The sequence below is a fragment of the Sinohyriopsis cumingii genome, chromosome 10, assembly GCF_028554795.1.
Source record: "Sinohyriopsis cumingii isolate HCF-2022 chromosome 10, ASM2855479v2, whole genome shotgun sequence".
NCBI lineage: Eukaryota > Metazoa > Mollusca > Bivalvia > Unionida > Unionidae > Sinohyriopsis > Sinohyriopsis cumingii.
In genome coordinates, this window is record NC_142970.1 from 86126643 (window position 1) to 86270821 (window position 144179).

At 38.8% G+C, this 144179-nt stretch overlaps 2 protein-coding genes and 1 long non-coding RNA gene across 6 annotated transcripts in view; 2 read left to right on the forward strand and 1 right to left on the reverse strand.

Annotated features, from left to right (window-relative positions):
• Positions 1–22190: 22190 nt before the first annotated feature.
• LOC149790516 (uncharacterized) lies at positions 22191–52492 on the reverse strand. Its single transcript, XR_016423859.1, has 4 exons — positions 52274–52492; positions 26382–26629; positions 23399–23502; positions 22191–22290 (listed from the first exon to the last, which is right to left on the reverse strand). It is a non-coding gene; the product is annotated as an uncharacterized LOC149790516 (long non-coding RNA).
• A 323-nt stretch (positions 52493–52815) lies between these two features.
• LOC149790517 (ras-related protein Rab-5A-like) lies at positions 52816–103872 on the forward strand. 3 transcript variants are annotated; one of them, XM_089972569.1, is made up of 6 exons: positions 52816–52950; positions 68795–69002; positions 69843–70000; positions 76552–76677; positions 98975–99068; positions 101568–103872. In XM_089972569.1, exons 2-6 carry the CDS (start codon positions 68819–68821, stop codon positions 101657–101659), a joined length of 654 nt encoding a protein of 217 aa, XP_089828695.1. In that variant the 5' UTR covers positions 52816–52950; positions 68795–68818; the 3' UTR covers positions 101660–103872. The 3 variants fall into 3 exon arrangements, with proteins under 3 accessions (XP_089828695.1, XP_089828694.1, XP_089828693.1); XM_089972568.1 differs by lacking the exon at positions 52816–52950 and adding an exon at positions 60702–60823; XM_089972567.1 differs by lacking the exon at positions 52816–52950 and adding an exon at positions 63712–63848.
• Positions 103873–112878: 9006 nt separating this feature from the next.
• Positions 112879–144179, forward strand: part of LOC149790518 (peptidylaminoacyl-L/D-isomerase-like) — a 34158-nt gene continuing 2857 nt past the window's right edge. Inside the window, exons 1-10 of one of the 2 annotated variants that reach the window (XM_089972571.1) lie at positions 112879–112976; positions 114883–114940; positions 117112–118338; positions 119338–119625; positions 121287–121369; positions 139249–139323; positions 139807–139894; positions 140488–140588; positions 141415–141486; positions 141994–142129. In XM_089972571.1, coding sequence (XP_089828697.1) covers positions 112923–112976; positions 114883–114940; positions 117112–118338; positions 119338–119625; positions 121287–121369; positions 139249–139323; positions 139807–139894; positions 140488–140588; positions 141415–141486; positions 141994–142129 — 2182 coding nt within the window. In that variant the 5' untranslated portion in view covers positions 112879–112922. Of the gene's footprint in view, positions 112977–114882; positions 114941–117111; positions 118339–119337; positions 119626–121286; positions 121370–139248; positions 139324–139806; positions 139895–140448; positions 140589–141414; positions 141487–141993; positions 142130–144179 lie in introns of those variants that run through there. The other variant, XM_089972572.1, reaches the window with a different exon arrangement.

The window sequence follows — 144179 nt, forward strand, 5'->3', positions numbered from 1 at the left end:
TTATTTCAATCGTCGACGATAACGTCGGTTCATGAACCGTAATAGCGATTTTTGATTCTTTTCCTGTGATCGATTTTATCCTGCGTTGAAATTCTTTATTGATTTGTTCTACTTGGTATGACCCAGTTGGTATTGTAACCTCCTTCCAGTCTGGGGTCCCATTGGGTTTATTTGTCCATGCAAAAACCAGCGAGTTATTAGGTTGTTGTCCGTTAAATGCTTCCGCTCGGATATTAGGCCAACTGTGATATACTCGCAATTTTGCCAGCGCTATTTCCTTCACTGGAATCGGAGAAGGGAAGTTTACACTGAATTCTGGCTTCGTTGATGTTATCGATATCATACTTGTTTGTACCGGAGTGGTGTTCTCCGCGATCCGTTGAAGTAATTCAAACCCTTCGGGGTTCAGCGACATTATTATTATTCGCTGTTTCTAGTGTTTAATTTCAACACCGAATATTAACAACCTGCTTGTTTTCAGGAGAATGTTTTAAGCCCATTGAAGTGGTTTCAGCGACGTGGTTTCCAGCTTCCAGTTGAAAATCCTCGATTTTTGACATCGCGGAGTCATACAACTGGACCATCGTGGAGAATTCAACATCGGATATAAACGAATTATCTATCGCCAACGAGATCAACCCGGATAATTTTGAGTACGCGTCGGATACTATTTGATGTTTTACTGTATACTCGTTGAGTTTTTTCTGAGAACACGATGATATCTTTCTAGTGATTGCGTTGGCGACTCCAGCAATTGTTGTCGCCGCGGAGATAGCGATTGGAACAGCGATCGGGGCCATCATGGTCACCGTGGATAAAATAACACCGGTACCGGCTACTATACCTGACACCGAGTACACGACCGCGTCGATGGCGGTTATTTTTCGACGGTATTTTTTTATTTTTACACGGTATTGTTCGGAAAGCGTTTTCAAATTCGCGGAGAATTCTTTTACGGTATTGAATCGATATTGATGTGACGTCGGTGATACCTCTGATTCAATTACCTTGGTGGTCATTTTTATTTTAAAAGAGCTAGTGTTTTTAATTACTTAGATCCGCTACAAATTCCACATACCATGTAATGTTTGCCCTGGTTAAATTTCTATCAACGGCATAAATTGTAAACGGTTCAGTTGCGTCCTTGTCTATAATTGTTGATATTGTATTGTTAAACCCGGATGAACTCGACGATAATATATTAAACTGCATCATTGAAACCAGTGTCAATCGATAAATGCCCTTAACAGTTGCGGTAATATTTACTATATTCTGTGTAGGAGTCCAAGTGAATGATCCATACCGAATCGTGTATACTGTGTTGATGGTGTTCTCATGAGGGATTTTTATTTTTGTCATTTCCGGTAGTCTGTCTTTGATATCTGTAACATCAGCTCTGATTGTTCCTATTTCCTGTGTATGCGCGTCTATATTCCCCTTAATCGCTGCAACATTAGTTTTGATTGTTTCTATTTCCTGTGTATTCTCGGTCATACTTTTTTTGTTCGCTGCAACATCAAGTTTGATTGTTCCTATTTCATATGTATGCACGTCTATACCTTTTTTGTTCGCTGCAACATCAGTTTTGATTATTCCTATTCCCCGCCAATACGCGTCTACATTTTTTTTGTTCGCTTCAATATCAGTTTTGATTGTTCCTATTTCCTGTGTATGCGCGTCTATATTCCGCTTAATCGCTGCAACATTAGTTTTGATTGTTTCTATGTCCTGTGTATGCGCGTCTACATTATTTATGATCGTTGTAACATCAGTTTTGATTGTTTCTATTCTCCGTCCATGCGAGTCTACATTATTTATGATCGTTGCAACATTAGCGCCGATTATTTCTATTTCCCGTTCATGCACGTCTACACTCCTTTTGTTCGTTGCAACATCAGTTTTGATTGTTTCTATTTCCTGTCCATACGCAGTGATATCATTTATAGTTATTGTAATTTCATCCGATTTGACATTTTTTCTACCAAAGAATTTATCAACGGCGTTATCAACCCTGTTAAAATTTTTTCGTAACGAGGTAAATTGGCCGACAGCGTTGTAAACTCCAAAATACTATTTTTTATCCCTACAAGATTCGGTTCGGTCACCGTCGGGGTCCCAAAAAAACTAGCAGTAGTGAGTTGTATACCGGTGACAGACTTTTGTATCCCCTCGAACTGATTTGCTTGCGCGTTAAATTTATCATAGAAATTTTTTAACGAATTCGACATGGATATATAATTGTCGCCCAGTGTATTTATTTTTCAATTTATCGTCAAGATGGATTCACCTGATTTAAGTCGTCCGTCGCCGGTATATAGCGCGATAGTGTTCTCGGCGGCATTACGCTGTCGTGTTAAAACGTCATCCAGCGACACATTACTGGATTTCAATTTACCCTGGCGGTCTTGAAATACAACTATTTCACCTGGGTCAACACTGGTTAGATTTAACGTATCAGCGATTTCATCCTCGATTAATTTTTTTATGTCATCGGTGGCGAGCGTTTCCGTGGATTCTTTCAGCGCCGAAACCGGTCGTCCCCAGATATCAATCATTATTATTGTAAAAAAACACAGTGTTTTTAATTAACCCGCCGGACCTCTACGACCCCACTAGTGTATTCGTTTACAACCACATGAGGTGGTTTACGCGATGATGAAATCGCCGCGAGTACGTTCATTAAGTCACCCGCCGCATATCGGTGGGTCACTTAATTGCTGTGTTGGCAGCGTGGAATAAAAAACCGGGGCTGAACACGCCCGGATATACCGCATGAACTCGTTCGGCGGGGCTAACCCGTATGAATCAAAATAGACGATCGCACGCGGATCAATTGCGTATGCAACCCAATGAGTTTCCGCTCCGGAGGATTTATCGAGGTTAATTATACCGGTTTCAATATTCCTTGGTTTTGTCGGTAATTGATCCCTCATAAAAACACCTCTGAAGTTTTTTATCGCTAACGCGTTTGCGGCATCTATTAAATCAAAATTAGACATAGGAGTCATTGACTCTTGCGTTAATAAACGGTTCCTGGTAGTCTTAGACCCTTCCCCGAGTACCATGAATACGGGGTTCCCGGTAGTCTTAGACCCTTTCCGGCTACGGGTCGTCCTCGTTTCTTTTTTTTATAGCCTTTCCCGGTTGCCTTCTTCAATGCCATTCCCGCCGCGGTACCAACGGCTCCTAACGCAGCCGCCTTCGCCACTGCTGGGGCCGCCGCGGCAATCAACGCTGAAATCGCAGCTAACAACGGAAATATCCCGCCGGTCTTTTCCATGTTTTTAATCGCTGCGGCCGAAAAATCTATTTGAACACCCTTTTTATTCCTCATCGCATCATTGAAATGTTTTATTTGACGCGCCGTTAACGATATCTTATGATTACCACCTGCCATCTGTGACGGCTTTAACGTTATTGTGGTTCCACATTGTTTAGCCGACTTTGATCGTAATTTCTTGACTTGACCATCGGTCAACTCTACACCGACAACACTATACGACATTTTTATTGTAAACGCGTTTGTGTTTTCAATTACATGTTTTCCACTGGTGCATCAACGATTCTCATTCGTCCACCAACACCTTCCAACAGCATTGATTTATCGCTGAGAATGACAGCAACCGCTCTATAATCAACACCACCCGGGGCTATACGAGCTCGGAAGTGTATATCAACGACGGACTGTCTCGTTAAATCAAGATGTTCCAGCGAAAAGTAATAAATCGGATACAGGTTTTTAAAATCAAGTTGTGATATTTGCAAACCGGTGTCGACGTTTTGATCACGACCCAAATATGACAGCATCCGATGATACACACGTGCGACATGGTTGTTGTCGTAATTAAGCTGTATATCCTCGGATGGTTCCTGTTGTCCGTTTATTCTCAGCGAAACCTCCCTGACTCCTAATCGATCAAATATCATATGGCTGCGTTCTTGATTACCCAATCGATCCCTATTCTGTAGCGCTATAAATATATGACGCGGGGCTGAAACGCCTTGTTTTGATGCCAGGTGCCATGTAAATGTATCAGCGACATTATCCTCTTTAGCATCAGTTGTTACCGCTAGCCAACTCAACAACGATTCCCCCCCCCCCGTTCCATAAATGATAACAGTCGTGCTTCCGTGGTAACTGATGGAGTCAACACCGGCATCCACAATGCTATTTTAGTTAAAACGACTTTACCGGCAGCGACACCAGCAGCACGCCATATTGCATTGTTATCATCGCCCCTTCGCGTTAGAGCGATTGTATGCTTAGCCCCATAGATAACTTTTCTGACATTTCTACAAAATCCGAATATGTGATGGAGTGGAATCGCGCATGAAAACTGTCGGCGTTGTCCTTGTAATGTTGCTACTCGTGTTGCAAACCCTAGATTAAAATTATCGTTAGTACTTTTTATAATAGTAAAATTGTCACCTGGTCTTGCCCTGCGGTCTGGGTTGGCTGCTTCAGCTTGATTAGCAACTGAAGTATCTTGTGGTGTCAGCACGTTAATGTACTGAATATGATCAGCGTTATTAGTGGTATCCTTTGCGAACATCATAGATGGGCCCGCCGATCTTGTATAATCATCTGAGCATCTTGCTAGCCCAATTATCGTCGTTGCAACATCAACCTCGCGTTCTATTGATTCAATTTCTCGCCCGTCAATAAGATATCTGGCACTCTCAAATAACGCCATGATACCGTTGTTGACAAAACCAACTCGAACACGACCGTCATTTGCGTATGGTGCATTATCGGCAGCATTTGTTACAAGTTCTCCCTCAATTTCGATAAACGCTTCACACGGCAAAAAGTATTTACTGGTATCTTGGACTTGAAGTTCAATTCGCGATCGTAGGTCGGCTTGTGGTGGTTGATAGGAATAAAATTGATAATCACGGACAGAATCATCCCTGCGCACTGGGGCGTCCATATCAAACGCGGGATCAGCGGTTCGCGCAAACATTTTATTATTTATCATGTTGATGTTTAATTCATCAACGTCGTTTTCGTCGTAAATTCTTTAAATTTTGTTTAAGGCCACTTCCCGCTATCGCGTTCATGAGCGCGTTGGTTGTTGCATCGGTGGATGGCTTTGCCAGAGCCGCCAACGACTCTAGTTTTTCTTCCACGGCGTTATTTATTACTTTACTGACATTTGCAGGCATCACTGTCGTTGATGGCATCACCGGTGGTTTCTGTTTTCTTTTTCTCACCAACGATGCTAGTTTATCTCGTGCGGCAGAAAACGCCCTTCCGGCGACATCTCCAATAGCACTAATACCCCTATCACGAATAACATCAATGGCCTTCATAGATAATTGTTTGGCTAACGGCGCCACTTTTGGAGCCATTCTTGTAAATAACCCCGCAATGGTGCTACCGAGACCGTCTCCGTACCACGCGCGGTATACAGGCAATCGTGAGTTTACCACGTAGACGCTGACTGGTTTATCATGGTTGTAGTGTATGATCATTTTATTATAAAACACCAGTGTTTTCCAATTAGTGATTGGTCAATCGCTGTAATGACCGTGGTCATCAAAACCGTCCACAAGTTCGTCTATGAGCGTTCGATATACATTAATGTCCATGATACCACCGGCAAATAACCGCCTGCAAATATCAGCGGCCTCATTGATTATTTCCGGAGAGTTATTTCCGGCTCGTTTTCCTCCGATTAGTACTTCCAGCCGTGATATATCACTGAGAACATTACCAGGACAAGTAACGTCTTTACCAACAGAGTATCCTTTTCCTTTTTTTGGTTTCCTACTTTTAACATTCTCGAGGAATGCTTTGTAATCGGTATCACCACGTGGTATTATATCCTTATATCTACTTGCTAAATACACTATTCTTGTCCATTTTTCCACCGAATTTACATTTTTCTCGTAGCCGCTATTGATATGCTCATCTCGTGTGCCCTTAGCAAAATTTGTAACAGTAAAATTAACTAATTCTTCATCGTCAAGATTTCTAATTGTGTCTATTGTGCTCTTTTTAAGTACATTACGGGGTATATTCCCCTCTTTCTGTATTTCTTCCGGTATTTCTTCCGGTATTTCTTCCGGTATTTCTTCTTCTGGTTCTCTTGCGGTGGCGCCTAGTTCTTCTTCATCGGCCATTGTAACATAAGGTTCTTGTGGGTCCGTTATAGCGAGTGGTGGCGGCCTCTCCCTCCGTTGGTGTGTTGTAGCAACTGCTATTTTCGCAGGAAGTGTTTCCAGAGACTCTTTTGTTTGCTCGGTCTGAGCCGCTATCTTTTCAAGCGCACCGAGGACGGGCACAGTTGCGCTTTTTACCGGGGCAAAGAGTTGTTCACTTCCAACAGCAAAATCAGTTTGTAGTTGTTGCCGCGTTTGAAGTTGTTTTCGGACCCTGTCTCGTAACGGTATGAACTTTTTAAGCGCTGCTAGCCGCTCTCTGGCTAGCCGAGTAGTAAGTGATTCGCCTACCATTATTGCAAATTGCTCCGTAATTTCTAATTTCCCTGTGGCAGCCGTTACCACGACCTATCGGGGAAAAAAAAATGTATACAACGTAAAAATTCACTTCCGTACGCTACATGCCAGGCTCCACGGAGTTTTCGTCTATAATCCTTCTAATGTTTTTGATCTTACTAGAAATCTCCCGCCGTCGTTCAAAAGCCTGTCCGAGTTTTTGTCGTATTTTTTCAACGGTAGTAAACAATCCAATAAATGCATTTACGTCATTGCCATACAGGTTTTCATTGATTGTATATTGTAATCGCTTTATAAAAGAATACTCACGTGGCAAGGTATATCGACCTTTCTTTGATTGCTCGTTAATAATTTCATAATCGGACAATATTTTTTGGTTATCAAGCTTATCAGATAATACAATTCCTTGATTTTTTAATTTTGAAATTTCAGTTAAAATGTTATTGATGTCTTCGATATTCATATTCTTATAAACATCTTTATTTCTAATATAAAAAAAAAATGTTTTACAAAATGAACTCTAGGCACATAAAGGTGCTGTTAACATCTTTACTGCCTAGAGAAATATGTGCATGATTATGGACTCGTATAACATGAAGTTGCCACCGCATCTTCGTGTTAACAGAGAGTATTATGATTGGACCCGTTTGGCAACCCCGCTGGCGCCCTATGACGTCAGAGAGGCCCATCGGTTACTTAACTAAGGACATCCATCAACAACACATCTTGGAACCCCTTGGGTGCCTTCGCATCCATCTGAGCCCAAGGGAACCCCGAAACATACATCTCCGGGAGGGAGGCCTAGGGTGACAAACGTCATCGTAGACCGCCCAGAAGATATGCTTGGGGGGACATCACTACATGTACTTAATTAAGGATGGATATATTTACAATGAAATGATGGGACGGCACAAGACAGCACAAACATAAAACGGCGGGGCGGAACTCTACGGCCGATTCGACCAATCAAAAGCAACCCAATTAAATTAACCCGGTTGCATGATTGTGAACAAAAGACAACCACACGCCCGGGTCAAGTGCGTGGGTTAGTTTTGATTGATCGAATCGGCTTTCGAAAGCCCCAGGCTTATAACGAGTCGTCTTATATATAATGTGACTAATACAACCGCGTCAGTCACAAGGTGTGTTATTGTATTTTGTTAAATTACTTAAAAAACACTATCAATAGCGTTTAAACAACACTAAATACTTCGATGAAACATAAAACAGAATATTACAGTTGTTTGTAAAGACAATTTATTCCATCAGTTTTCTTTAAAACAGACAATTTATTAATTGTAATAGACTGTAGCGTTCACACTGTCGGTAACTTCGTCACTCGGTGATATACCATCACGAGTTATTCCCCTTTGATGTTATATATGAAAATCGAATTCTGTGTCCGGTCTTTTTTGAGATCGCTGTTTTAGTTATATTCTCTGCAACATCTCGAACTGATTTACTACAAATATCGAAGTACCTACCAGCCGCATTCATAGAGTGAAATATTTTTTCTTCGTGCGTTATTGTATCAAACGATTTGACACTCTTTGCTTTTTTTGCGTGTTTCCCTGTTTTACCTTTTTTGTTATTCTGACTTTGAGTAATGGATTGCAGGTTTATAAGAGAATTATTTAGACAATCAGAATCAATGTGATCAATAACGAAACCATCCTCGATTGGCCCCTTAAACGTTTCATATACCACCCTGTGAACAAGATAGATTTTTTTCCCAGCACCAAATATCAAATATCCGTGATTATTTTTCCATCCAACTGGTTTTTTTAGTCTGCGATTTCTAACAACGCCGTCGCGAGATGCCTCGTAATTAACGAGCACAGGATGCGGCTGAAATTCTTGGTTCATTTGTATAATAATACTACTTGTCTAATTCGTTATTTGGTTTAATTATAAACCTTGCAATGTAGTCCTGAGGAGTTTTGATGATTTTGTCCTTGACGGAGTCAGCGGTGGGGTCAATGACGGAGTTTTTAATTCGTTTATCATAATAACGTTTTAACTCTCTGTATCGCTTTCCGCCACAATTGATACATAATTGTGATTTTCCTCTTACACCAACGTGGCAAACCAAGCACGGGAGGGGGCCAAGAGAACCATTACGAACGCTTTGTAAATGATACCCGCAGAATTCACCTCTACATGATTTATTGCACGGGGTTGTCGACCCAATCATCAACCATTTGCAGTGATTCATTATACTATATTCTTTCATTTAAATACTTGTTTTAATTATATGGAGGAGTTCGAGAGATTAGCAGCAATTAAGCCCTGGAAAAATATTAGGTTTAATCTCGATAGAGCCCTCAAGGACGCACCAAAAGCGTTAATAAACGATAGAACCCTGTTGAATAAAATACGCGATTGTATCAATGAATTCAAGCGTGATGGTGCATCTCATAGTTGGTCAATATTTCGAATTGATGGTGTTGTTGATGCTACCATGAACGACAACCGCGCAGCAACGATAATATCACAACTTGACGGTAAAAAGTATTTCTTCAGAGTAAAATTCATTGTCCGGGTGGAATCAGGTAATTGGATCATACGTGATAAATTTGAACCGGTTCTCAGCGACAAGAAAACAGTTATTGTTAGCCGCGACTCCAAGCCGGGGTTGTTAACCGGAATTGACAGACCATACTATGAACGAGCGTATCCTGAAACAGCAGTTGTCTATGGAATATACCCGTTAAATAAGAAACCTGATATCGGAAAACTAGCGCCGATGAAACAGTCAACGGGGATAAATTGTGTAGCAGAACGAGTAATAGAGCATTTTACAAATGCGTGTCGAGGAAATAAACTGACCGATTTACGACGTAGCAAAATAAACCAATGGGAGGAGACAGTGCGCGAGCGAGGAGCAACCATCAGCGACATAGCAAGATTAGAAACGTCGTTGAGATTTCCAATAACCGTTACAACAATAACCGATGAAGTATTATACGAATCAAAGTATAAATCAAAGGGAGCCCCAATCAAAATTATTGATCATAACGAACACGCGTGGACGCCCGCGGTCACAATATTTCCACGGGATAGAACAGTAAAGTATATCCCGGGGGAATTCCTGGGAGAGGATGGTTTTCTCGCGGAGAGGAAACTATTTGATGCTATTGCCTGCTTGTGTAAAAACGACCCTGTATCAGTGTGGTTACTTCGCAGCGCTGAAAACGATGTGGATGCCTTTGATCAGTTTGTAAGACCAAACGGTGAATTATATCGCACTGAAGCGTTTCACAACAAGATGAAAAAAACCGCCATGGAATTTGAAGAGCATGATGAACAACTGCTAACAAATTGTTTTACGATTCCATCGGTTGCGGCTCATGTTGCAGCAAGGAAAAATGCGTGGAGACCAACGCGCAAGGAATTTCTACCGGATGTACAATCCAGTTGTTTGGAATACTATCACGGTGGGCTATGGAACACTGAATACAACCGCGACGCTATGATTTCCGTTGATATGGTTGCCTGTTATATAGCGAGTTTTCTCGGGTATGGATCCGCCGCTGAGTACTTTAAACGATTTGGACACCCCAGACATGAAATGACTCGTGTTGCTATTAATGGACCACTGCCTGATTTTGATTTAACCGGATTCGCTCGCATAGTATCATTTGAATTCGCGGCAGGACTTCATCGCTGTTGTTATATTTGGATCGGTAGACACATGGCTGAAAAGAGATGGCTTCCAATAGCGCTGCTACGGTTTATGATTGATTGTAGCATGCTTGTATCGTTGATTGTCAGCGACGCAATAATATCATATCGGGCGCAGACTGAAGTCTGGTTACCAGAACCAGAGCGTCTAGATAGCATAATTGACGAATCCAGAAAAAACATTGATGCCGACGAGGAATATATCATCGAATGGTCCAAAAAGATATTCAACCAACGAAACCGCGAAGCAAAAGATCTCGGTAGAAGAATAATTGGTAAGTTCACACAAGGTGGAAAAAACTGCGACTACAAACGATATTGCTCACGGCTGATTATAGATGACGCAGAATATGATTTCGTAATCAAGGACGCAGTGGCAAAAAATAGATACGTGAACTGCAAAACAGCTTTCTTGTCCAATGGAACAAGGTTGGGTACAGTTGTTACCTACAGCGATGGAGACAGCCCCGCGTATCCACATTTGAGGGCGTCTATGCTGGGTTACGCCGCTATCAATTTATTCTCGATGATAAATAGATTTCCCGACACCGCGGTTAGAGTTGCGATTGATTCATTTTACATAGACGTAAAGTATAAGGGAAACATAGCCAAGTTTACTAGTCCGGACGAGAGTTGGGGTATATGGAGAATTAAAAATGAAATACGACGCGATTATTCCCCGTCAGCAGATGTCACCGTTGAAAATAATTACTTACGCGGTGATAATCTATCAGAATGGTCTAATGCACCACCGTGTTCTGATCCAATTTGTAGATATAAAACAGTTTATTTAAGCGGCTGTGGCGGGTCAGGAAAGACGACTCGGGCAATTGAATTATTTCGAACGCGGGCAAGCATAATCGTGCTTACACCGACCCATAGACTAGCGCGAGAGATAAAACAACGAAATGTTGACGCCGTTACTTATCACAGCTTTTCTCGATAGAGCGGCGGTGAGTGGACTCCTGATCGAATGGGGGAAAAATTTATTCCTGAGGTTATCATCTGGGATGAGATATGTACTGTTTCGTTAGATGCTTTACAAATGTTTCTTGAGTGGTTGCTGCGCGCGAATACAGCGGTGATAATGTGCGGAGATCATGGCCAACCACCACTATTTGTCGGCGAGGGTCCACATGATTGGTTAAAGGGTTTTGTGGACTATTATGAAGAAACCGATACTGATTACCGAGCACTTGATGAACAACTGCGCGAGGTTAAAAAATTAATCAGATTACAGCCGGATAGAGTTCAATGTGAAATAATCCGCGAGGTGATTCCGGAAACGCCGTTAAATGAATTCTGGGAAACATGGAGACCAAACGATTTGATTGTAGCGAGTAGAAAGATAGTCAGAGACACACTTCAGCGGAAGTTGTTTGCGTTGCATAAGGAAAAGTTTCCAACGCGTCCAGTGCCGTTATGTTATAGACCCGCGGACACACGGCGGCAGAACATTGAAGTTGAAATCCCGGGCCCGACAGCGTCAGGGACAAAAAAACAAATTCTTGTGCTGAATGATATTGTGCTCGTTGATATCAGCGTCGTCGAGGACGCGCTACGTGCTGATAAATCCCCGTGGACGCTAGGATACGCAACGAAAATACATTCCTCGCAGGGATTAACCATCACGGACACAATTGTTTGGATGGTTGATAATCGCATCGAATGGTCAAATCTAGTCTATCTTGCAGTGTCCCGAGTACGGAGAATGAATCAACTTCGAAGAATTGTTATTGACGAAGTCACCGACAACGATGACATTATTGATGCTAGCGTCATTGATAGAAAACTCTCGGGTTACCGCCAACAGGATAAAAAAAAACAGCGGCGTTTTGATATTGATGCCGAATTAATAGTTGCGTTACGACAACAACAGAATAATCACTGCGCGAGTTGCAATTGTGTAATGCGCTGGCGTTATTCGGATAAAGACGCTCGCCAGTTTACCGTGGACAGGATCGATAACAGTCTCGGTCATGTCAAAAACAATGTCAGGTTGACCTGTCTTGAGTGCAATAGACGCAACGGCGCTAGTTAAGACCACGCGGGGGCAATTGAGTATCGTCAGGTATCACTTGTAGTTGCTCGCGTGTAAACCCCCGCTGTGGGGCAGTTGAATCCAGTCTATAGATCGGTGGTCTACCAGTTGATCGTGTTATCGTTGATATGTTATGTGTGGTAACACTCCAAATAGGATCAGTAGCTCTTTTTTTACAGCCTTCAAGCTCTCCTGGTTCATACAGATATCTAACAGTGACATCGCCGAGAATCAGCTTGGAAACGCTATCTATTTTTGATCTTCCGGGTATATACTTTTTTTTAATCGCGTCGCTGGGCTTCATGTTGATTGCTCGGGTAATCTCGTTATTTAACGCTGAAATTACGCCTGGTAATCTTTTAACCCATTCACGAGATCGTTTTTCTTGGATGAATTCCTTCGCGTATTGATACCCAAATAACCGTTCAGCAAGAGTCCGATTGAATCGTTCAACAATTGCCTGATCACGATGTAGCGCAGTATGACCTCGTCGTATCGCGACGCTATGATGTTTCAGCATTGATAAAACAGCGCCGCGAAATTCATTGCCAGGATCAACTTGTAATAGATTTGGCCAGCGCAGAGGACCCCTTCGGTAAATCCGCTCAAACGCATCGGCTACTTCAGTTGCTGACTTTGTTTTTAACGGCTCCGCTTGTTTGTATCGACTCGCAACATCAACTACGTTTAGCGCGTATTTGTAACCGTTGTCATGCGGCAGAAATAGTATATCAGCTTGATGAACTTCATTAGGTACGCTGACATCAAAGCGCGAAAAGTTGATTTATTTAGGCGGTGGTAGATAGATTTGCCATATAGCCTGTTTGGATAACCAATTAGCCGCAGTGGCCTTTGTTACTTTTGCAGCGCTTGCGAGTTTACCAATTGCGGCCTTCCCCTTCCAGTATCCTCTCGAAGAATAATAGATGGATTCCATGTTGTTATTATAAACGCTAGCGTTTTCAATTACCAGCGCGAGAAGCTCCGCTTCCAATCATTAATTTACCTTTCATAGCCGATTTTACCAACCATGAAGCCAATTTTTCTTTGAATGATTTATCAGGAATAGCATTTAACGCGTGAATTAATTTTACATCCGCGATATGACGCTGTTGCAGATCGCTACTTTTGTAGTAAGCAACATCATGAGCATGACACGCCTTATCGATAGCGTTTATTGGATACTCACCGGGTTTGGGCTGATTTTGATCATCGAGTCTGATATCTAATCGTGTTCCGGGGCCACAGTAGCTATATCCTGGGAGGTGCTTTTCTCCTGGATACTTTGCCCACGGTGTTCCGGGGAGTTTTGATAACTTGGCTGCAATATCACCTCCTCGCTTTTTTTTAAAGCATCCCCGGGTCTAATAGAAATAAATCTAAATTTCTTTGTACCGCATTGTACACACTTACCAGTAAGTGCCGATCTGTTATTTCTTGTTGTAACGGTTGTCATATCATTTGTGCCAGTACGCACTCTACACTTCACACAATATAAATCCATAATTTATGTATAGAGATATGAATATAATTGATTTTTCGGCGACTAAAACGAGAGAACCAGTTAAGCATGTTGCAGCGTTACCAAACTCGATCCGGATGATTATCATCGGACCATCTGGATCCGGCAAGACGCAATTGTTACTCAATTTAATAATGAGATGGATGAAGTGGGATAAGTTGTATTTAATCGCCCCTAGCGTGGATGATCAACGATGCTACGAGGTGTTGAAAGATTTTAACGAGAATGCATCAGCGATCGCTGAAAAAAATGTTATTGAGTTTATTACAGATATCAATGATGCACCAGGTATTGATGATATTGATGGCGACGTTAACAATCTAGTCGTGTACGATGATGTTATGTTAGACAATCAAAAAAACCCAGCTAGGATATTTTCCAGAGGCAGGCATAAAAACACCGACGTGATATATCTCACTCAACGATACACTCAGATTCCAAAAGTAATCAGAGACAACTGTAATATTCTTGCTGTATTCAACGGCGTTGATACACACACGCTACGAAATATTTGGCAGACATGGTGCGGCGGTGACATGGACTTTAATGGTTTTCGAAACTTTTTTAGTCATGCTCAGTCGACCCCACGTGGATTTGTAACGATAAATTTACATGATCCTCGGACACGATATCGTATCGGACTTGACCAAATGTTCGGTTAGTTGTAAATAATTTTCATTGTAAATAGCCCCTTAGCAGCAGGGGGGGCAATGACATCGACGCGGTCGTCGCGCTTTTTTACCGGACGCTGACGACGCTGGGATCGGCGCGCAGAAAGTATTAATTAAACCAAATGACGATTGGACGACCCCCCCCCCCCCCCACGACGACGTCGTTTTTTTTACCGGGCGCTGACGACACCGGATCCGCTGAGTGCAGAAAGTATTAATTAAGCCAAATGACGATTGGACAAAATGTCCGAATCGCCCTCCCCCCCCCCCGCTGCTACAATGTTGCGCCAAATAACGTTATACACTTAATAAGCATCTTTGAGCTTGTTGAAAGGTTTGCTAGAATGATCTAAATAATATTATTTAGACCTTTTTGGTCTGTTAAAGATTGTCAACAAGAGCTGTTTATTTCGTCTCATATGAAGACGGAATCATCTGAATGATCAAATGTGTTTATTATACACATAACAATGTTGCGCCAAATAACGTTATACACTTAATAAGCATCTTTGAGCTTGTTGAAAGGTTTGCTAGAATGATCTAAATAATATTATTTAGACCTTTTTGGTCTGTCAAAGATTGTCAATGCTGCAGAATAAGCTGAGAAACTTCAATAGATAAGGATCAAAGTTTCAATATTCTGGCAATAATAAACTTCTAATATGTTATGAATGATTTTGACACAGGTGTCATACGTCCACTGATGTAGAGAGACGTACTGGCAACTCTCGACAAATGAACTGAGATTTCTACTTGATATTGACCTGGATTCAAGAGTGAATGGAAATGTGTAAATGTTGCAGAAATGGGTAGCCATTATGAATTCCAACCCAAAGTCCAAAGATAATAGCAATATTGCAGTTGGTGTTCATGGCCAATGTGACACTAAACATTCTGAGAAACGAAAAACCAAACTTGAGTGACAAATATTAATTTGATGGTAGACATCACAGAAATGTTTATTATTTGTCCTTTCGTGTTAAACATATGTTTAAAAAATAACTAACATTTTGTTCATACAACTAAGGTAATAAATTGTACACGGTGTAAGCGTCCGTAATGTTAATAAGCATTATATATACCATTAAGTGCAGTTTCTGAGCTAAAATGTAAAGTGACCAAGCTTCTTGTAATCCCTGATTATCTAACCGAATACCCACACATTTGTTATGCCATCATCAGCTCCCACTGGAACTTGTTTATCAAACACCGCAACACGGGACACTCCCAGGACAACGCTTTCAATATCATTTTCGTGTCGCGTAATCATATATTCCCGCATTACATCAAGTATGGGTGCAACATGCACGACTAATGCAATTTTATTATTTAGGTCAATCTGTAATGTTAAGGGGTATCGCCATGGTCTCACAGTGGAGGTCAAATGTGTGCCAGGTCTGGTCCAAAAAGGTGAGATGAAGGTTTAACAACCGGATATTATTGCATAGAAGATACACTGGTACCCGAGATCAGATCATCTGGGGTCTTGCTTGTGGCAAACCCAAACAATATTTAACCTCGTAACTTTTACGGTCACAATACAAATCCTATGTTGAATATCTTCTTTAATTGATTTAATCTCGTATGCGTTACTGCAGATATAAACGACATTAGAGACTGCTCCAAAGCACGCCAAAAATACAAGCATATTGATAGCGTTAATTCACATAAACATGAACGAGGCCACCAACGCTGATGTGATCTTGATTATGTGTGGTTGCCCCTGGGTGATTGGTATCGAAAAGAAATAATACATTCTTGTTTATTTGATGAAAGTGTAATCATCGTGGTAATGCTTGGAGTCTTGTTTTGGATCAGCTGCATCAAGTCATTGATTTCGAGAAGAATCGCCTCGAAATTCGTCATTGGTGCTACAAAAATATTCCATGTCTTTAATGAGTTCGTGCATCATCGCGGAAAACGTCACAGGGTCTATGATGACACTTTTGAGCACTGGCCAATAAATCGATGCAGCCTAATTGATGAGTAAAGTTGAGTTGTTTCCTCGCAGTCCGACCCTATGTCAATTTCCATCCGATTCACAAGCTTGTGATTATGCACCATTGCCGTCTGTTTTCCAGTATTTCTTGTTGTTTCAAGGTCCTGACATATTATTCAAGGCTAGATTCGGGTTGATGCAAGCCTACAGGTAAATGTTCTGGTGGAGTGAATTTGGGGACATATATGCATGTATTTGTTGCACTTGTTTTTGCTGGTGTATTTACTCTTTTCTTCTTTGATCTTGAGCTTGGGAATATCGTATCAATCGATGTGTAGATAAAAATCCGCGTAGAAACGTCTGGCACGGAGGCACAGATATATGATCGCATTGGCATCCATGTTTTTGTTACTTCGGTTCTGTCCGATTTCTTCTTAGCTTGACTTTGGGTGCAAACATTGTTTCAGCGTAAATTGGTACGAGGTTCCAGGTATGTATACTACTGGCCTTGGTTCGAGTTCGCGTTGAAACTATTGCCGACTGGGACCTTGTTTGAATAATTTCTCTCTTTTGTCGTCACATTAATCCTCAACCAGTGCCCTACCTTCGATAACCTTTATAACTTTAAATGTGTCAAGTATGTTATTATACTCTTTCCACGGCTAACGAGAGTCTTATTTAAACCCAGTAATGTTCTCCCCGTCAACACTTTATTTACATTGGATGGTTTTATTATCGACCTACTGCAGTACTGTGTAACCGGCAAGTATGGTATTTTCAAGACTTCACTAGCCACCTTCATAATTAAAATTGTGCTGTAGTGATGGTGGTGGTAGTAGTTGACTAATCAAGTGCCGATGAGACGTCTTCGTCGAGTAAATGGTTGTCTTTACAATCACACCATCTCTCTCCAATTTCTCATATGTCTTCGCAGAATCGATATATCAGTGGTTGCAACTTGTATATAGCTCTGGCTCTCCAGACAATCAAACTAGGTCCATACTCTAATCCTACCATCTCCCATGTGGTCTAGACCACTTTTTCATCTCTTCTCTTCTTTCTGCAATCTTAGAAAATCTCCTGTTGGTCCGATCAACGGATATCGAGTTAACTTCATAGTGTGTGCAATGACTTATGAAGCTCGTATAGCAAATTCAAGGCTGAATCAAGTATGTAATGATATGGCTGAGCTAGCAAGTACCTGTGTTGGATCTGGTGCAAAGAAATGTACGTTTGTAAGAACTTCTCACATAGACCAGCAGAATTAAAAACATGTCTCCAGTGGCGAAGTCGTTGATGCGTTAATAAAACCACCCTGAACTGCACGGAGCAAATTCCGTGGTGAAAATCGTATCACGGATATAATTATTCTTAACCTGGTTCACGAATGGATGTTCTTCTGGAACCGAACAATCTACCGACGCCAGTAGAAAACTATGTTATACGGATTAATTATGCATGTTACCGACATGATCTCAGAGCATCAAACGATATATGTGCGTGTCAATGCACTTAAATAGATCCCGTACATGACTTACCGAAGATGGCTTGATATGTGAACGCTCAGTGGGGTTCATCAGGCAGGTAATATGTCATGATCAGGTACGTTCATATACATACAAGTACGAGTTAGTCATCGTAGATATAGCTAGCACATACAAGGAAACCGAAATATTAAGGTCCAAAGAGTCAGAAAGTGTCACTGGTGCGAGTAAACATATATATACACACTCGTCCCTAACTTGGCCACGACTTCTACAAGTGGATCCGGGCAAAAAATTTATCTCAGTTGTTGCGTTTTTGTTTGCACAACGTAAGGTATCGTTTCGGGTTGGATATGTTAGAATACACCACAACCATGATTTTACCGTACACTTGCGGAACATTTATTCGGACGTCAGCAATTTTGAATGACTCTTCAGCAAAGAAATTGGGAGTAGATGACACTTATTCACGTGTCTAAGAATCGTTAGATAACGAAACCAGAGAGCAATCCGAAAGAAGATTGTCGCAGCTGCTCGCATAACGTTTTACAATCCCACCATTAGCTTCAATTGAAACATTCTGGATCGATATCTGTAAGGACAGGGGCGATGTCATAATATCGACCATACATTGTCCATCGGAACATTTAAGCTCAGAAAATGAAAGCATACCTGTTTTTCGCATGGGGATTGATATTGGTATCTCACCTTCTCTTGCAAGTTACCTTAGCTGTTTCATAGTCGACCACACAGTGGAACATGTATTCATAATATTGTCGGGTTAATCTAAACCTTGGTAATATAATACTTGCTCACAGATTCCTATCGATGAGACCGCTGAACACACGACCTGTTTTCATTACTGTAGTTAATTTGGCATATAAGAAGCATCACATAATCCAAGTGGTATTACTCAAATTGGCATATATTAACTATATGATAATCCATATAAGAAGTATCACATAATCCAAGTGGTATTACTCAAATTGGCATATATTAACTATATGATAATCCATATAAGAAGTATCACATAATCCAAGTGGTATTACTCAAATTGGCATATATTAACTATATGATAATCCATATAAGAAGCATCACATAATCCATGTGGTATTACTCAAATTGGCATATATTAACTATATGATAATCCATATAAGAAGTATCACATAATCCAAGTGGTATTACTCAAATTGGCATATATTAACTATATGATAATCCATATAAGAAGCATCACATAATCCAAGTGGTATTACTCAAATTGGCATATATTAACTATATGATAATCCATATAAGAAGTATCACATAATCCATGTGGTATTACTCAAATTGGCATATATTAACTATATGATAATCCATATCTTCCTAATAATGTAATTTGTAATCTCCCCAGGTTCTGTCAAAACTTCTTCTAATCCAAATCAGATATAGTCCCAGCTTAAACTGAAATCAGGATTAATTTCACCTAAGCCGTACAACAACTCGCGCAACAGGTATGTATGCTGATATCTTATCCTTATCCTTTGCTTCCATAGCATTATAAAATTTTCATCGTTATTGGCAAAGTCGGTGAGTGTGGATGTCAATGTTATATTAAGACATTGTTTCTTATTTATAATGATCTTTGCTATATTCATTATCACTATTATATGAGCAACGATGACAGTCTCCTGTCGAATAGTTTCAGCCGGTTGTAACCCAAATGTGGTATAAACATTCCAATGTCTTCGATGGACGTCGTAACGTTCCTTGTACATTACGAAAAAGTGAATGATCAATAAATATTCATAATATTCACCGAGTTTGTTTTGTGGTTCTTCCAATACAATATCCAAGAAAATGAATCAACCAAGAAGCTACGGATATGCATTGGATATGAATTGGAAATGTCATGTATATTTTGAGCCTCTTTAACAAATCTGTATCACGCCTTCAAGGAAAATTGTGATGTATTTTTTCATGCAATGTTACAACGATTCCTTTGTTCTGATAATTGGATTCAAGCGTTCATTAGGCTCATAAATCCTTTCAAAATGTTATGCGTATCAAAAGGTGAACGTTACGCTATTATTAGATATACCAATCATGGCAATCACTTAATATAAACGGAGACATTCTCTGCTTGAGTTTTGCTTGGCAGTCAGTATGTCTTTCAGATTATAATGACGCTGCGGATTGTAAGCGTTTTGCTCGAGAATGACTTAGTATCAACAGAAGTATATAGTTTCACCTTCGGCGATTTTGAATATACAACCTCAGGTGAGTATCAATAATTTTTGGCGATTGTTTCAAACCAATATTAGGTCTCAGAGAGTTATGCTTGTTTCGTAATTAATATTTATAGCAACCGTGCAAGATCAGATTGACTCATTTTGATGTAAATGCAATCTAAGCTTGACATTTCATAAAGTGAGATTCAAGCTGGTTAAACCACCAAGCAGTAGTAAGTAAAAATAATATATGCCTAAACTTAATAATGAAAACATGATAAAATCACGTGAGAAACGAAACCATTTCACTTGACACTTACCGATTTTAAGCCTGAACTATTGATTAGCCCTCACACCATACGATAATTGTGTCGGTTTTTCACATTGACGGATGTATGTATATATGTATGTGTGTATGTATGTATACATGTATGCTTGTGTGCATTTGTGTGTGTGTGCGTGCGTGCGTGCGTGCGTGGACGGATGGATGGACGCATGTATGCATGCATGTATATATTGAAGTATGTATCCAGTCATGTGTGTGTGTGTGTGTGTGTGTGTGTGGATGGATGGATGGATGGATGAACGCATGCATGCATGCATGTATATACTGATGGATGGATCTATGTTTTTATGTATGTATGTATGTATGTATGTATGTATGTATGCATGCATGTATGTAACCACAATAAAATATTCTTAGTTATCCATTAGGGTAGGAAGATAAAGAGTAGTCATGTGACAATATGGCGTGCTGCATAAAGGATATACTTGATTGACAAAGGCTAGATATTGTTAAACATAAGAAAAATATTTACCTTAAAAGCCTCTTCAACCTTGACCTTGTACTGATAGAAAAATATAAAGTTTTCGGGATCCAAGTCAGGGTTATTATGCCCAGTCTTGAATCTCTTGATGTTGTGGGATTTCCCTTAGAATTAGTGCGCGAATATAAGGTAGACGTGAATGAACTTAAAGAAAAATATTTTCTTACGCCCTGATTAACATCTCCCTTTTGTCCCAATCAACCAACCTAGGAAATAAATCCTACCACGTATGTCTGACTCGTACGGATGGAAGTTAGTTAGTATAGTCTATATACGGAAGGAAACAAGCATATATTCTTGGCAGCGTCGACTAATAGGTCACATGTCTGACAAGACGGAAAACAAAACTGGTAGGTAAGATGCCATTTTTATGCGATTATGTTTTTCGCGTATCCAGTCTATGAGCACAGTTAAACGTACAATATATAATGTAATTTAACCTTTAACATTTCTATATATTTGCGTTGATTTAGGCCTACGGTAATCCTAATGTTAGTTATCGTTCCCGTCATACGTCGTGACATAGAATTATCCATCTATATTCTATGAACTTCAACTGTCACCCCATGTATTTCTGGCAGCCGTTTTCTCGATGCAGGCGTCGATTATGCTGACCTCAAACTATTACATTATATTGAATATATTTACGTGTAATGTCTTTATTCCGTTGCTGGTGAGCAAGAGTTCACAATGTGTTTCTGCATTTACGTATGTAGTAATTTTAAATAATATTGAAAACAATGTCGAATATAGGCCATATTGGCGCAGTTTCGTGGAGCAGGGCAAATTTATCTCAATATCTTCCCATATCGGGGCAATACGTTTAGAGATATTAAAATTAAAGCTCGGGATGTTCTAAAATAATGCTGTATTCACGCCATCCCTCACAAAAGAACAGGTCACCGCCGTTCAATTTTGTTCCATCCTGGTGCAACAAACCATGGCAGCCTTGCGTTTGGTCTGGTCTATTATTTCTGAAGTCAAGTACCAAACTGCTACATATAAAGACATCTAAGTTTAGTGGTTGGTTTTTGTATACAATGTCCACTTATGGTAACCCAAAACAAAAAAAATTAAATTCCAATAATTTGGCTTCATTTTCAATATCTCCCAAGTTTTCTGGTAAATTTAAGTCTGATAATCAAGTCTTGAAAGTTTTACAAGTTATTATGCTGATCACGGCCGATAGATCTACTTAGATAATGAAACGGATAAACAAGTCGTGCAGGAAGGGCAAAGACATAGACGTAAGGACCGTTTGACCGATACAGTGAATCCTAAAAATGTCTAGAAGACAGGGTACAAACACAAATATCTATCATACCAACCAAAGGAAGCATCACAGACCTGACGTTCATCAGACGCAGCCTAAAAATATCAGCATGCGCAGACCGTATTCACCAGCTGTGTCAGTAACAGGCAGAAAACCAAAAGCTTCAGTATCAGCAACATTCTGCAAGGAATACTCGATATTTACTGAAATCATAGTTCAGATCTTGTACAACGTATGTAAGAGAGAGGGCAGGAATAATGTTCGAGTGTGCTACTGAAAGAATGAAAGTTCGAAACAGTGCTGTAATTATTCAAATTATATATGGTGATTGAATCATGATTTGTTTATCGCACGGAAGACGATTCGTCTTATAGTCCAATGTTTCCAAACATACAAATTAAACCATAGATGCTGTATATGCTAATTTATAAGTCTGATCTAACTACAGACTGAATAGACCAAGACATGTCCTCACATAATGTGCCGGTAGATCATGGTATATACAATTTCTTATGGGTAATCAGAAAAATAGGAAGACCCTATGTAGTTAGCAGCTGAACCCGGCTTATTAGCAAATAGGAACGGTATATGAACAGTGAAAAACATAAAATTCTGGAATTTGATAGCAACGGCTTTAATCATATCGATCAAACACTGTTTCCTGGTAAACATACGTTTCAGCCGATGAATCAACTTTTGTTCAGGCGTACTGTCTAATATTTGCATTTGCTAGTGAATGAGGAAAGAGTTTCAGCCGGTGAACTCAAAGGCTTTCCTAGGAGTATCGCCATTTTGTTTGCGGCTGAAAGAAGAAAGAGTTTTAGTTGAAGAGTTTAGAGTTTTCCCAAGACTGAAGCGTACGTTTGCCAGTTAATGAAGAAAGAATACAATTGACATTTCACAATCGTTCACATGTGTCCAGGAATCAATGCACATATCAAAGAGTGGATTCTTGCTTTTCGTATATGCTTAATTGCTTAGTGTATTCATACTTATTTAATCAACTGTCTGCGCAAAAAATTTGGTCTAACTGTAAACATGAGCCAACAGACCCGGACTCCAGGAGGTCGTAAATTCCAATATACGAGTACAGCACAATTCGTCACAAAATCCTAAGGCCGTACGAACATTCATTTACGAATGATTGAATAAACATGAATATGCAAATTTTGACATATTGGAAAGTGCATATTTACTTAGATTAGTGCATTATATAAAGGCTATATTTTATGTTATATTCTTTTTCATCAGCTGTCAAATGTAGGTAGAGACAAAATAAATTCCTCACCTCCATCCCTGAACTTCAATCCAGTATAAACTGGAGCACATTGCAATCCTTGTCTTTATTTTGATGCGATAGCAACATAATGTGACGTACTTCATTTTCATGCACTGAAAATTACATAAGTATGACTACAGCTAAGTTTGACAATTCAAAATGTCAACAGCACTTGTCTACCGTTCATATACTAATATCAGTGTTCATGTAACGAACGAAAAATTATTTACGAAGAATTCGCATTTCAGGACATCTTATAATTCATATAAATTATTATCCTATACACCTCTCTCTCTCTCTCTATCTCTCCCCACCCCACCCCCTCTCTCTCTCTTCGTTTAAAAATATGTTTCCTCTATCCTTCCCTATATCATGGCATATATAGAAATATAAATACGCATAACGGTATTGACGTGACATAGACCTGAAAACACACGAATAAACTTAATGATTGTAAGTCCATGGATTTAATTATTGGAAATAACAAACATGAAAGCGATCGAGATGCTGGGACAGTGCCAAAATGATAATGTTATTAAAAATGTATTAACATTTCCAGTAATTATGCGTCGAACCGATCGTGGGAACGCCGTTTAGATGTCCAACTATCATTTGAATTTTCACTTCAAGTCATACGTAACGATAACTGATAGTAGTATAAGTCTTGTAATTAGTTGCAATTAATATACAAAAATGTACCGAAATTTACTTATAACGTACTAATATAGTTGCTGGTTACTCAGATTGGTTGATAAACGTTACATTTGTAGAGCGCTTAGTCTTTCGTGTATCCTTCAGAACTTCGAAATCCCCGTGTTATAATATGCACAAAAATGTATATGCATGCCGCATTATTTAAAACTAATAAAAAATAATCTATACAACTATTTTCTACCTTCATTCAAAAGGTGTAGACTATCAACATTAAACAAAAAAACTTTTTGGACACAATCAACATATTCTCAGTTCAATTTCAAAGTCAAGGTTAAAAGCTCGGTTTTCAAAGTGGTTATCAAAATTAAATAATACTGTATCTTCATCCCTCCTTTGCTTGATTAAAAACAAATGTGACCTATTTGAAACATTTTTTCTGCAGCTATATCATAAGAGTTGCGTTGTTTTAAATGAACATCAAACTGACAATAGTAGAAACTCTTCTTCATCCCGGAACCGCTCCCGTGGCCTACTGGATTAGAGCGTCCGCCTCGAATGCGATAGGTCGTGAGTTCGATCCCTGTCCCAAGTCATACCAAAGACTTAGTACTAACAGATGCCCAGCTTGGCGCTCAGAATCAGGAGGTGAGTGTTTGGACTGGTCCGCCTGGTGTCAGCATAATGTGAAAGGGTGGGACATGATGCTACATGTCCACGGCATGATGCCCCAGTGCTAGACATCACTATAAACTACCACGCTGCAGACATCGTAGTGATATGACGGAAAAATTGTTAAAGCTACGTTACAAATTTAAGTCACACACACACACACACACACTCGTCCTCTCAGTTCTATAACTAAGTAAACCCTTACATTTAGGATGATAGGTTAAGTAAGAGGACTACTAAAATAAGGCTATAATTTTACTGTTAGGTATTGATTTCTTCCTCTTGCTAGAAGGAAGTTATCTTGACGTGCCGCTAGCAGATTTCTTCATTTTACTACATGGAAATTATTTGTATGCGTAGTTTGCATATATTTTACAATCACATTTATATTTCCTAATAGTAGCATATACAATGTATTCGATCCTTATCCATGAGTAAACAAAGTCTACAACGTACATTTTGGGTCATTTACTTCCTTTCTGCTAAACTTACATCAACAACTCGACAGTTTACTTCGAATCACAATTAAATCTTGCTAAGTATGCCATTCGCTCTCAAAAGCTAGATGTTGATATGCTATGGCTTATGTTGTGGAGGGAATAATAATTTCCGAAAGAAGCCTATGCAATGAGTATCGAAACGTTTCGAATATTCTGTATTAATATTTGTTTTCTTTCTTTGAACCTGTTGATAAATTTAACGTCGATTGATTTCAAAGTGTGACGTAAAACAGATAAATTACAAGGACCTTAAATGTCAAAGAATACTGTTGAGACTGAGCAATGAGCACACTGTAAAACTTGTTCGCCATACAATATTCTCTAAGTAATATCAAGGCCGATCTGGGTAAAGCTTACAGAGAAGCCTATACGATGAGTATTGAAACGTTCCGAATATTCTGTTATAATACTTTTCTTTCTATCTTAGAACCTGGCGATACGTTTAACGTCGATTGATTTCAAATTGTGACGTAACACAAATACATTACAAGGACGTAAAATGTCACAGAATACTATTGAGACTGAGCAACGATCAGACTAAAACTCGGTCTGTCAGAGAACATCGTTGGGACTGAGCAACAAGCAGAAAAATATCAAGGCCGATCTGGATAAAGCTTACATATGCAATTCTCTGTCATATCCTACAATTATGTGGTGGTTTCATTGTTTTAAAGATGGTCGAAAATCCATGAAAGATGAATCTGGAAGTCCGTTGTCTGCGGCAAATCTAGGAGAAGTCAATTCTTTGAAAGAAGCAATTGACAAAAGTGATCGATGCATAGAAGAAAATATGTATATTATCGCAGTCATTAATCTGCCAGCTATTTCTTAAATACGGAGGAATCACTCTAAGCCGAGATATGTTTGTGCAAGATGGTGACCGCTAATAAATAAATAAATACATAAATAAATAAATAAAAAATTTAAAAATCAAAAACAAAAGAAGGCTCAGGTTGAAATTGCCAAATAGCTACTCGCTAAATCTAAAAGGAATGACCATACACATTTGAACGATACAGTCATAGATGATGAAATATAAAATTACTTTTCGGAGTACGTCAGAAGATAAAATAGTAAGTTTACATACAAAAAAATCCAACAGGTACCCCTAATCGGTCGAAGTATTCGGATTTTCAGATTACTTTCACGCGAATTATTTGTAGATGTACCTGTACCAGACACTGATAATGTAACTGGTCATTTCTATGCATCTGAAGCATTGCCAGACCACAGGTCCACACATCGGTACCAGAGGTATCCACCTACTTCATGGCGAACCACTGGCAGAATTCATAAAAGTATCACATATTCCACACAGCCCTCAGTTAACTTCAGGTGATTTTTATCTGCATCCAGTTGTCGAAGATGAAACGACTTGAAGCCTATGTGTGGTTGGAATTTCTGTTTTTTAGAGTATCTACAGAAGACATAAATTAATTGAAATGGCATTTAATATTTGGATGGTCAGACTGGGAAAGTGTACAGAGGTACATGAAGAACTCCTTGAACTAAGGTACTGTTCATTAACTAATGCCATTGTTGGCTAACACACTAATATTCAAAACCTTTTTAAATGGGTACAATACTTTGGATCAGCATTCGTACGTGAAACTGGAGATGGAATCTTGAAATATAGATCCATGAAGGATAGGAGCCTGTCTTTGGTAGGTTGAGCGGGATGGGCGGGACATCATGAAGCCACTTAATAACTTGCTTGAATTTTTCTCTACGTTTAAAAGGACATCGACAAAATATTTATTTCACTCTGGCGCGATGCGCGCAATATGATGTACAAGGGGTATATTATTTCCCTTTGCGTGTACAGACATCAGGCATGCACTATATGCTTTAAAGCAAAGGTTAAACAGCTCAGCACAACGTCAATCAGTTCATGCTCAAACAGAACACAAACAAATACGAAATCAGATTTGACACACCGTTGTGTTATTAATAAATGCTGATACAATTGGATAGATTTTAAAAAAATATAAAATATGATAAATTAAACACAAAATTAATATGTGGCAAACCTGTAACATGACAATAAACAAATAAAGATAATAGTCGAATTTGCCAGTATTAGTAATATACATTTTTGTTAACAAATAACGAAGCCCCCCACCACCACCCAATCACCCCCCCCCCCGATAAAAACATAACAAAACAATCAACGATAATAAACAAAATCAACAAAATAAAATAGTAGTAAATGGGGATACCGTAGGGGCTAGGGGACTTATCATTAAAAACATGGGTTTTGTACCGTAGGGACTATAGGAAAAAATCCGTTGTACTATAGGGACAACATAATGTTATTTTCCCATAGTCCCTAGAGTACAAATAACTTTACAAAAAATCATACGTATTATAGGGACAAGGAAATTGAACATAGGGGGAAAATAACATTAGTTTCCCATTGTGGCTCTACAGTCCCAAGGGAATGGAACATGGATGGGTTTGTATAGGGACAATGGAAATGTAACATAGGAATACAGGACCGGTACTTGGGGGACAATGGGACTGTAACATGGTGGGTTTGTCTAGGGACAGTGGGACTTTAACATGGGTGGGACTATAGAGAGACAAAAGGTATTAGGACTGTCTAGGGACAATGGTAAAAATCACGCTAGAAACAAAACAAACTCTTGCTTTACTATTCACAAGCCCCTAACCAGGGCGTATTGCCTATGTTAAATTTTCCTTTGTCGCCAGGGACTGTCTAGCGACAACGGGAATTTAACATGGGAATTTGAACAGGGATGGGTCTGTATGGCGACAAGGGAAAATGAACATGGGAATATATCTTGGGTTTGTATAGCGTCAAGGGAAAATGAACATGGGAGATGGAAATAACACAGACAAGAGACAAACACTGAGTTGACAAGCCAAATCTAACCCCAAGCTCTATTATCCACACAGAAGGGGAAGGTTAAATAACCACGCACTCAACTATCCACACAAACGTACGTGAGGGCATACAAAACCCAATCATATACTATCAACACAAACGAACGTGAAGGCATACAAAACCCAATCCTATACTTTCCACACACGCTAATCAGCCAAATCAAACCTTAATCTACGATCCACACACGCTAAGCAGCCAAATCAAACCCCAATATACTATTCACACGCTGACAAGCTAAAAACATAACCACACTCTATGGACAGGGTTATACAGTGCAATGTCACTCGCATCATTCTTCAACATTGTTACAATTTTTTTTCCGAACGTGTGTTTTGGTTTTAGATTTCAGAGTTAACCATAGGCAGGGTTATACAGCGCAATGTCACTCGCGTCATTCTTGAAAAAACCTTGTGTTTGTTTCCTCTCTTGAAAAAACGGTAGATCTAAGGTTAGAATTTTTCCGTGAAACATTGCAGTGCCAAAATAAAGAGAAAGTTACGATACCTGAATTGTACAAGCTCGTCCACTCCAGATTTTATTTCATCCACCGATTTACTGATTTACAATTTGTAAGGATGTGAGTGTTTCAAAAAAAAAATTACATGACAAACGGAACATTTCACAGAAATAGGGTGACTACTGGTCACAGTTTTGGAGAGGTATCTTCACACGGGAACTGATACCTTTAAGATTTCAAACAACACTACTATGACGGAGAGAGAGAGAGAGAGAGAGAGAGAGAGAGTTATTCCTACTGTAGAACATATCAAGACACGTTTGTTTTTATTGTCTATTTTCGTGAAGAAAGATTCAAAGAAACACTCATTCCACTCAGATAATCACAGCCATAGCAAAATTTCACCATTATTAAATATCACCAGAGTGAACTGCAGATTTAGGCAACTAAAATTCCCTCCTTTTTTGATAACGTGGATGTAAAGTTCTCACAGAATAGTTCATCCAAAATATGCTGTGATGTATTTGACTATAAAACTGATACAATTTCTGCGGGATCGCCCAAGGTACGATTGTTCTTGCGTTAGTTTTACTTTTTTTAATTATTTTATTAATCGACTAGCAGTGAGACACGACTTATCTCGAAACTGTGTGAAGAGATACTGAAGTCAATTCGTAGTGAACGCGGTCAGAAAATAAGTCTAGCCAATGAAATCGTTTATGATGAGCGATGCATTGTTTTGTTCGAAGTTAGTGTGGCAAAATAATGCCTACGCTCTTGCGTTGTTACCACTGCAGTGCAGACAGACTGAATATGAACTTGAATCACTCTGTTGTGTATTGTACCATTTCTTCTAACCGTATCAACTACTGAAAGGTCACAGTACTGGTTCACTTTTCTGAAATTGTCAATTTCCTTTTTACCTCACTTAAACATTTTGACATACACACTCACATAGGTGGAGTCAGAAGTGTACTGAGTGGCATGTTTGTTTTTTTTGTGTTTTTTTTTGTTTTTTTTTTAAATTGTGAATCTGGGGTTTTTATGAAGTAAATAAACTAAAGTATAGTGAACCTCAAGGATGGTGACCCAAGCTGTCTGTCTATTGATGCGTGTATTTACTTCAGAAGAAATAGGACTTCTACAATAACAAAGATATACGGCAAGCATGATTAGAATGAACACATCAGCAGCTAACTGTAGGAACAAAGGGGGTGTTTTCCTTCACGTCCGTGTAACTTAGAGTTTCAATCCTCTTTCAAGACAAACTTATATCCTTTTGTAGGGCTTGAAATAAAAAACTGAACAAACGTAAGCATTTTGCTCTAGATATTTCCATTTTGCAGCAACAGACTATACAGCATACATACTGTTGCAACAATAGAAAGCCTTAAATCTTCTAGCAAAAAAGTAATCGCGACTTTCACACATTGGTAAATGGAATACTGTTTCTTTTCTAGGGTTTTAGTTAGCCCCTATGTTCTTATTCTACAACAAAGAGACACTTACGTTTTATGCCAGGTCTATTCTGATCCAGTGAGAGTGAAATGAATAGTGGACCGTAAGACCCCCCCCCCTTTATATAGGCGCTTGGTCTGCCATGGATATAAAGTAGCCCATGGTGTTTAAACTTTAATCATTTGACGTTTTGCTATCAAGATGAAACGATTGAATCATTTCGAGAAGAAAGAAGAAGAAGATAGCAAGAGGCAGAAACGTGATCCATCGCCTCGTACCATCGCTGAAGTCTTGGCACAAATTCATGTCAGTGATTTTGAAGATGATATGAGTGAACCAGAATCGAACCCCAGTGAGTCTGCACCTAACCCAAGTTCACCAGTCAACCCTGAAAAGTACTATCACATTCGAGAGACGGAAAAGCGACCCTCTAGAAAATTTAGAACCACGACTTACAAATACACGGTGAAGTTTAAAGATTTCAAGTCCGACGTACCCTTGGAGAAAGCAGAAGGGTTCATCACCGAGGTGTGGGATTCTTTGCTCACCACACTCAAGCGACAATGTCAACCCAAAGAAGACGATCGCTTGGGACTATCCATATATCACGACGGCTTGAAATCCCCTGTTTGGATCGAGTTTATCAGACCCGCAGAACTAACCCTTTCCAAAGTCATGGACAAGATACAACAGGTGCAACAATCCAATGACCAGTTTGACATCACCGATGGAAAAGCCACAGTGAAAATGACCCACACCTCTCCTCCTCAAGGGAGTGGTCGCAAAAAGGTCTTTATGGTGAACGGCCTTCGTAGTATTAAGCGTAGCCTCGTCCAAATTCACAGCCCTCAAGACCAGATGTGTTTAGCCAGGGCTATCGTGGTGGGACGAGCGTATGCCGACAAGAACGACACGGCAGAATGGAAAAGAGCCTGGTAGAACATTCGAAAATCGAACCAAGCCAAACAACGAAACGAAGCAGAACTCCTGTTACATCAAGCCGACCTGTCCAAAGACACACCCTGTGGCATTCCTGAAATGCAAAACTTGCAAGATGTCCTAGCTCCACGCTACACCTTGAAAGTGCACCCTCAAGTAATGTGTGGGCCTCTGTTGTTTCGAGGCCAAGATTTTAAAGATGGAAAATACATTCACCTTTATCATCACGAAGAACATTTCGATACCATTTCCACCATCACTGCATTCCTAGGATACGGTTATTATTGTGAGAAATGTGACTATGGCTATAGCAATCGAGAGCAACACAAGCATTGTGGATTGAAATGCTCAGGATGTTTGGCCTCTCAACCCTGTCTGAGCGAAGGGCAAGAACCAGTGCATTGTCCTGCTTGTCTGCGCACGTGTGTCAGCCCTGCCTGTTACCAGCAACATCTGAAGACGCAAGGTTCACAGAAGAAATGCGCTTGTCAACTCCTGAGATTGTGCCCTACGTGTGGATAAGGCATACGTACCAATAGTACCAAGGCACACGTATGTTCAGGAAAGAAAAAATGTCACATTTGTCATCACATCGTGGACTTGGAACATCAATGCTACATGCAAAAATACCAACCCCAACAAGAGGAAGATGACAGAAACAAAGGCAATTTCATTTTTTTCGATTTCGAATGCATGCAAGAGACCGGCACTCACATTCCTAATTTCTGCGTGGCTCATCGAGCGTGCAAAAAGTGCATTCAAGAACCTATCGTGAGTCATTGTCCTCACTGCAGTAAGATTCCTGGAGGGCGTGAAAAAATCTTTCGAGGACCCAAGACGCTAGAAGATTTTGCCCAATGGGTCTTAGACCCCATCGACGAAACGTGGAGCCAAGATGACATCGAAAGTTATGGTAATTGTCATCGTCACGCCACAGCGATGGCTCACAATTTCTCCGGATATGATGGACAGTTCCTTCTCAGATACTATACAGAACATGGCACCGAACGTCCTAAAGTCACTTTGAGCGGAGCCAAAATCATTTTCATGCAAGTGGGACAAGTACAGTTTAAAGATTCGATGAGCTATTTGGCCATGTCTTTGAGTCGAATGCCTAAAACGTTTGGAATGACAGAAATGGCTAATGGGTACTTTCCACACATTTTCAATACCAAAGCCAATCAACACGCTGTTCTACCCCATTTGCCTAAGGCTCACTATTACGACCCCGACAACATGCATACCGAACAACGAGAAGCTTTCTACGCTTGGTACCAGGCTCACGCCTCCGACCCTTTTGACTTTCAGGAAGAAATGTTCAAGTATTGTCGTTCCGACGTGAACATTTTACGGCGTTGCTGTGGAAAATTTCGAGAACTGTTCATGGAACACGGAGGGGTCGATCCTTTAAAAGAAGCTTGCACCATTGCCAAAGCGTGTTCCTTAGTATAGCGGTAACGATTCATGCCTAAAAACACCGTAGCTGTCATCAGTCCTCAAACGACCAACTATGTCAAACGTTAATACTCGGTCAAAGCCCTACGGCGGTTACATTACTTGTGCGATAAAGAAGACAAATGGATTCAACATGCCCGCAACGGAGGAGGCGAAAAGACCATCGGAAATTGTTCCGTGGATGGCTGGGACTTAGAAAACCCCAAGATCGTGTACGAGTTTAACGGTTGCTTATTTCACGGATGTCCCGTCTGTTACCCTGACCTGGCACTAAAAATCAGTTTTTACAACGAACCATGGAAGACTTGTACCAGAACACTTGTCAGCGACGCCTAAAGTTAGAACAGCAAGGACACCAAGTGGTGGAAATGTGAGAACACGAATACGATCGCCGTTTGAAAACCGATCCCGAGTTTAAACGTGTCGTGGAAAGTTACAAGCTGATGGACCCCCTGAACCCGAGGGATAGTTTGGAATTGTTGTGGGTAATGGCGGCTATAGGTGGAAGCTAGTAAAGTGGGCTCTGTAGATTTTGGCAGTTATAAGTGGTTATTTTAATAGTGAAATGGTTCATACTTGTTGGGATTATGTGTCAAGGAATGCAGGACATACAACATTATTGGTAGATCTTACTCAGTTTTGAAAAAAAATGTGTTTTTCCACTCAAAATTCAAATATGATGGAATAGAGATGGAAGTTTAGTGGTGCAGTTTTGAGACATTCCCTACCTGATCTGTTTGACTCGTTTACTTACTTCAGTGTAGTTTGCCTTCAATTGTAAGAATTGTTTGGCACATGGTGAGTAATAAATGTCAGTGTCACAACTGAGTAGTGAGCAAAAATTAGTCAAAACAAGATTATCTACAAGTATGAGTGGAAAGAAAGATCAAGGCAAGCAACAAATAAAAATCAGATTACAGAGTGGCACCCTAATGGAGACATCTGACACAAGTATGAGTGAATCAACCTTGAGTACAATTCAGCTGGACTTGGATGAAATAAAGCAAAGTCTCAGAGGGAGCATTTCAAAAGCAGATTTTACATCTGCTATTGCTGACTTGGTGAAAAAAGATGACTAACAGAAATTGTTACAACTATTGTGAGGAAATTGTTAGAGAATGTGAAGGAAGATCTGAGAAAGGAGATAGTAGCAGAAAGTGAAAGGGTAGTAAAGGAGAGGACAGGAGAGTTGATGGATAGGGTAGATTCACTGGAACTTGAAAACCACCAATTGCTAGAAAAATTACAAGAAGCAAAGAAGGAAAATGATAAAATGAGGATTGATATGAAAGATTATGAGAGGAGATCAGAGCAAGCAAGTGCAGCTTCAAACCAATTCGAACAATATTCAAGGAAGCTGAACATAAAAGTTTTAGGGCTGGAGGAGAAGGAAAATGAAAATCTGAGAGAGAGAATTCCGAAATTGGTGAAGGAAGTTACAAAAATTAACTTAGAAAACGGGGAAATAGTGGCTGTGCATAGGATTCCAGGTCGACAGGGACAACCAAGGCCAGTGATTGTCAAATTTTGGAGTCTGGATTGTAAACTTCCAATTATCAAGAAGCGGAAGGATTTTCTGCGGTACAAAGGAATTAGACTGGTAGAGGATGTAACCAGGCTGAATACTGAACTTATCAATAAATTTTCTAGGCATCAAGAAATTGACAGTGCATGGTACTTTAATGGATCTGTGTATGGTAAAACCAAATCAGGAAAAAGGATAAAATTTGACATCTATGATGAAATTGATGAGAAAATTAGATTATAAGTGTAATATGTAATTCTGTGAACTTATGAAATTGACCGAATAGGTATGTGAACTTTCGTTTTGATACTCCTTTTTCTACTCTAATTTGTTTTAATATTTTGTTTATAAGACATTTCTTTCCCTCACCAATTTTATCCTTAATTAATATGTTTGTTTATTCGCTGGTCCACTGTTATATCTCTCCCTAATAAATTCTCTCACTATTTTATAAATCATCTTTCACTCTTATACTCTCATATACACATTTACTCAGTTGTTTACTCACTTTTCTCAACATTACTCTTCCATGATAAATCTCTCAGTCTCACATTTTTTTGCTCATACATTCAATCACCCACCACTTCCACGTATGCGCTCTTTCACCCTTTCTTTTTCTTCCCTTTTACCCCTTCTTTCATTCATTAAGTTGTAATTTATATTCTTTTTAATCTGTGCCGTTTGGTTTACAAAACTGTCTTAGCTCCGGAAAGGTCTGTTAGAGGTGCATAAGAGTTATCGCAAATGGAGTTGTTTCACTTGTTGTCCATAGTATACTGTATCAATGTTAAACGCAGCCAAAGCTACAGCATTTACTGTAACACCATGGATGATTTTATTATGGATGTTTGTATTCTGTGTGAGTGTGAGTGTGAAAGCCGTGCATATGATAAACTCAAGGTGATAATTACTTCATACATTCCTGTACAAGAATATGTATGTGTAAAATTTCTGCTGTTTTCATGGATAATAACATAAAAATTATATCTATTAATGTTAGAGGCCTGCAAGGTTCAGTCTTAAAACGAAGGGATATTTTCCACTGGGTAAAACAAAAGAATGTATCTATAATGTGCTTGCAAGAAACTCATAGTACAAAGAACGATGAAATATATTGGGCAGCTGAATGGGGATACAAATGTATATTTAGCCAATGCTCTAGTAAGAGTGCTGGGGTTGCAATATTTTTTAGAAATACTTTTGAATTTATAATTCATAGAGAAAGATGTGACAGTCAAGGGAGATTTATTATTTTAGATATTACAATTAATGGCAACAGAATAACCCTGGTGAATTTGTATGGTCATAATGATGATAATCCTAGCTTTTTTAGAAAGTTAAAGGAGGAGACTTTATTTTTTGAGAACTCATCAATTATAATGTGCGGAGACTGGAATACTGTTCAAGACTTAGATTTGGATACTTATAATATTTTACATGACAAACACCAACAGTCTAGGGCAGCGATTCAAGACCTGAAAAACGAATTGGAATTAATTGATCCCTGGCGAAATTCCAACCAAGACTTAAAGATGTATACCTGGAGGCAAAAATCTCCCTTGAAACAAAGTAGACTAGATTACTTTCTTGTATCGGATGACATTCATATGAATACAGCTGATGCATGTATCTTACCAGGGTACAAGACTGATCATTCAGCTATTGTTTTGAGTGTGGCGTTTTCAACGTTTCCAAGGGGAAAAGGATATTGGAAATTTAATACCCAACTGTTGAGGAACATTGAGCATACTGATTTGGTGAAAAAGTGTATAACTGACACTGTAAATGAATATTATGTAGGGGGAAATAAAGATGACTCTCTCCATGTTTCTCTTTCCTGTAATGACCAAATGTTCTTTGAAATTTTGAAAATGAAAATAAGATCTGAAACTATATGTTATTCTATTAGGAAATCAAAAGAGAAACGGGAAAAATTAAAGAAAATTGAGCAGGAAATAATAGAAATTCAAGGGGGACTGTCGAATAACATAAATGGGGAAATTCTGGAAAATTTAGAGAGAAAAAAAGCAGAATTAGAGGAATCTAGGAAAAAATGCATAGAAGGTGTTATATTAAGATCTAAAGCTAGATGGTATGAATTTGGAGAAAAAAGCACAAAGTACTTTTTAAATCTTGAAAAAAGAAACTATGTTAATAAGACAATAAAGGAAATTATTTTAGATGATGGGACAAATATATCTGACCAAACAGATATTTTAGAAGCACAAAAACAGTTTTATATGGAATTGTTCAAAAGTAGAATTGCTCAGCTTGATGACGAGGCTACTCAAGAAACTCGAAATAGATTTTTTAATCACAATATTAAACTTAGTCGAGAGGAAAGAGAATCATGCGAGGGTCTGCTTACAATTAACGCATTCGGTATGTCTCTAAAACGGATGGAAAATGGAAAAAGTTCTGGCTCGGATGGATTCACTGTAGAGTTCTATAAATTCTTTTGGAAGTCTCTGGGGGGATTTATATGTAGATCAATAAATTACGGATATACTGTAGGAAAACTTTCAGATTTTCAGACTCAAGGAGTCATCACATGTCTACCAAAGGAGGAAAAAGACAGAAGATATTTTAAAAACTGGAGACCTATATCACTTTTAAATACTGATTACAAGATTGCTTCGGGAGCAATTGCAGCTAGGATTAAAAAGGTTCTTGCATCAATAATCAGCGATACTCAGAAGGGATATATGAAGGGTAGATTCATTGGAGAAAACACCAGACTATTATATGATATCATGGACCAACTTGAGAATGAAAACAGATATGGTTTATTATTGTTAATAGATTTCGAAAAAGCCTTTGACTCAATTAACTGGATCTTTGTGGAAGAAGCTCTATAATCTTTTAATTTTGGTGATTCCGTTTGTAAGTGGTTTAAACTGTTTTGTAATGACTCTAATAGTTGTGTTATAAATAATGGACATATGTCATCTTTTTTTAGACTTGAAAGAGGATGTCGTCAAGGAGATCCCCTTGCACCTTATTTGTTTATCATTGGGGTTGAGATTTTAGCTATAACTTTAAAGCAAAATGTGGATGTACGGGGAGTAATCTTTGACGCCAGTGAATATAAATTGTGTCAGTATGCCGATGACGCTTTTATTCTTCTTGATGGATCTAGTTTTTCTCTTGAAGCAACTATGAATATCTTGCAAGGTTTTTCTCTATTATCGGGACTTAAATGTAACATAACAAAAACAAAAGCTATTTGGATTGGAAACAGGAAATTTTCTATTGAAAGAATATGTCCCGAAATGGGCCTAATTTGGTCCTCTTCGAACTTTACACTCCTTGGCATAGAATTTTCTCCAGATTTACAACAGATGGTGGAAATTAATTATATGAAGAAACTAACAAAGGCAAAACGAATACTGGCAAGCTGGAGTCAAAGACATCTGTCAATAGTTGGTAAAGTAATTGTTGTAAAGACTCTTGTTCTGCCCATATTCATACATCTTTTTTTTCAGCACTTCCTAACCCATCAGCAAAAGTTGAAGCAGAACTAAATCGCACGTTATTTAAATTTGTATGGGGTGGAAAAGTAGAGAGAATAAAACGTGATATACTAGTTTCCCCAGAAAACGAGGGAGGACTAAATATGATACACATATTTTCATTCATTAGATATATTAAGATAAGATGTGTTAAAAGATTGCTGGAAAAGGAAGATGGAACGTGGCAGAACTTAGTCAATACAACTATACTTAGAAATGAAAAGGATATTTGGAATTTAAGGAGAAGGAAATTAGAAGAATTTAGTAAGTTCATTAAACAGTTTTTGGAGAGATGTAATTTTGGCAGCATCTAAATGGAAAGAAGAACCGCAAAGTCCTAACGAGTATCTATCCATGAGTATTTTAAATTTTGTCCCCCCTAAAATGATTTATCAATACAAATCCTGGACGGAAGCTGGTTTTGAAACTGTGAACGATCTAGTAGATGATCACGGTAATTTAATACCTTTTGAGATAATAAAACAAAAAACTGGAAGCGATGATTTCTTGAAATACTTCTCCTTAATATCCAGAATTCCTAAAGCATGGAAAGATGCCATAAAAAACCACCTAGTACATAATAATTTTGATAAGCAGGAGGATAAAATAACGAACTTGCGAAAACAAGATTCACTCAAGTTTGTTTACAAAGATCTTTTACAGGAAGCTAAAAGGCAACACACTGCGAAGCAAGAAACTTGGATGCAAGTATTTAATAAAAATATAAGTAGTGAGGAGTGGTCTGATATATATAGCCGGACAAAATGCTGTACCAAGGATACCAAGTTGATCTCTTTTAACTTTAAATTAATCCATAGAATAATCGCTACTAATGATTTTCTTAAAAGAATTAACATATTTGATGACAACAAATGTACTTTCTGTAAGAGTGAAACTGAAAGTATTGAGCATCTCTTTTATGACTGCAGTATTACTTCACAGTTTTGGTACCGTTTTATTGAAGTTTTTGCACCTTTTTGCCCAAGTATTGTACATCTGTCCAAAAAAGAAACATTTTTAGGAAGTGAACAACTGGACAGTTTGGGTAATTTTCTGCTTATTTTGGCAAAATATTATATTTATACTTGCAGATTCAATATGAAAAATCCATCTATTTTTGCTTTTAAGCAAATAGTTGCAATGCATAAGAACATTGAAAAATACACTGCTAAGGTAAATAAAAAAGAGGACCAATTTCTTCAAAAGTGCACCTCAACAATGAACATTTAACTTGTCTCTGACTTGATGGTAAACAGGAACAAAATATTGTAATATCACAAAGGCCATGTCACCTAGACTGTGTGCCATATGCGTGTATAAATGCGTGTGTGTGTGTGTGTGTGTGTGTTTTCTTTTTTACTTTCTCTGTAGATTATATTTATTATCCCTAGATTATCTGATAACCAGAAATGTTTGATTGTAAGGTGACCCTGGGATGGTTCCCCGACCCATTGGTCAAACTATTACGGGGTTAAAAAAAAAAAAAAAAAAAAAAAAAAAAGAGAGGGATAGTTTGTACGGAGGAAGGACCAATGCCACCTGTTTGCTGTACCAAGTCGACGAAGAGAAAGGAGAAAAATCAAATACTTGGACGTGTGTTCGCTGTATCCCTACGTGTGCAAATATTGTCACTTTCCTGCAGGGCACCCGCAATTGTTGACGGTACACATCGACCTGGCCAACATTCGACAATACGAAGGCTTGATCAAGTGCAAAGTTTTGCCTCCCACCGACTTGTACCATCCCGTCTTACCTCACCATTGCCAAGACAAACTGATGTTTCCTTTGTGTCGTACATGTGCCTAAACGTGTAACCAAGACCAACCTTGTCAACACACCCAGGAAGAACGAGCCTTGACGGGAACCTGGGTCAGCGTAGAATTGTTCAAAGCTCTGGACATGGGATACCAACTGTTAGAAGTGTACGAAATTTGCCACTTTCTCAAGACACAACAATACGACAAGGGTGACCCCTTTCAGAAAGGCATTTTCGCCGACTACGTGGATGCCTTTTTGAAACTGAAGCAAGAAGCCAGCGGCTATCCTTCCTGGTGTCACACTGCCGAAGACCAAATAAAATTCAAAGAGAAATACTGGGAAAAAGAAGGCATCCCTTTAGACCACATCGAGAAAAATGAAGGCAGGCGATCGTTTGCCAAAGTGATGTTAAATTGCTTGTGGGGCAAAATGGCACAACGACCGTGTTTACCCAAGACGGAATATTTGACAGAACCTTTCCGCTACTTCCAGATGATTCAAGACAAAACGAAATTCATCAAAGACGTGGACGTCGTTCGTAAGGATTTGATCTTAGTCAATTACGAAGAAGATCTGAACTTTGTACAAGACGATCCATTTGGAAATGTCATCATTGCGGCTTACGTGACAGCCCATGCTCGCTTAAAATTGTACGAAGCTTTAGAACTGTTAGGAGATCGCGTCCTGAACTTTGACACGGACAGTTGCATCTACATCCATCGCCCGGGTCAGCAACACCCTAACATCGAAGGAGACCGATTAGGAGCCTGGACAGACGAACACCCTGATGACAAGATTCTACGTTTCGCGAGTGGCGGTTCAAAAATTACGGCTACGAATACCGTGACAAACAAGGAGAAGTGTACACGAAGTGTAAAGTGAAAGGATTGACTCTGAATTATCGTACCAGTCGAGTGGTGAACTTTGGCGTATTGAAAGAAGCCTTGCAGTCTGGAGAGGGTGAAAATTTTAAAGTGACCACCCACCAACCGAACAAGATTGTACGTTTACCCACTCACCACATCCTCAGTCGACCCTTGGAAAAAGTCTATCAAATCGTGTACCAGAGGCGAGTGCGTGTTCCCAACCACTTTACTTTGCCGTACGGTCACATCGATATCGGACAGTATATCAAAAGGAATCATATGCAAGGCCAATAGTAAATGGTCAAGTGTCAGAAGAACCCGTTACCGAGGACAACCATTCCCTTCAGGACAGGACTGTCGTTTACATTCCCAAAAGACCCTTTCGGGAGGACACTTGTGTCACAGTACCTCATGTAAAGACTGTCAGAACATTACACTCTGTCCCTAAGACATCTTAGTGACCAAACACATGTTTTACAGACACTTGTTTCTATTTCACTTTGATCGTTTTCATGTGCCTTTTATCGTTGTACATAACTATTTGACTTTGATGTATTTTAGTCTTTCGTGTTTGTTTTTGAAACCTCGATAAACGTGTCCTGAAAAAGTATATAAACTCTTGTGTTGACTGTTTTCGTGTCACAAGTGACATTCCTGACACTATGGCTACCTCTGTTGTCTCTGCTCCCTCTTCCTCCACTTTCAAAGTCATCGACGAACACTTAGATCGTGCCAGTTGGGAGGCTTTGTATCTTCGCCATCCCTTTAACATGCTCATTGCTGGACCTAGCGGTTCAGGCAAAACCGAATTCGTCAAACGTTTGATCGAACATAAACATCATTTGATCGATCGACCACCTCAACGCATCGTGTGGTGTTACAAAGAGTGACAATCGGCGTACAGTCTCTTGAGAGAAAGTCAAGGTGATTCCATTGTGTTTGTGGAAGGCATTCCTAAAGAAGACGACGGAATCGTCTCTGACTCCCGTCAAACCCATTTGGTCATTTTTGACGACATGTTAGGAGAAGACGAAGAAGAAATTAAACTGTGGTTTACGCGCAAAGGGCATCACCGTAATGCCAGTGTCGTTTACATCACACAAAATTTGTTTCAACAAAGTAAAGCCCATCGTACCATCAGTCTCAATGCTCATTACGTGGTCTTGTTTAAAAGCCCTCGAGATAAATATCAAGTGCAAGTCTTTAGCCAAACAGTTAGGAACGCCTTGGCTGACTCAGGCGTACGACGATGCCACTCAAACTCCACATACCTATTTACTCGTCGATTTGAAACCCACTATCCCCGATGACGTGCGATTTCGCACCCATTTGTTTCACCACTGGTGTCAAGACGGAGGGCCTGTTCTCTACACGTCCCCGTCCTAGACTTAACTTCACTCGATAAACAAAATCTATAAAAACCGCAGACACTTTTTGTCAGTCTCACACAGCATCAATATGACGTCCCTTCAGTCTCATCTTCCCGTCAAATTGATTCGTGCCTTGTATGGCATCAGTCGAGAAAAAAAATCCACAAATACGTGCTCGTGTCTTAGAAGCCAGTCTCAAAGAAGTCTTACGATGGTTCACGGTGACAGCACGTCAATTACTACAAGGGATCATTCAGATTCCTCATCAAACCAAACGCTTTTTTGATAGAAACAAAGTCGCTTTGACCCAACTGGCCGATCCCCGCATCGACACTCCAACTAAAAAGCAAATCATTTTGAAACCTGGAGGGAGCGGTACTCTAGGTGGGGTCATCATTCGCTCCCTCTTAAGATGGGATCCTAATGCTCTCAAAGTTCTCCCCAAGAAAAAAGCCAAACGAAGCCCGAAGAAGAAAAAGAGCCACGGTGTCAAGACCAGGTCACCAGCCCAGAAAAAGAAAAGCCTTCAGAAAACACGCAAGAGAGGCACTTCAGCTAGGACGCAACCATACATTCGCAAACCACGACCTGCAAGGGCGGTGACCGCGTCTCCGGTAGCCTCAGGTTCATCCACTTCTCTGTTGATTTCACCGCGGAAGCCCGTGTCTCCAAGAACTTCTCCTCCAGGGGTGACACCTTCCTCCTCTTCCTTAGTGCCAGTGGCCGCTGCTCACAAAGTACCTGCTCCCAAAATCAAAGTCCAAGAGAGATTGGGCATGTTACAGAGTTTACTGGATTTGTCCAAGCCAGAACTGACTCGATTTAGTCCGTTGCGAACCCCTCCACGATGTGTGATGCCTGTCCTCAAGTTGATACGAAGTAAAGACAATCAGTGGCGACGCGTTCCAGTATAAAAATGACCTGAGACAAAGCCTGGGTATCAGTGTTTTTGTGCTCCTGAAGAACCAAAGATGTCATCCCCCAGTAAACATCCCTCTTCTAAACCCCAAGGAAAGAAAAGGAAAGGACTACATCCTCGTTTAGTCAAAGATGGGGACATGTCTGTCCTGTCCAAAGCTTCTCCACTCCTACGAAAAAAACTCATTGAATCAGCCTCCAAAGAGGTCATCGATACCGTGTGCGAATGTTGTTTGAACGTCTTGAAAAGCACGATTCCTTTGTCCAAACACCAGAAACAATGCTTAGGCAAATATCGTCACTTTCTTCGCCAAATGGTTCAAAAGAAAATTCCCATTGGACAAAAGAAGAAGATGTTGGTGCAACGTGGAGGAATTTTACCCTTCTTGTTAGACCCATTGCTGAAAGGAATCTTGGGAACCATGTTGGGAGGACTGGTGGGAGCAAGATAAAAAGGACCTCTGAAGTCCCAAGATCTCAGAATTGATCCTTGACATGGAATGGAAGGACGAAAACTAGCTTTAGTGCCTTACAAACGATGGATGGAATACCATCGTTGGCAAGAACAACGCACCCCGCATTTACCTCCCAATACCCATTTGAGCGAGATGTCCCAGTTACAATACGAATTGCAGTCGTTAATGGATCGCCACGATTTGTCCAAAACAGAAAAATAGCAAAAGTATGGTCAACTCTTGCAACGACTGCAACTCTTTCACCAAAAAGCTTTAGACGAAACAGCTCTACCCACTCTGAAAGATTTTAAGACCTTGATGAAAAGTCCATCCCAAACGCCACTACCACCAACAGTACCACCACCATCCCCAGGGATCGTGAGAGACGCTACCCCACGAAGGCCCGAGGAAGAAGAGATACGAGAAGTCTTTCAAACACCGTCAGCAGCTCCCATTTCTAGTAAGATTGCAGCGTCCTTGTTGACCCCATCCCCCACACCCCAACGATAAGAAATGAAAGCCTGGGTTAAAAAGATGATGTCCACTCCTCCTTCGACAGAAGTGAAAAAGAAAGAAGGGAAACCAGAAGTGAAACAAGAAAAGAAGGCCAAAGCCATTCCATTACCACCTCCACCACTACCTTCGACTTCTACTCCCGTAACCCATGGGACACGTAAATCCGTTTCCAAACCACCCTTTGTCCCGCCCACAGTAGCATCACCGAAGAGTGGGTGACTTATTAACACAAATACATAAATGGAGAAGGTGTTAGCCAGCATTTACTACGATCCATCCCATCCTGCAGGTTACGGAGGAGTTCAGAAATTGTATCGTGCTTCCAAAACTCGACTGAAAAGTCTCCGTTTACCTCAAGTGCAACGATGGTTACAAGAACAAGCTACCTACACTTTGCACAAACCCATTCGACTCAAGTTTTCTAGAAGTCGCACCCTAGTGGAAGGCATCGATCATCAATGGCAAGCCGATTTAGCCGATGTATGTCATTTGGCCACCTACAATCGTGGCTACAAATATTTATTTTGTGTCATCGACGTCTTTTCCAAAATCACCTGGGTCGTACCATTGACTTCCAAATCGAGCAGCGAGTTAGTGCGGGCCCTGCAACAAGTGTTGAAACAAAGCGGTCGTCACAATCTTCGATGGCAAACGGACAAAGGCACCGAATTTCTGAACCAAGCTTTCCAAAAAGAATTAAAGAAACGTGACATTCACTTTTTGACCACCGAGAATCCCGAAACCAAAGCCAGCATCGTGGAACGTTTTCAACGCACTTTGAAAGAACGCATGTGGAAATATTTTACGCATCACCACACTCTGAAGTACATCGATATCTTACCGCACTTGGTGCAAGCATACAACCAATCTTACCATCGAAGCATTGGACGTGCCCCGCAAGAGGTGACTCCCGACAACGAAGTGCTGGTTTCTGATCGCCTGTTTGGTAGGTCCCCGACGGTGGCTGTCCCCAAGAAAGGTGAAGTGTTAGCCGTAGGAGATTGGGTGCGCATTGGCAAAACCAAACGCACTTTTGACAACGGTTACTTACCTAACTGGACCACCGAATTATTTCGTGTCACTGGACGAGTGCATAGCCGTCATCCTGCCGTCTATAAATTGGAAGACATGAACGGAGAAGTGCTCAAAGGAACGTTTTATTTGCCCGAGTTACAACGTGTCACCAAAAAAGAAGACGACGTGTACGACATCGAAAGCATTCTCGAACGCAGAACCCGTAAAGTGGGCAAACGACGTGTCAAAGAAGTCAAAGTACGTTGGAAAGGATATCCACCCAGTTTTGATTCTTGGATCGACGCCTCGCAAGTCATCGACTATAAAAAGAAGTGACCATCATGCCCTTTCACACAGACTCAGCTACTGCGACCACTACTTCCCCCAGTTCTTCTCTGCAAGATTTACAAAAACAACCCTTGTGGGTGTGGTGTGGAGAACGTGTGCCTAAAAGGCAAATCGTCTTTTTCTGCCAAATCTTCGTGGTGTATTGTGTCATCGGTGCAGCCATTGCCAATTTGAGTTTGCAACAAGGAGACAAACAATTGTGGACAATTTTATTGAGCAGTTTCATCGGTTACCTGCTTCCCAATCCCTCTCTGAAATTCTCCTCGAACGGGAACAACGGGAACCTTGTGTCCAGTGCTAGTGCCAGTCACCACTCCAACAACAACAATGACCCCATTTTGGGCGGAGACACTCCTCTGACTTCCAGTAACCCCTCGGACACTCACAGAACTCTGGAGTTATGAGTTACCCTAACCAATTTTACTTAACCTTACCCAGTGACAGTTCTATGGAGGTGTTTCCCAACAACACTTTGTGCTGTTACACGGCCAAATTACCTCAGGCCATCCAATTAGATCACGAAGCCCATTGGGAAGTGGCTTTAGTGGAAATCATTCACCCGACCCAAGTCGTCAATGTCCTTCGCAATCAATTTTTTTTTACGGTGGAAGTTCATGACGAGCAAATGCAAAAGTACTTGAATACCCATGTCAAATATGACAATAAAACCTATGATGACAAAACTCAAAAGTGGACCTACCACTTGTTCGTTACCCCAGGCTATTATTTTAGTGGTCATCATTTGGTCAGCACCATAGCCTCCAGGTTTAATGGCGTGTTTCTTAAGGCTTTGGAGAGTGTCAGAAAAAGTGTCAGCCTGGAGTACCACAAAGTAGCTCGTCGCTTCCTGGTGAAATTTGAGGAAGATAAAACGATGTCTATTTTATTTTGTCCTGAATTGTTTGGCATGTTGAGCGGGGACATGGAGATGAGAAAGAAATTTGAGCAAAAAGGTGAGCTAGCAGTCATTTCCGACAACGATTCTTTTAGCAAGTTATTTCGTTCCCCGGTAGAAATGAACCAAGGACTGAATTTGATCTTTGTGTACTCCGATGTGGTGGAGTACAATGTGGTGGGACACACCTCCGCACCGTTACTGCGTGTCATTCCTTTCAAAGTGGATTCTGCCACGATCGCTGACGAGGAAGGTGAAAACACTTATCACGTTCACCGCGAATTTGTACATCCTCATTATTTGCCCGTCAGTAAGTCGTATTTGGACACTGTCAACATTGCTATAAAAGGAGATCTGGGACAAAATATTCCATTCACCAAAGGAAAAGTCACGGTGAAACTTCATTTTCGAAAACGGTTCTCTCACGACTCGTAAGTCATGTATCCAGTGTACCGAGGGGTTGCTCGACGGCGAGGACACGGTTTAGGAGAGATGTTAAAATCGGCCTTTCGTTCGGTGGCTCCCGTCTTGAAACCGATGGTGACACGAGGATTGCACGCCTTGAAAGATGCGGCACTGACGGAAGGTAAAGAATTTCTCCAAAATGTCATCATCGACAAACAAAACCCTAAAGAAGCCTTCTTGAGGGCAGGCAAAAATGTCTTGCTGCAAACGGGCAAAGACATTTTGGGTCGACGAGAAACACCTATAAATGCCCTGAACGCTACCGATTCAGGCATTCCCGCTTCCCTGACTCCACAGCAAGGACACGGCAGAAAAAGGCGACGAAGAAAACACCCCTTCACCAGTCTTCATACTTCTAAAGCTAGAAAGACAAAGAAAAGAAGAACCGTTCGAGACTTAGACGTTTTTGATTACTAAAAATTATTGAGACACAGAAAAATGATGCACCGAGAGTCTTGTGCCTGTTCCAAGTAGGAACTAGATCTCTTTGCCATGCCCCCTACCATGATGACGATGCAAGAATCCCAGTGGGTCGAATTTCATCCCGTCTCCTCTTTGACGGAATCAGCTCCCATTGAGTTTGATATCAAAGGTCAACCCGAAGATTACATCGATCTGAATAGCAGTTACCTGTACTTGAAAGTCAAAGTGATCAAAACGGACAACACCAATCCAGGAGCCGATGCTAGAGTAGCTCCCGTCAACAATTTCATGCATTCCTTGTTCAGCGAAGTGGACTTGTACTTGAATAACAAACTGGTCAGCAGCAGCATGGATACTTACCCTTATCGAGCCTACCTGGAAAATCTCTTGACGTACGGAAAAGAAGTCAAGAATACTCATCTGGATGCTTGCGTGGTATGGAAACCTGACACAGCGGGTGAGAACACGTTTAACGACACAGTCCTGACAGCAGATGACGATCCTCACAATGTGGGGTTTAATGACCGTCGTAAGAAAATTCTGCAAGGGCGAAGTTTAGAACTGATGGATCGTTTGCATTTGGACATGTGGTTACAAGAAAAGTGTTTGTTAAACGGAGTGGATGTCCGCCTGAGACTGAATCGTAGCAGTGCCGCTTTCCATTTGATGGCCCATGCCAACGAATACAAAACTATCATCCAAGACGCCAGGCTCTACGTGCGTCGTGTGGAAGTGTTACCTAAAGTTGGAAACGACATCAGTCACACTTTGAGCAGAACCACCGCCAAATATCCGATACGAAGAGTGGAAGTGAAAACGTTCACTATTCCCGCTGGACAGCTATCCATGATCGAGGATTATCTCTTCCAAGGACAAGTACCCAAACGTTTGATCGTTGGTATCGTCAAGAATTCAGCCTTCAATGGACTGACTTCACAACGAAAACCCTTTCCAGTTTCAACATTACAAGGTAGCCAAAATCGGAGTCAGTCGCGATGGCAAGACCTTGTGTACCAGACCCTTCGAACCTAAGTTTGGTGACAGGAATTATTTGAGATCGTACTTGTCCCTGTACGAAGCCACTGGTCAGTTAGGAACCAACACCAGTCACGGTATTACGTACGAGGATTATGCAGGAGGCTATGCTCTGTGGGCTTTTGATTTCACTCCAGACCAGGGCAGCGACGATGGACATTTCCACCCTATAAAATCCGGCCAGATTCGTGTGGAACTTCAGTTTGCAAATCCACCTCCAGATCACACAGTGAACGTCATCCTGTATGCCGAATTTGACAATACCCTAGAAATCAACAGTTTGAGAGAAGTCATTCTAGACTTTTAGAAGCATGGAAGACTGTTCTCCCTCTTTACCTAGTGGAGAAGCTTTGAAGATGGAATGTGAGGAGACCGTGGAAGGAGAATCCCAAGACAACGACGAAAAGGACATCGTGATCAAGTCGAGATGTCCAGAACAAGAACAGCAATTGGTCTCCTACTGTACTACATACCTGGCAGACACAATTACGATATGGATGAAGCATGATTACTATGGATGTCAAAACATCAGTCAAGAAGAAAAATTCAACGAATATCTGGACGAAGCTTGGAGTCTGTTTAAAAACGACGGGTTACGTTGGTGGTATAAAGACTTGCGTAAACATTTCTGTCCTTCCTTAACGACTCAAGAAATCCATTACATCAAAGCCCTCTTTGACAATATCAAAGAGAAAGTCGAGATCGAAATTGATCACTTATTATCAGCAAAAGAACATTTAGTGACTTATTTTGATCGTGATTTTTCTAGAAACGATGAGAAAGTAAATCGTTGATTTTGTGACTAGTATGCTTATTTTGTTGTCCTCAGCTAGGAAACGTAGTGTCCATCCATGACTCAAGAACTTGCAACAGTGGAAATCTCAATTTCATTCACCATGTTGTCTACCTAAAAGAGTGTGAAAAAATGTTTGTTATTGAATTGAATGATCATTGTTGAAAAAAATGTTATTGTTAAATTGAATGATTATTGTTGAAAAAAATTGTGAATTGTTAGTGCTAAGTGATTTGAATAAAAATGTTGTGTTTTGAAAAAAATGCCTTTGTCGTTTGTTTTGCTATGGGTATCATGATTCATGCTCTTTGACTTCTCTCTATCCCTCCCATGTCACTAATTCAGCGTTCCGACTCGATCTGTTGCTGCAAAAGGAAATATGTAGAGCAAAGTGCTTACGTTTGTTCAGTTTTTTATTTCAAGCCCTACAAAAGGATATAAGTTTGTCTTGAAAGAGGATTGAAACTCTAAGTTACACGGACGTGAAGGAAAACACCCCCTTTGTTCCTACAGTTAGCTGCCGGTGTGTTCATTCTAATCATGCTTGCCGTATATCTTTGTTATTTTAGAAGTCCTATTTCTTCTGAAGTAAATACACGCATCAATAGACAGACAGCTTGGGTCACCATCCTTGAGGTTCACTATACTTTAGTTTATTTACTTCATAAAAACCGCAGATTCACAATTTAAAAAAAAAACAAAAAAAAAAAACATGCCACTCAGTACACTTCTGACTCCACCTATGTGAGTGTGTATGTCAAAATGTTTAAGTGAGGTAAAAAAGAAATTGACAATTTCAGAAAAGTGAACCAGTACTGTGACCTTTCAGTAGTTGATACGGTTAGAAGAAATGGTACAATACACAACAGAGTGATTCGAGTTCATATTCAGTCTGTCTGCACTGCAATGGTAACAATGCAAGAGCGTAGGCATTATTTTGCCACACTAACTTCGAACAAAACAATGCATCGCTCATCATCAACAATTTCATTGGCTAGACTTCTTTTCTGATCGCGTTCACTACGAATTGACTTCAGTATCTCTTCACACAGTGTCGAGATAAGTCGTGTCTCACTGCTAGTCGATTAATAAAATAATTAAAAAAAGTAAAACTAACGCAAGAACAATCGTACCTTGGGCGATCCCGCAGAAACTGTATCAGTTTTATAGTCAAATACATCACAGCATATTTTGGATGAACTATTCTGTGAGAACTTTACATCCACGTTATCAAAAAAGGAGGGAATTTTAGTTGCCTAAATCTGCAGTTCACTCTGGTGATATTTAATAATGGTGAAATTTTGCTATGGCTATGATTATCTGAGTGGAATGAGTGTTTCTTTGAATCTTTCTTCACGAAAATAGACTGTAAAAACAAACGTGTCTTGATATGTTCTACAGTAGGAATAACTCTCTCTCTCTCTCTCTCTCTCTCTCCGTCATAGTAGTGTTGTTTGAAATCTTAAAGGTATCTGTTCCTGTGTGAAGATACCTCTCCAAAATTGTGACCAGTAGTCACCCTATTTCTGTGAAATGTTCCGTTTGTCATGTAATTTTTTTTTTTTTTTTTTTTTTGAAACACTTACATCCTTACAAATTGTAAATCAGTAAATCGGTGGATGAAATAAAATTTGGAGTGGACGAGCTTGTACAATTCAGGTATCGTAACTTTCTCTTTATTTTGGCACTGCAATGTTTCACGGAAAAATTCTAACCTTAGATCTACCGTTTTTTCAAGAAAGGAAACAAACACAAGGCTTTTTCAAGAATGACGCAAGTGACATTGCGCTGTATAACCCTGCCTATGGTTAACTCTGAAATCTAAAACCAAAACACACGTTCGGAAAAAAAAATTGTAACAATGTTGAAGAATGACGCGAGTGACATTGCACTGTATAACCCTGTCCATAGATCGTGGTTATGTTTTTAGCTTGTCAGCGTGTGAATAGTATATTGGGGTTTGATTTGGCTGCTTAGCGTGTGGATCGTAGATTAAGGTTTGATTTGGCTGATTAGCGTGTGTGGAAAGTATAGGATTGGGTTTTGTATGCCTTCACGTACGTTTGTGTTGATAGTATATGATTGGGTTTTGTATGCCCTCACGTACGTTTGTGTGGATAGTAGAGTGCGTGGTTATTTAACCTTCCCCTTCTGTGTGGATAATAGAGCTTGGGGTTAGATTTGGCTTGTCAGCTCAGTGTTTGTCTCTTGTCTGTGTTATTTCCATCTCCCATGTTCATTTTCCCTTGACGCTATACAAACCCAAGATATATTCCCATGTTCATTTTCCTTTGTCGCTATACAGACCCATCCCTGTTCAAATTCCCATGTTAAATTCCCGTTGTCGCTAGACAGTCCCTGGCGACAAGGGAAAATTTAACATAGGCAATACGCCCTGGTTAGGGGCTTGTGAATAGTAAAGCAAGAGTTTGTTTTGTTTCTAGCGTGATTTTTACCATTGTCCCTAGACAGTCCTAATACCTTTTGTCTCTCTATAGTCCCACCCATGTTAAAGTCCCATTGTCCCTAGACAAACCCACCATGTTATAGTCCCATTGTCCCCCAAGTACCGGTCCTGTATTCCTATGTTACATTTCCATTGTCCCTGTACAAACCCATCCATGTTCCATTCCCTTGGGACTGTAGAGCCACAATGGGAAACTAATGTTATTTTCCCCCCATGTTCAATTTCCTTGTCCCTATAATACCTATGATTTTTTGTAAAGTTATTTGTACTCTAGGGACTATGGGAAAATAACATTATGTTGTCCCTATAGTACAACGGATTTTTTCCTATAGTCCCTACGGTACAAAACCCATGTTTTTTAATGATAAGTCCCCTAGTCCCTACGGTATCCCCATTTACTACTTAAAATACATGACACATGATAAATTATTAAGAGATATAAGCTTCGAATTGATGGACGTACATCGAAGATAAAACAAAAAACATTAAGATGAATTACAATGCATATCTACTTGATTTAACATGTTGGGTCCATGCTATTCAAACATTGCTCAACTAAGATTAGTTCCTGCTATCTAATCAGTCAATACAGCCTGATACCAAGATTACCCTATGCCCGTTATATCTAAGGAAATGAGTTAGTGCCCATTTCCTCCATTTTTAATGAGAGAGAGAGAGAGAGAGAGAGAGAGAGAGAGATTGTAAATGACTGTTATACATTAAAGGTAATGTGACCTGTTAAAGGTTTTGGGTGAGTGTTTAAAATGATAATGTTCTCTTATTGACGAAATGTAGAAAGTAACGAAAATATAAAGTGAACATTATTCGAAACTGGCGATACTTTGAGGAAAACAATTCTCATTCGATTTGAAACTTCTCTTAACTCGACTGTTTTCTCGAAATGCATTAATCTCACAATGATGTTTAACCTGGTCAAGAAATATTCATTTAAGGTATAATCTACCCATGACTTATTGGCAATGTTTTGACCAATCCAAATAATTGTAAATCCCCTTTTGATGAAATGTTATGAATGTTCTCAAACTCATTAACATATGCTTAGACCATTCATATAATCGTCTAACAGACTCAAATAAATAATATAAGCTAGTTTGGTTAATTATATTTTCCTATAGCCAAACATTTTGCTTTAAATTTGTTAATATAGGGAATGTATACTAAGTCACCGCTAAACATACACGCGTGAATGGAATATCTAGAATATATCACAGATCTTAGACAGTCTACATGAAACTTTTCTACAACGGTTCCATCTTTATAGAAAGCCGCGATGGCTCAGTGGTAGCACCTAACAATAAAGGCTCGAATCGAACCTTGACCAGGCTGATTAGCTCCATTAGTGTGTTCCCTGGACAAGTGGTCCAATCCAGTTACCTCTGCATTACATACCCTTTCATATACTGACCTGCCTCTAAATTCCAAAAATCAAACCAAGCCGAACAAAATCAACCTGACCCGCTAACCTTCTGTTATGTGCGCCATCCTGCAGATGATCCTGGTTTGATCTTTGTCTGCCACAATACATCATCCATTCTGTTATATGATCGCATTAACAACCTCTACGCAATATATGGCTTGTTCGGTGAGTCTGTGGCCTTGTACAACCAAGGTCACGGGTCTGAAAGGCCGTTTAAACCTTCCTAATTGTGATTGCCGAGATAAACTACCCTTGTAACAGTAAGTACCACACGATAAATCTGAGCGACCCGAACCTACCGATAACATCCCCGAAGTTAGTGGAAATGAGATGTCACCGAGATCAGTTGACAGTGCTATAGCAATATAACAATAGATTCATCGATCGTCATATCAGCGACACTGCTTGACCGAATAAAATACAGCATCCGATCAGGAAATTTACTAATAAAGTTGAGTCTTTCGATTAAAAAGCGGAAGGTCTAAGAAGGATTGAAGGACGATATTTCACTGCGGTTTAACTAAGTCAGCTGATTCAAGGAGGCGTTACCCGACAGTGATTAAGACAAGTACATCAATGAGATCATCAAATTGGTCGACTTACTTACTTTAATTGAAAATCGTTCACCATGCGTTTGAAAGATATCGAAGTAATTAAGTTCTAATGCGCAGTTTATTCGTCACTTAGATTAAGTGGATTAAGTGGATTAATCTTGTATATAAGGTGAGTATACAAATATCCCTGTCATATTTACATAAGGTTGTCCCCATATACCAATAACCTGTGTACTACACATCCTCATCTTAAAAATAGTGCAGGCTTTTAAATAAATATATGTCAACACAACATTGTAAAGAAAGGATGGGATCACGGGTATCAACTCACCCCATGTGTTCATCCGTGCGTACGTGTGCACGCATGTTATATAGTAATACGGGCATAGGGGTCGGATGTGAAAATTAGAGCGCGGGATTCATAAATAAATATAACGCTGAGATATGCTGATATTCTGTATATGTTAAGACTATATGGAGATACACACTAACAGTTTTTAGAAGAAAAAAAATGTTCATTAATTTCACCATGAACATAGGTCGAGGACGAGGTGTATGTGGCCATTTAAATGATCGCTTCCTTGAGAAGCATTTGAATAAATAAAGATTCAAATGAACATCTGAGATCATTAAAATATAGGAACAAGTTAATTGTACAGCTTTTGAAAGGGATCGCAGGATGTTGTTTTACCCTTATTTTAGTGTAATACCTACATACCTACGTGCATGTATACACGAATCCTTCCATCTATCTCACCATACATGCTGCTGTGGTTTGAACGCCATTTTTCAGCAGCTGATAGGCTATACATGACGTCCAATATATATGGTGGAGGAGCAACCCGGGAAGAACCATCGACCGACGGGAAGCTACTGGCAAGCTTTCTCACGTTTCCGCGTTTGTCGAGCCCGATACTTAAACACATGCGGATAGAGGTGAGATGCTAGTGAGACCACTCATCCACCCAGGGCCCCTTTTATTAACCATCCATGCCAGCTATCCAATCATGTGCAACCACAACTCCAGATAATATATATTCATCTACATACATACATGCATACATACATACTGGGATGAACCAACGACCCATGGAAAACTATTGACAGCACTCTCACATACCCACATCGGACGAACCTTAACCTAGAACTCACGGATACCTAGGTGAGATATCAGGTATCAAGTAAAGGCCAGCGCTTTAGATGAATCGGCCGCTCGGCGTCCACGACAATATTGTTGTGTACTGTTTTTATAGTATGCTGGTTATACAATTCCGGTTTTCAATTGCTCCAATAAAAATTACGAAACCACTCAAGTCTGAAGTGGTTTTTGTCTTTTCTTAATATTATACATGTTATTCACACAGCCTGCTTCAAATGTATCAAACAGTGGCACTAATGATGTGATTTGTGAAAAGCCCAGTTAACTGTTGTGCTTCTGTTATGATTTTTTTCCTCATTTATTTCATATGTACACTTCAATGTACAAACACTAAAATGTATCAATTATACACTGCACATTAGATCACAACTTTAGTGTAAAATATATTTAACAATGCATGCACGTGTGTTACTGCCATGCAGGGTGGTTACATTGCAAGTAGGGCCGGCCTTAGGCAAATTAGACTTTACCCAATCAGGTCCCACGCTCAACAGGTCCCAGCTTGTTAGTAATTTTTAAATATATATATATATATATATATATATATATATATATATATATATATATATATATATATATCGATAGAAAGTAATTTTAAAGCGATGGAAGAACGTGTTATGTTCAATATCATACGAAAAACTTTTTTAAAAGTTTATTTCCAAATGCTGTGTTAATAGGGGGCCCCTCCAGAATGAACCAAATTGAGTCTCGCGTTTGCGAAGGCTGCCCTGATTACAAGGATATGATATAACTAGTGAAAAGTCTTTTCGATATTTAGCTTCAAAAAGTAAAGCAAAACTGTTTGATATTTTTGCTTGAATGGAAACCAAATTGTAAACATTTTATTAAAGAAATATAAGAACCATTAAGTCATACAGTAAACTCATGTTTTAAATACATTTGACTGTCATTGAGAAAAAAAAGTTTTATACCTTCATTAAAGAAATGACTCGAGAAAATAAAAACTAAATTTATTTAATAAACAGTTATAAAATCCATTTAAAATAAATTGATTCAAAAGTAAAGTAAAACTATTTGTCATTTCTGCCGATATTGAAACCAAATTTAAAGTATTATATTAATATCATATGCGAACCATTAGGTCATACAGTGAATTCATTTTAAAAAAAATACATTGCTTGTAATGGATAATTATATATAGGCCTGAGGAAATGACATAACACATATGTCGAGACATACCGAAAATTCGGGTCAAGTCCCTGAATGATCGACTTACAACTTTCCTAGTAACATTCACTTTGGCTTATGTTATTTTGTGCAAGGAATCCTTGTGAAAGCGTCATGGGGCTGTATGTGTCTGTATGGATGTGTGGAATACAGACTTTGGGACTGCATGCTTCTGTATGGATGTGTGGAGTACAGACTATGGGGCTGTACGCTTCTGTATGGATGTGTAGAGTACAGACTATGGGACTGCATGCTTCTGTATGGATGTGTGGAGTACAGACTATGGGGCTGTATGTGTCTGTATGGATGTGTGGAATACAGACTTTGGGACTGCATGCTTCTGTATGGATGTGTGGAGTACAAACTATGGGGCTGTACGCTTCTGTATGGATGTGTGGAGTACAGACTATGGGGCTGTACTCTTCTGTATGGATGTGTGGAGTATAAACTACGGGGCTGTATGTTTCTGTATGGATGTGTGGAGTACAAACTATGGGTGTGTGGAGTACAGACTATGGGACTGCATGCTTCTGTGTGGATGCGTGGAGTACAAACTATGGGGCTGTACGCTTCTGTATGGATGTGTGGAGTACAGACTATGGGACTGCATGCTTCTGTATGGATGTGTGGAGTACATACCTTTGGAGTGTATGTCTCTGTAGGGATGTTTGGAGAATGTACTATGGGCTTGTATTTGTGTGTGGAGTACAGATGATGGAATTGTGAGTGCTTTAAACCACTCAGTCACTCCCCCCCCCCCGATTGTATGTGTCATAATGGATGTGTGGAGTACAGACTATGGGGCTGTATATGTCTGTATGGATCTGTGGAGTACAGCCTATGAGATTGTATGTGTCTGTATGGATGTGTGGAGTACAGACTATTGGACTGTATGCGTCTGTATGGATGTGTGGAGTACAAACTATGGGGCTGTATATGTCTGTATGGATGTGTGGAGTACAAACTATGGGGCTGTACATGTCTGTATGGATGAGTGGAGTACAAACTACGGGGCTGTATGTGTCTGTATGGATGTGTGGAGTACAAACTACGGGGCTGTATGTTTCTGTATGGATGTGTGGAGTACAAACTATGGGGCTATATATGTCTGTATGGATGTGTGGAGTACAAACTATGGGGCTGTATATGTCTGTACGGATGTGTGGAGTACAAACTACGGGGCTGTATGTGTCTGTATGGATGTGTGGAGTACAAACTACGGGGCTGTATGTGTCTGTATGGATGTGTGGAGTACAAACTACGGGGCTGTATGTGTCTGTATGGATGTGTGGAATACAGACTATGGGACTGTACGTGTCTATGCGTATGTGTGGAGTACAGACAGTGGGACTGTATGCGTCTGTATGGTTGTGTGGAGTACATAGCATGTGGCTGTATATGTCTCTATGGATATGTGGAGTACAGACTATGGGATTGTATCTGCCTGTATGTGTCTGCATGGATGTGTGGAATACAGACTATGGGACTGTACGTGTCTGTATGGATTTGCGGAGTTTATACTATGGGACTGTATGCGTCTGTTTGGATGTGTGGAGTAGAGACTGTGGGATTGCATGCGTATGTATGTATGTGTGGAATACAAACTATTGGATAATATTTGTCTGTATTGATGTATCAAATACAGACTATGGGATTACATGTCTGTATGGATGTGTGGAATACAGACAATAAGAATGTATCATTCTATTTAGATGTGTGGAGTACAGACTGGGATTTTATGTGTCTGTACGGATGTATTGAGTACAGTCTATGGGCTGTATTTGTATGTATGGATGTGTGGAGTACAGTCTATGTGGCTGTATGTGTATGTATGGATGAGTGGAGTACAGACTATGGGATTGTATGTGTCTGTATGGATGAGTGGAGTACAGTCTATGGGGCTGTATGTGTATATACGGATGTGTGGAGTACAGTCTATGGGGCTGTATGTGTATGTATGCATGAACGGAGTACATTCTGTGGGATTGTATGTGTCCGTATTGATGTGTGGAGTACAGTCTATGGGGCATATGTGTCTGTATGGGTGTGTGGAATACAGACTATGGGAGTGTATGTATGTATGGAGGTGAGGAATGCAGACTATGGAATTGTATGCATATTTATGGATGTGTGGAGTACAGGCTATGGGGTTGTATGTGTCTGTATGGATGTGCAGAATACAGACCATGTGATTGTATGTGTAGGTATGGATGTGTGGAGTACAAAATATGGAGCTGTATGTGTCTGTATTGGTGTGTGGAATACATACTATGGAAATAGTACAACATTGCTTAAATTCATTATTATTACCAACTGTGCTAACGGTGTCACGTCAATACAATATTTGGGAACTCTAATGCTGACACAAGCTATACAATAGCTGTCTGTGTACTTTGTATCTCTGTCTTTCACATTACATATTTACAGGAAATTATTACTCGTTGTATAATATGGGTCACTATAAATGTAACACAATATATCCTGTGGCTTCGACCTTAAATCAAAAGACATAATTGAAAGAAAGATGGGGGTGGGGGTTTGCTACAAGGGTATGATAAGTTTGGCTTGTGTTTTTGGTTTCCTGTTATTTAGTGCCAAGGGAGTTTTAGTAAAATGCATTTGTCGAGGACACACGACGTCTGTCGACCTGGATTGATCTAGTAGTAGGATTCGAATGGAACTCGCATCTGTAATGGTCACACGCCAAGTGTACTAAACATTTGGATATGAAAAGTGCAAGAGACAACCATGGATCAAAGTAGATCGAGACTGTTGGTGCTCAAGATTCTAAAGGAATTGTTAGGACCATCATTAAGCTTAAAATTAAACGATGAAAGAATTAACGACTTAGCTTGTTGTAGTTCAAGCCCCAACATCGCACTCTTTGGACCCCATGATAACATATATATGAAAGGGGATATTGACTGTATCTAACGTTTAGAGGCGTGTTTGGGGGTGGGGTAACCGTGCCTAGGTATGAAATGGCACATACATTTGTACCTGACGATTCGGGTAGCTTGTTGTACAAATGTAATGCCGCATTCTCCTGCCTATTATTTTAAAAAGTCATAAAATAAAAGAAAACACGTAAGGTGAGGACAATGAGATTCATAGTTTTGGATAGCTATATGAAATCAAAGTCTAAGGACATTATACACCTGAACAGAAAGTACAACGGCAGTTCATAGCAAAAGACGTTTATGCACCACAAGCACACACATAAACCGTCATTTTTGTAACTTCCGAAGGTCATTTCTGACACTATGTGATGCTCACAGTGCAAGCACGAGCCCTTTCCTTAGGTTACAATTCTGCACAACATTGTGTACTAAACAATTTGATGCAATTCAAAATAGTTGCCATACAACAGATTTATTAGATATCCTACATGATCTGAAACGCCATGTTTACTGCTACGGGTGGCTATCTCTTTCTCCTAACCTACTATTTGTTTCACTGCCTCCACACTGTAACGTAACTATGGGAGGTGTAAATGCCTCCAAGGCCGTAGAGAGAGATCATGGACTCTGGGATAAGAAACAACAGGGCATCTCCTAGTTCTTGTTCAAACAAACATTTTCTTTTATAAGAAAAGAAAGTGTTGCTCGGCTCGGGCCATCTTCCGGTCCGGGGCATGGCCTTGGGGATATATCCACGGTTGTCCCCCTTCTTGTCGGCACTGAATGCCTCGCATCAGTTTCAAGAACAACACAGACCCGAAACACCTAATTCACAAAAATATTAATATATTTTTAGTATTAAACAATACTAGCTGAAAACAGAGCCTTTTGTTAAGAAATTTGACAGGGGCCAATTTACAAAACTATACCTTGCCACCTCAGAGAGAGAGAGAGAGAGAGTAACGGTACATTGGTATGAAAGGGCACATTGATTGTACCTGACGATTCGATGGAGACTACTGGTGCCTGGGTATGAAATGGCACATCAATTGTAACTTACAAAGAGAGGGAGAGTAAGGGTGCCTGGGTATAAAAGGGTATATTAATTGTACCTGATGATTAGAAAGTGAGTAACAATACTTGGGTATGAAGGGGCACATTGATTTGACCTGACGCTTGGAGGGAGAGTAACGGTACCCGAGTATGAAAGGGCACACTGATTGTACCTGACGATTAGAGGGAGAGTAACAGTGCCTGGGTATGAAAGGGCACGTTGTATGTATCTGACGTTTTGAGGGAGAGTAATGGTACCTGGGTAAGAAAGCGCATATTAAGTCGACCTGACATTTCGAGGGAGAGTATCGGTGCTTGTGTAGGAAAGGGCATTTTGATTGTACCTGACGAGCATAGGGACAGTAATGTTGCCTGGGTAGAAAGTGCACTTTGTATGTATCTGACGTTTCGAGGGAGAGTAAAGGTACTTGGGTACAAAATGGCACATTGATTGTACCTGACGATCAGAGGGAGAGTAAAGGTGCCTGGGTATAAAATGGAAAACTGTTTATAAATAAAATATTTAACAAGGAAAGCTGACAGTGGTTTGGTATAAAAAGTATACACTGTGCTTGGTGGTTATAAAGAGGGTAACGGTGACTGGGTATGAATGGCCAGATTCATTGCGACTGACATATAGCGGGAGGGTAGCAGTGTATGAATAAGAAATTGTAAATTGAGTGTGCCTCGCGTTAGACATTGGGTAACAGTGTTTGCTTATGAAAAAGTATATATATTGTGCTTGATGGTTTGAGGGAGGATAACGGTGCTTGGATACAGGGGAAATTTACTTTGCATGACAGATAAATGGAGGATAACGGTGCCCTAGTATGAATGAACTCAGATTAAAGGAGGATAACGGTTCCAGAGTATGAGTAGGCTTATATTGTGCGTGATGATTATATGGAGGGTAACGGTGCCTAGGTATGAAAGTTTCCCCATGTTTCATATTTATTCATTTAAAGAGGGTAGATGATAGCAGTCCCTCCCAGTGTTTCTTGCCAGTTAAAAGCAGAAGAGCAATTATTTCCCAAACCGTAATTTTAGTTATCGCTCATCCCACCCCGTCCCACCCAACCCCAATCCAACCTCGCTGAGAGAATAAGTGATACATACTCAAAACGGCATAAGTGATTGGTTCTTAGTCGGCGTAAAGATCGAGTTTGATAGGGCGTATGAGTACGTCAATACACATTCATAAGTCACATCAAAATGTATCTTACCTCTGACTATGAACAAAACACGAATACGATTTTAAGCTTATTACATAACCCCTCTTTGTTTTCCAAATATTTTTAGCTTTACTGTAGGGATGTAATCCAAATAGAATAATGATTTATACAAGTTCGATTCACCGCGTGTAAAAATATATGCGCGCGTACATCAAAGAAGAAATCTAATTGGTTCGAATCTGGGTATGTGATAGAGAATGCAGATATAGAACGTGGATCAAGCATTTAAGTTTACATGTATATTTAATCAAACAAGTTATGATTATGCAATGGCAGGCTAAACAAAACACTACTTCCTACGCGCGGAAGTAACTCTCTTGAAATTCGTTGTTAGGCATAGTTTTCTAAATAAAATGATTTGCGTACGATTTAATATTAGTCTGCACTGTATCAGTGTAGCAAAGGCTAGCGTACATTTCAAGGTTTATTTTACACATTACTAATGCAGTCACCGTCATTGGTATTGGGAGCGATTTGCTGTGATTCACGGAGGCTGGTCTTCTAGAATAGGTATGATATATATGCTTACAATTTCGATATCTTCAGATGTCATGTACTAATCAATATATATATATATATATATATATATATATATATATATATATATATATATATTCATGACTAACCGATAGACCTTGAATGGCGGTAGAGCGAAGACAAATAACCAATACACATCATTCCGGTAAGAGGCAGGTGTAGGAAGACGGGAGTGGAAACATATCTAACACACGTAGATTATCAGGTGATAAGCATGATGTTTCGCTATTAATTGTCACAGTTATAATACGTTTATCATTTAATGTTCTTTTGTCATCCCTGCTTTAGAATGACAGTAACTATGTGATTCTACCAGACTGTACGTGCGTATATAAGCAATGTCATATATACTGTAATATCTTGAAACATTAGGATACAATTAAACACGATTTCAAGAGCAAATACCACTTTATAATATGGTGCTTTGAGGAGGCAGTGAACAGCGTCTTTTGGGTGAGTGACTAGCAATTCAACACAGTATAAGGACTCATTTCTTAACTGTTTGTTTCAAGTTTCTTATTCATATTATTGCATCATTTTGCTTGTTGATATTTTGTTTGTTCCTCTCTATTAGTGTTTGTCTTACGAAAGTAAAAAGCTTTAACTTAGACAATTACAAACTTATTATGCCACGATCTCTTCTTATACATTAATACAACTTTTACCACTGCCCCTGTTTATTTACCCAAAGCGCACATTTCTGCTACGGGGCCCCGAGTCGCCGAGTGGTCTAAAGCGTTCACCGTTCCGGATCACTGCCATCTCACCTCTGTCTGCGTGGGTCCGAGTCCAAGGCTCGGCTAGCGTGGGTACGTGGGAAAACCTGCTAGTAGCTTCTCACGGTTCGGTGGTTCTTCCTTGGGTTTGCCAGGGTTCTTCCTCCACCAGTTATACTGGCCGCCATGTATAACCTATCTTGTGCTGAAAAATGGCGTTAAACCCTAGAACAACATTTCTGCTACTGCATCGTTAAAGTGAAATTTGAAAATTATGCGGTCATTTTTGTGTTTATTTTGTTTCAGCAAATTTGACTAACCTTACATTCTCGAAAAGTCTGTTTCATAAAAAGCAACACACACACACACGCGCGCGCGCGCGAGCTCGTGCGCGTGTGCGTGTGCTTGCCTCTAGCCCAATTTTACGATATCGAGCTTAAAATTTTTAGCGACGAACACCGTGATGTCTATTATAAAACAAAATCCACAAGCAACAGGCATCAGTAAAACCACAAGAAATAGCCGTCAGCATCACCTCTACGACCAGGAAATCGCAACGAGGCCCTTGTATAATTGGGGGGTTGGGGTGGGGTGGGTGGGGGAGTAACCTTGAGGTGTAGGACACATTTGTAATAATGTTTTGATGTAATTTTCAGAAAACTAGGAGACATTTATAATAATGTTTGATGCAATTCTATGGAAACTAGGACATTTTTGATAAATATATTTTAAAAGCGAGAGCAGAGTGCACATTTTCGAGAATATTTTTTAAGAAACATTAGATTTCTAATATCAGGTAACAAACAAACAAATATATAATTGTATTTGGTAATAAGGAAAACATATTATCCCACACTAATATCACATTTTTATTATTTGACAGTAAATTAGATGATAATATACAGTCATTAAATCATGTTTTCCCCTACTAATTGTATAACTGTATCAGTAAAGTCAAATAGGTGCGCATTAGAATGCCGGTACAAGTTATACAATAGATGAATATGTAATTTATTCATCATGGTTATTCGCAGCACATTTTCACGGGAAGTCATGACTCACTATTGTGTTTCATGTCAGTGTGAGTGTAACAATATATCGACTAAGCCATGTTTATATCCTGTTTATATGACCTTGACTCAAACAATCTAATGTTTAGTGTGTTAGAGAGAGAGAGAGAGAGAGAGAGAGAGAGATGTATAGGATAATAATTTAGATGCCGTGGACAGCGACGTCGCTAGGGTTGGTGTCACCCAGTGCGGAAAACTCATGGTGTCACCCCTCCAGACTTCCACCATGGATTTCTTCCACAGTATAATATAAAAATAAGCACCAGACGCTCTGCAGACTGCATGGTGGCACCCTGTGCCTGCTAGTCATGTATTTAACTATGATCGGTTATTCGCTTACGAAATCCGACTAGACCGAGCAGTGTGTGCTCTGTAAAATTTGCAATTTTTCATTTTGGTGTCACCCCTCTGAGATGGTGTCACCCGGTGCGGTCCGCACCCCCCCCCCCCAGCGACGCCACTGGACGTGTGGGTATGATAAGCACATCAACACAACTAGGTTAACTAGTGCCGAGGCCTTCGAAGTTGAGGACACACCACGTTTTTCGAATACGGTTGATCAGACGGTAAGATTCGCATCAATTTGATCTCGACTCCGGCGCGTTAACCTCTAAGCTCTCGGGTCACTTATGAAGGGGGGGGGGGGGGCATTGGGGTTTTTGGATGGGCATGTGGATGGATTACTGATAATGAAAAAGTGCATAACTTAAGTCCATTTATGCGAGAAAACATCCTAATTCAACGAATTTGTCCGCTTTGCCTCACATGAAGATGGTTTTTATATGAACAATTTGCGCTTTCATGCTAAACAACAAAGTCGTGCCAATGTTTAGCTCAGCCTAGATAAATATAGAAAAATACGAAGATTAACAACATTTCCCCCACCCACACGCAACATGGTCAAATGACAAGGTCGCATGATAATACAAATACTAAATAGGATTTAATTGATATGAATTTTCCCAAATGTCACACTTGAACACCGTATAGCACTTAATGAGAAATATTATCTAAAGTTTATAAGTTCATGCTTGATTAATAGTTTTCTGAATAAAATGATCTGCGTACGATTTAATATTAGTCTGCACTGTATCAGTGTAGCAAAGGCTTGCGTACATTTCAAGGTTTATTTTACACATTACTAATGCAGTCACCGTCATTGGTATTGGGAGCGATTTACTGTGATTCACGGAGGTTGGTCTTCTAGAATAGGTATGATATATATGCTTACAATTTCGATATCTTCAGCTGTCATGTACTAATCAATATATATATATATATATATATATATATATATATATATATATATATATATATATATATATATATTCATGACTAACCGATAGACCTTGAATGGCGGTAGAGCGAAGACAAATAACCAATACACATCATTCCGGTAAGAGGCAGGTGTAGGAAGACGGAGTGGAAACATATCTAACACACGTAGATTATCAGGTGATAAGCATGATGTTTCGCTATTAATTGTCACAGTTGTAATACGTTTATCATTTAATGTTCTTTTGTCATCCCTGCTTTAGAATGACAGTAACTATGTGATTCTACCAGACTGTACGTGCGTATATAAGCAATGTCATATATACTGTAATATCTTGAAACATTAGGATACAATTAAACACGATTTCAAGAGCAAATACCACTTTATAATATGGTGCTTACTCACAGGAGGAGGCAGTGAACAGCGTCTTTTGGGTGAGCGAGTAGCAATTCAACACAGTATAAGGACTCATTTCTTAACTGTTTGTTTCAAGTTTCTTATTCATATTATTGCATCATTTTGCTTGTTGATATTTTGTTTGTTTCTCTCTATTAGTGTTTGTCTTACGAAAGTAAAGAGCTTTAACTTAGACAATTACAAACTTATTATGCCACGATCTCTTCTTATACATTAATACAACTTTTACCACTGCCCCTGTTTATTTACCCAAAGCGCACATTTCTGCTACGGGGCCCCGAGTCGCCGAGTGGTCTAAAGCGCTCACCGTTCCGGATCACTGCCATCTCACCTCTGTCTGCGTGGGTCCGAGTCCAAGGCTCGGCTAGCGTGGGTACGTGGGAAAACCTGCTAGTAGCTTCTCACGGTTCGGTGGTTCTTCCTTGGGTTTGCCAGGGTTCTTCCTCCACCAGTTATACTGGCCGCCATGTATTGCATATCTTGTGCTGAAAAATGGCGTTAAACCCTAGAACAACAACATTTCTGCTACTGCATCGTTAACGTGAAATTTGAAAATTATGCGGTCATTTTTGTGTTTATTTTGTTTCAGCAAATTTGACTAACCTTACATTCTCGAAAAGTCTGTTTCATAAAAAGCAACACACACACACACGCGCGCGCGCGCGAGCTCGTGCGCGTGCGCGTGTGCTTGCCTCTAGCCCAATTTCACGATATCGAGCTTAAAATTTTTAGCGACGAACACCGTGATGACTCTTATAAAACAAAATCCACAAGCAACAGGCATCAGTAAAACCACAAGAAATAGCCGTCAGCATCACCTCTACGACCAGGAAATCGCAACGAGGCCCTTGTATAATTGGGGGGTGTGGGTGGGGTGGGTGGGGGAGGAACCTTGAGGTGTAGGACACATTTCTAATAATGTTTTGATGTAATTTTCAGAAAACTAGGAGGCATTTATAATAATGTTTGATGTAATTCTATGGAAACTAGGACATTTTTGATAATTATATTTTAAAAGCGGGAGCAGAGTGCACATTTTCGAGAATATTTTTTAAGAAACATTAGATTTCTAATGTCAGGTAACAAACAAACAAATATATAATTGTATTTGGTAATAAGGAAAACATATTATCCCCCACTAATATCACATTTTTATTATTTGACAGTAAATTAGATGATAATATACAGTCATTAAATCATGTTTTCCCCTACTAATTATATAACTGTATCAGTAAAGTCAAATAGGTGCGCATTAGAATGCCGGTACAAGTTATACAATAGATGAATATGTAATTTATTCATCATGGTTATTCGCAGCACATTTTCACGGGAAGTCATGACTCACTATTGTGTTTCATGTCAGTGTGAGTGTAACAATATATCGACTAAGCCATGTTTATATCCTGTTTATATGACCTTGACTCAAACAATCTAATGTTTAGTGTGTTAGAGAGAGAGAGAGAGAGAGAGAGAGAGAGAGAGATATGTATAGGATAATAATTTAGATGCCGTGGACAGCGGCGTCGCCAGGGTTGGTGTCACCCAGTGCGGAAAACTCATGGTGTCACCCCTCCAGACTTCCACCATGGATTTCTTCCACAGTATAATATAAAAATAAGCACCAGACGCTTTGCAGACTGCATGGTGGCACCCTGTGCCTGCTAGTCATGTATTTAACTATGATCGGTTATCCGCTTATGAAATCCGACTAGACCGAGCAGTGTGTGCTCTGTAAAATTTGCAATTTTTCATTTTGGTGTCACCCCTCTGAGATGGTGTCACCCGGTGCGGTCCGCACCCCCCGCACCCCCCTAGCGACGCCACTGGACGTGTGGGTATGATAAGCACATCAACACAACTAGGTTAACTAGTGCCGAGGCCTTCGAAGTTGAGGACACACCACGTTTTTCGAATACGGTTGATCAGACGGTAAGATTCGCATCAATTTGATCTCGACTCCGGCGCGTTAACCTCTAAGCTCTCGGGTCACTTATGGGGGGGGGGGGGGGCATTGGGGTTTTTGGATGGGCATGTGGGTGGATTACTGATAATGAAAAAGTGCATAACTTAAGTCCATTTATGCGAGAAAACATCCTAATTCAACGAATTTGTCCGCTTTGCCTCACATGAAGATGGTTTTTATATGAACAATTTGCGCTTTCATGCTAAACAACAAAGTCGTGCCAATGTTTAGCTCAACCTAGAAAAATATAGAAAAATACGAAGATTAACAACATTTCCCCCACCCACACGCAACATGGTCAAATGACAAGGTCGCATGATAATACAAGTACTAAATAGGATTTAATTGATATGAATTTTCCCAAATGTCACTCTTGAACACCGTATAGCACTTAATGAGAAATATTATCTAAAGGTTATAAGTTCATGCTTGATGAAAAACTGATACCGCTACTTGTGGACAGAATGTTGAGTATCACGCATACATTACATGATGCCTTTTGACCCACTTTCATTATATATTCGTGTACATTGTAGTTTTGAGAGAAGGACAGAACACATCTTGTGTTGTTTGCCGCTTGATATGGAAGAGAGAGAGAGAGAGAGACATACAGACAGACAGACATACAGACAGACATAATCAGACAGACAGACAGAGTACTTGAATTGTAAAGCATGTTGACTTTCTTTGATCATCATCTAACACTATTTGGTCCTGATCCAGGCATATTCTTGAACTTCGTGTCATGTAGGGGGTGGGTGTCTTTATAAACATTTCTTTTCTGCCAGCTGAAAATCTCCGAAAACATCCGGGAACATTTTTTTTAAAAGACAGTTTTTATGGCTTTTCTGGCGTACAAATGGCGTACATATGGGGTACAAATGGCGTACAAATGACGTACATAGGTAATATACGGCAGAGCTAGTCTATATGTTTCTCTAAGCGCATTGCGAAGTTTTCAGTGCGTAAATCAAAATAGATTTTCTTCGTTCAAGACTGTGTTTGTAGATGTTCTTTATGACATGTCGACAGTATGAAACCAAAGGAAAACAAAACACCAGAACATCGATAACAAAATACAACATTATCTGATTATTAGCATCCCCTGATGTTGTCACTGTTTGCGAGGTAGTTGTATAACAGTTTAGTTCTGCTGCACAATTAGTTGAGATGTAAAATAATTAGCTAGCATATGTTAATTGAATGTCTTCCATTATGAAATGTACAGACTTATAATACAAAGAAAACCCACGCCTACTTGATACATTTTTATCGAAATTATTTTACCCTTGAACTTAAAAAAATTGTGTATTTTTTTCCCATGTCTCTTCCACTTGTGAATTTTCTTTTCTTTTGTGACGCTTGTGGAAAACATTCCGTTGGTCATTTTAAGAACCCTACGTGTAATTGGCACCATGTATCCATTACGGTGCTGATGTACCGTTTAGTGCTAATAAAGACATGCTTATTATGAGTAGTTCTCGTTAGTTTTGAACTTGTTACCTACCCACGTATCTGCTAGATGACGAGGTACACTAAAGCATACTGATTTCTTGAATACTATATTGTTAGTTGGGTCTTGCTGCAATTTCCTTTTAGCTGTTACACCGTATGTATCATTCCTTTCATTACAAATTTCATATCCTTTCTGAACCGAGTCTACAGAACACAAAAAACGACAATAAAAACCAGTATAATTATTTATCCCGTGTAAAAATAAACTATTCCAATATTTTCGTTTTAAACATTGCATTCCCTTGTATATTTTAGCTCGCTAATTTGTTGTTTCACTTCAACTGCACTTTCAAGAAATAATTATGCTCGGTTAGAACTTGCAAAATGTCGAGACCTTTTACTCATGTCTTGTATCATTAGTGGTCAGCGATAAGCAGTTATCGTTTGATTATTCAGTACCGGATTAACTTAACAATAATCTTTCAATATTTCGTTTCATTGATATGACAAGGAAACGACACCAAGCGAGCAATGTTAATCAAAACAGAGGTCAACACGCCTGTCCTTTTGCAAACAGGTCGGACACAAGTCTCCACACTTAACACACAGTCTACTAAAGATGACAATTCTGAAAAGTATTAGTCTAGAAAGGTCATGGTTCCATGAGAAGGTTTAATCGTCTGTATCTGTTCAATGCATGATACCATATTCCATATAATACAAAATCATAGAAGAATACAAAATCACATGAACATAGTTTATACTGTATGCGATGGAACTGTCTCTGCACTCATTACTTACATGAAAATAAGGTAATATGTCTCTTTTCTTTCTCGATTGGATCGAATAAAAATAAAAACGTAAGTATTTTAAATAAATTGTGGACGTTACTTATGACTAGACAGTTAAGTTATATCAGTTAGTCCCGACATGCAAATGGTCAATGGAAATGCCATTAAATAGAAATTCTGACAAGTGATGAATGTGTTCTGGTTAAAATGTCCATTTGTGCCATTACGGGTATATGCATTCTCTTGTCTTTCTCAGAATCTTTCAGCTAAAATTGGAGTAATGAGTAATCGACAATCGAATCAGAGTCAAGAAAGAAATTCAAATTCACAGCAGACAAGTAATGGTCCCAAATTACAGACTGTCAAGCTGGTCTTACTAGGAGACCAGGGGGTTGGAAAATCAAGTATAGCTCTAAGATTTGTGAGAGGGGAATTCCACGAACATGGCGAGGCTACCATCGGAGGTAATTCCATTTTCGCACGCTCCCTCCCTCTCTCTCACATGCATATACACGCATACACACACTTTCTGTGTGTCTGTATGTCTGTCTATCTATCTCACACACACAAACACAAACACACACCCAGAGGTTATTTTCTGGAGTCAGTAATGTACATATATATGTGATTTACGGCTGGGCACATTTAATGTCGAAATTGTTTATTCCCGAGATCATGTGTTCCAATCTCTGGTCGTATAATGTTCCCATGACCCATCAGCATCCGACCATCTAAAGAGATATTATTTGTTTGATTTTCATCTCCATTTCATACCATTTTATTCAAGCCCGTTATCCCTATTGTCCAGGGTTTGTGATTCAGTCTAGCTTGATGTACCCACCAATCATGAGGCTGGCTATTTGCTTTTGCTTCTGAATATCAAGTCATTTAATTTTCCTGGCCTTATCAAGTTTGTTGCCACAGTTAATGCTTGATCCGTTCTGCAATTTGTATTTCTTCCGGCTCCTTTCTTCTACATCACCCAGTAAAACCCTCATTTTTGTTGGTGTGGGTTTAACGCCATATTTTAGTAACGATAGGCTATATGTCGCGGTCAGTAAAAGTGGTGGAGGAAGCACCCGGGAAACCCCCGATGTGAACCACAGTTCCACGTACTGGCAAGCTTTCTCAGATACCCACCTGGTCTTGCCTGAGGCTCGACCCCACACCAATCTTATTTCCAGTTTCCTTATTCGTTGATACTCTTACTTTCATTCACTATTTTTGAGCGGTCTTCTTCTCCTACTAAAATTCTTCTATGGTCTCCACGATGCTGCTGCTTATTATTAATATTATTATTGCAGCTGCCTTTCTCACACAGACGATAAACGTATCTGGATCGGGTCATTCAGTGAAGTTCGATATTTGGGACACTGCAGGACAAGAAAGGTACCACAGTCTAGCTCCGATGTATTACAGAGGCGCCCAGGCAGCTATTGTGGTCTACGATATAACAAACGCTGTAAGAGCTTTGATGATTTTAGTCATATTACAAATGTACACACACACACACACACACACACACACACACATATATACATATATATATATATATATATATATATATATATATAGAGAGAGAGAGAGAGAGAGAGAGAGAGAGAGAGAGCAGAACGGACAGACGGACAGTGCTCTTCATGGATGCTACAGGAGAATGCTTGCTAATACTAGGCATTATTAATATTTATAATTTCTTTTTGGGGTTGGAGGTGGGGTGGAGGGCAGACATGTAGTTGTTAGCTATTAAGGTTTACAAGTGTAGGCAAAACATAATTAGAGATACAATCCGAGGTGGGGGGGGGGTTATGAGCAAGATCCTTGCCTCAATGTGAGTGCGTCCATGCAACAAATACTATCAGACAGGTTAGAGAACTTTTAATTCGTACTCTTCTACGGATATTCTAACCCAGGTCCACGGGTAAACGCCACTTATTGCCCATTATTCATCATGTTATCGTTTAACAAAACTAATATGAGCGATAATTCATTCATTCGTTCTCAGGTGAAGAAATTCTGAAGTATATGTCACTTGTCCATGCACCCGCAATTACTGAAATTAATAAAAATGCTAGTTCTTGTTACAACGTTTAATATTGATATAATTTAACTACATAGTGCTGAATTCTGATTAATGAATGCTTTGCTTCCTAAACGTCATGAAGAAAGGTTTCTGGCATGAATTATTGATCACTATGCACCTTTAGAATGGTTGCCAGATACAAAACTGGATAAAAAATGAAATCAGATCAATGATAACAAAATAAAAAGGCTGGTTCAAATTCTTTCATTCTATACCGCTCCATTGGCCTAGTGGTTAGAACGTCCGCCTCGGATGCAGGAGTTCGCGGGTTCAAAACCCCGGCCGAGTGATACCGAAGACTTGTAATGGTCCATAAAGCTGCTTCGCTAGAAGCTCAGCATTAAGAGGCTAGTGTTAGGACTGGTCGGCCTGGTGTCAGGATAATGTGACTGGGTGGGACATTATGCTACATGTCTGCGGCATGATGTCCCAGTGCTAGACATCACTATAAACTGCCACACTGCAGACTTCGTAGCGGTATGTCCAACAATTTGTTAAATCTACGCTAAAAATCCAAAAACACAAACACACTTTCATTCTATAATACGCGCAGCTTTCATTGTAACATCAAAGTATTTGACACTCGATTACATATGAGCTGGGGGCCCCGAGTGGCCGAGTGGTTTAAAGCGCTCTCCGTTACGGATCACTGCCATTTCACCTCTGTCTGCGTGGGTTCGAGTCTAGGATCCGGCCAATGTGGGTATGTGAGAAAGCTTGCCAGTAGCTTCTGGTGGGTCGGTGCTTCTTCCCAGGGTTTTATCGGGTTCTTCCTCCACCATTAATACTGGCCGCCATGCATAGCCTATCGTGTGCTGAAAAATGGCGTTAAACCCCACAACAACAACAACAACATATGAGCTGGATCAAAATGTCCACGTAATTTAATAATTATTCTTGCCGTATGTGTTTATCGGGTGTATATATAACGACCTTCACATGAATATGGACGTATGCGGACCGATATAAAGTGAATAAGCGTTAACACAAGGCAGGTGTAATCAAATTTTAAATATTACACCCATTACTGAAATAATTGGTACGTAAGGCCTACATTACCTGTATGACTTGCATTTAGCAGTTGCGTGTTAGTGCTCCAAACATTAGGCACTTTACTCGGTACCAATCAGTTGTTTGTTCGTTACGTCAGAAAACGTGTGCACTTCCATATCCGCCATTCGGATTCCTTAGCCAGGCAAACCGGCACCAAACAACATTGGTCTTCCCATATAGACATATAACACAATTAATTTTACTATATGTTCTCTACATTTGTTTCTCAATACTGACCTTTCCACTGTGTGACAATCAATATAAATCATATGTTAATCTAAAATACCTTTAAAGATGACTTCACGGTGAAGTTCTTGTCAAAGGTTGACCTGCATTTTTTTGAGGGGCTGGACTGTCAACAGAGCAGCGTGTAAACAGAACACAGATTTCACTTCCGGATCATCACCAAGGTCTTATTAATCACTGTGCGCTGTCGCCGAAGTACACACGGAACACCACATCCTGAGTTCACATTCTCAAAAATAAACAATTGCCCTTAAATCCCTACCAAAAATGCATCAGTATAACTCATCTATCACCACCAAAATGAGAGAGGATTTTTTTTCTTCTTCTAAAAATAGACTAGAACTACATTTGTGGGTACTAAACTGGAAGTACGAATTGTGACCTGATTCCTGACAGGCCCAATTTTTATGCGAATTGTAGTCAATCTTTTTTATTTGCATACCACACCTATTTCAACTTGATGCATGAAGTCTTTTTGAATTTCCTTGCAAACAAAACATGTGACACCTGTCAGAAAGTATGTAGTGCTGGTGTTCCACAGGCTGCAGGTTTTGGTCCAAGTGCTCTTGAGAAACCAAAACTAAATTTGCTCTATCTTCCTTAATTATAGGAATTTTTCAATGCAGTAAAAACCTAATTGTAATATAAGATAGGTTCTGTCTAACGATATTTTTTTAAAATATTGATAAAATAAATTTAAATGGCAATTTAAATAAACATTTAAATTTTGTAAACTAAATTTTATGGAAAATTAAATTTTCATACAAGATTTTAAACTCAGTTTGACAAATTTTAGACAGCAAAGTTAACTAATGAATGGTATTTTAAACAAATGGTATTTTGGCTCTTTACAACTGATAACATTTTTCCCAGGGGTAGTGAAGCAATATAGATCATAGTGATTTTGGCAGCAAACCGCAATATTCCTGTCCAGATGCATATAGGTGTACATACTAAAGAAGCAATGACAGGTGCTGTGTTCCACATTTATTGTGTCACGTACTTAGGCAGTAATTTTATAACTAATAGCGCACTCAGATTTAAAGTTCTGATGGGACCACTGCCATGTTTTATAGCAAAAATGCATTCCATTTCAATGTCGATAACTACAAAGTGTGACAATGGGATAGGAAAATAGTTTCTAGGGAGGCTCTACCATACTGAAAAATGGTGCTAATCTCTCTAATGAAAACCTAAGCCATGTCTTTGAAGTGCTATATATCAGTGTGGTGATATGAACTAATCTTGGTCACTTATGGCAGTACACTGCACATGCCCTTATGAAACCTTGCTATCACCACCGGACTACAAGAGAGCTTCCAAGCTGATCCAACTCTAACACTTTGTTCCAGATAACAGGTTAGATCTGAAAAGACACAATATGTTTCACTTACTTCTAGAAAACAGTAAGATATATATCAATGAAGTTAAAATGTGTTAGATATGGTGATTTCAAAACAACGTTAAGGTTGCAAGCATGGGAAACAATATTAAACTTGAGAGTGTGACACTCAGAAATGTGAAGCAATGGTCATGTATTAAAGTGATAAATTGATCCTAAACATATGTGAGGCTTCTAGAAGCATATTTAGCTATTTACATGTTAAATAACTAATCATGTAGACTATGTATCATAAAGTTTAAGGCAATGTTGGGGCGGTGAGGTTTGATCATTGGTGCAAACATTAGTACATACTATTATACGGGAAAGTAAAGTGACAATGTACTAAATTAAAATATATTACTATAAGCAATCTTATTCCTGACGGAAATAACAATTTTGGATATTGCAAGTGAATACAGCCAAATGTGAACTCACAGATCAACTATAGGTACCAATAAATCCTATATCATTAACTAAATGTGAAAATCTGTTCCCCAAAACTTGTAAACAAGGATGGAAATTTGCATATGTGAACATATACAATGTACTTGTTAAGATCAAATGTGCAAATATAATTCAAATCATCTGTTTGAACATTTATTGTGTATTTTTAAGAGTGTTGGTTACCAATTATTAAGCTTATTGATTCAGTGGAATCAGATATCAGCTGATGCTTCAATACCGCACTCTGTCAAAGTACTAAGTTGAAATATGTTACCATACATAGGCATATTCATGATGAAAATAACATTTTTGGATATTTTCAGTGCACACATCCAGAAATGTGCCTTACAGATTCACTATAGGTACAACATCAGCCTATATGATGCACTGAATGGGAACATTTGATCCCAAACATTCTAAAATATATGGATATTTGATCATGTGGGATATGTAACCATGTCAAGATCAGTTGCACAAAGTTAAATTCAAATAATCTGCTTGAATAGTTCTTATGTAATCCTTAGAGTGTCAGTTAACAAATATTATTAGTAATTAATAATGCATAAAGCAAGATGGATCATTAGAATTCCCATAATATCATATAGACCACAATGCCGCACTACACCAGTCAATATCTTAATCAAACGGAACAATAAAATGAATGAATGCATTTTGTATTAACTTACATCATTTTGCTGTTTTCTTACATCCAAGGGTAAATATACCTGGGGAAAGTATATTTTATCCCTTTCACCTGTATTTCATTCTCAGACAGTTTAAAATGATTTAGCAGAGAACTTGAGTAGGTTCTAGTATAAAGTTTTCATCTCTTTTTGTGTATTTTAAATGAAGGTCCGATTTTGACTTACAAAGTTATTTTCTCTGACAAAATGTGACAAATATCCAACATTGGAAATTGTATACGGTGTAGGAATATATACATGCTAATATCATTTAATATGATTCCAAAAAATATTATATATGTGCATTTTGGATTTAAAAATAAAATCATTAAAAATTTTAAATAATTTTTTTATTAAAATTTCATTCTTATATTTTAAAATCAATATACATAACATATTCAGATTTCACGCGTCTATCATTAATACTAAAGATTTTATACCAATTGAAACTTTACTCCAATACTGCACTGACAGGACATAGAACACAATTTATTTTGCTACATGTTCTCTACATTTGTTTCTCAATACTGACCTTTTCACTGTGTGACAATCAATACAAATCATATGTTAATCTAAAATAACTTCAAAGATGACTTCACGGTGAAGTTCCTGTCAGGTTGACCTGCATTTTTTTGAGAGGCTGGATTGTCAACAAAGCAGCATGTAAACAGAACAGATTTCACTTCCGGATCATCAACAAGGCCTTATTACTCACTGTACACTGTCGCCGAATTACAAACGGAGCACCACACCCTGAGCTCATATTCTCAAGAAGAAACAATTGCCGTTATATCCGTACAAAAAATAAATATAACCCATCTATCACCACCAAAATGAGAGAGGAAAAAAATGTTCTAAAAATAGACTAAAACTACATTCGTGTTTACGGAATTGGAAGTACAAATTGTGACCTTATTCGATATAATATGGAAGAACATCTCAATTGTTTGCGTACGGATATCCTGTTACATCACATCCTGCTGTGCATGCTGACCGCACGAGACTGAATTTTGTGACGATACCCAAACAAGTAGAAATATGTAAAGATTTTAAATTTTCAGGGGCTGAAATCAATCATTTGGTTGGCATTGGAGTTAGAAATAAAAAATAATTTAATATTTATAAAGGCATTTCAAGAATATTCGATTTAGGCATAAAATTTAAAGACATGTTTGGTTAGGCACATGTTTCATTTTAATACAGTGAAGATGAAACATCTGTGAACAGTTTTGTTTTTATTCAATATCAGCCTCCGTCCATCATCTCCGCCACAAATACTATATTTGACTCTACTAATTAAAATTTGTTTGTCTTTGGTACAATCACATATTTTCGCGAAAAGTATTTTTACGTAAGAGTTCTGGCATAATACACATTTTATGAAATTTCAATTCGGAAATTGTTACTGTATCTCGAAGATCATTGTCCTGAAGTACTCTCTTCGGATGACAATATTCGGGAGATCTTACATGTTTTAGAAAAAATCGCAGTATTGTATGTTTGTCAACAATAAATGCATTCCTATTTGACAGCAATATGCATTTTGCAGCTCAACCTCACTATTAGATACAAACCAGGAAACATTCAGCTTTATTTTGTCTTTGGTGCTACAAGGGCACATACTTTTAAGTATAATCTGTGTAACATTTAGATGTACTCTTTATCCTTATCGACAGTTAAATCAGATTTCTTTTTTGACTGATATTGCCAAAGGTTTGTTAGGGAATCAAAATGGCGACGTAAGGTGCACACGTGTTCAGTTGTGGGTATTCGCCCCCACAGTCGCGACGTCTGTGAAAACAACCCATTCGTCTAGATTATGCTGACTTTTTTGATGTCTCTTCTGTGCAAATGATTTGTACGTTTGACCTCTAGTTATATGTGTATGATATAATAAATGAACAGACTAGTGACTTACCTTGTGTCAAACGGGAACTGAAGACGGTGTTTTCATTAGTTATAAAACGTATACGTCTCCCATTTACTACTGACGCAGACATGTGTGTGTTATCATCTTACCTACTTGTGAGACATTAAGCAATATCACATGGTGACATGTATTATCATCTATTTAATGTAGTGTTTACGATTATTGTTTCTAAATTGCCATTATCTATGTACAGAAATCCTTCAACGCCGCGATCACGTGGGTGAGTGAGTTGAGACAGCAGGCTAATTCACAGATCGTAGTCGTTTTGGCAGGAAACAAGGCAGACATTGCGGCCGAGAAGAGAGTCGTTGCAAGGGAGGCAAGTACTCGAAGCTAACGGGGCAGGGGCCAGTTTTTATGTACAAATTTAATACCGCAATCAGCGACCTAGCATAAAAAGTCATAAAAAATCAAACACACAAGTGAGGTCAAAAAGGTCCATATGTTTAGATAACTATTTTAAAACCAAGCATGCTAATATTATTCACTTGACCAGAGACGCCAATGGCAGTTCATAGCAGAAGAAGTTTATGCACATAACCCATATTTTATACATGCATTTTTCACATCCAAAGGACATTTTTGACAGCATGTGGTGCTCACAGTGCAAACGCAAGCCCTTTCGCTGGATTAAAATTTTGAAAAACATTGTCTACTAAATAGTTTGATGCAATTCAGAATAGCTGTCATCCAAGCCGTTTTTGAGATACTCTAGTTGCCTTGAACCCACGTGTCTACTGCTATGGGAGGCTAGCTCTTCTTCCTAGCCAACTATTGGTATTTCACTATCAACATACTGCAGAGCAACTATAGAAGGTGTACATGCCTGACATCAATTTCAAGAACAACACAAGCCAAAAACACCTAGTTCACAAATATATCCATATCTTTAAATAGTAAACAATAACAGCTGAAAAAGTCACACCATAGCCTTAAGTTAAGAAATTTGCCAGGGGCCAATTTATGAAAGTGGACCCTGCCACCTTAAGAATTTGGCTGAAAATGGTTTATGTCAAAAGTTGTGTACATATCACATATCTAGATATTATCTAGTACAATGGTATAAAGGAAAAGTTTTTGTGCACAAAACTAAAAATGGTATTACGCTTTTAAAAAAACTACTACTTTGCGGCAAAAAGCACTGCATTATTTACATTGTGAGATATGACTGACTGCATTTCTTGAAAGATTTCTAATTTTTTGCAACCTACAATGCTTTTGGTCTTTGTTTACCACCATAGCGTCAGTACAGAACCAAAATTCCTTTACAATGTTTCATGAATGCCAAGAAGAGATATGGAAGTTATACATTTTAGGAGGGAATGACATAAATGCTATGTTAGTTATCAGTGACAGAAGTGAAAAGTTCCTATAAACTCTTCTAGCAAACTTAACGAAATCACACATTTAAGTAAATCATGTGCTTTAGGAGTACTTTTAGATTGATATAAAAGAGGCGGTTCCTAACTTTTCATTATCATTCTGGAGATGCTAATAGTAGCATCAGTGTTGTGTCGGTGTATGTTGTGTGTGTGTGTGTGTGTGGGGGGGGGAGGGGTAATCGCAACACAAGTCTAGCTAGTATGGAGAAGTCAAAGTTTAATCAATTAACATTAGACAATGCTGGAATATTGATATACTAATGTGTGGGACCCTGATAAACTTACAAAGTCAGATATCAAATAAATTCATTGATCCATAGCCAATGAAATTGACCATACAAATTACTCAATACAATTTAACAGAGAAATTTCTTCTTAGACACCAATTTACTTACAACTGACTTTAATGCTTTCTAGAGTTTACAATAGTAAATAATAAGATAAGGTATAGAACACATATTTACAGTGGAAAATTCAGTTCAAGGTAAAAAGCATTTCAGCGGCTTGGCTTTTAATAAGCACGTACCATAAAACAACTCCTGCAGAAGCTATGTCTGTCCGTCAAAGTCATTCTCTTGTGCACTTATATTAGAATGAGTATCTGGATGAGACTGAAGCTATTGTTTCTTTCAGCATGACTAACCGATTAATCCTAATCTTTTACCATTCAATCTGAGACCTGCAAAAATAACAAAAATAAAAGTGATATTGATGTACTTTTAACATTCAGTGAAAACAAAAGAATTTCAGAGGATAAACTGTATGTGTATTGTCAAATGCATGAAACTGTCACTTAATTTTAAACTTTTCCCCTTTTGTTAACTGAAACTAGAAATTTCAAGAAGCAGCAGAGAGAGTGAGCCCACCAACTATTTCGTTTCAACAGAACCCCTATCAAAAACATTTCTGATAGAAGTTCTTATTTCACAAAATAAACCCTTCTAGCCAGAAACTATGATGACTAAATCCTCTTTTCTGGCTAGAAGGGTTATTTCGACAGCGATAACTCACTATAAAAAATAATTTCTTCACGGGGGGGGGGGGGGGGCGACGGCGACGTTGGTGGCTCAGTCTCTCTGCTGCTATCATTTTAGGATTTCTGTTGTGAATTAAAAATTTAAGTAAACAATAATGGCCAACATCGGAGAAGCATATTCTGCTAGACTAGCTCGAGAACGACTTGAAGCAATCAAAAAATTTATTCCTGTCAGAGGTAGTGTCAGAGAAAAATTACAGCAGAGACAGCAAGCACAGGAAGGTTTCGCAACGACCACAGGGGAATTATTTAAACCTATCACCGCAGTCACTGGAAAGGTTTTAACTGCTATCAAAGGACGAACTGAAGAAGAGGCTGCAATTGAGGGTGGAAAACCAGAGCAGGGTTTGCTTCAAGCAATAAAACAACTTAGTGAACAACAAGTAGCAGCCGCAGCTGATCCAGGTGCAGTAGGTCCACTTGTAACTGTCAAGGAAACATTTATTAAAAAATTTACCGAAGATGGTATCGACGAAATAAGAAATATTCCACTGACTGATGTAGAGGAACTTCGGCAGTTTTCTGTTTGGATCGTCGAAAATTATCGTCGCAGACATGAATTTCTAAAACCAGAAGCTGCCAAGGGCATGTCTCAAGCTGAGTGGAGGGATTATGTGTATAAAATAAATCGAGATCTCCCCCGAATACCTCCAAATGATGATACCTATAATTTTATAAAAACAGGAATAATTGGGTATAATAAAGAACTGAGAGATCAAGCAAAAAAAAATAAAGGAAGAAAAAAAAATCGCGAAAATGCAAGCGAAGGAAATGCAAAAGAAAGTTACCGCAGAGAGAGATCAATCACCGCCACCTGAACCACCTAAACGAAAGGGAAGACCTAAAAAAGAGAAACCAGCGCCGTCTTACTCTGATCTTCCGGAGGGGGATGTTTTTGAAGAATTGAAGTTGGAACCTAAAACCGGGTCTGGTTTTATTGCTTGTCCTAATAATATCGTCGATGATGTATCTCGGTTAGAAGTGCTCATCGGAGGAAAACGTGCCGGAAATAACTCACCAGAAATAATTAATGAAGCGGCTGATATCTGTCAACGACTATTTCAGCGTGGTATCATGGATATCGGCATCTACCGTGAACTTGTTAATGAACTCGCAGATGGTTATTACAGCGACTAATAATTTTAGTTAGAGAAAACAACAATTAAATAAAATGATCATACACGATACTCGACCCAGTCCAGTCAGAGTGGTGAATTCACGATTACCGGTCTACAGAGCAACCTACGGAGATGGTCTCGGTGATGTTGTTACGGGTTTGTTTTCAAGGATAGCCCCTAAGGTGTTACCGATTGCGAAACAACTGTCGATGAAAGCGATTGATGTTGTCAAGGATAAAGCCCCTGGAGCAATTGTTAATCTTGTGGGTAAAGCATTCACGTCAATCAAGGACAGACTGTTACGGTTAGCACGTAGACCTAGCGCGGTTAAACCACCGCCAGTAAAATTGCCGAGCACTGAACTTATGCCCGCGGATGTCAGTAAAGTAATAAATCAATCCGCAAATCAAAAACTTGCGGCGCTAGTAAACCAAATACCCGAACAAATAAATACGAGCCTGATATCAGGAAGTGGTCTTCGTTTTAGACGACGATAATTTTATATAATGTTCAAACATGTATCTGATCCAGCGTTCGACATGGATGCACCAACGCTTAAAGATGAATCTGTGCGTGATTATCAGTATTATTCTTATGAAGCAAGATCGCCCAATCAGCGCGGACGAATTGAATTACAAGTGCATGATACAAGTAGATATTTCTTACCCGCTGAAGCATTCCTTGAAGTTACGGGTGAAGTTGTAACAGATGTTATCGCTAATACACCATATGGAGCTAATTTCCAGGTTGGTTTTGTTAACAATGGCATTATGGCGCTATTCAGAAGTGCTTCATACAACATCGATGGAAAAGAAATTGAAACGATTTAGGATAACGTTGACGTTGCTACAACAATCGTCGGATTATCACGATACTCAGATGATTACACTAGATCGGCTGGTCCGACTATGATGTTCGCTAAGGATAATACTGATCATCCGAATGGAAGACCTGTTATTAGATATTCAATGTTAGCTGACTCTTTTGCAGCAACTGTCAATAAATTACCAGATACTCCAGACAAACCAGCAGCTGTCACAGCTGTCTCGGCGCCAAATCCCGAGTATAATCTTGGTTTTGCTACACGTAAATCGATGTTACCAGGTAATCGCAGAAGATTTTCATGTGCAATTCCGCTGTCTCACATCTTTGGATTTTGCAGAGGTGTCAGAAAGGTTATTTTTGGAGCCAAGCATACAGTTGTACTTGTTAGAAAAGGTGACGACAACGACGCTATCTGGCGAGAAGGTGATGATCCTGCTGTTAATCCTGGTAAAGTAATATTATTCAAGCTTGCGTTGTGGATGCCAGTAATGTCCCCATCGTTAGCTGAAGAGCAACGGTTACTCTCTTTCATGGACACAGGTGGTAAATCATTGATATCATGGTTGACAACATCTACAGATTCCATTCAGGGCGCCGGTGCTGGGCAATTCACGTGGCTCATAGCATCACAGCAGGGGGTGTCAGCACCACGACATATTTTCGTAGCACTCCAGGCTAACGCAAGAGTAAGTAGTCAAATACGTTCGAATATGATATTTGACAAACTTGCTGTCTCTGAAGTTTCGCTGCGAATAAAGGGACATCAAGAACCATCCGAGGATATAGTGATAGATTTTGAAAATAATCAAGTTGCGCGTGCGTATCATCGTCTGATGACATTTATGGGACGTGATCAAAATATTGATACCGGCCTGCAGATATCACAGTTGGATTTCACAACGCTGTGTCCGATTTATTACTTTTCGCTGGAACATCTTGATCTAACCAAACAATCGGTCGTTGATATACACTTCAAGGCCAACGTTGGTGATTTCCCCGCTGCAGTTGCTGGTCCACCTGCAATTCCTGGTGGTTTTAGAGCGATCGCTGTCATACTCTCCGATAAAGCAATGCTACTTGAAGGTGTTGGTGGACGAATGAGAGTCATCGATGCTACAGTGGAAAATATGTAACATTGCTAGCAGCAACGTGTAAACAATTAGATCAATCTCGTATTAAATAAAATGTCATACAGTTACGTTAATGTGTCACTGACTCCTGGTCAGGTGAAGAAATTACAATCGGAAAACGCGAGCACATGTGGGACATCAATAACGTTAAAGCACGATCAGCTAGCGGGCGGTCCAAACAAGCTGTCGCTGACTAAAACTCAGCTAAAACATTTCAACAGCGCGAATCAGGGCACGACTGGAGTTCGAATTGATCTCTCTCCGGCCGCGGTCAAAGATATGGTCAAAAAGACCGGCGGAATACTTCCATTTCTTCCAATAATTGCCACCGCATTAGCACCAGCAGCAGCCGCCGCGGCAAAGGCAGCCACGTTAGGAGCAGTTGGAACCGCTGCTGGAATGGCACTAAAGAAAGTAACCGGAAAGGGAATTTTACACAAGGAAAGTCTAAAAAAAGACAAACAAGAACACAAAAACCAACAAGACGCCCCCGAAAGACAACTATGCCTCAGCCCAATCGTTTAAAACTTCCAGTGGAACAATACGGAGCGGGTCTAAGACCACCGGGAACTCCGGCGTCATGGTACCCAAAAAGGTTTTGAAAACACTTCCAGCAAGCAATTTTGATTTACTTAATGCTGCTAAACAATTACGCATAAAATCCTTCAAAGGTGTATTTATGCGAGATGAATTACCAGCACGACCGAATAATCCAGAAACAGGAATTATTAATCTTGACAACAAGGAAGGCCCTGGGACTCATTGGGTTGCTTACGCGATCGATCCGCGTGGAATTATCTATTTCGATTCGTACGGGCTAGCACCGCCAGTTGAATTTCTCAGGTACGTCCAAGGATTTCCAATTCCAGTTTGGCAGTCAACGTTACCAACGCAAACATTAATTGATCCTCCGATATGTGGTCAAGAGGTTTTGAATGTTCTCGCCGCGATAACAAAACATCCAGCGATTCCTCCTCATAAAGTCGTGCATGAATACACGTTGAAAAATCATCAATGATTTCCAAATTTAAACAACCCCATAACAGATAATGGTTGATATTTACGGAAGATCAAGCAGAACCAAGGAAGAAAAAAAGATATCGATTTATCAGCGTATGCGACCAAAGATGAAATTGATGATCTTTTAAATCTAACCGGGATAGACCCAGATGAGGTTGTTATTTTTCAGGACAGGCACGGCAAGCTAAGAACCAGTAACATTAAGTGGAATGACATAATTCGCAGGGTTATTGGAGCTGTCACGGACAACATCGTTGTATTCACTGACAGCGGCAGAATCAGAGATTCGTCGATATCAATTGCGATGCTGCGAGATGATGCACGAAAAGTCGCAACGGAGCGTGTAGCGAAGACCGGTGATACAATGACAGGCTAACTCAGCATGAACGGCAACAAAATAACTGTTCTAAAAAATCCGGAAGGTCCCGAAGATGCCGCAAACAAACAATACGTAGACACCGTTGACGGTGAACTAACTACGTTGCGGGCAGAGTATGATGTTCACGTGGGCGCGTTTGCAAGATTTCGAAGAAACTATCAAAAAACTGGTGAGACCGTGGATAAGTTCTTTGGGGTTCCTCCAGTCGTCGACGTGAAACTCGTTGATATCAAGACCGACATTGACACGATCAAACAAACACAGCAGGATATCGTATCGGGAATTCCTGAGATCGTTAACAAAACCAGTTTGATTAAAGTCCCCGTTACAGTTACTCCCGGGCATATCACCAACATCGTATTCACGGTATCATCGGGATTCGCAACATGGTCCCGACAAAATAATACTATCAAATACATAGCAACGGTCACTGGCGTGTACAGGTTGTCTGTGTTTTCAGCCGCTAAATTTGAAATCTTCACAACATATCCTTGGAGACATTCCACCGATAAGTATTCCGGGGTTGTAACTATAATACTAAACAGCGGAACCGAATAAATATTTATACTTGAAGCCGCAGACAAGAAATTAACCGCAACATCCTACTGGTGGTGTTTGGAATTCGTCGCAGAAACGCCTCAATTGGTTACCGCGTAATTGAATAATGAAATCAGCATCAACGACAACACCGATGACAACGTCATTAGGCGCTCAGCAATACCGGTATGATCAGGTACGCGAATGGCAATCAACGTTGAAAAACACCATTGACAGATGCGAACAAAAATAAAAAAATACAAACGGCGTGTGACCGCGCTGGACATAACAGTGTATTCGGTATCCGCGGTAGTTGCATCCACGGGTGTGCTATTGTCTGCGCTGACACCAGTAACGGCTGCAATCGCTATCACAATCACAATTTCTGCCTCAACGACGATTGCAGGAGTCGCCAACATCATCGCCAAAAAAATATCTTCGTGCGCGATAACAAAATTACACGAGTATACGCGGGTAGCCAACGCGGCCAACAGCGCCTACTCGAAATTGTCCTCGTTGATATCATCCAGCGTAGACGACAACAACATATCAGATTCTGAATTCACGCTGATGTCCAACATATACCGCGACTACGAACGCGCAGCGAATACTGAAACCGTAAACGGTTTTCATTTGTAAACGATGAAGATAAATAATGACGGAGATACTTCAAGAGATAGCCGCAAATACAGCTCCGGTAAAAACATCAATGATATCAGTGTCCTCGACGCAACCTGAATTCGATATTAATTTTCCAACTGCAATTCCAGTAAGTGAAATCGCGTTGGCACAATTACGAGTATATCACAGTTGGCCCAATATCAGGTCGACATCATTTCACGGACAGTTGCCGAATAACTCATTTGTTTTTTCGTATCAGAATAACGCTGATGGAACCCCAGATCGGAACGTCATTGCGTTACCCACTGGGAGTTATCAGATAGAAGAAATCAACAAAGAAATACAGCGTCAAATAAAACGTGTCACCGGAAAAGAATCAAAGATCAGCATAACAGCACACGAGCCAACGCTGTCAACGGTCATCGAAATCTCAACGCCGGGTTACCACGTAGACATTTATAACAGTTCAATCAGAACAGTATTAGGATGGCCTAAAAATCCACCACCGGTACCACCGATACCACCCCCTGCACCCGAGAAATCCGATTATATCACTGACGCGAAGTCATATCACGGAATTACACCGGTTTATAGGACGCGTCTGGATGATATAAAAAGCGCAACGGTGGATAGGTGGATCCCGCCTCTTAGCGATGGCGGCGATATTGTGTTGACTTTTACTCGTGCAACATATTCAACGGGAGTGGGAGGATTAGGATTTCGTGTTTATCTGAGCGAAATTATTGAATTTTTTAAAACTATTAATGTGGAGCACCGCGCGCAACTAGCGCATCTACGCAACGCTTCCAAAAACATCTTTCTGATGTAACAGGTTCACGTGGAGAAATTATTAAGCAAATCGAAATATTAAATCAGATTGCCGCAGATATGGAATATATTAACCAACGAATGATTCAGGTAGTAACTAACAGTAGCTCCATCATTAAACAACAATTTTTGGATAAGTACTCGCTGACCGAAGCTGAACTGCCGAATTTTAAATTGCCAGGATATGTTTCCCCGGTCATCTTGCGAAAATTCATCACTGATATCGTCGATGAATACTTCGATGACATACTTGCACAACACAAACGAATACTACCAGAACCCGTTATCTTAGCACACAATAATTCCACAGCGAGTGATAGCCGGCATATTTTTCCGGGCATCGTAGCAATCACTGATGTCGTCGCGGTCAATCTTGTATGTGATGTCATCGATGGCAGTTACAACATAGACACGACAACATCGAATCAAGCCCAGCAAGGTTTTATACTGTATTCATTTACTCCTAGAGAGCCACCTGGATTTTTGATTGTGCAAGAGCCAATCAATCCAGTATTTCTGCTGTGTCATAATCCGACGCTGACAAGGATGAATTTTAAAGTCACTGACCAACAACATAGACTGTTGGACCTGCGTGGGGAGACTGTTAGTATAAACTTGCTGGTAAAGTCCTAAGGACTTTCATCGTGAAACGATTTCCATCTTAAGGATTTTCGTCGTAAAAAATCTTCGATTTTTTCAAAGACTTTCAATTAGCGATATCGCTATCATAATAATGTCCAAAAAATCTTCGAATTACCAGAAGTATGATGATGATGATGAAAATCTCTCTGACAGTGAAACACAAAGTGATTCCGACAGTGATTTTGTTGTCAGTGATGAAGATGATGAAACACAAAGTGTTTCCACTGACAGTGATTGTGAATCTGAAACACAAAGTGTTTCCAGTGATTCCGATGATAGCCCCGTTGGCGTTTCCAACGACATCACCATCAGCGACAGCACTGTCGTAATAAATTATATTAAATGAACGCGAAAATAATAGTATGTATCAGCACGTGAAATGTTTAATACACAACAAAAGCGCGCTTGAAAAATTCATCCGAAAAATATTTACCGGAAATCATTTCCCGGGCGTTGTTAAAATAATCATCGATAAGTACGGCAATGATGACTTTTTACTGACAGATTTTCAGCTGAAGCAACTCCGCGAAAACAATATCACGATGATTACTTGTGACGCAGACCAAATCCTCAATGTTGCTCACTCGTGCATTTCACGGGATCATCTTGATAAGATCCTGCAGTGAAAATCCTTTAGGATTTTTAAAAATATCAAAGACATTTCCATCCTGAAATTCGAAGAATTTCAAAAATATTTTACTTTATATATTTTTTTTTTACCACTGACAATTTCGCTGATTTCATAGGGGTAATTGCCGGTGAAAACCAGAGAAAAGGACCAAAGTTACGGATTTGATAGGGTAATTGCCGGTGAAAACCAGAGAAACAGACCAAAGTAACGGATTTGATAGGGTATTTGCTGGTGAAAACCAGAGAAATCGTCCATTTTCCTTGATTTGATAGGGTATTTGCTAGTAAAAATCAGTGACATCAGACAGTTGCAAAAAAAATACTATAATAACTATTTTTCCTGCGGGATTTTATTTTTTCTTATAGTATTTTTCTGCAACAGACCAAAGTCACGGATTTGATAGGGTATTTGCTAGTAAAAACCAGAGAAACAGTCCAAAGTCGTAGATTCACAGGGGTATTTGCTAGTAAAAATCAACAAAACAGACCAAAGTCACGGATTTGATAGGGCAATTGCCGGTGAAAACCAGTGAAACAGTCCAAAGTCGTAGATTTTATAGGGTATTTGCTAGTAAAAATCAGAGAAATTGTCCACGTTGCTAATCCTGATAGGGTATCAGCTAGTAAAAACCAACGAAATCGGACAGTTGCACAATTTGGACAGTAAAAAAAAATATTACTTTTTTTTTTACTTTCGATTTCACTTCTAGGTAAAATGCAATCAAGGTGAGGTATTTACTTCCTCGTCAGTGACTTCGTCATTGGTGACAAAGTCATCCTTGATTTCATCAACGGACATACAATGCTTTAATTTCCTGACCCGATTATTTATTATCTTCTTTGTTTCATACTCGGGTGCCAGTGCCAGCCTGATCTTTTCGATTGCACGAGACAGTGGAACAAATTCATTTATTTGTGTCTCCGCTACGCTGGCTAGCGATTTATACAAATTATTTTGGATCATCTTTATGAATCGATATGGAGCAGGAAGAATATAACGCCCTGCGCACTTAGCTTCGTATAATGATTCAAAATCAGACAGAATAGTTTCAACATTTAGTAATATTTTAAATCCTTGTTTTTCTAATTTTTTAATAGCATCAATCACATTATTGATATTTTCTTGATTCATATTTATATATATTTTTAAATATTTAAAATAAAAAAACATCACATCTCTTTGAGCTTCTAGGGTGTCTTATGACATCCTACCAAACTCAGGAGGGGCGGAAACACTACCCCCGATTGAGCTCCTAAACTGTCAAATGACAGTCTAGAAAGCCCAGAGGGTGTGTTTGCGAACGACGAGACATTCCCCCATTTGTGAACCTCCTAGCTTACCATTTGATATGCTAGCAAGGCTCATATAGGGACAACACATAACATGTAGTATTTACATCTGTAAAGCTTCTAAATTGCCACCGCATTTTAGCAAGCTTACACAGTAGTATAACTTATCTTAAGACGGCACAAACATGTAGTATTTACAGTAGAAGCATATTTACAGCAGTTACAATTGTATATATAACTTATCCTAGGACTTAATTCTAACTTATCTTAAGACGGCACAAACATATATAACTTATCCTAAGGACGGTATGCGGGGTTATAATTCTACATCCAACAAGTTGCACACGTACCCCTGAAATCAACCCTGTTTTGGGGTAAAAGGTTACCCCGAAACGCGGCGATACGGAGAAGGTTGTGCAACTTCGTTGGGTATCGAAACCCCAATATGATATCAGGACGATATTGTATATAAACTGACTGATACCCGAAAGTTCAGAAATAGCTCAGCGTGATTTGTTTAAAACGTATTTTCTTAAATATGATCGTGTGGAAACCACAGATGAACCATAAACCCGAACAAGTGTAATAAAATAGCGATATTGTCTGTGAAAAAAAGATAAATATACGTTTGCCTGATAAAATCCGGAAGATAAAATCATTCTTGCGCTGTCACCTTGACTTGTCAAGGGGAAAAACAAGGGAAGTTATTTACTTCCTTGTGCAGAAAATCGTCTGCTCGCACCTGTAATACTGCGCTCGATAAATTTACCTATTGCACAAGGGGAGGGGACTAATTGCATGAGATATGCCTAACGGAGTTATCTCCGTTAGGAAAATCATCGTGATAACGAAATATAATTTTCTGATTATTATACTTTTTTGCCAACGCGGATTTATATATTTTTTCTGCGACTTTTCGTACTGAGGGTGCACAAATACCGAAATACTTGCCAGCTGAGGTCATTGAGCGAAATATTATTTCTTCTTTTTTATTTAAGTTTATGGATACAACTGCCCTAGACTCTCTCTTCCCCCCAGTATTACCAGCCTTGCAATTTTCGCTCTGCGTCACAGCTCTCAAATTGGATAAATTATTATTAAGTTTATTTCCATTAATATGATCAATTACAAGACCTTTTTTGATCTCTCCGCGGAAACACTCGAACACAAACTTGTGATTAAGATAACGTTTCTTTCCAGCAGTGAACATTAAATAACCAGCATTACTAACAACACCAACTGGTTTTTTCAACCTGCTATTTCTAACTATTCCCTGTCGTGATGCTTCATAATTTTTAATGGTTGGATGTGAGACAAATTCTTGGCTCATTTATATAATAATGTATTTGTCTAATTTATAATTTGTCTGAAAACCTAGTTATATAATCACTCTCGGATTTTAGCGCGTCTCCGTTATTTTTTTTATTGTAATATCGCTTGAGTTCACGGTATCGTTTCCCCCCACACCCCGCACATAATTGTGTTTTACCTCTGACACCAATGCCACATCGCAGGCAACGAATAGGTCCTGCGCTTCCTCGTTTGATGCTCTGTATATGTTCACCGCAGAATTCCTTCCTACAGGGCTTACCACAGACTGTTACGGATCCAACTTTTAACCATCTGCAGTTGTTCATTGTATATATAATATTTTCTTATTTAAATATTTGTCTTAAATATAACATGGAGGAGTTTTCGAGGTTATCCGCAGTTGGCGCCGGGAGATTCGATCTTGACAGGCTAAACCCGGATCCACGACGACGGCATCTAACTTATCTGTTCGATATTATCAACGAGGGTAAGAAAGAATTCCGCAACGACGGCGCATCTCATGTATGGTCGACATTTAACATTATCCGCGACGTTGACGATGTCATCGATGAGGACATCATCGATGCTACAATGACTGATGCCCGAGCAAAAACAATTATTGATTATATTGATTTTCATCAACGTGAAAAGAAATACTTTTCCAGAATAAAATTTATTGTCAACGTTGAAGACGATACGTGGATTATCCGTGACAAACTCGACGCTGTTCTTGCTAACGGAAAGACCGCTCTGTTAAGTAGCGACTCTAAACCAGGAATGCTGACCGGGATTGATATACCATATTACGCTCGAGCGTATCCTGTAACCGCAGTCATTTATGGAATATATCCTGTAAAAAAAACAAAAATTGATAAACTCGCTCCGATGAAAACTTCGACGGTGTTAAATTGTGTAGCCGAGCGAGTAATGGAACATTTTAAAAACGCAAAACGAGGAAACGGGTTAACCGATCTGCGACGTGAAAAAATAACATCATGGGGTGAATCGGTTAAGAATACCGGGGCAACAATAAATGATGTTGCTGCGCTATCAAGTAAATTAAAATGCTCAATAACAGTAAAAACACTAACCGGGGAAATATTATACAGTTCGAAGCATTATAAAAAGTCAGGAACACCGATTGAAATTATTGATCATAATTCGCACGCGTGGACTGATGCGGTTACAATATTTCCACGAGACCGTGTTGTCAAGTTTTATTCTGGAAACATATACGAGGTTATTTACGCGCTGAGTAAAACCGACCCTGAGTCGGTGTGGTTATTTAGGAGCTCCGAAGATTCCGAGTATGATCAATTTGTGAGACCCAACGGAGAATTATACAGAACAGAATCGTTGCACCAACAAATGAAAAAACTCGCAAAAATGTATATGAGAGATGCTAGCGATGAGCAGTTATTGGTTAATTGTTTTACAGTTCCAAGTGTTGCCGCTCACGCCGCCAGAGAAAGAAATTCGTGGAGACCAACCCGAAGTCAGTTTCTTTCAGATATACAGTTAAGTTGTGTCGAGTATGGTCATGGCGGGTTGTGGAATACCCGATATGACTACCGGGATATGATTTCCGTAGATATGATTGCCTGCTACCCAGAAAGCTTTCTCGGAAACGGCGAGTGCCGCGAATACTTTACGCAGTTTGGACACCCCACGAACTCGATGACACGAGTCGCCGTAAACGGCAGTTTACCCGACGCTGACCTGACAGGATTTGCTCGTGTGACTTCGTTTGAATTCGCCACGGGACTTCATCCGATTTGTTATGTTTGGTTTGGCAGACACTTCGTCGAAAAGCGCTGGGTACCAATAGTGTTATTGCGATACATGCTTGACAGCGGCATACTGGTATCGTTGACTGTCAGCGAAGCAATCTTATGTTATCGACCGCAGACATCAGTTTGGTTGCCAACACCGGAGCGTGTTACCCTCGAAGAAGTTATCGGCGAGTATGCACGAGAGTGTCCAAATACCCCAATGGATGTCATTGTCAGTGAGGCTCCTAAAATTCTCAAGATCAAACTCAAAAACAGTGAAATCACAGCGAAAGATCTTGGACGAAGAATAATCGGTAAATTTACTCAGGGTGCAGCATTTGATCATAAAATGCATCACTCGCGGTTGATTATCGATGAAGCTGAATTGGATTTTATAATCGCCGACGCGGTTGCCAGAGACATATTTTGTAACAGGGAGGATGTGTTCTTGTCCGACGGAAAAAAGTTGGGCACAATTGTAAGTTATATCGACGGAGAATCGCCTCAATACACACATTTGAGATCTTCAATGCTGGCTTATGTTTCTATAAATTTGTTATCGATGGTAAATCGATTTCCTGGTAACGCAGTCAGAGTTGCCACGGATTCATTTTACATCGACAAGAAATATTCAGAATCACTGACCGATATAATGAAATTCTGCGGCGGAGATGAATGGGGTTCGTGGAGAATAAAAGCCGAGATGTTGCACGAGTATTGTGAATCCGCTGATGTTGCAATCGAGGACGATTATTATAAATCAACAATGCCAGAAATATCTTCCGCACCGTCTGTGGATGATCCAATCACCAGACATAAAACTGTTTATTTGAACGGGCCGGGCGGGTCTGGTAAAACAACTCGAGCGATCGAATTATTTCGGAATTCAGATATGATTGTGCTAACACCTACACACAGACTTGCCAGAGAGATGAAACAGCGAGGAGTCAATTCTTGTACTTATCACAGCTTTTTCAAATACAGCGGCGGTGTATGGACGTCAGATCGAATGGGCACAAAATATATCAAGGATATAATAATTTGGGATGAGATATGTACGGTGCCGCTGGAAACGTTAAAAACATTTCTTGATTGGCTGCTAACGAAAAATACCGCAGTGATTATGTGCGGCGATCACGGTCAACCACCTCCGTTTGTCGGCGCATCTCCGCATGATTGGCTGAGGAATTTTGTTGATTATCACGAAGAAGTGTCTGATGATTACCGAGCACTTGATGCAACACTGAAAGAATTTAAAACACTAATCAGGCTACAACCGAATAAAATTCAATGTGAAATCATGCGCGAGATGATTCCTGAAACTTCGATGAGTGACTTTTTACGCATATGGAAACCAGACGATTTGATAGTGGCAAGTAGAAAGATAGTCAGAGACACACTTCAACAACAGCTATTTCGGTTACAAAAAATAAAGTTTCCAATGCTGCCAACGCCGTTATGTTATAGACCAACTGATACGCGGTTACAAAATATAGATGTTGATATTCCAGCAAAGACAGAGAAACAGAATTTAGTATTGAATGATATTGTGTTAGTTGACATCGATGCTGTCAAAGATGCACTAGCGATGAATAAATCCCCGTGGACGCTAGGATACGCAATGACAATTCATTGTTCTCAAGGACTGACTATCTCTGATACAACTGTCTGGATCATTGATGATCGAATCGAATGGTCAAACTTAGTCTACTTGGCGGTTTCCAGAGTCAGAAGAATATCTCAACTGCGAAGAATTGTCTTGAATGAATCAAACGCTGATAAAATTAATAATGAAAACAACAGCAACATAATAAGAAAAAAACTCGCCGGTTACAAACAGAGTGACAAAAAAAATAATCGCGATTTTGATCTTGACGATGACTTCGTCGTTGCGCTGAAACAACAACATAATAATCACTGCGCGAGCTGTAATTGTATAATGCTATGGCAGTATTCGAATAAAAATTCAAGATAATTTACCGTAGACAGAAAAGATAACAGTCGCGGTCATACACGTGATAATGTCATGTTGACCTGTCTTGAGTGTAATCGACGTCGGGGTGCCAGCGCTAGTTAAGTCACTTCAGTGATTTTGGCGGCAATTGTGTGTCCTCGGGAATTACCTGAAGCTGCTCACGCGTGAATCCGCGTTGAGGAGCAGTTGAATCCAACCTGTAGATTGCTGGTCTGCCAGTGGATCTTGTCACGGTGGATATGCTATGTGTGGTAACACTCCAAATGGGATCAGTCGCTCTTCGTTTACCACCTTCAAGTTCGCCTGGTTCGTATAAATATCTAACTGTGACATTACCCAACACTGGCTGTGTTGAAATATTATTTCGTTGTATTTGTATATATTTTTTTGTGATCGAAATGGAAGGTTTCATGTTGGTTGTTCGAGTTATTTCATTATTTAGCGCAGCTATCACGCTTGGTAATCTTGCAACCCATTCGCGCGATCTCGTATCTTGAATGAATTCTTTCGCGTATTGATATCCAAATAACCGCTCAGCAAGTGTTCTATTGAATCGCTCAACAATTGCCTGATCACGGTGAATTTCAGTGTGTCCTCGTCGTATGGTGACGTTATGTTGTTTCATCAGCGATGATACTGCACCTTGAAATTCTTTGCCAGGATCAACTTGTAGCAGATGTGGCCATCGTAGACCACCTTGTGGTCCAGGTCCTCGCCGATAAATTCTTTCAAACGCAGAAGCAACCTCAGATGATGTTTTAGTCGTTAACGGTTCCGCATCTTTGTATCTACTGGCAACATCAACTATGGTTAACGCGTACTTGTATGTGCGTCTTCGGATAGTATCATGTGGCAGAAATAATATATCAGCTTGATGAACCTCATTTGGCACACTAACATCGAAATGCGCGAAGTGAATTTGTTTGGGGCGCGGTAGATAAATTTGCCATATTGCCTGTCGGGATAACCAATTTTTGGCAGTAACCGCCGTAACTTTTGCTGCTTCAGCGAGTTTACTAATTGCCGCGTTACCTCTCCAGTATCCGCTTGGGGAATAATAAATCGACTCCTTTATATACCAGTACCTAACGCTAATTTACCTTTCATTGCGGATTTTATCAACCAGGATGTTAACTTTTCTTTGAAAGATTTATCAGGGATGGCATTTAACGCGTGAATTAATTTCACGTCCGCGAGATGGCGCTGTTGCAAATCTTTGCTTCGGTACGCTACATCATGAGCATGGCACGCTGCATCGATAGCGTTTATCGGATACTCACCTGGTTTGGGTTGATCCTGAGCATCAAGTCTGATATCAAGTCGGGTTCCTGGACCACAGTAATTATATCCTGGAAGATGTTTTTCTCCTGGGTATTTAGCCCACGGAGCTCCTGGCAGCGCTGTTAACTTGGCTGCGATATCACCTCCGCTTTTTTTAAAATAAATCTAACTTTTTTTGTGCCACATCGTTCACACTTACCCGTGAGCGCTTGTCGATTATTTTTTGTTGTAATTGTTGTCGTATCCGTAGTTGGAGTACGTGCTCGGCATTTCACACAATATAAATCCATATTTATTTTATGATATATCTAATGGAGATTACTGACTTTTCTGCGTCAAAGCGACGAGAGCCAATTAAACATAACTCAGTGCTACCAAATTCTGTTCGAATGATTATCATAGGTCCATCTGGGTCGGGTAAGACACAGTTGTTACTTAATTTAATAATGAAGTGGATGAAGTGGGATAAATTATATTTTATAGCACCGTCAGTGGACGATCAGCGGTGTTATCAAGTGCTAAAAGATTTTAACGAAAGTGCAAAATCGATAATGGAAAATCAAAGTGATTTTCACGAAGATGTTATTGATTTTATAACTGACATCGAAGAAGCTCCATCCGTCGACGACATTGATGGATCAATTAACAACCTAGTTGTGTACGACGATGTGATGTTGGATAAACAAAAAAATCCAGCCAGAATATTCCCCCGTGGTCGACACAAAAACACTGATGTCATTTATGTGACACAACGTTATACACAAATTCCAAAAGTGATCAGAGATAATTGTAACGTTCTTGCGGTGTTTAACGGAGTTGACGCACACACGCTGAGAAATATTCATCAGACTTGGTGCAGTGGTGACATGGACCTCAATAAATTTAAAAATTTCTTTAGTCATGCTCAACGAAAACCACACGGGTTTGTGACGATAAATTTACATGATCCTCGGACACGATACCGAGTTGGGTTAGATACATTTTTTAACTAAAAATCCTAAAATGATAGCAGCAGAGAAACTGAGCCACCAAAGTCGCCGTCGCGCCCCCCCCCCCCCCCCCCCGTGAAGAAACTATTTTTTATAGTGAGTTATCGCTGTCGAAATAACCCTTCTAGCCAGAAAAGAGGATTTAGTCATCATAGTTTCTGGCTAGAAGGGTTTATTTTGTGAAATAAGCACTTCTATCAGAAATGTTTTTGATAGGGGTTCTGTTGAAACGAAATAGTTGGTGGGCTCAGTCTCTCTGCTGCTCAAGATATATACATAACACTGAAACATTTCCTATTATCACCCAAGTGTGAGATATGAATCTCTTATGTCAACTTCACAGTGGGGTCATGAAGGTAGAAACTATGTCGGCGTGCTAAAACTTTCATTCTTCTCACCAAAATATAGCAAGCAATATGCCATATGCATCATTATTTCTAAGACCATTCACAACAGTATGTTTATATATGATTCCTCTGAATTCTGTCTGCTCCTTTATGTGTGTCTGTATTGAAATGTTAAAAATATTCATCAAAATAAGGGTGCAAACCGTGACAGCTACAGAAAGTGCAAGACAATACATTATGGTTACCATTTTGTTCTCATATTTAGTAAGTTAAGTCCAAAAATATGCTACTTTGTCCTGATGTAAACAGTTCTCACATGGAGGTACAAAACACAGTTACCTCCCTCTCCAAAGAGCATTACATACAAAACTAAGTGATAAATATAAAAAGGAAGGAAATGTAATGAAGCTAATGCATAAAAATTATTTAAATATACGCAAAGAAATAGAAAAGTATAATAGATGTGGCTGACTGCACCATAATTTTTTTTATAAATTTTCCTTAAGGGGGCATGGGTCAGTTTTTATGTACAAATTTAATACCGCAATCAGCGACCTGGTATACAAAATCATAAAAAATCAAATACACAAGTGAGATCAAAAAAGTTCATATTTTTAGATACCTATATTAAAACAGAGCATAAGAATATTATTCACTTGACCAGAGACGTTAATGGCAGTTCATAGCAGAAGAAGTTTATGCACCTCAACCCCTATTTGATACATGCATTTTTCACATCCAAACGGCATTTTTTACAGCATGTGGTGCTCACAGTGCAAACACAAGCCCTTTTCCTAGATGAAAATGTTGAAAAACATTGTCTTCTAAATAGCTTGATGCAGTTCAGAATAGTTGTCATTCAAGCCGTTTTTGAGATATTCTACTTGCCTTGAACCCTCGTGTTTACTGCTATGGGAGGCTAGCTCTTCTTCCTAGCCGACTATTAGTATTTCACTATCAACATACTGCAGAGCAACTGTAGAAGGTGTACATGCCTGACATCAGTTTCAAGAACAACACAAGCCAGAAACACCTAGTTCACAAATATATCCATATCTTTAAATAGTAAACAATAATAGCTGAAAAAGTCACACCATAGCCTTAAGTTAAGAAATTTGCCAGGGGCGAATTTACGAAACTGGACCCTGCCACCTAAACGGTTGTTTATATTTGGCTGTTGTTTTCATTTACTTTCTACTGGCTTATCAGATTTGCAGAAATTTGATTGATAATTGTACCTTTCGTCAGAAATGTATGTACCGTTCTTCTAAAATCGTTCTTTTCAATCATAGTATGTACTCTCATAGGTGATTTTATAATGTATTCTCATTATCCACATGGAGGATTTGAGTTATTTTTTTAAATCTAGTAATCTTGAAATCTTTGAATCGAAAAAGTTCAGTCTGGATTACGATGAAGAGGAAGAGCTGACAACATTGTGACAAATGTAAATGAAAAGAGAGCAATGGTGCACGTGATGAAGTACAGTGGTACGAAACTTTGTTAAAACAAACAATCTGTTGAATAGCATGTCATACCTTCTTTGAGGTATTCAGGTGTCTTGGAAATGTTGTGGCCCTTTTTTAATTTTTCAAGTAACAGGAATAATTTTACATCGTTTCTGTTTAAATATACAAATTGAAAATTAGATAACTTCTTATGGTTAAGATGACAATAAAACGTCTCACTGCGAGCGTGCAGACATTACATTCAGAGATAAACGTCATCTTATAAAGTTCGTTAAGTCCTTTGGAAGGAAAGAAAAGAAAATTAATTTGTATGAATAAGCCAAGTATATGCAGGAAAAACCATCCCTATTTAATGTGATATTATTTATTCCTCTATAAACTAAAAGCAAAAATATAAATAGATGACGTAAAATATGAACAAATGCCTTTTGGTTTAGCCAATGTATTACGGCACAGGAAGACAAGAAGGTTATTTATTGCCTAGGCGAGTTTAGTAAAGAGGTTTTTTCAATGACAAACCACGGTACGTGTCATAAGTTGATCCAGTGGTTGGTTTCGAACCTGAATCATTTAAGTCGCGAGGACTGCACGCAGATTATGCCGCCATTAGTTGCTTGTTATTACATGTATGCGTGCGCATCAGTCCTATTCTACATGTACGAGCCCGATGAGGGCTGAGTAAATAACAACTGAAAACGAATGTTTTCGAAGAATCCAGAATTGTAAAATGAATTTCAATCTACAATAATGAGGTGAAATGTATGCCTGACAAAAAATAAATGTACATAATAGACCACGGTTAAAATTATGTATGAAGCTTTGGCAAGTGCAAACTGCAGATGGCAAGGAAAAGTATAGATGAATTTATTATCCGCATGCAAGTGATACATTAAGGTTGGAGTGGAGTGGGGTCGGGATTGGAAAGTAAACAAGGACGAAATATATATATATATATATTACACCTCCGAACTTCTCAGATAATCACAAAATGAACATATGAAAACAAAAATTATAACATCGGTCCCACAATATTGCTACGCACAATAAATTCTTAAAAGCTAATATTTAGATGAGAGAGAGAGAGAGAGACAGACAGACAGATAGACAGCCAGCCAGCCAGCCAGAGACAGAGAGAGATAGGGAGAGAGAGAGACAGAGAGAGAGATAATCACCAACTCTGCTAAGTGTTAGATGATGTCTGATTTTGAAAGCTTTATGCTTTAATATTAAGACAACATTTTACGCTGTTGATGAACGTAACAAATCGTAGCATATGTCACACAGTTTACATATGAGAAACACCTCTAAGATACATCCGAGGTTCGAATTGAAGGCGTTGAGAAGTAAATTTTAGAACGTCGACGCTCAAGACCTCTCAGATCTGATGTTACAGCAAAAACGTAGATCAGAAAAATACTGAAAACGACTCTGAAGCTAAGAGGGAGGGCTTCGTGATGAACAATAAAAATACTGAACATGCCAACTGTTTTAGTTGGGACCGTATTGCTGCATGTACAAACGCCAAAAATTAGAACAGAAGGATGGTCCATCTGTAATCGTGACGTATCAACTTTGGCACCGTGTCATCATATACTTCATACAAAAGACATAACTTTCTAAACCATCTATTATATAAAAATGAGAGAAGACAAGTCGGGAACGTTATCCTTCCCTGTCCCTTCCAGTTATAATTATTTATTTTGTTCTTCTAAAATTAAAGATGAATATATGTTTTTCTTTGGTTTCTTTGTTTCAAAAATCGAAAACTATATTTTACTATTTTACTAAGAGCCATCGGTAAGGAAATGGATGTCGAAAAATGTTTCTTCTAACAAAAGTGTTATGTTTGTTTAGTTTAGATATAGTGTGTCAGGTGTGTCAAATGTAAATACATTAGGTTGAACAGCTTTAACTGTGCAGAAAAAGCAATGTCTGGAGGGAGGATGCTGTTAGTATACATAGAGGCTATACACAAATGAGGTGGTATCTGCGTTATAGAAAATACTGTTTGATAAATACGCATTATTTTTATAGGATGGTGAAAACCTGGCACAGGAAAATAACCTGGTATTCATTGAAACTTCAGCCAAGACCGGTATGCACGTTCCAGAAATTTTCATGTCTATAGGTAAAACGTTTAATTTATTCATTGAAAAAATAATTCTATCTCTCTCTCTCTCTCTCTCTCTCTGGTTTCTTAGTTATTATTTTTCAATCCATTCTGTCAATTTTATATTAGGTTCTCTCCTGTTTTATTCTTTTTCAAAGATTAAATGATTCGATCATGTATTCATTCATTTTATCTTGCTTGTTTGTCATTATTTGTTCCACTCTGTATTCATTTATTGAATTCCCTTCGTGTGGTTTCCGGTAGAAGGGATATGTAATGTGCATTACTTACTTGTTTTGCAATCCAAGTACAAATACAGTGAAACTGTGTATATAGTAGAATAAGCATGATTCCAACTCCTATCGTAATTTAATAATTTCTGGTTTTATTAAACTCTAGTGGATTATGACATTTAAATTTTATTTCTGTTAGCTATGTGATGTGATGGGATTGGATAATTCGAGGTTTCATTTTTCTACATCAAAATTATACAAGTATATGTTTTGCGAAAAGTGTCAAAAATGTACTGTTATAACGGTCCAGTTACTGACGCAGAGATTTTTTTGTATGTGTTGAATTTACGGTTCCAACAGTATTTTAACAGTTGAGTCATTTTGTCAGTAGTTCTGACTATTTACAAATATATCGATTTTCCATTGCATAGTTATTCATATAGTGTTACAATAATGTTACGATACTGCTGCGACAGCATTGTTTGTTGTTGCAAAACTGTATGCAGCTTTAATGCTACAGTTGTGACGATATTTTGTATAGTAGCGAAGCACAATTGTGTTATTCTGCCGTTGCTACGCAGTGCTAACGTTGCAACATTACAGTTTTGTTTATATTTCTGTCTTATACTCAGAAGGCAAAACTACTGTTATGGCGATAAAATATATCGGTACGACAATAACAAACATATCGTCCTACTGCCATTTGAATATCGTTGTAATCATATATGGATACAATTCAACGATTATAAATGCCCCATCGAAACAGGACCGATGTTCAAAATATTTTTTCAGCAGTAAACTGTATCCTAGTAAGAGCAAAAATTACCGCTACATTGACAAATTTGACCGTTGCAACGACTTGCAAAGTTACGTTGAATTAACAAATTTTAGTAATTAACAAATTTTAGTATTAGAATGGTACTAGGATACCATTGCAGTGGTAGTCGGCTACAGTACTACGGCTATTTTGGCCATGTTTTTTGTTCACATTATACACGTGTATCATTCTTAGTCAACTATGTCATGTCATCGATTATATTTAAATGACGTACTTGATAAAAATCGAGTGCTTCCGCAAGAGATATAATAAGAGTCCGTGTTCCGCTGACATTTTGATTATCCAGTCAAATTACAGCTGTCGTATCACATCCCCCCCCCCCTCTCTCTCTCATATAAGGAACCTGACCTGGTTAATCGGAGCTCCGTTTATCCGAAAAACTCCCTATTCGGACATCGTTCTACAGCAACAGAATACCTAAATTTTAATTTTCTTCGTTAATCCAGTAATCCACGTTCCGGATCCGGACATCAAAATCGGGGAGCAAATTTTACTACTGCAATAAACTTCACTCAATAATCAGGATTATTTTTTATATACAAAAATCAGAAAATTTTAAGAATCGTTATGAAAATATAATAACTCCGACAACACAGATACACTTACACACATTTTTAGGTTTGTCAATTTATCAATTTATGATTGGTCAAATTTTTGTGACACATCAAGTTAAAAACTGATCACGTGTTTGAAAAAAGATTCAATTAGCGAGACCATTATTCTAACCAGTGATTGTATAAACAATGTATGTTTTTGCTACTCGCTGACTGACGTGTTTATAAATAAACACGCTGGGATCAAATCGTCTACACTTTTGACATATTGTAGTCCAGTGCGGGTTAACATAAATTAAAATATACACAAGCCAGTAGATGTATCTATTAATGTATTTCAGCCATTCTTGAATATTAAATACATGTATAGCTAGCAAAGATATGTACATGTTTTGTACCAGCAGTCGGTATGATATCGGAAGATAAAAATGAGCATGCTAATAGATCCAGACATTCACTGGCTACGAATTTGTCCGGGATTTTATATATATATATATATATATATATATATATATATATATATATATATATATATATATATATATATATATATATTCGTAGGGGTAACACTAGATCTACTGTTTGTTCAAGCGATATAATCCGATAAGGGACGAAACGATGGGACCGAATTATTCTATGGTTTCACCTATTGATAAAATAGCTAGCTATGATCCTCATGCGGAACGTGAAATGAAAAGGTCACCAGAATATGACCTTATCAGTGCGTGTCATATCTATGTTGTGTGATGTCAAAGGTCTTACAGTACTTGCATTGTTCGAAACTCAGTTATATTGCTACGCAGAAACTTTAAAATAAAGTGATAAAGTCTATGAGACAACGAAATTACTGCATTCTGTCTCAACTAATGATCTTTATTCGTTCTTGTTTTAGCCCAATCAACTGGTAGACAAGGTTCGATTGTTCGAGACAATAAAGGAATCAAACTGAGTGGCAAGGACAAGAAGAAAGGGAAATGCTGTTAGCCATGTCTCCAGTGATGGGGAAGAGACGATCACTTTATCACGACACATGTACTGAATGTGTATATTGTATGAAGTATCTGGAACATAGTTATTTTACATCCCCATTTGACAGTACTGATGCATGTTGAAAATATAACATGAAAAATGTTTCTTCAGAAACAACAATCTCGGTTTGTTAAACTGTATTTTTTTTACTTATGAAAAAAAGCAGCATTTGACTTTTATAAATGATGAAAGGAGCTAAAGAAAGAAACATCAGTGCATGGCTACATTTGACTCTTTGTATAGGTTTTTTCAACGTAAAAGAAGTGAATATATTACATAATTTTGTCAAAATACAATCGAAAGAGTTGCAAAATTATTTGTTATATTTCGGCAGGGATAGTAGAGACCTACGTTTACTCTTTGAAAACTTAATTTGTCTTTCTTTTTAAGAAAGTATATTACTTCATTAGATACCAAGTGAAGAAGCAGGACTGAGTTTTAAAACATCACCGTCATAATTATATTGAATATAAATAACAGAAAACACAACCGAAAACAAATCTTAACTTAAATATTTTGTGTACAAAAAGAAGTTTCACAAACTAGTCTGGATAGAAAACTTAGAAATTCCATTAACGTATGACATAACGATTTATTTAATATTCCTGATTAAATTACTCGGCATATCTTTCCTGTCTTTAATTTCCAAAGTGTGGATGTTTTCTTATCAAACCTATAAGCCATATTGCTTAACTGAAATAATAGATGTAAGAAAGAAACAGCATAAAACAATAAAATTGATCAAATTTCTTAATTCCAGGGTGCTTTCTTTCGTTTGATACACGTTAGGATTGAATTGTAATTTCAGTTTGAAAAAGAGCGGTATATATATATATATATATATATATATATATATATATATATATATATATATATCGGCGCACTTAGTTTCTTAACGTTTCATGCTGATCTAGCTCCTCTTCTGGCGCATTAACAAGTAAGCATTTAAAATGACTTACACTAATGCAAAACAAGGGTTCTCTCGGCTTTTATGTCATGAGTTGGCTTTTCGTTTTTGGTTGTTTCCTCCTCCAGGCGATGAGCGTGACTAGCTTGACACATTAGGGAATTATATTTTGGCTGCGCCGCTGCTAATTTTTGTTTTGATATTATTTATGTCATAGGTGTGTTTTCCCTTCTTTCGCGAACATCTTGGGAATAAAGCGCCACTGAAGCGCTAGACAAACGTATGACACTTTCTTTTTGATGATTTGTAATCATTATATTGGTACACACGCTTTGTTGGGAAATAATTAGATCGGAACGTTCAGTAAGAATGATTTGCACGACACTAGTATCTTTCAAAAGACAATACAACTAAAATAATTTGAGTCATAAGAAAGTAATAATGATACAGGTTTTAGCTGATGTCACAGTTCAAAAACTTTCATATTTTGTTAATTCATCCCTCTATCTATCTACACTTTTAATTTGTATTTTAAATAGATTTGAAGATTCTCGTCCACTACTCTTTCAAATACGAAGGACGCAGGCAACTTCTTTAAATAGACACCGCGTGTAACTGACCATCTCCATAGTCAGGCTAAATATGTTGGTCCGAATTTGGCTTCTCCGATACTGACCAAACCGTTTCATTCTGACCCTGCCCAATTCTATAAAATGATCAAATATGTATTATATATATATCCCTAGATTTTGAACGTTTCTTTATATTCGGCGTACTCTATTCAAGTTTTCGGTGTTGTAATTGAGTGAGATGTCAAAAGCAATGAAGAGGAAAACAGAACGGACGAATTGTTTTATTGTTTTAAAGAAACATAACATTTCTTGGAGGCATTTATTTGACCATTGTTAGATAAAACTCTCTAAATGCAATTTTAGATGTCTAGATAACAGTTTAGCTTGCACTGATGATTCTAGCACCGTATATTTAAGAAGCGTTACGTAGAGCTGTACACGAACTTTAGCTAATGACTAATGATTGCTATCTATATATATAAGAAAGAGAGAGAGAGAGAGAGAGAGAGAGAGAGAGAGTTATCCTTAGTAAGAAAATGCACTGTCATATAATGTGCTGCATTTTGCACGGGTTTTTTCCGGCATTTTGCAAAGCATTGAGAACATGTACGTTGATTGCTTGTTAGATGTTTCATACAATTTTATTTTTCAAAGACCAGAAGTTATAAATAAAACAGTGTTTTCGACAATATCTAGTACTTCTTCTTTATCCCGAAATTATGATAATATGCCACTGTTTCAGTAGCGTTTATTATTTTCTTTTCCTAATTTTCTTCTTCTCCTTTTTCTTCCTTTTGTCTGGAACAGCAGTAGGAATTAGAATATTAGTATAACATCTGGCTCTAAAATGTTGATTACACTCTTAAACAATATTTATATTTTTAGAGATCACTAATATAGAGACTATTTGATTCCTATTTTAATACTTTATTTGGTTTAATTGTTACTCATAAAGAACGTACATCATTATAACTGGACCGCCTTTGCTGGTCTGGATTGTGTACATAATAGCGTAAGAAATGTTTATATATTTTCCTTAATGAACTATTTTTACTTTTGTTTCAACATTTATTATTCATATCTAAATTTGGAAAATGTACCTCCTATACTTTAGGGACGGTCTTATTTCCTGAGTTCAGGACATGCCACCTGTGTCATATACTGGTCATGCATTTAAGAAGAATACGTTGTGTGTAAAACGTAAAAAACCCCAAAACCAGCATAGGCTTACATTTTCATTTACCACATATGTCGTCTGGTAGCAATTGATCAGTATTTACTTTATTCACGTGTCTTGATTTGTCCACGAGCATCATAACGTTTCATTAAAGAGTGTTTATCTTAAACCGCTTATTTTCAGGCTCACGTCGGTGGGTAGTAAAGAAATATACATAGCAGACGGCAAGAACCATCTCGTATATATATATATATATATATATATATATATATATATATTAGATACATAAATCATTGATACATTTAAAGAAAATTTGCGATAAGGTGTTGATTAAAGTAATTATTATTTTCTCAGAGTTCATAGACAAGTTAAATATATTCTTTATCATTTGGGCGAAGGATTATGAAGTCAAGACAATTGCATCTGCGACTTACCCTCTCAAACGTTTAATACTGAGCCAAGGGCATTGTGTCGCGGTAATGATTTGATCGGGGGTTCGAGTGACAGGCCCCAGCGTTCTTATATCATTTAATATTGTAACCACTTCTTTCGAGTCTAAAATGAACCATGCTACTGGTACATTAATGAACGGGCGATGTTTTTACCTGTCCTACTGACCATTATACAAAGCCACTTGCTTGCCAATAAGAGGTCAGAATTGGTTAAGTTTTCAGCTGTTCGTCTCAGTTCACTATACATACATCTATGTATGGGCATTACATTACATATGTTTGGAATTTTGTTTACCGTTGATAGAACGATTTTTGTATCGTGTCATCTTCACTCGAAACACTCCTATCTTGCCAAGCCAATATCAAATGTCTTTATCTTTTAAATTCATTATCGCCGTATTGGTTAGTCGGTACAGAAGTGATCTCAGTCCCCAAAAGGCTAGATTAGAAAATTCCTACCAACTGTACTCCAATGACAGTTTGGTAGTTTCATAACTGTGTACACAATAAGTAAGAAAACGTAAACGTTTTGTACAATGCTCACAGATGGTGGTTGCTAGCTGCTTGCGGTCTTACCACGACAGGAAGTGTTAAGCAAAAGTCAGCGAACGTGGCATTGATCCTGCGTGAATAAAGCAATCGTGTATTTTACATCCTTGCTGTAGTCCTGTTTCAGTGGTGGACACTCATCATACCGTACTGTTCATTGTGTTCTAAAATCCTCAGATACGATAATTATAAAACGTTGTAAATGTAATTGAGAGGCATCGATGATAATTATTAAAATGGCATACTAGATGTATTTTGTTACGAACACAAAATTGATAATCAATGCTGAAGACTTGTTTGCATCTTCAAAATTATTACGATTAAATAACCGGATGATTAAACAAATAGTAAATATTAAGCAAATAGTAAATATTAAGCAAATAGTAAATGATTTACACAACCAGCTGTGTAGGTCTGCAAGTTACAGTGTATACCTTAAACTCAGAAAAAACATTAAACTCTGATAATTGCAATTCTTAAAAACGTTATTTTTATTGATATTTTGGTTTTCTTTATAAATATATTTCCCATCAGTTTAGAGCTTTATTTTAGCGTATGAATTCTCGTTTAGGGCGTGTGCTACGTAGCTATTTTTGAAAAGGGGTTTCTCTAATAGCCACGTCAACGTAAAGGAAACAATTCTACCAATGGTCGGCGATCTAAGGCTTTGAACATTCCACAGAATGGTCTTAATATTTTATTTAAACTGGCATATGTGACCTGAGTAGAAGTTCAGTATTGAAAACAAATTATGTGTTGTTTTGTTTGAATGATTCCTGAATTTAATACTCTCATGAGTTCGTTGTGATTTGGCCGATCGTTATTTTCCAGACACATGCATAACCAGTTTTCGTTTCTTTAAATCTATTTTCGTGTTCACTATTAGTTTAGGCTACCAAAAGGGGCTACTTACATATGAAATTACGACTATTGGTACATGGTTATAGTGATGGGGGTCCAATAGTCAAACAGTGCAAGACATCAACAATAACAGTTACGATGGGGGGGGGGGGGGAGTTGGGATTTCGTAACCTCCCAATCCCACAAACTATCAAGGACGGCGTCTTACATTGCATGACTGTGAATGATATCGTTATAAGGTTAGTCTTTGACCCACTCCACCCAATACCTTTATCCATTTTTAAACTCATTTGTAACGAGCCGCAGATAAAGTACTGTACAACATAGCCCCAATGTTCTTCATTGTATATTTGGAGTTTCCCAGCTCTTTTTTTTTCAAGCCTAATCAAAGAAAGAAGTATTTATCTTCAGAAAAGTTATATAGATTTGTTATGTGATTCTGTCATATCAATATATTAAATTTTATAAATAAAATATAAACAAACCGTTTTCGTTTCGTTTCTAAGGCATGCAGTGTTGATGCTCTCCGATTCAGTGTTTATATTAGTTATTTTGCATGTGACTATAGTTATAGAATTTAAAGTAGTTCTCCGTACAGTTTATACAGAACTAAACGCAGCTGGGTATGTTCACTTGGTTTTGTTCTGACCAATCGAAATCCCACCTAAATTTATCAATTGATACAACTGCTATTATTAGGAAATTTAACGCATAGAAATAAATGATACTAATATCGTTAGATCTTTCTTTTTACACAGCTAACGTCAGTATGGCGCTGGAAGGGTTGTGCGCTGGAAGGGTTGGGTGTTCTATAAAGCATATAATATGTACCTCCTAATCCAGCTCAAATTTTTTCGCGGATATAATAATTAGGACAAACTTAAACTATTACCCACATTACGCATCTATGCAAAGCGTACCGAACCAGTATCATGAGGTCTTCGAAACGAGTTTGAGTTTTACGCAGTGATTTAAGCCTTAAGGTATTCTAAATGAAGAGGAGATTCCTAAAAACACATACCTGTATTTAATGGATATCCATTGCATATGTTAAACATATTATGCATGCAAGCAAACGGATACTGTCACGTTTTCTTGGGGCGTCGGATTTTTTGGGCGATTAAGTTTTTGTGTTGCTATTCTGAACAAAAAAGTAAAATAACCCGATTTTGAAAGTCTGTTCGTTAGTGAGCGTTTGCTTCATATTGCAGAGCTCTTTCGCTCAGCAAGAAAGAGACCAAGTACTAGATATGACTTTGGTTGATAAGCAAACGTTCACATCGATTTTAAATTTCTGATTCAGCTTTAGATCATTACATGTCATACTGGCGGTGCCAAGGTGTACCAAAGGAATTGCTGTAAGCTGGATTTTAAAACAATATATCTTTTTAGTGATTTACAAGAAAAGGAAAACAGTCCCATAACCTTGGAGGGGAATAGGAATGATAAATATGAAATACAAAATTCGAAAGATGTGACGCAAATGTACTAAAATGCAAGATTTTTCTTAATGATATGGTTGCAGCAGCTACGTTTCTGAAATAAAATACAATTGAATAAAACTACTCCCCCCAAATTACATTGGAAAGATTAACAATCGCTTTATTCATATACTACTTGCATTACATGTCAAAAATTGTTAATGGTCTTCTTTGAGGAACAGTGCAGTAATAGTGGTTGATTGTCTCAAATTTTCTTGTACGTTTTGAAAAGTTCTGACAATAGAAATGGCTCACATGTTGTTTTGAAGTGACAAATCCGCCAGGAAAAACGCTCCAAATGGTTCTTGTTGGACCTATACGAATACAAAAGAAACAGCATAAAGGTAAATAAAACGAAAATACCTACAAGAAATTAAGTGAAATGATTGTATCGAGATATATAGTTTTTTTAAAATTTACAAGGCATCCAACATTAGGACACTGCTATTTTATTTTGTCTTTATGCTCTTTAGTTCACAATTGGATTTGAAACTCGCTCGGCAAAGCTTCTGTGTTCATCTTAATTTTACGTTATTAAAGTCCCAACTCCTTCAGGGCTGGATCAGGTAAAATTGTAGGGTGATCCAAAATTTTAAAAGGGCCCTGACTTTCTTCGAAAATGCATCAAAACAAAAGCCTTTGCCTTTTTTACTTTAACTGTACATAATAACCAATAAACTTGCATTAAACGAATGTCAAATTTAAAGTGACTGTACATGTGTGTGTGTGTGTGTGCGGTGGTTAGTTTTACCTTTTCGGTGTAAACGCCTTCGATTTCAAAGGCCTTAGAATGTTGTTTTCTCTTTTCTCTTAGCTGTCGTACTGACGTATACTTGTTTTGACACTGTTTAGTGTGTAGCTGCTTAATTTTAACTTTCGAGATGTTTAAATATCTCCGAATGCATTTAATGTTGTAATTTTGTATAATTTATTTGTAATATGGTCAGTTACAAGTTGTTTTAGGAACGTTTACTTTCTGACAACTTTTCCGACATTGTTGGTTTCTTTTGTCAGTTATCAGAGAAACATAATCCATTAAGTCCCCTAATCGTTAAACACATGTCATCAACAATTCTAACTTCGTGCCCGAAATTGGTTCGTTCACCATGCTTCCCGCGACCTCACGTGATTATTGTGAGATCCTGACGTCATCATCAAGGTCTCTAACCTTCCTAGAGCGACAGTATGTGCTAATTAGGAAATATTCCATGAAAAACGAAATTAAATAATTCTCCAATTCAAACTTGATAGAAAACAACGAGTTCTTCTTTATCAACTAATGTCATATTTGTCACAATTTTGTGGCCCTAGAGTGGGTTTGTGGCATTGTGTGGCCCTAGGGTGGGTTTTGGCTGTTCAAACCATGGAAGAGGTTCACATATTGGTTTTCTTTTTCTTTTTTTTTATTATTTACCCGAGATTTATGAGACGGTAAAGATAATGTAAAAATGTGTTTACTTGTCATTCACATAATTAATCATGTTAAAATATGAATCAAATGGAAAAATACACAGTGTGAAATTTTGCAATGAATTATTTTAATACAAGGAAAAACCACAATCAAACCAAACAACAAAGTTTTCATCAAATAGCATGACAGAAAACTCTAAGAAATTCACCGTATTTTTAAATGTGATAGTTCCATCGAATGTTTGAATAACACAAAAGTAAAAAAATGCACCTTATACATGCCAGACAGTGAAAGTCTGGCTGTTCTGCTGGAAATAATCTTAATAATTCCTTGGTGTGGAATAATATATTTTATCACTGCCCGTTATTATATAATGAATACATTATGAATAAGAAATTTGAAGTGATTCTTACACGCAAGAGCGGTAAGTATGTATGTTTTTTGTTAAAGACAAATAGAGATCAAATCCAAGAAGGTACAAATTTCCTTTCTTACATGTGCTATTGTACTATGAAGTGGGAAAGAGATTTATGTGACTGTTTATATTGTATGTGGGAATATTCATAAAACGATGTAAAACACAAACCGCTGACATCGCGTTGTATCTAGTATGAAATATACTCTTTCAATTTGTTATGCAAATTGTTAACCAATACGACTGAGCATAAAATAAAAGTAAAATATATTTCATCTCGTTGGTTAAAACGTAGGTTAATTTCATCACTCGATGAATTATATCCGTTACTCGCTCGCTTCAAGTAAATACCCTATCTTTATTTTATGCTAGGCAGCGAATTCTTGGATTTTCTGAGAGAAATAAGCTTGATAATTTACTTGAGTGAAATAACATCACATTTTGTCACTGCCCGTCAATAGACATTGATAACGTTTTGACCAGGAATGCTGAAGTGGTTTCTCAACTGCTTGCGTAATCGAGCGGAAAGTATCGCTACTGCACCACTCGTGAAAATACAGTTTCTCACCCACTGAATGAAATATATCGGTTTTTTCCTGCTTTCAAAATCTGAGAATTTGGAAACTTGCATAGAGCTCTTCGCATTTAAACAGTCAATATTTCTTGTAGCTATTGGTTAAAAGTTGTCTTCCAAACAATTTCAGAATTTGCGTTACACTTTTTCGTGTCTTGTTTGAACAGATCCTAGTAAAGGGTGTACTCAGTTCCTCACTAATTGCACTGATTATTTCATTGTTGAACTTTTTTTATAACTTGCTTGTTTACTGACCATAGTTTATGAGTATTGCCTATAAAAATATTCAGAGGTATCGCAATCACTTATCTCTTACCATAATAAAAAATTATCTGTTGAAATTGCTCGTGTGCGTGTGTTTTTCTACACAACTTGGATTTCAATATAGTGAAATATATTGTCATCAAATACGTACTCAGGTATATATATATATATATATATATATATATATATATATATATATATGCGTGCTTGACTATATTTATATCAGAGGCCTTCTTTAATCTCTCTGATGATCTGAAATTCTTAATGATTCTTACCATTTGTTATGTTCCTGTTGTATTATCAATTCGAAGGTTATTCAACAACTTGACCAAATCTTTCGCGAAGTCTCCAGTCTTTTTTATATCTTAGTTTGTTATTTGTAATTGCCCTTGAAAAGTTTTGCGAATATCTTCTTGTTAGCTCTGAATTAGCGTAAACAATGTAATTTCGCATTTATCGTGCTATCCTTGATGTTGTGCTCAACGTATTTTATTTTAATTCTTCATCGCTAATTAGTCACAAACACTTTTTGAATAGGACCCGTAATGGACTCCAGACGTAAACATAAGTAACTCATATATACTGGCTGAATGAATTATCTGCGCATGAGCAATGATTGCACAAATTTTACATTTACTTTGCCTTATCTCAATACGAGTATCTTATATGATTTTGCTTCTGTAATTAAGTAGTACCCCTATCACGTACTGTTTCTAACTCCATTTCGGTTATCTGTAGGCAAGAACCCTACGCGTATCCTGGAACACTGTTACATTTGCAAGGAGTTAACCCAGTTTATCATAGATGACATTTTAAACTCTTCATTTTGAGCGTATAATATTGAAATAGTTCTCATCACATAGTAATCGTGAAGATCACCTGCATCTTTATCAATGAAGCTTGAAGTGGTCCATTATAGCCTTTGCCTACCAGTGTAACATTTTTCAGATTTATTTTCTTTTCTTAAGGGATGAATGAAATTTGAGGATAACCTTCTTACTCAGTTGTTGAAACTATATATGCATTCCTAAGGACCAACATCATTTCCTTAAGTAACGTTACTCCATTCTTTTGATGTATTTTAATGTTTCCTGAAACAAAATATTTCTAGAGATAAATTAAATTCTCTCCACGTGTCTGAAATTATCATTTTTTTTATCTATACTATAAAATGTTATGAGTTGAAACGTGTATTATCAAAAAAAGAATTCATGTTTGAGAAATTCATACAGCAACCCCTCCCCCCCCATGGAAAGAATTGCCTATGATATATCTTATATTATAAAAGCATGCCAAGCATACTACGGTGATCTTGCAAGCTAATATCTCATGAATACTCAGTATAATAAGCTCTTCAAATTAACCTACTATTCCACTGATGCGGACACAAAAAAGAAGTTGAAAAAAGGTGTGGTGAGAGAAGAAAATAAAACAAAACCCATTACCGTACGTTTTAACTTGTAGCAATGTCATCCCAACTGAAAATAAAGTACATCTTTCTTTGTGTTTCTCTCTCTCTCTCTCTGTATGTTGCTTAATATATATATATATATATATATATATATATATATATATATATATATATATATATATATATATATAACCACCCAAACGAAAAATAAAACAATCGCCTCCCTACATTTCCACCTGTAGCAGTGTGTCTTCTTTACTGACAATGCAAAAGAAAGAGATAGAGAAAAAAAAAGACAGAGAAAAAGAGACATAAACAAAGAGAGAGAGAGAGAGAGAGAGATAAAGACAGAGACAGAGACACAGAGAGAGACACACACACACACATGTACAACTATTTAAATTTTTAGGAAAGTTATAAAATATGTAAAAAACCAAACAACGTTTTCCCATGTTTTGGCCTATAGCAATGTCTTCCTTAGGAACAGTGCAGAACAGAGAAAGATATATGCATAAAACAAATAATATCTATGTTTTGTCATATATATTCATCACGTGCACTTTAGAGATAAGAGCAATGTGAGGCGATAAGGCATATCATGGTCAGACTAAGGAGATAACATAACATAAGATTCATTTGTGTAGAAATATAGGTGAAACAGTACATGCAAAGACAAAGGACTGTATGTATATTGCGTAGTATGTATCTGTTTTTATACGTGTACGCATGTACACATTTCAAGTTTGAATAAGACACACACACATATCGAGATCGAGATCGAGAGAGAGAGAGAGAGAGAAAGAGAGATATGTACTTTTGAGGTCTTCACTATTTAGTCTCTAAATAATTGCGAGACGTAGAAATGGTTATGGTACAACAAAGGAAAAACCCCGTGCAATAGTTATGCATTAATAGACACGTATAAATGTTTATGGCAACACAAAGACCTGTATAAATTAACTACTCATCTTCATAAAAACATTGAAGGTATCATACATATTATCTGGGAGTGTATGTATAGGTACAAACGATTGCACGCTTGATTTTAGACTGGATTTGAGGGAATACATTATGGTATAGCTAATAGTCCCTCATGCTACACATACGGTATTTTTCTCACGCCTATCCTGCTCTGTACATTCTTATGCAAGCAGCACGGATTGGAACCTTCGAGATGCACTGGAGTCATTTCTTAATGGTAAGTGTCTCAAGGAGACAGATTTATGATTCATTGTTTATCGAATTAATCAATCAAAGTTTTATTTATCAATATGTAAAATTCTAATTGTACATTTTCAGGGCTATAGTATTCCACACCATCCCGTTTGTTGTTTGTTTGTACCCGCCTCCTATCTACCGATTTTAAAAACGGAGGGCATCAATATATACAAATGCATAAAACTTAGTCATTAAATTGACCGATTTTTAATTTCTAACCTTAATGTCACCAGGGGGTCCCAAACACATTCAACTTGCAGACGTTTAGAATCCAAATGGAATTTTATTAGTAACACGGTCGCTATATTTGCTTGGGCCAGTATATATTTTCAAGCAATATATGTGGGATATTTCACAGTCCTTGAAAATGTTATTGTTTCCGTAAATTTGGAATTTACATCTTGTTGAACACATGCATAATATAGTTCATTCTATTTATTTGTATAATCTGTTTTAGAAATATTAAAACCATTCATAGCAAATTTTGGACACATAGTTTTGTTGAACTTAACTATTCTTGAAACTAGAAATGGACAGAGAGCAGTCTGTTTCCTTGTTTACGTCGCGAACTTCCGTTTTTGTTGAAACGCCAAAAACTCAATAACGTTATCAACCCTTTAGCGACAGTCAGGTTAGAAATTATAAACCAGTGAATGAAATGACTAAGTTGTGTGCATTTTCTATATCCTTCATGTTTTTTATTTTATATAAGCTCTATAGGTGGATACAAGCTAAACGGGAGGGTATGCGAATATCATAATGGTCGATGTTTGAAAAGTGCATCCGTCATTTGATGCCGTCCATTTTATGCTCTGTACATCATAAAATCTAGGTCATATATTGCTTTCGAGTCGCTTACAGCTAGTAGAATCGCACCTGCACGTATTTCCTATCATTTAATATACTTCAACTATCATTCATTACATTTCAAACATCATGCAATTTATTTACCTAGAGTACCATTTAATATACGTCGTGTATCATTCAATATACGTCGTGTATCATTCAATATACTTCGTGTATCATTCAATGTAATATGAGTATCATTCAATACAAGTCCAATATTATTTTGAAAGTATTCTTTCACATTTATGAAGAAACTTTCGATTACATGTCGTATGATGTTAATTTTTAACTTAAATTGATATTTTGAAAGGACCATAATTCAGGAACAATCACATATGAAGGCATTCTGATTATAATATTCTTCATTTGTTTGAAAATGAATGTGTTGAATTTACAAGACAATGCAAGTCTCTAGCACTCTTTTTTCGGATTGGTGTCTGTATTCCATTTTAATATGTATGTACTGGTTTCTTAATGTAAACGTATTTAGAAACGGGTAGCAGACAATGAAGATATTTAATATCAGGTGTCACGTAATTTTCAAAGTTTTTTCTCTCCATCTGTTGGTCAGTAAAAGTGTATTTTTATTAATATCCTCTCTTCTTTATCGACAAAATTATTACACAACAGCTTTCATAGATGAAGGAAATGTATGCGATAATTCGAAGAAAACTGTATTAAGTTCGAGATCTACCGGAAAGTAACACAGACTACCGTGAAGGTGCAAAAACACACATGAAAGTCGAAATCAATAGCCGTTCGACACGATCTGTAACAGACTACATAGGGCCTTTCTAAAAAAAGTGTCACGATAAATGGCTGTACGGATGGATGGATGCATGTGTGTGTGTGTGTGTGTGTGTGTATGTTTGATGGATGGATGTTTGTGTGTGTGTGTGTGTGTTTGTGTGTGTGTGTGTTTGTGTGTGTTTGATGGATGGATGTGTGTGTGTGTGTTTGAGTGTGTGTGTGTAGCCACTAATATCTTAATGCATCTACGTAAACATGATCTTGAATGAAATAGTTATTAATTGTTTCAGCTGTATTATATCCTCACGGGGTGGAGATATGGTTCTTCGTGCAGTTTATCAGACAAAAGTAAGCACACTATCATTCTCTTTTCTTCGACTGTTACGAGTCTATGCTCTTAATATAAGTATCAGAAAAGAGTGAAAGACAACAAGCTTTGGAAAATTTAACAAATAATTTATTTCCCTAGAATACAAAATAAAAATGAGAAAAACAACTTAAATCCCCAAAATTTCCAAGAATTAAATCCCAAACAAGTCCTAGTAATTTAAAGCTCTTAATAAAATTCAGTAAACGTCTCGAAGAAATCCAAAACTGAAGGCGATGACGCGTATGCTATAGCTTATTAAGTGCTGTTGTGTCAACATTCCCTTGTTGAATCACAATAACATTATTCCAGGTTTGCATTAAGTGTAAATTCCAGTGAAAGTCTTTGGCCAAGAATTTTATCAGATCACTTTTGTATTTCCAGAGAAAATAATTACATGAATTCAATAATTTGAAGACAATGAAATTGATCCCAAACTTGTCACAATATAATACAACATGAAAGTGCGAGATGTTAAAGCACGAATGACCAAGTCATCAGAGTCACAAGATTATACATTTCTCTACTTGAGATCAGGTCACAATTAGCATTCTCTATTAAAAAAGCCCATTACCTAATGGAATAGAACCTTCTAGAATGTTCCTGATGGTTACAAAATCAAAACAATAACCTGTAAAATTCACTTAAGAAAGCCCACAACCCTGACCCAAATGAACATATTTACTTCTTCTGTTAATAAAGATCTTGATATTAAGCCCATACACATAGAGAATAACTTAGCCATGTGTTAGTTGTTGACATAAAATGCAATGAAAAAGAACAAAGTCATTCAGGTCAAGCAGAATGAACTCAGTTTTGGACAAGGTCAAGTCCAGCATATAATGTTACATTACAATAGCATGCAATGAAATAAACATACTTTTGTTAAGCGTACAAACAAACAAATCAAATATACATAACATCGATATTTGCTATAATTGTTGTACAAAAATGCCATTCACACGTCTCTGCCTTGCAATAAAGCATCACCCCAAACCCCATGTTGAAAAAAGCAAACACACAACCCACAAAAACACATATTCAACCCACCAACAAAACAAACAAAGAAACAAACATCATGTTTTCTATCATTCTGAAGTGGGAATTAGTGTACGACACTATTTCTAATCCATCTCTTGCTATTTCCGTAGTGCATGATTGCACCGTTTAATAGCTGGTTTCTGTATTGTCTCTGTCATCCCAGGCTGCATCTGCAACGGGAATATGAATATATCAGTTTTGATATTAGGAAGATTATGACATCAAAATGAAATGACGTCAAACATGACCTTATATAAGCATGAAACTTCAAATGGCAACATTTGTCTTGTATAATAGTGATATGCATGATTTCTCCAATGGGTGTTTGTCAACATGCTTCGTTTTTATTAATACTTTAATTACTTTAACAATGCTCACAGCCTTGCTTAGTGCCCCAATAATTTTTACGCTTCACTGTATTTAATTATCTACTTCCCCAGGTACTGTGTTGATTTTCAGTTACACGGCAATGAAAACGGAAGCGGGCCGGGTAATCAAGGTTATATCTATTTCCCAGTGATCTGAAGCAAGAAAATATAATTAAGTACAGAATTTTCACTCCCACGTGACATCAAAGATCCAGTAGATATGATTTGCAGAAGAACAATAAATGGATTTGTCACTGCTTTGATTACATGACAGACGATTGTCCACGAATAAGACATTTTGCCATCTCTGCTTAGTCTGCACTAGCTGATCTTTCTCGGTTGAACATACTGGAGAAACGCTATCAGAAAGTAACTGAACTCTTGTAGAATGTTTCCCTTATAATGATCATTTATCTTTGATTTGTGTCAACTTTTCGAATTATTCTGATGTCCCCACACTAATGTATGCTCCCTTAAACTAGCTATTAATATATGGTGTTTAATGGTTCACTTCCTCGCTATCTGTAGAAACGAATATCAATTAGGCCTAACACATTTGTCCTTAAAAATAGCAAGACACTGTAGTATATGATTTACAAGCAAGTGTCAAGGTCATTCGTTCGATGTTGCCTTGTGTTTCTAGATTGATAAGCTCTCATTGTGTCATAATGCTTGTTGATATTGTTTAATCATCATCTTGTCTATAAATTAAACGAATACTAGTGCATCGTGTCTGATTTTAGGTACCAAAGGGACGGAGTTCATTCTAGGATTCATACAAAAGTGGAATGTACCCTATGACGTGAAACTGTTAGTTTCATCATCTTCGGTAAACACGTCCGTCAGTGTCGACTACTTCGATAGTCAAGGTCTCAACAGGATCAGTGTCACAATCAACAGAGGTATGAAGGCAATTGTTCTCGATTCTGCCGTTGAACAGTCAAGAATCGGCATCAGTAAGAAAGGGGTTCTCATCACCTCATCATCGCCGATATCAGTGTATGGTCTTCGTGATCCAAATCCTGAATTATCAGAGTCTTTTATAGTGTTGCCAACTGAATGGTTATCTACAGAGTACGTGATTACATCTCATAGGCCAAATAGGAACGCTACCTTCATTGTTATTGGCGTACACGATAACACCGTTGTTACAATAACATTAAATATCAGCAGCTTTTTAGTATATAACTATGTTGTTTACATGAATGGAGATACAATGGATATAATTCTCAATAGACTTGAAACATTTGTGTTGGACTATTCAGCAGATCTTTCGGGAACAATCATCACTAGTAACAGGCCTGTGTCTGTGTTTTCTGGCGGAACATCAAGCATTTCACCTGGTACCAACACTACAAATACGTTTTACCAGCCGGTAGCTGTTGAATTTTGGGACACGGAATTCATAATTTCACCTCTATATCCACATTCAACTTCAATGATTAAGATATATGCTTTTAATTCAAATACAAGTGTTACCATCCTGAAAACAACAGAACTCTTGACGAGGAACTTGATGGATGCAGGGTTCTTTGAAGAGGTGATAGGAAGTGAGCCAGTAGTAATCAATAGCAGTAAACCTATCAGTGTTGTTCAATATGCGTTGGGCGCGAATCATGATCCGATGTCAAGTGGCGAACCGGTTATGATGATTGTCCCAGGGTTAAACCAGCTCTCCTCAGGGTACATGTTTCCCACACGCACCATTTACAATTTTCAAAATTATGTTTCAGTCGTTATACAGAAAACGTTATATTCAGGACTCCAATTAGATGGCCCTTTCATGGCTGACAAAATGTTTTCAGTTCATACAAAAGGAGTTGATTTTATTGTTGCTATCAAAATGTTGGCACACTCCTTTCATAATTTAACACACATTGATCCAACAGTCAAGTTTGGAGCTGTTCTATATGGATTCAGGAACAATATTGGATACGGCTTTCCGGCTGGGATGGAATTCTTCAACAGAGGTATGCAACTTATGTTCAAAGATTTGCTATATAAATATCGAAACAGTGATAAGAAAATGGGTAATGTAATTGCATTTGTATAACCTTTAGAAAATACAGTGTTTGAAAATCGAAGTTATGTGTTAAATAAAAAAGGTGCTCTGTTAGTAAATACAAATGTGCAAACAGTCACATACTTACACGAACATGTGAGCGCAAGAGTATTTCCATGTTTGTCCAAGATTTGATTCAGTACTACTCTCCAAATTAGATGAATAAATGCTGCTTGAATGTATTTTTTGATATTCCTTATTATGATATATCCCAATCGTCGTCACAGTATTGGATGGCATTAGATATGTTGAAGCATACATTGATTACTGACCTTTCGGGCTAAACAGAGTATGAATGGCACATTGACGTCTATTTTCAAAATAGGACTGTAGTTAGATTTGCATTCTGCTCTGCAGGTGACGTACTTCTAAAAGGTCACTGTTTAAAACAATAGTTTATGATTCCTGATAAAGGCTTATTTTCATTCCATCCACATTATCTTATTAGTTGTAGTACTTTTTGAAATGACAACGCAGCAACATGATTTAAGCAATCGTATTTCATGCACAGGTGGAAGGTGTTCTATAAAAAAAATTATAAAGACAATAATCTATGCATTTAAAACAACGAAACAAACATAATATCTTATCGCTACTAGTTGTAATGTCTTGGGTTAGTTGATGCAAAGATGTTTCTTTACGATGACTTCTTGACTGGCTTTACTTAACATTAGTTATATAAATACTTTGTGCATGTAAGTAGCTATCCATAGATTAATCGATTCGTACTTAACATGACGTAGACGCGGTCGTTCAATAATAGGCTTGCCAGTTATGTTAGCAGAAATGTTCGAATGCTACTCAAACCAATCCACTTTATTAGCCATCGTATGTGGACGGGCAGGGCACTTTGCTCTACTGTTCTTGGCGATGCCAGTTAATCGATTAAATTATTCATACATTGCAGACAATTGCGAGAGAGGAACGTCTATTATTCCAACAAGATCATTGGAACCAGAATCGTCCACACTTGTATCATTATCCCCAAAGTCTACGACACAGGCGACCACGACAGTACCATTGATAAAACTGACATCTAAGGCAACAACAACGACAACAAGAGAATTGGTGGTATCGGCATCTATGACAACAGAACTTACATCAGCATCATTTGTGACTACGTTAGCCACGTCACCAGTTCGTACGAAAACTGCACCTACGACAGTATTATCTGTGACAACAACAAAATCGCAAGGTACCTTGTTATGGAAGGAGTGATTATTGTGAACCATTTTGTAAATAATAATGAAGATTGACACATACTTTAGAATTTTACCGCATGTAGTTCTACACCTTGGAAGCGTGAATTGCAGTTAATATAAGAGTTCCGAAAAATGTTCTTACGATAACCGAAAAACCAAACAATACTCCACGTACCTCCAAATTTGAGAAAAATCAACAACAAAAAAAAAAAAGAAAAGCAAAAATCAAAATTTCCAACAAACAAAAAGAAACACTATACGAGTTGCATATCAAAAGTTTGCAAATCAGAAATTAGACATAAAAAAAACAACATCATAGAATCCTTTAAACATATATCCCAAACCTGTTACAATAACAGCACGGCCTCTTGAATCAGTGACAAACGCTATCGGATGTTGAGTTTAACTCAACAAGCACATGCAATCACGTGGTTAATTTGACTTTAAGTATCTATATTGCCACAACCCTATCCCCTCTCCACAAGAACTGGACCTGTATAAATAGCACAACTAAAATGTAGTTAAGAGCAATTCGGAAATCATTAATATTAATACACTCTACATGTGGCATTATCACATCTGAAAAGCACAGTAACACGATCGTATATGTACAGTGTATAAGGTAGTAACCTATTTTACCTGGGATGTGTATGGTAACGATGTACCAGCTTAGGCAGTATTGAACTTTTAAAGAGTGTTGGTTGCATGAATAACTATAACCTATATTCTATTGGTATTACACGTTTAGGTTTTATCTACGTGTGTATTGTTTCGATATCTAAATTTACCAGGCTTTGTATAAAGAGATAGTCCTGGTGTATCTTTAAACTCCATAAAGGCATGCGTACACTCATCCATAAATAGCAGACCAAATAACCAAAAATCAGGCATGTATCATAATAGACAACTTTGGCATCATTATGTTACAGAGTGACTGAGAAAAGTATGTGATTATATTTTCAGCATGACAAACGTTTAATTGTGCTGGTATTAATACTAGACATATCACAATTGGAATCTGAAACAAAATGAAAGCGCTAACCCTTATTCCTTGAAATTTAGCTATGGCTTTATTGAAACTCAGTTGACGATATAGACTGTTTACAACACTGATCTATCCCTCAAATGAAACCTTTTTAACTGTTTATTGTATATTGAAAGATCCATTTGTATGTTTTGCTTTTGTTATTATTGCTGTTTTCCTTTTCTTTTTGCTTTCATTTGAGAAGTTCTTCATCTTTTACACTTGCTACACAAAGGTTATTTTGTGAAAGATTTTTTGCTGCAATATATAGTTTCAACGTTACTACTTTACTTTGAAGTGAAACCCAGAGGTCAGTATTATACAGAATGTTAGTACATGCATACACACGTACTTCTTAATGATATTATAGATGTAAGCACATATACAATTCTTAATATGATGTTTATTTGAAGTTAGAACAGCGTTGAAAGTTGTTAGCACTGTAAAAAAAACCGGATACCGAAGAGGAATGGTTCTGTAGTAAATAGCGTTAGAGGATATTTCAGATTTTACCCAAATTCATGGATGGGTTTGTGTTACTGTCAGGCATGTAAAGTTCAGTTTTAAAAAGACACTCATAAGTAAAACTATTTAAACAAATTACAATCAAACAAATACTATTTTTTACAGAATCTACACTGGTGTGTCTGTCCTGCAGAGAAATGACACATTTAAAGTACTGCAATGCTGTGGAGCGATGTAAGGAAAATCTGGTAAGCCATTTATATTTACAAAATCCATTACGCAAACACATATTTATTATATCCAGTGTTTTACCTGAGACGAGCAAGTTTACTACTGTATTATTTGAAATTATGATCCATTACACGTAAGTAGTAAATGGGGGCACCCTAGCGACAATGGGAATTAGCATTACAAGACCCCTTGGGCAACTCTAGCGACAATGGAAAATTAACATGGAGAAAAATCGTGGGACAATCTGGAGACAAGGGAAATTAACATGGAGAAAATTCGTGGGTCACTCTAGCGACAAGGGGAATTTAACATGGAACTATAATGTGGGTCTGTCTAGCGACAAGGGGAAATTAACATGGGAATAGAGTTTGGGTTTGTCTAGGGACAAGGGGAATTGAATATGGGATTTTTTTTTTAAATTTAAATTTAAATTTAAATTTAAAAAAAGGGGTAGGCAATGGAAAGGCTATCTCTTTTCGAGAAATATGGCTGGCCCTGAAAAGGGCCTTTGGGTTTATGTTAATATTAATATTAACATAGATGGCATCTGTCACATCTTCTTCTTCTTCTTCTTCTTAAACTCCTTCTAACTGCCGGTCCATACACAAGTACCCTCTTGAGACATCCTTGTCTTTCTATGTAAACTCTCCTCATCCATTGACTAGTATCTGTCCTATCAACAACAGTCCACTTGGACCTGACATACATGAGCATGTCCGTCCTAAACATCATGGAAGACACAAGGGTGGATGACTCAACTGTGGTCCACATCTTGAAGCGACGAGAATAGGTGAATCAATGCAGTGAACTGCGCTTATTTATAGGTACAGGAAGGATTGAAACGGATTGAATTCATTCACCAATCCGAACACGCGTTACAAAATTCAGTCAGCTCGCATCCAATCCGAAGAGAGCAGTCTGTGACGTCACGTGGTCTATATAGATTCGTTAGCGCTTGTGTGCAGTCAATCTATGCGACAGTGATTCAACATGACGGAAACTCAGAAAACGATCCATTGGGGTGCACCAGCAGGGGAGACTGCCCAAGGGAACCCGGACTTACTTTCAGAAGAGGTACATTGGGATTTTGTGGATTTTCTTACCTCGCAAGAATTTGTTCCGGAACCTTCGTTACCTTCTTCATTACCGCAAGTGGAGAATTTTAGACAGAGACAGAAAGAAGAATTGGAGAAATTTATGCAACGACAAAAGGAAGCGGAACAAGCTTTTCTCCTACAGCAACAGCAACAGCAACAAGAAGAGGTAAGAAAAAACAACAGCAACAACAGCAAGAAGAAGTAGCAGCAAAGAAACAAGAGGGTGAAAATCAAACGGCTACGGTACTGTTGGACATTTTAGCGGAGTTAAGAGAAGTCTGAAACAAATGTATCAGACTTCATTATCACGACCGAAGAGAATACGACCTTCCCGAGCTAAACACGCCAACCCTGTGACTAAGCCTATCGTACCACCCTTAGTGATTTCAACCCAATCATCAGAAGTAGGCCTTGGCAGTGGCAAAGGCTTAAGGCAGTTAAAGTTGATTGGTTAAACTCACCCCTACACCAAAACAGAAAGGCCCTTTTCAGGGCCACCCACATTTCTCGAAAAGAAATACAATTTCAATTTGCCAATAACTCAAAAATAAACCCCACCCATTTTACCCTTATAGTACGTGTCTGTGTATGAGTGCGTGAGTGTAGCTTCTTATTTTAAAATCAAAACTCAAAGACACTTACCTTATATCATTGATGTATTCTTTTATCCATTTTTTACAATCCAATTCACAGCACAACACTTTAATTAAAAGTTCATTGACTTCTTCTTTCTCCTTGTTTAATCTCTCTGTTTTTTGAATTTCTTCACCGTTTTTTCCTCATTTTCTTCCCTTCTTCTTTTCTTCTCCTGTTTCTTTGCTTCTTTTAAATAGAATTGTCTTCTTTCTTCCTCTGAAGAATCCCTCTCTTCTTTCGAAGAATCCCTCTCTTCTTCCGAAGAATCCCTCTCTTCTTCTGAAGAATCCTTCTTTTCTTCTGACTCCTCTTGTTTCTTTTTTGGGCAATCTGGAGACCAATGTCCTTTTTCTTTACAATAATAACAGGTATCTTGACTTTTTGTCTTTTTTAGCCCCTGTTTTTTTTTTTCTGACGGTCTGGACACTCTGAAGACCAATGCCCTTTCTTCTGACAGATATAGCAAGTATCCTGACTCTTATCTCGAAAGGAAGGAGAGTAGTCTGTCGGCTGGTCTGAAGAGAATTTTCTAATGACCCCTCGCAAAGCTCTGACGAAACGTTCGATTTGGCTAGTCTCTTCCATCGTTCTCCTCGGTTTGAGAGTGAAATGAATAGTGAAAGGACAAGACACACCCTTTTTATATACGCTGGTTTGCCATGACTATAAATTAGTCTATAGTGTTTGAACTTGAGTCATTTGAAGTTTTGCACTCAAGATGAAACGATCCTATTCATTCGAGAAGAAAGAAGAAGAAGAAAGTAAGAGGCAGAAACGTGATCTATCGCCTCGTACCAGGGCTGAAATCTTGGCACAAATTCATGCCAGTGATTTTGAAGAGGACATGAGTGAACCAGAATCCGAACCCTCTAAACCAAGTTCACCACCCTTAGTCAACCCTGAAAAGTACTATTCCATTCGAGAGACGGAAAAGCGCTCCTCTAGAAAATTTAGAACCACGGCTTACACCTACACGGTGAAGTTTAAAGATTTCAAGGCCGACGTACCCTTGGAGAAAGCAGAAGGGTTTATCACCGAGATGTGGGATTCTTTGCTCACCGCACTCAAGCGACAATGTCAACCCAAAGAAGACGATCGCTTGACACTATCCATAGATCACGACGGTTTGAAATCCCCTGTTTGGATCGAGTTTAGCAGACCCGCAGAACTAACCCCTTCCAAAATCATGGACAAGATTCAACACGTACAACAATCTAATGACCAGTTTGACATCACCGATGGTAAAGCCACACTGAAAATGGCCCACGTCTCTCTTCCTCAAGGGACAGGACGCAAAAAGATGTTATTGGTGGACAACCTTCGCAACACCAAAACAAGTCTCGTCCGAATTCACAACCCTCAAGACCAGATGTGTTTAGCCCGTGCCATCGTGGTGGGACGAACCTATGCCAACAAGAACGACACGGTAGAATGGAAAAGAACCTGGAAAACTATTCAACGATCCGATCGAGCCAAACAACGAAATGAAGCAGAACTCCTGTTACAACAAGCCGGACTGTCCAAAGACACACCCTGTGGCATTCCTGAGATGCAAAAATTGCAAGATGCCCTAGCTCCACGCTACACCTTGAAAGTGCACCCTCAAGAAATGCGTGGAACTCTGTTGTTTCGAGGCCAAGATTTTAAGGACGGAAAATACATTCATGTCTATTATCACGATGAACATTTCGATACCATTACCAGTATCACTGGATTCCTGGGATACAGTTATTATTGTGAGAAATGTGATTATGGTTATAACAATCGAGAGCAACACAAGTCTTGTGGATGGAAATGCCCAGGATGTTTGGCCTTTCCACCCTGTCTGAGCGAAGAACCAGTGCCTTGTTCAACTGGTCTGCGCACGTTTGTCAGCCCTACCTGTTACCAGCAACATTTGAAAACACCAGGTTTACAGAAGAAATGTGCTTGTCAACTCCTGAGATTGTGCCCTACGTGTGGACAAGGCATACGTACCAATAGTACCAAGGCACACGTATGTCGAGGAAAGAAAAAATGTCACATTTGTCACCACATCGTGGACTTGGAACACAAATGTTACGTGCAAAAATACCAACCCCGACCAGAGGAAGAGGACGGTCACAAGAAGAAAGGCACTTTCATCTTTTTCGATTTCGAATGCATGCAAGAGACCGGCATTCACATTCCTAATTTCTGCGTGGCTCATCGAGCGTGCGAGAAGTGCATTCAAGAACCTATCTTCAGTCATTGCCCTCACTGCAGCAAGATTCCTGGAGGACGTGAAAAAATCTTTCGGGGACCAAACACGTTAGCCGATTTTGCCCAATGGATCTTAGACCCCATCGACAAGACGTGGAGCCAAGAGGACATCGAACGTTACGGAGATTGTCATCGTCATGCCACGGTGATGGCTCACAATTTCTCCGGATACGATGGACAGTTTCTTCTCAGATACTATACGGAACAAGGCACCGAACGTCCTAAAGTCACTTTGAACGGAGCCAAAATCATTTTCATGCAAGTGGGACAAGTACAGTTTAAAGATTCGATGAGTTACTTGGCCATGCCTTTGAGTCGAATGCCTAAAACGTTTGGAATGACAGAAATGGCTAAAGGGTACTTTCCACACTTTTTCAATACGGAAGCCAATCAACATGCCGTTCTACCCCATTTACCTGAGGCTCACTATTACGACCCCGACAACATGCGTACCGAACAACGAGAAGCTTTCTACGCTTGGTACCAGGCTCATGCCTCTGACCCCTTCGATTTTCAGGAAGAAATGTTAAAGTATTGTCGTTCCGACGTGGACATTTTACGACGTTGCTGTGGAAAATTTCGAGAACTGTTCATGGAACACGGAGGGGTCGATCCTTTGAAAGAAGCTTGCACCATTGCCAAAGCGTGTTCCTTAGTGTACCGCCAACGATTCATGCCTGAAAACACCGTGGCTGTCATCAGTCTTCAAACGACCCACTATATCAAGCGTCAATACTCGGTCAAAGCCCTACGTTGGTTACATTACTTGTGCGACAAGGAAGACACATGGATTCAGCATGCCCGCAACGGAGGAGGCGAAAAGATCATCGGAACGTATTCGGTAGATGGCTGGGACTTAGAAAACCCCAAGATCGTGTACGAGTTTAACGGTTGCTTATTTCACGAATGTCCCATCTGTTACCCTGACCGTGACACTAAAAATCAGTTTTTGCAACGAACCATGGAAGACTTGTACCAGGACACTTGTCAGCGACGCCTAAAGTTAGAACAGCAAGGATACCAAGTGGTGGAAATGTGGGAACACGAGTACGATCACCGTTTGAAAACCGATCCCGAGTTTAAACGCCTCGTGGAAAGTTACCAGTTCATGGACCCGCTGAACCCGAGGGATAGTTTGTACGGAGGAAGGACCAATGCCACCTTTTTGCTGTACCAAGCCGAAGAAGAGAAAGGAGAAGAAATCAAATACTTGGACGTGTGTTCGCTGTATCCCTACGTGTGCAAATATTGTCGCTTTCCTGTAGGGCACCCGCAATTGTTCACGGAACACATCGACCTGAAAAACATTCGACAATACGAAGGCTTGATCAAGTGTAAAGTTTTGCCTCCCACGAACCTATACCATCCCGTCTTACCTCACCATTGTCAAGGCAAACTGATGTTTCCCTTGTGCCGTACTTGTGCCGAAACGTGCAACCAGGACCAACCTTGCCATCACAGCCAGGAAGAACGTGCCTTGACGGGAACCTGGGTCAGCGTGGAATTGTTCAAAGCTCTGGACATGGGATACCAACTGTTAGAAGTGTACGAAATTTGCCACTTTCCCAAGACACAACAGTACCACAAGGGTGACCCTACTCAGAAAGGCATTTTCGCCGACTACGTGGATGCCTTTTTGAAACTGAAACAAGAAGCCAGCGGCTATCCTTCCTGGTGTCACACTCCCGAAGACCAAATACAATTCAAAGAGAAATACTATGCACAAGAAGGCATCTCTTTAGACCACATCGAAAAAAACGAAGGCAGGCGATCGTTTGCCAAAGTGATGTTAAATTGCTTGTGGGGTAAAATGGCACAACGACCGTGTTTACCCAAGACGGAATATTTGACAGAACCTTCCCGCTACTTCCAGATGATTCACGACAAAACCAAATACATGAAACACGTGAATTTCGTTCGAGAGGATTTGATCTTGGTCAATTACGAAGAAGATCTGGACTTTGTACAAGACGACCCTTTTGGAAATGTCATCATTGCGGCTTACGTGACAGCTCATGCTCGCTTAAAATTGTGCGAAGCTTTAGAACTGTTAGAAGAACGCGTCCTGTACTTTGACACGGACAGTTGCATTTACATCCATCACCCGATTCAACAGCACCCTGACATCGAAGGAGGCCGTTTAGGAGCCTGGGCAGACGAGCATCCCGACGACAAGATTCTAAGTTTCGTCAGTGGTGGTCCCAAAAATTACGGCTACGAATACCGGGACAAACAAGGAGAAGTGCACACGACGTGCAAAGTGAAAGGACTGACTCTGAATCATCGTACCAGTCGAGTGGTCAACTTTGGGGTATTGAAAGAAACCTTGCAATCGGGAGAGGATGGAAACTTTAAAGTGACCACTTATCAAACGAACAAGATTGTACGTTTACCCACTCACCACATCGTCAGTCGGCCCCTGGAAAAAATCTATCAAATCGTGTACCAGAAGCGAGTGAGACTTCCCAATCACTTTACGTTGCCGTACGGTCACATCGACATTGGTCAGCATATAAAAAGGGACAACGTCCAAGATCAATAGTTCATTGTTCATTGAAGTAACTTACCATGTCGTTGACGAAGAAGAAACCAGATTGGTGAGGAGTCAAATGTTGGACATCACCGAGACCAGGGTTTTGAGGCTTGGACACAAGAGGTGGCCCAGTATGCACGAGAGTTATTCAAGGAAAAAAGTTACTTTTCAACCTGTGTTAGTGACGGTGCCAGAAGAACCCGTCACCCAGGACAGGACTGTCGTGGACAGGCCTGAAAGACCCTTTCGGGAGGACACTTGTGTGACCTTACCCCCTACTATAGAACTGGTTAGAACTTTACCCAAAACATGTGGTTGTTGTACAGACACTTGTTTTTTATTCCACGTTCATGTGCCTTTTATTCTTGTACTTAAGCCTTTGGCTTTTATGTATTTTTGTCTTTCGTATTCATGTTTGAAAAAAACATTCAATAAACGTGTTCTGAAAAAGTATATAAACTCTTGTCTTGTTTGTTTTTTCGTGTCACAAGTGACATTTCTCACACCATGGCTACCTCTACTGTCTCTGCTCCCTCTTCCTCTACTGTCAAAGTCATCGACGAACACTTAGATCGTGCCAGTTGGGAGGCTTTATATCTTCGCCATCCCTTTAACATGCTCATTGCTGGACCTAGCGGTTCTGGCAAAACTGAATTCGTCAAACGTTTGATCGAACATAAACATCATTTGATCGATCGGCCACCTCAACGGATCGTGTGGTGTTACAAAGAGTGGCAATCGGCGTACAGCCTCTTGCGAGAAAGTCAAGGCGATTTCATCGTGTTTGTGGAAGGCATTCCTAAAGAAGACGACGGCATCGTCTCTGACTCCCGTCAAACCCATTTGGTCATTTTCGACGACATGTTAGGAGAAGACGAAGAAGAAATTAAACTGTGGTTCACGCGCAAAGGGCATCACCGTAATGCCAGTGTCGTTTACATCACCCAAAATTTGTTTCAACAAAGTAAAGCCCATCGCACCATCAGTCTCAATGCGCATTACGTGGTCTTGTTTAAAAGCCCTCGAGATAAATCGCAAGTGCAAGTCTTAGCCAAACAGTTAGGAACGCCTTGGCTGACTCAGGCGTACGACGATGCCACTCAAACGCCACACGCCTATTTACTCGTCGATTTGAAACCTACGACCCCCGAGGATTTGCGATTTCGTACCCACTCGTTTCACCACTGGTGCCAAGACGGAAGGCCTGTCCTGTACACGTCTCCGTCCTCGACTTCATTTCACTCCCCATAAAAAAATCTATAAAAACCTCAGACCCTGTTTCGTCTGTCTCACACAGTGCGAACACGACGTCCCTTCAGTCGCATCTTCCCGTCAAATTGATTCGTGCTTTGTATGGCATCAGTCGAGAAAAAAATCCACAAACACGAGCTCGTGTCTTAGAAGCTAGTCTCAAAGAAGTCTTACGATGGTTCACGGTGACGGCACGTCAATTACTCCAAGGAATCATTCAGATTCCTCATCAAACCAAACGCTTTTTTGATCGAAACAAAGTCGCTTTGGTCCAACTGGCCGATCCCCGCATCGACACTCAAACCAAAAAACAAATCATTTTGAAACCTGGAGGGAGCGGTACTCTAGGAAGGGTCATCATTCGCTCACTCTTAAGATGGGATCCTAATGCCCCCAAAGTTATACCCAAGACAAAAGTCCAACGAAGCCCCAAGAAGAAAAAGACCAGGTCCCCAAGGAGAACTTCTCCAGGGGCAGGACCCTCCTCTGACCAGACACCACCACCACCCCGGAAAAAGAAAAGAAGCCCCCAGAAAAAGAAAAGTCCACAGAAAACTAGTCGCAAGAGAGGCACTTCGGCCAGGACGCAACCTTACACTCGCAAACCACGACCTGCCACGGCGGTGACTGCGTCTCCGGCAGCTTCACGTTTGTCCACTTCTCCGTTAATGACACCCAGAACTGAAGAGTACTTGGAGACGTTGATCACACCAAGAACTTCTCCGTTGATGACCCCCAAAAGAACTTCCCCAGTGGCAGGACCTTCCAATTTAGTGGCAGTGGCTGCTGCTTACAAAGTACCTTCTCCCAAAATCAAAGTTCAAGAAAGATCGGACATGTTACAAAGTTTACTGGATTTGTCCAAGCAAGAACTGGCTCGATTTAGTCCGTTACGTACCCCTGCACGACGTGTCATGCCTGTCCTCAAACTAATACGACGTAAAGACAATCAGTGGCGACGCGTTCCAGTATAAAAAAGGCCTGTGACCAAGCCGGGTATCAGTGTTTTTTGGTGCTCCTGAAGACTCAAAGATGTCACCCTCCAGAAAACCCCAAGGAAAGAAAAGGAAAGGACTGCCACCACGTTTAGCCAAACATGGGGACATGTTATCTGTCCTGTCCAAAGCTTCTCCACCCCTACGAAAAAAACTCATTCAAACAGCCTCCAAAGAGGTCATCGATACCGTGTGCGAATGTTGTTTGAACGTTTTGAAAGGCACGATCCCTTTGTCCAAACACCAGAAACAATGCTTAGGCAAACATCGTCACGTTCTTCGCCAAATGGTTCAAAAGAAAATTCCCATTCGTCAAAAAAAGAAGATGTTAGTGCAACGTGGAGGTATTTTACCTCTCTTGTTAGGCTCCATACTGAAAGGAGTCTTGGGAACCATGTTGGGAGGACTGGTGGGAGCAAGATAAAAAGGCCTCGGAAGTTCCAAGATCTCAGAATCGACCCCTGACAACCCCATGGAAGGACGAAAACTAGCTTTAGTGCCTTACAAACGATGGATGGAATACCATCGGTGGCAAGAACAACACACCCCGCATTTACCTCCCAATCCCCATTTGAGCGAGATGTCCCAGTTACAACATGAATTGCAGTCCTTGATGGATCGCCAAGATTTGTCCGAAACAGAAAAATCGCAAAAGTACGGTCAACTCTTGCAACGACTGCAACTCTTTCACCAGAAAGCTTTAGACGAAACAGCTCTACCCACTCTGAAAGATTTTAAGACCTTGATGAAAAGTCCAGCACCATCACCAGTACCAGTACCAGTACCACCAGTACCCGTGACCAAGACAGAAAAAGGAGAAGAAGAGGAAGGGTTTCAAACTCCACCAGAAAAAGTACGCAAGTTAACAACACCACCTACCTCCAGAATTGGATGGATTAAAAAGATGATGGCCACCCCTTCTTCCTCACAAGAGAAAAAGAAAGTGAAGACAGAAGTGAAGACAGAAGTGAAACAAGAACCGATATCCCCCGCTCAGACATCCTTCTCCTCTTCGACACCTATTGCTGGCCGCACACGCAAAGCATTGCAATCCAAGAAAATACCCCAAGAGAAAAAGAGTAGCATCCTCCAAGAGTGGGTGTCTTATTAACACACCAACCAACACAAAAAATGGAAAAAGTCTTAGCCAGCATTTACTACGATCCCACCCATCCTGCAGGTTACGCAGGAGTTCAAAAATTGTATCGTGCTGCCAAAACGCGACTGAAAAGTCTCCGTTTACCTCAAGTGCAACGATGGTTACAAGAACAAGCTACCTACACTTTACACAAACCCATTCGACGCAAGTTTGCCAGAAGTCGCACCCGAGTGGAAGGCATCGATCATCAATGGCAAGCCGATTTAGCCGATGTCTCTCATTTGGCCAGCTACAATCGTGGCTACAAATATTTGTTTTGTGTCATCGACGTCTTTTCCAAATTTGCCTGGGTCGTGCCCTTGACTTCCAAATCGAGCAACGAGTTAGTGCGAGCCCTGCAACGGGTGTTGAAACAAAGCGGTCGTCACCCTCTTCGATGGCAAACGGACAAAGGCACCGAATTTCTGAACCAAGCTTTCCAAAAAGAATTAAAGAAACGTGACATTCATTTTTTTACCACCGAGAATCCCGAAACCAAAGCCAGCATCGTGGAACGTTTTCAACGCACTTTGAAAGAACGCATGTGGAAATATTTTACGCATCACCACACTCTGAAGTACATCGACATCTTACCGCACCTGGTGCAAGCGTACAACCAATCTTACCATCGAAGCATCGGACGTGCCCCGCAAGACGTGACTCCCGACAACGAAGTGTTGGTGTTTGAGCGCCTGTTTGGTACGTCCCCGACGAGGGCTGTCCCCAAGAAAAGTGGAGAGTTGCCCGTAGGAGATTGGGTGCGCATTGGCAAAACCAAACGCACTTTCGACAAAGGTTACTTACCTAACTGGACGACCGAATTGTTTCGCGTCACTGGACGAGTGCATGGCCGTCATCCTGCCGTCTATAAATTGGAAGACATGAACGGAGAAGTGCTCAAAGGAACGTTTTATTTGCCCGAGTTACAACGTGTCACCAAAAAAGAAGACGACGTGTACGACATCGAAAGCATTCTCGAACTCAGAACCCGTAAAGTGGGCAAACGACGTGTCAAAGAAGTCAAAGTACGTTGGAAAGGATATCCACCCAGTTTTGATTCTTGGATCGACGCTTCGCAAGTCATCGACTATAAAAAGAAGTGACCATCATGCCCTTTCACACAGCAGACGCAGCTACGTCGACCACTCCTCCTTCACCTAGTTCTTCTGTGCAAGATTTACAAAAACAACCCTTGTGGGTGTGGTGTGGAGAACGTGTGCCTAAAACGCAAATCGTCTTTTTCTGCCAAATCTTCGTGGTGTATTGTGTCATCGGGGCAGCCATCGCCAATTTGAGTTTGCAACAAGGAGACAAACAATTGTGGACCATTTTATTGAGCAGTTGCATCGGTTACCTGCTTCCTAATCCCTCCCTGAAATTCACCTCGAACGGGAACCCCGGGAACCTTGTGTCCAGTGCCAGTGCCAGTCACCACTTCAATCACAACCAGAACCCCTTTTAGACGGAGACACGCCTCTGACGTCCAGTAACCCCTCGGACAGCCACAGAACTCTGGAATTATGAGTCACCAAAACCAATTTTACTTAACTTTACCCAGTGACAGTTCCATGGAGGTGTTTCCCAAGAACACGTTGTGCTGTTACACGGCCAAATTACCTCAGGCCATCCAGTTAGATCACGAAGCCCATTGGGAAGTGGCTTTAGTAGAAATGATTCACCCGACCCAAGTCCTCAATGTCCTTCCCAATCAAAATTTTTTTGATGTGGAAGTTCATGACGAGCAAATTCAACAGTGGATGGATAGCAATGTCAAATATGACAAGAAAACCCGTACACAAAAGTACACCACCTATCACTTGTTCATTCCCCCAGGCTATTATTTTAGTGGTCAACATTTGGTCAGCACCATAACCTCCAGGTTTAATGTCGTGTTTCTGAAAGCTTACGAGCATGTCAACAAAAATGTCACCATGGAGTACCACAAAGCAGCTCGTCGCTTCTTGATGAAATTTGAACGGAGTAAAATCCTATCCATTTTATTTTGTCCTGAATTGTATGACATGTTGGGCGGAGACATGGACATGAGAAAGACCATGATCAAGAAAAACAAATTACCCATCCTTTACGACAACGAGTCTTTTAGCAAGTTATTTCGTGCCCCGGTAGAACTGAACCAAGGACTGAATTTGATGTTCGTGTATTCCGATGTGGTGGAGTACAACGTGGTGGGACACACCTCCGTACCGTTACTGCGTGTCATTCCTTTCAAAGTGGATTCTGCCACGAACACTGACGAGGAAGGTGGAAACACTTACCACGTCCACCGCGAATTTGTCCATCCTCACTATTTGCCTGTCAGTAAGTCGTATTTGGACACGGTCAACATTGCTATAAAAGGAGATCTGGGACAAAATATTCCATTCACCAAAGGAAAAGTCACGGTGAAACTCCATTTTCGAAAACGGTTCTCTCACGACTCTTAAGTCATGTATCCAGTGTACCGAGGGGTTGCTCAACAGCGAGGACACGGCTTAGGAGATATGTTAAAATCGGCCTTTCGTTCGGTGGCCCCGGTGTTGAAACCGATGGTGACACGCGGATTGCACGCCTTGAAAGATGCGGCACTGACGCAAGGCAAAGAATTTCTCCAAAATGTCATCATCGACAAACAAAACCCTAAAGAAGCCTTCATGAGGGCAGGCAAAAATGTCTTGCTGCAAACGGGCAAAGACATTTTAGGCCAACGAGAAACACCTATAAATGCCCTGCACGCTACCGAGTCAGGCATTCAGCAAGGACAAGGCAGAAAGAGACGACGAGGAAAACACCCTTTCACCAGATTTCAAGCGAGAAAGGCCCAGAAAAGAAGAACCGTTCGAGACTTAGACGTTTTCGATTATTGAGAAAAGAGACAAAAAAATGATGCACCGAGAATCTTGCGCTTGTTCCAAGACGGAACTGGATCTGTTTGCCATGCCCCCCACGATGATGACGATGCAAGAATCCCAGTGGGTGGAATTTCACCCCGTCTCCTCACTGACCGATTCCGCTCCCATCGAGTTTGAAATCAAAGGACAGCCCGAAGATTACATCGATCTGAATAGCAGTTACTTGTACCTGAAAGTCAAAATTCTAGATAAGACTGGAGGTGCTATAGACGATGAAGCAGTAGCTCCCGTCAACAATTTCATGCATTCCTTGTTCAGTGGAGTGGACTTGTATTTGAATAACAAACTGGTCAGTAGCAGCATGGATACTTACCCTTATCGTGCCTACATGGAAAATCTCTTGACGTACGGAATAGATGCCAAGAACACTCATCTCAATGCCTGTGTGGTATGGGAAGCTGACGAACCTACCAAGTTTGAAATATTGGAAACTGATGAAAAGAAAGACAACAATGATGGATTTGTAGAACGAAGAAAGAGAATCACGGGAGCCGACACAAATTTAGAACTGATGGATCGTTTGCATTTGGACATGTGGTTGCAAGAAAAGTATTTGTTGAACGGGGTGGATGTCCGCCTGAGACTGAATCGTAGCAGTGCCGCCTTCCATTTGATGGCTGATAGTGACGGTTACAAAACAAAAATCCTAAAAGCCAGACTCTACGTACGCCGTGTGGAAGTGTTACCTAAAGTGGGAAACGACATCAGTCAGACGTTGAGCAGAACGACTGCCAAGTATCCCATACGACGCGTGGAAGTGAAAACCTTCACCATTCCCAAGGGACAGCGATCCATGATCGAAGATCATCTGTTCCAAGGACAGTTACCCAAACGTTTGATCGTTGGTATCGTCGAGAATACAGCCTTCAACGGAGCTGCCGAAAAAAATCCTTTCTACTTTCAACACTTTGGCGTGTCCAAAATCGAAGTCAGTCGCGATGGCAAGACCATGTGTACCCGACCTTTCGAACCTGACTTTAAAAAGAAGAATTACTTGAGATCGTACTTGTTCTTGTACGAAGCCACCGGACAGTTAGGAACCAATACCAGTCACGGTATTACGTACGAGGATTATGCAGGAGGCTACGCTTTGTGGGCTTTCGATTTCACTCCAGACCAAGGCAGCGACGAGGGACATTTCCACCCTATAAAATCCGGCCAGATTCGTGTGGAAATTCAGTTTAAAGACCGAGACCCTGATGAAACGGTGAACGTCATCCTGTATGCAGAATTCGATAATACCATAGAAATCAACAGTTTGAGAGAAGTCATCCTAGATTACTAGAAACCATGGAAGACTGTTATCCCTCTTTACCTAGTGGAGAAACTTTTAGTGTTGCATTGTTGTTAAAAAATGTTAGAGTTGTTGTTGTTTAGTGTTAAGTGATTTTTGAATAAAAAATGTTGTGTTTTGAAAAAATTGTTTGATGTTATATTGTTGGATTATTGTTAAAAATGTTAGAGTTGTTGTTTAGTGTTAAGTGATTTTTGAATAAAAAATGTTGTGTTTTGAAAAAAATGCCTTTGTCTTTTGTTTAGCTATAAGAATGTTGGATTGATGCTCTTTCATTTCTTACTATCCCTCTCATGACACTCACTAAACGTTGCGACTCAAAAACCGTGTGGGGGATGTTTTCCTTCAGGTCCGCGCTTTGACTTTAAGAACCGGGTTGTTTCCAGTCTAACCATCCATTGTCGACTCATCCTCCTAAGAAGATGTGCTCCAAACTAGCTAAACTCAACGAAGCCTACGTGAATTTGCATAGGGTCAGACACAGTCTGATACCGAAGCCAGAAGAAATAGAGAATGTGAGAATGTTATAAATCACTGAAGACCTGATAGAAGAGCTCTTCAGAGAAGAAATGAACAGGGAAAAAGAAGAATGGACAGAGAAGTACAGACTTCAGAGACAGCAGCAACAACAACAACAAGAGCAGCAGCAGCAACCTGAAGCTGACAGAGGCTTTGTCGATTGTCGTATCGACACCAAAGAGTTCTTCTCTTTCCGAAGAAGCAGACCTATCGCCAGAAAGTCTATCCTCAGAGGACATCGCATTCTTAGAAACTAAAAAGAATGCCATTTCTAACAAAAAAAAAAAAAACAGCCCTTTTCAGGGCTACCCAATACTCTAGAAAAGAAATAACAATCGATTTGCCAATGTGTGTAGGTAGAGTAGTGTGAAAATAAACACTAACTCTTTTTTAAAAGAAATGTGAGGGTATGTGTTTGTGTGTTTGTGTTTGTAAGTGGTTAAGTAAGTTGGTATGGATAGTAGATTAAAATGATGTCTTTTTTTTTTGGTGTTTGAGGTGTAAATTTGGGGTTAGATTGGATTGCTTTGCGTATGTGGATAGTCTATTGAAGTGATTTATAAAAAAATTTAAAATAGTGATGGGTAGCATAAAAAGTGAGTGAGTGTTTCTTTTAGGTCCGCGCGTTGTTGTTTTTGGTCATGATGTAGGGAAGATCAATTTTATGTTTTTAGGGGATGTTTTCCTTCACGTCCGCGCTTTCACTATAAATTGAAACCCGTTCGGCAGTCCAGCTACCCTTGTTGATTGATCAACACCAAAAATGAACACGAGACTGGAGAAACTGTTGGAACTTCATGTGCATCTGGAATATGCCAGGCGCATATTAAATGAACTGGCCGCGGAAGCCATTGTGGAGGAGGGAAGGATAAGAGAGGAGGAGGAAAGAAGAAACAAAGAAGAGGAGGAGAGAAGATAAAAAGAAGAGGAAAGAAGATACAAAGAGGAGGAGAGAAGATACAAAGAAGAGGAGGAGGAGGAAAAGGAGAGGAGAAGAAGAAATTTCAGAATCCCAGAGAGCGAAAATTGGGATTCTGAAGCGACATATCCTGCCTCTGCTCTCTCCCCCAAAAAGGTAAAAAGTAACTGGGGGACAAGATGTGTATGTGGCGCTAGGCCTGGAAGGTGCCACCATTAACCAGGTGTCCATGAAGTTCCACAAAAAAAACACAGCCCTTTTCAGGGCTACCCAATACTCTAGAAAAGAAATAACGATCGATTTGCCAATGTGTGTAGGTAGAGTAGTGTGATTATAAACACTAACTCTTTTTTAAGATAGTGTGAGGGTATGTGTTTGTGTGTTGGTGCTTGTAAGAGCTCAGGTATGTTTGTGTGGATAGTAGATTATGGGTTTCTTTATTGTTTCTTAGCGTAGGTGAAGAGTATAGTTAGGGTTCTGTAAGCGCTCACGTACGATTGTGTGGATAGTAGATTATGGATTAGTTTATTGTTCTTAGCGTATGTGTTTGTGTGTTTGTGTTTGTGTGTTTGTGTTTGTGTGTTTGTGTTTGTGTTTGTACCCGCTCACGTACGATTGTGTGAATAGTAGATTATGGATTTGTTTATTGTTCTTAGCGTATGTGAAGAGTATAGTTTGGGTTTTGTAAGCGCTCACGTAAGATTGTGTGGATAGTAGATTATGGATTTTGTTTATTGTTTCTTAGCGTATGTGGAGAGTATAGTTTGGGTTTTTATTATATGAAATGAGAAAGTATAGTTTGGGTTTTATTATATGAAATGAAAAAGTAGGGGGATGTTTTCCTTCACGTTCGCGCGTTGTTTGGTCATGATCTAGGTAAGATCAATTTTACGTTTTAGGGGGATGTTTTCCTTCACGTACGCGCTTTAAGTATAAGAACCCATAGTATTCGTCGTTCAAACCATTCTGCAAAGAATAAAAAAAGAAGATGGCTTCTAACCAAATGGACAAAATACAAACATTACAAGACGTTTTAGACAACTTAGGAATGATGGAGCAGATGTTAATAAGACTGTTTGAAGACCATTATTCCTATAGTCCCCATCGTGTAAAGATGGAAATTAATAACTTAAAAAAGGTAAAGGACAAGATTAGTGGTGTCATGAAAGAGATAAAGGAGGAGAAGGAGGATGAAGAGGAAAGAATAAGAATAAGCAAATGGAACGAAAAGATTGAAAAAGAAGAAGAAAATGAGAAGAGGAAGAAAGAAGAGGAGGAAGAGAAGAAGAAAGAAGAGCAGGAGAAAAAGAAAGAGAAGAAGAGAAAGAGTGTTGGAGATAAAATAAGAACTTGGTGGAGAAAAAGAAGAAATTAGAAGCAGAAGAAGAAGAAAACCCAAAGGCCCTTTTCAGGGCCAGCCATATTTCTCGAAAAGAGATAGCCTTTCCATTGCCTACCCCATTTTTTTAAATTTAAATTTAAATTTAAATTAAAAAAAAATCCCATATTCAATTCCCCTTGTCCCTAGACAAACCCAAACTCTATTCCCATGTTAATTTCCACTTGTCGCTAGACAGACCCACACTATAGTTCCATGTTAAATTCCCCTTGTCGCTAGAGTGACCCACGATTTTTCTCCATGTTAATTTCCCTTGTCGCCAGATTGTCCCACGATTTTTCTCCATGTTAATTTTCCATTGTCGCTAGAGTTGCCCAAGGGGTCTTGTAATGCTAATTCCCATTGTCGCTAGCGTGCCCCCATTTACTACTCACGTATGTGGAAACAATTTGTCAGTATTAACCTCGAAGTTACAATAAAATGTAAAAAAGTTTAAGGGAGATTATATGTTTTCAAGCATCGACTATACCTTTTCCAAAAAGTTTTTCAAAGATGTCGCATGAAAGCTAGATATTTGTTCCAAATGAAACTAATAGATATCATACACTTCTTTTCCATTTTTTGTATTTAAAAACAAACCAAAACGATAAGTGTTTCAAAATATGGGGTCAGGTATTTTTCTTTAGTAAACCACATTTCATGCTATTGATGGATTTGTATTAAAAATGTATTCCAAGCATCGAATTGGAAATGGATTCAATCAAGAAATATACACCAGGACTGTTCGATATATGAAAAAAAGCTACTATTGTTTGTTTTATTCCACCGGTATTGGCAGCAATATGTAACTATACATGTAATGTCATATACAAGTAAGCAATTCATTAGACGATCTTAATTTATCACAGGACAAGACTTCCTTAAACTAATTTGACCATTTGTTCAAGAAAATTGAAAGGTGAAGCAAGTATTTTCATATACGTGTATGGTTTAAAAACTTTACATTAATTTATCATTTCTTTAAGGGATGTTTTGTTGAACAATTTTACGTCGAAACCAAGGTGCGGTATGATGCAGGATGCATAAAACCATATGATCAGGTAAATAAAGAATAACGGGAGACTAAGTAAAACATGAAAAATCATAACGTAATCTGTTGTTTATGAACAGAGAAGATTAAACTGTTTTAATGTACATGCAGACGTTGAGTAAAAGCCACTTGTCTTGCAACCCTATATATAATACAGTTTTGCGCAAACTGGAGTTTAACATGTCAATGCAACCCTAATGCGAGTATTGCACCAAATATATCAACATAAAATACATTCTTCAGTGATATTATCGTACACATGCAAAGAAACTAACCTTATCAAGAATGAGAAAAGATTTTGTTAAAACTTGGAAGAACAAATTGAAACGAAGATAAATATGATAAATTCTAACAACAGATTGTATCGTTAAACAACGGAAAACTTCTAAGATGGCCACCACTTGACAATCAGCTTTTTTCCTGCGGGTTATGGGTTGTTTGTTTTAACCATACTAAACTATTAAATAAATAAAGAAATTGCTTTTGTCTTAAGAGATGTGATAGCACATACCATGTACCTGGGAGATGTACAAGATGCTGCAATACGCCGTACTGTAACCGCCATGGATGTGGGGACAATGGTAATATTTTCACAGATTTTACAGACAGCAAATGGCATAAAGAACTTATGTTTGAGACTCAAATATTTTAGCATCGAATATAATGCCATCAGGCAATTTGGTAAAGTTTAGTGTAGTAACTGGTGTACAGACGCTATTTTATTGAATTGTTAAATTACCACAGATTTGTAAGCCAATACACGTTTCCCCATAAATTAAAATAGAAGACATTTTCTTTGTGATCGTGACCAATATTATGGCGATTGAGTTAATTAACATTGGCATTCGTAAATGGATATAGAAAACTTTCATTTTAATGCTTATTGTAAAACAAAATATATTCTGTTGCAATTACTGGAATAAAAATTAGGTGTTCGCAAGTCCTGTTTATTTGCTTGAGAGAAACATCTTCAGAACGCTCTACCTATACGAATAATAAGAAATATGTTGTAAAATATTGTCACAATATAAAAATCAGCTAGAAGGTTTTTGAACGACTTAGATATTGTCGTTCCCAAGTAAAACGGACTTTTCTTCAATACGGATGCTTTAGGCAATGTTCTTTTTTAATTCAGTATGCTTATGAATGTAGAAATTACTGTCATTGAACGAAGGTTTTGCCAGTAGTGCATCGCGTGGGCCGCTGTGTTTCGACTGCGAACACTTAGGGGATCCATCAGAGTGTGTCAGCATTCAACAGTGTGCCTACGGAGATGTATGTATGCCATTATCATTTACTAGGCTAGAACTCTGATCCAATCTTTGGCAGTTGTTAAGTCCATTAGTTAATTGCTCTCTGGTCCTTTCCTTCTATATAGCTATTATTGCAAGCTAGATATATTTACTTTCTTGTTATCAGAATAATGTAGCCAAAAATGTATTCATTGTATATACATTATAATGCAAGTATCTCGTTCGCAAGAAATGTACTTCAAAATTTGCAAAAATGTTGTGCTTTATTCTTTTTTTTAAATACAGTAACTGTATTATCAAGCAAATGTGAAAGGTCTTCGAGATCATTTGTCTTGCGGATTATAGCAACAGTGGTTAAAAATAGTGAACAAGGCAAGCAAAAAATTGTCGATACCAGTATTATTTTTATCGGAGTCTAATATTTCTATAGCATTTTCCTTAGGATGAACAACTTATAGATTCTTGAAAAAAATAACGCCATAAAATGTATGTCAACCTACCCCAACCTATCTCAAAGCCAGCACCCAAGACAAATACTAAAGTGATAGTATTTAAAATACTGCGCTTTGGTTTTTGCTATTAATCCTGCTATTGGGGTTTATCTAAGGAAAACTAGGGTCATAATAATGATTTGAATGCTGGACGCTATATAAAATTTGCTTATTGTTATATTCGCATTGACATGAGGCTCTTCTTCTTCACTCTAGCCTGTTTACTTTTGTGATATTGCATACTGAAAAATACTTATTCTTTTTGTCAACAGATTTAGGCAAAACCAATGAAGATAAAAGAAATTTAGGATTGTATTACAAGTTGATAACCAATATTCTTTATATGTTAACCAATAGGTTTGCCATATCGATGAATATTTTTGGGGCGAAAACGATAGCCTATACTCCATGGGGTGTAGATCAAGACATGTAAGTTGATAAGTTTTTGTATGTGCACATCTTGAATCTGAGATAAACAACGTTGTATGTCTGGGAAAATTCGACCATACTTTTGCTATTATCAATGCATATGAATAAATATATGCACTCAAATATAATTAAAAAAAATATATATGCGATTTGCAGATAAACAATTGTTTGTTTGACATAAACATTTGAAGTTGACAACATATATACAAATAAAGCACTGCTCTTTAATCGTGGATTTCGTGACAGTACACATTTAAGCATGTGAGCTAATTCAGAAGAGCTCATAATTAATTTCTTGATCCTTTGTTATCGAAGCGAAATTACAGCGTAGGTTATCTTAACTGTTTTGGAAAAGACATAAGGCTCTTCTACTGTGTCGAACAATAAGCCATCGTCATCTGTTATGTTTTTGATGAATATTTTGAAGAATAAATAAGTAAATAAATGTATTAATCTATCAACATAACCATCACTATTCCAACCTATATGTATGTGTCTGTTTTGAAGCGTTGCAGTAATCATATGGGCTCCATAAACATTGAATACTCTATTGTTGGAAGGTCTACCCCGACTTGTAGTCAGTGTTGTGAAGGCGATTTTTGCAATACGATCTGTACAACACCTCAGCTGACTCCTTTCAAGGGTATGTATTACTTTAACCGAATACCAATCGTAGAACATCACTCTTGGATGGTGCGAGAAGGCGCCATATTATTATTATTATTATTATTATTCAATTAATGATGAAGGGAGGAAATTATACAATTACAACCCAGAAGGAATTCTTTTACGAGCAAAAGGTGACTCACAAACTGCACATTCTAGGAGAAGATTTGTCATGTATGTATGTATGTATGTATGTATGTATGTATGTATGTATGTATGTATGTATGTACGTGTGTACGTACGTACGTGTGTATGTGTGTGTATGTATGTATAAATATATATAAACACACACACACATACACACACACACACATATATATATATATATATATATATATATATATATATATATATATATAAACACATAATACTTCCTAGCAAACGAAATAAGAAAAAAGAAGCCCATTAAGAGTAGATTCACTCATCTGCAACGCATTGTAAAGACTAATGCGATACCTAATTCGCGAGATGCGTTTGCAGAACACTACATCATGAGAAACGATACAAATTCATCGTATAGACAACAGATCTCTCAGTCTCTTTGTTGTCAGCATTATTTACGTTCGACTCAGAACCTTTCTGTGGACTACCTCGTCAGCTGCCCGAAGTTGTCTTGTATTCCTGCTCATAGTCTTGTAATCTTGTAAAGTAAAGAAAATTCAAATACAATATTGTGTGTATGTTTATGGATTTTTAACGTTGCTTTAACAATTAGAATCATATCGCTACGATGTCTGCAGTGTGGCTATTTGATCTTCCCATGTAGCATCCCACCCAGTCACATGACCCTGCCATCAGTCCGAACACTCATAACACTAACCCTTGAATGCTGAGTGCTAAAGCAAGACAGCTGCTACTATCATTTTATGATTTCAAAACCATTCATTTTACTACGAGAACAAATAAACATAAGAAAGCTGTTTATTTGTCTCAGTTATCTCTGAATCAAGGTCGGAAACAAAGTCAAAAATAGAAACAGTGTTTCTGTTATTAGATATTTATGAAAAGACTCAGAGGTGAAACTGAATTTTCTGGAAATTATTCAAATTCCAAGTGAACAAAATTACATTAAATTAAACATGTAATGAAATTAAAAATAAGACATTAAAACTTACATACAGACAATTAAATTATATCAAATATAAACTAAGTCAAATATACATGACAATTCCCTCCATAAAGAAAAGGAAAGATTTATGTGATAAAGCGTTCCTTTTACCATAAATCAATTATGCCTGAAGTTAAAAAGAACTCTGTGAAGTGTACATACAATAATACACTTATATACACGGAAAGTGTTTCTGTTATTAATCTATCTTATATTACTGAAACATCAGACTCCTCATTTGTAGTCATTGATTTTTATTTTTTATCTTGCCCATGAAAATAAGGAGGTTGTGGTCACTAAACACAATAATCCAAGAACGAGCTGAACTAAAGTAAACTTCAAAATGATGTAATGCCAATATCAAACTCCTTATCGATTATTGAATAGTTTATTTGGTGCTTATTTATTTTGTTTAAACAAAACATACTGGATGACAAATACCATTTTCATCTTCTTGAATCAAATCTGCTAAAACCACAACATCACTTGCATCAACATACAGATAAATGATTGTCTGAAATTTGGAGCTGTAGCAACTGGAGCGCTTTTAAGTATGGCCTTTAACTTGTCAAAAGGGATCTGACATTTTTCAGTCGAACGGAACTTGTTTTTCTTACTCAATAAATTTGTCAGGATTCAGCAACTATAGAAAAATAAGAACAAAGTTTTCGGTAGTATTCAGTCATACCTAAATATCGCATCAGTTGTTTTTTTTATTTTATTTAGAAGCACATTGAATTCAGAGATAGCTGTGACCTTAGAATCTATAGGTTTGACTTGTCCATGTCCCACGATATATCCTAGAAATGTAACACTATCACGGCATAAATCACTTTTGGATAACTTAATTGTCAAACGTCCATCTGTGAGTCTGTCAAAGCATTTCCAAATTGTTGCTAAATGTTCTTCCCAGGTGTCG

What these genes read in the sequence shown, in the direction of transcription:
- LOC149790517 (XM_089972569.1), top strand. Translation starts at nt 68,819, where the DNA reads ATGAGTAATCGACAATCGAATCAGAGTCAAGAAAGAAATTCAAATTCA. An exon ending in TGGCGAGGCTACCATCGGAG is followed by an intron (nt 69,003 to 69,842) that starts GTAATTCCATTT and finishes TTATTATTGCAG; the next exon opens with CTGCCTTTCTCACACAGACG. An exon ending in TCTACGATATAACAAACGCT is followed by an intron (nt 70,001 to 76,551) that starts GTAAGAGCTTTG and finishes ATCTATGTACAG; the next exon opens with AAATCCTTCAACGCCGCGAT.